At 36.1% G+C, this 144179-nt stretch overlaps 1 protein-coding gene across 1 annotated transcript; it reads left to right on the forward strand.

Annotated features, from left to right (window-relative positions):
- The first annotated feature begins 35416 nt into the window (after nucleotides 1-35416).
- On the forward strand, nucleotides 35417-77307 carry LOC131072168 (cyclin-dependent kinase C-2). The gene is made up of 12 exons (XM_058008248.2): nucleotides 35417-35781; nucleotides 59089-59170; nucleotides 59409-59499; nucleotides 59666-59695; nucleotides 59818-59927; nucleotides 60037-60109; nucleotides 60233-60353; nucleotides 60453-60570; nucleotides 70985-71124; nucleotides 71419-71476; nucleotides 75947-76017; nucleotides 76135-77307. The coding sequence occupies exons 1-12, from the start codon at nucleotides 35672-35674 to the stop codon at nucleotides 76658-76660; spliced, it is 1530 nt and encodes a 509-aa protein (XP_057864231.2). The 5' UTR covers nucleotides 35417-35671; the 3' UTR covers nucleotides 76661-77307.
- Nucleotides 77308-144179: the final 66872 nt, after the last annotated feature.

The raw sequence follows: 144179 nt of genomic DNA on the forward strand, positions 1-144179 counted from the left end.
AACCTGACTCTCGTCCTATTCGAGGCTTTGACAATGTGGCTAAGACTTCATTAGGTATTATCACCTTACCCCTCACAGTGGGGCCTGTTACTTTGCCTACTCCTATCCATGTTATGTCGGGAAATCTAACATACAACTTGCTATTAGGGAGACCTTGGATTCATAGTATGCAAGCTGTCCCCTCTACATTGCATAGACAAGTTAAATTTATCTATAACAATAAGACATATACCTTGATAGGTGATACTAATTTTCAAGCTTGTTTGCAAACATCTACTTCCAAAGGGGGTTCTTCTAAGCCGTCCTCGTCTAGTGATGACTCTTTAAGCAAGATACCTATCGATGAATCCTCGCTCTCTGATGATCAAAATTCTTTGGATGAGTCTGGAGCTCCTGAAGAAGACTCTTCTCGACTTGAAACTACACATAAGAAGGATTTTGATCCTGAGAAGATTCTCGTGGACGAGGATTGGGGATCTCTTGATTTTAATCCCACCTTTGTAGGTGAATATAAGGTTCCTTCTAGAGAGCTTAAAGCTGAAAAGAAGGAAGAAGTTAAAAATCAATCAACACTACCTGAACCTATGAGTAATAACTTTGTGGCCGCTTCTCAAACTTCTCCCCGCACTTCCAATTCTGAAGGGTTTGATTCTTTGTCTTATGAAAAACCACCTTCTCTGTCTGAAATGGCTGATCGTTATGGTCGTGGTTTTCACATTTTTGCTAAGCATGGGTATCATGGAAATGGTTGTGGCGCTCACGAACAAGGGATAAAGGTTCCTCTAGAGAATGATCTTCACAACCATGCCTTTGGACTTGGCTATAATCCCTGTAAGCGCACTAAGGCTTCTAGAAGACCATGTATTAGTGTTAATACTATTTCTACATCTCTATCAATGCAACACCCTGAGTATATTGATGAAGATCCTTCGTGTGCTTGTGCTTTGGATGTTTTTCCTACCGATGATGCTTTAGCTGAATTTTTAGGAGCATATGATACTCTTCCTCGTTATCATCACAATAGGGGACTCCCTTATTGTTTGAACACTGAAGCCTATTTTGGAAAAGAGACGGATAACGATGAGATTGTGAAAGAATTCCCTCAGCTAAAGGATACTCCTCAACAAAGTAATCTTCTCATAAGTGACACCACTAATGTTAAGATGGATCCTTGCAATGAAGAAAAAGTTATTAAAATTGGAAAATGTCTGGACGAAGAGGAACAAAAACAATATGATGATTTATTGCATGAATTCCCCGAGATCTTTGCTTGGACATACTCTGACATGCCTAGTATAGATCCTAAGATTGTTACCCATAATATTGTCTTAGTCCCTGATGCTAAGCCCGTGAAACAAAAGATTCAAAAAATGAATCCTAAGGTGGCTCTGCTTGTTAAGGCTGAGATTGAAAAATTATTGGAGGCTGGATTTATCCGCCCTATTGATTATTCCCCATGGATTTCAAATATTGTCTCTATGGCTAAACCAGATAATAAAATAAGAATGTGTACCGATTTCCGAGATTTAAATAAGGCTTCTTTAAAAGATGATTTCCCTCTTCCAAACATTGACATGATAGTTGATTCTACGGCAGGACATGCCTTGTTATCCTTCATGGATGGTTTTTCAGGATACAATCAAATTTTCATTAACCCTCAAGATCAATTCAAAACCGCTTTCACCACTCCTTGGGGTACGTTTTGTTGGATAATGATGCCTTTCGGACTTAAAAACGCCGACGCAACTTATCAACGAGCGATGACCCTTATCTTTCACGATTACATGCATAAGATTTTAGAAGACTATGTTGATGATGTTTTAGCCAAATCCATTCTTCGCATAGATCATATTAAGATCCTTCGTCAAATCTTTGAAAGGATTCATAAATATCACATGCGCTTGAATCCCCGAAAATGTGTTTTTGGTGTGGATAGTGGAAAACTATTAGGATTCATAGTTTCGCATCGTGGGATTGAGGTGGATACTAAGAAAATAGATGCTATTGTCAACATGCCACCTCCTAGAAATGTGTCTCAACTCAAAAGCTTACAAGGAAAGATACAAGCTATTCGTAGGTTTGTATCTCAACTTGCGGATCGTACTTTTCCTTTCACTCAACTTCTCAAAAAGAATATCACTTTTCAATGGAATGAGGATTGTCAGCAAGCATTTGAAGATTTAAAAATGTATTTGGCTAATCCTCCTATCCTTCGACTGGCCGAACCTTCTAAACCCTTCCTTCTTTATACAGCTGCGTCCTCTCATGCTCTTGCAGCATTATTGGCACAACATGATAAAGATGGTAAGGAGTGTCCGGTTTATTATATAAGTCGTACCTTACTCGATTATGAGACCCGATATTTTGCGATAGAAAGACAATGCTTGGTCTTGGTGTTTGCGACTCAGAAATTGAGACATTATCTCTTAAACTCAGAAGTCCACGTCATGGTAAAGTTTGATCCGTTGAAGCATCTTTTCTCTAAAACTGATTTATCAGGACGCCTAGCTAAGTGGGTTATGATGTTAACTGAATTTGACCTTAAATTTGTTTCACAAAGGGCAATTAAAGGGCAAGCGTTGACCGATCACTTAGTTGAGGCGCCTTCACCTTTCTCCTTCCCTAACCTTGAGTCTTTTCCTGACGATTTCATCCTTTGTACAGAGAAAGATGAAACTTGGGAGTTATACTTTGATGGCTCTAAGTGTCGTACGGGATCGGGGGCAGGTGTTGTTCTGATTTCTCCTACAAAGAAGTCCATTCTCTTATCTTACCGTCTCAATTTCTTATGTACCAATAACATTGATGAGTATGAGGCTCTTATAGCAGGAATAAAGGCAGCCTTAGCTTTGAATATAAAACACATACATATTTTTGGAGATTCTCAACTGATTATAAGACAAGTAACAGGACTGTATCAAGCAAAACAAGACAAGTTATCACAATATAAAGACCTTGCTATCTCTTTGTTACAAAAATTTGATTCTTACACCATAGAACCTGTTCCTCGAAAAGATAATCGACATGCAGACGCAATGGCATGTGTGGCTTCTCTTGTATCTTTAGAGGACCCTGTGGTTGATCTTAAATTTGTTATTCACAACCTTACTTCTCCAGCTATTGTAGATGATTCCAGCCTGGTGACATGTTGCGACTTCATATACTCAGATGAATGGTACTCGCATATCGTAAGATACTTGACTGATGGTACCTTTCCTGATTCTGCCAATAGGAACACTAGGGCTAGAGTTCGCAAGTTGTCTACTAGGTATATCATTCTTTCTAATGTTCTTTACCGAAGGGGTTATAACGGTCTTCTCCTTCGCTGTCTTAACAAATCAGAAATCCCTATTGCTCTTGAAGAGGCGCATTCAGGTGCCTGTGGGGGGCATTTTGGAGGTAAATCCTTGGTTCAAAGATTACTTCGTATGGGATATTATTGGCAAACTATGCAGTAGGATTCTTTTTCATTTGTTAAGAAATGTCATCAATGTCAACAACACAATAATTTGATTCATGCTCCTGCCCAAGAACTCCATTCTTAGGTAGCCTCTTGGCCTTTCTCTGCATGGGGGTTGGATCTCATCGGTAAAATCTCTCCTCCTTCATCTCAAGGACATATTTTCATTATAACCGCAACAGATTACTTTACAAAGTGGGTAGAAGTTGTTCCTCTTCGCTCCACTACAGCTAAAGTGATTTGTTGATTTCTTCTATAAAACATTATTTCTTGATTTGGGATACCTTCCACTATAATCTCTGATAATGGGACATCATTTGAGAATAAAGACGTGAAGCAATTCCTCAAGAAATATCATATCAAACATCGATTTTCTACACCATACTATCCTCAATCAAATGGTCAAGCCGAATCATCCAATAAAATAATCGAACAAATTCTTTGCAAAACCGTGAATAAGCATGGTAAGGATTGGAGTACTCAGCTAATCTATGCTCTTTGGGCCTACCGAACGAGTGTACGAATTGCCACAGGAACTACTCCTTATAATCTTGTTTATGGTGTTGATGCTATTATGCCTTTAGAATTAGAGATTCCATCACTTAGAGTTTCTCTCAAAGGTATAGTAGATGATGACTCCTATAGAGAACAAAGACTTCAACAGCTTGAGATGCTTGATGAACAACGTATAAATGCTCTTGAGCATATTCAAGCGTATCACAAAACTCTACAACGAAGCTATAATGATAAGGTTATTCAACGTTCCTTCTCAGTGGGTGACTTAGTGCTCTATGAGAATCAGCGCAATGTGAATGCCTTACCTGAAGAAAAGGGAAAATTTAGTCCTAATTGGCTTGGACCGTATATCGTTATTGAAGATTATGGATCAGGTGCTTAGAAAATAGCGGATGTAGACGGTACGCCTCTTAAAGACCCTATAAACGCTATGCACTTGCGTAGATACTATGCTTAATTCCTCATTCCTTATCATTTATCTATTTCCTTTCTCACTTCTTCAAAATTGGATAATATGTTAACATATCTTTGTTAGAGAAAATAGAATTAAATGATGTTTTGTTTAATCTATATTGCTTCGTTCCTGACAAACATGTGTCTTTACTTTATGGTTTGTCTTGAATTCATTTATGTAAATTACAAAAGATTTACATTTTCATTATGTTGACATATTATACAATGTTTTTATGTGTTAAGTTGAATCATGTCATGTTGTGTTTAAATTCAAATTAAATCACATTGGTTATATGATTCGTAGGCTTAATACATACTTTCTTCCTTATCATCAATATAGTACTTGATCAAATATTTTAATTAAGTCACACATGTATCAATTTAATCATGGAGCATTGAGAAATCAATCACATGGAAATTAAATTCAGAACATACATGTACATCTACCAAATATATTAACTTTAATCACAATATGCATTGTTTAGGCATTAAAGATAACACATTTGAAACAAAGAAGCATGTATATATATATATATATATGTGGATCAATATACAAAGGTAGGTCACTACACACCCAAAATATGACCTACCCTACATCATAAAATCATCTTCTATCCCTAGGGCTGGTGGTCGGAGAGTGACGACTAGATGCTCCCTCCTGATTCAACCGTGCAGGTGGACCCATAGGCGTATACCGTGATATAGACCGTGAATGGCTCCGAGAGGAACTCCTACGATCCCTATCCATAAGGATAGCGCGATACGAGGTAGCCCCGGCTTGAGCTGCTGCTAGATCACGCTATGCTCGCTGAAGGTCCTCTGATAGAGCCCGCTCTCTCTCCCTCCATATCTCTACCTATACTCAAAATGGGGAAAACAAATCATCATGCCGACCCGCGTTCCCTTGAGGTCTATAAGCAACCTGTGAGGAACTAGGGATCTGCGCTGTCGTGGAGATATTTGTCACTGCTTGCTGGATCAAGGAGTGCCATTCATGTACATTAGCTGTAGCAGTAGAACAGATTTTGTGTTAGTACCATTTTATATCATCAAAACATCAATCAATCAATTTAAACCTACTATACCTGGATCTCCCTCACGCCAATAGGGATCGTGATATGGTAGCATCTATGACTGGGAACTACTAGGCTCCCCACGCTCGAACGATCTATGCGTGATAGGTGCAGGTCTCCATAGCGCCTCATGTTCCCCCTTTTGGGGAATAACGGGAAGATCTAAGGCTACGGTATCATCCCCTGAATGGTGAGGAGCTGCATCTGACTCCTCCTCATCATCTCTATCCTCCTCCTCCTCGTCATCCCCATCCTCATCTGCATCCTCATTCTCCTCATCATCATCTCTCTCCTCCTCCTCGTCATCCTCGTCCTCCTCCTCCTTGGCACTAGGTTGATCTCCTATAGGCGGATCAGGACCTCCTGCCTCCTCATGACCCTCTCCCTCCTCTGGCTCCTCCGATCTGGATCCCTGATCCTCATCTCGATCTCCATGCCTCCATGGACCTGGATGGCCTGTCGGGTGATCTGGTGGAAAGATAGGCCCTGGGTATGATCTCATAAACCAAGAATGATACCTGCGTTGTGCCCTGGGGTCTGCAGCATAATCAGTGACCACATCCTGGTCGGACCCCTCTATATCTGTGATCTCGATATCATCTATCATCGGTCTCGCTACTGCTCTAGGTCTGGGAAGGACTCGTGAGTGTCGAGTGTAGATGGGCACATTGGCTGGGACACACTGCTCTAGCCCGAACTGCCTCCGTACTCGGTCAAAGTAGAATGGGACTATGATGTGTGGATATTGTCCTCTTAGTAGGCGGTTCCTCTGTAGGCATGCTAACTGTCTCTCCATCCCATCCCATCTGTGCATCCGCAGATATGGTCTCCACACGGTCACCTCGGCTATCAATCTGTCAACTATCACTCTCCAATACAATAGATCTCCAAATCTCCACTCGCTGGTAAGTGGATAAGCAAATACCCTAGGTTGCTCGCTAGCCGTACTCATCGGATAGCCGACAGGCCTGGTGCATGTAAAGTGCCCAAATATCCACACCTGCAGAAGTGTGCATGTCATCAAGCTGCAACCCTGTCCAAAAACATACTCCTCGAGGTCGTGATAGAGATGTGCAAGCATACTCTGACCCCAAGCATATACTCTCCTGTGTCTCTCCATAGCCCTAATGCACCATGTGAGACCCCCATGCATGTGTGTACCTCGCCCATTAGGGCAGACAGCTAGTGCAATGATGGCTATCATAAGACGTCTCATGAGGGGCACCTCTCCTGTAGGATGTAAGAGCCAGCTGACCATGATACGACCTCTCGTCTCACTCGGCATGACTCTCCCTATGCAATATACTTGCTCCCTTTGATGATCCTCTACTGACCGATCGGTCGCATATGTCACGGTAGCTCCTCTAATCGGTAGGCGAAGAATGCGGTACACATCCTCAAGTGTCACCATCATCTCCCCTACTGGAAGCTGGAACGTGCATGTGTCAGGATCCCATCGCTCCATGAGTGCCATCAGCATCGCGGGATGAAATCGGATGGCCGGCATAAGAATCATAGACCACAAACCTACTATCGACAATGTGTCTCTCTCTGCCTGAGTAAGTCGGGGAATCTGATCACGCAAACTGCGAAGAATCTGCCCCGCTGTGTGCTCTCTCATGTACGGGAGACCCTGCATCACAAAAATATAACTATAATCAGTACTCAATCATCAAAAATCATTCATGCAAACTGTCGAACATCGTATGCTAACCCTGGCATCTCTCGCCAAGTCCTGATTGGGACCATGGTGCCTTGTCAGGGACCATGGTGCCCTGTCAGGGACCATGGCACCCTGAGGGGACCATGGCGCCCCACAGGGACCATGGCGCCCTGTGTGGGACCCACGGTCGGGTTCCAGGGCCCACAAACGATCACAGAAAGTCAAATGCAGAAAATCAAAAGTCAAAGTTCAGTCAACTCACCTCGTCCAATGGCTCATCGTCGATCACGACCTGTCACATGATCTCAATCCTCGTGTGACGCTCCGGTCATCGTGAAGGCATGATGATGGCTATGTGGGCTCCGCTGCAATGAATAGTACTCAGAATCAACAAAGTGACAAATGCAAATGTCTCTTTCAAGGTATATACTTTCATTCCTTTACCTTTGCTTTCAAAACCCTAATTTTCCTCTTTTACTCATTTCATCATAACTTGAGTTTGGGAGATGTGATTTTCGAACCGTTTGTTGTGTAGGAATCGTATTTTCATTCCCCTACTCTCGGGATGTTCCAAAAAGTGCTCTGATGAAGCCTTTTCAATGAACATCCCTCATCAATACTATCTTACACAATTTGTTGTAAGTAAACATGTCACCCTATTTCACCTCCCTAATAAGCAAGCCGAAACAGGGGGGGCATATAGCTACTCGCAAATTTCATCACCTTCCTTAGTAAGCATTAGGTGATTTTGTGATCTAACGTGTGTTTTGTAGGGTGCGATTCCTAACTGTGTACTGCAGATACCGCTGGGGGCTTCGTCTGACAACTTATGGATATATCCTTTTTCAAATGATGTTTACTTTCTGTACTTTAGCTTGCATATGCACGTAGTACTCATATGACCGCTAAAGTGGGGGCTAAATGTAACGTCATAAATTGTACGCACTTGCTAAAGCAGTACAATTTAACACCTCGTTTAGCACCTGCCTTGGCGCAGTTGCATTTTGCATTACATTTCCCCTTTAGCACTTAATTAATCAAATTAATTAGGTCTAAAGGTTCTATTTCATCATTTTCCACATCATAAAGTCGGGCCCTTTCATTAAAGCGTGCCCCTTTCATTTTATTCCTCCAATACATCACTTAATCAAAAACCCTAATTAGGTCCTATTTTGAACTTGGGGGCTTGATTTCGGGGGTCAAAACATCTCGAAATCACCTATAACTTCGAGATTCTCTCTAAAATCATCATATCCGACGGCCCTGAAAATTTGGTGAAAAGTTGTCGGGACCATGGCGCCCGGAGTGCAACATGGTCCCGGACATTTTTCCCAAAATTTTAGGAGCGCGATCCAATCATAAAATAAAGCTTAACCCCAAGAAATTGGTGGGATATTCAATCTCTAGGTCGGCCAAAAGTCGAAATTAAGACCTAGGGTTTCATATATAAGAGCTCTCTTTCTTCATTTGAAAGGATCCGATTTTGGTTTTCGGGAACCTCATATGCAGCGAAAGAGCAGATCTTTGAAGACTTCAACAACATTCAACATCCTTCTATCAAGCATTTATCAATTTCATTCATCCATTTAGGGCTTGGAAGACATTGAAGAACAATAGGAGATTACCGACTGAAGATTGGCTTGTACTCCTCCCTTGAGGGTTGGGTATGATTTCATGTTGTTTTCATGTCTTTGCATAAGCTTCAACATATCCTTTATTCATGCTTTAGATCACTTTGCATCTTGATTTAGAGCATTTACATTATCATTTATGAGCAATTAGGGTTTACTTTCTAGGTTGCTCTAGTTTGCTTACTTGCATCTTAGGACCTTGCACACACACTAGGTCTGCACACATAATACTTTTACAATACAACTTGGCTATTCGTGGAGGTGGAAATCACCGAAGCGGGGGTTTAACTAAGGCAAAACCCTATATAGTCGCCCAAACACCTTTTTCAGATATAAGTGCAGGTTTCGGGACTCGGACGACGCCGCAGGTTGCAGATACGGGAAAAGCAGGTCGAGACAGCACCCCACACCAAATTGCAGGGCAAAAGACCAGGACAGGGGCGTGGGGCGCCCTGGTCCTACCAGGACAGGGGCGCTGGGCGCCCTGGTCCTCCTGACAGACAGCATTTCAGACAGTTTTCTAGAGTGCAAAACAACAGTTTCAGGTGCAGTTTCAGGTGCAGAATCAAGACAGTGGCGCCCGTGCCCCCGTCCCGAACATTTCCACTCAGATTTTGACTCTGGGTACACATTTGCATTCTTGTCTTATCTTTGTATTTAAAGCTTTCCATTGTTTAAGTTCAATTCTGCAATCTTGTTATTAGTTCATACTTGCATTTTAGGGTTAGGAATTGGACTTGCATAATCTTACCTTTCAATTACAACAAAGGAATAGAAACCCTAATAGGTAGCCCGTGGCTCTCTCTTTCACCAAAAAGAAGTAGCCAATTGTGCGATACCTCTAGGCTCTTTCGTATTCCGTAATGTGTGACAAGAGGTAGGATTAGGACATGTTAACCTAGTCTCACTTTTTCCCCCACAAACATTTGTTTTTGTGGAATTTCACAAGAGCATCTGCTGGCTAGATTCCTCCATCTTTGTAAGAATGATGCAAAAGACTCTCCCTCTTTTTGCTTGGTGTTGCACAAAGTAGTGACTGATATGTTCGTCTCTATGTTGTAGGAGAAATGTTGAATAAATGCCTCTGCTAAGTCACCCCATGACTTAATTCCAGGTGGAAGTTGGGAGAACCATTCCATAGCTTGATCACCTAGGCTTTGTGGGAATAATCTCATCAAATATGTCTCTTCTGCTGCTACCTCAATGCAAGCTATGAAAAACTATCTTATGTGTTCCTTAGGATCCCCTTTTCCTCTATACTTATCAAATTTAGGCGTCACAAAGTGTGTAGGAAATGGAGGCATTGGAATGCTCTTGTCAAATGGATAAGGACATATGTCTCTCATTGTGTATGTTGGCTTTGGTGTATTTATGTCCTCCATTTTCTTTTGTAAGTCCCTGATTTGTTGCTCCAAATTGCTCTTAGGTGGAGATCGACTTCTTGGACCATACCCCATGCTTGAGGCACCAATAGGAGGAGGAGCATGTTGCATATATGCATGATATTGATCATACACATGTTCATATGGAGGAGGTCTATAGTAGTGCTGTGTATATGGACCACTTGGTATAGATTCATGTTGAGGAACACCATATCTATTTTGTGCATGTATACCATACTCTACAGGCATGTCATGTTCTAATGTGTTGCCCCCAAATTTGACATGGGGTTTCCTTGTGTCCAAATTTTGAGCATGCCTTTGAATATCCAATTGCTTTGGTGGTTGATCCTCAACATTGATATGTGATTGAGCATATTTCTCTGCATAAGACTTCCATAATGGTCTGCGAAGGTGAGTATCATATGCTTGACCATGTGTATGTGGGACCTCTAGTTTTTGAAACAAAGATGATGGTGATTCAGGCACAAGATGTGGTCTTCTATTGCCTCCACTATTAGGCCTCCTTTGATCCATGTTGGAATGAGGTTGTTGCAAAGGTCGATTTTCCATTATTTGAGACATGTCAAAGTCATGAGGTATCTTGGCTCCACTTTGTGCCATCATTTGTAAGAAGTATTGTCTACCCTCCTCATTATTTCCTCAACCAATCGATTGAAATGGGGATTCATAATCTGTCGAATGTACAGAAAAGTTGTCCATATTGTCATTATGTGTATCATTGTTGTTTGTAGTGTCCATGTTCTCAACATTTGGAATGTTTCTATAGGCATCCATGTCAGGTAATGTAGTATGATCGAAATTGAAAAAGATATCATTGTCATACTCATAAGAACTCATGTTTGTGGACTCTTGAGCCTCTTTAGTTTCTCTCCTAGATTTTTGAAGACGGGTTTCAACCATGAACTAGGTATTGACCAAGATGTGTGAGACTAGATGAAAAATGGAAAAAGTATGGAAGACCAAGAGTTGGGTGGAATGTAAATGAATCTAAAGTGTACTTGCAATGTCCAAAGTGTAAGACCAAGTATGTATGTAGTAGAGTAGGTGTGGCTTCCAAAGAGAGGATAGTTTCTCTTGATGAGGTAAGTTAACCTTGACTCTAAGTAAGACCAAATGAGACCCAAAGGTAAGAAACCTTGATGAGGGACCACTTAGCAAAGTGTTGTTGTATGTAGTGTGTTGACAAAGTATGATGAGGACAAGCAAGTGACCTTTTGACTCAAGTTTAGACAATTGTGAATGTAATGTAAGGTGTAAAGCAATGATGAATTTTGTGAGACCCAAGGATAGGTTGACTGCTAAATGAAACCCTGGAGAAATGACCTAGGAAGCTCAAGAATTCTGAAACTGACTGTGTTTGTTTGCTGGACTGTAACAATTTTTCAATTCTGGACACAGACGCGCCTGTATACTTCATAGACACGGTTTCCTGACACAGACGTGGCTCTGTTTAACACAGACGCGCTTCTAAGATTTTTTTTTGCAAAGTGTAATGTTTATTCTAGGAACACAGACACGATTCTGCCCTTCATAGACGCGATTATAAAACATAGACGCTATTATGTCAGACACAGACGCGTTTCTGCAAAATTTGTGCAATTTTTTTCCAATCTGTGAAGTTGTTTTTGTTGTGACCAAATCTGACTGTTTAACTGTTTTTCATGACAAGAGGACACAGTGTTGATGAAGACCCAATGTTTGGAAGTGTCTAGACTCAAAATGACTCCAAGAAAAGTGTGTTGTTTGATGTAAAAATGTTTTGCATACACTTGAAGACACAAAAGACATAATGTTTTGTTGTTTGGTCTTGAATGTTTTGAATGTTTAAAATAAGTCAAGCACAATTCTTATGGCTGGCCAAGACAATAGTTGTTGATCCCACATGGGGTTTTACCCCCGAGGCTACGCTATTTAGAGTGGATACTTAGATGCTTGACCTCACTGGCTCCACCCTCGGCACTCACTTCTCGGGTCAGCCAAGCATTAGTCCCCACGAAAACTCCCCGTGGTGAACTTTGTATCTCTACTAAGAACCGTATGTGTGTGGGCCGCTACCAGAGGTCCGACCTCCTGCCTCAACAACTAGAAGGATTTGGGCTTCTAAAACAAAAAGGTGCTAGTAAGGGCATCCGCTCGTGTGGCCATACATGCGACACTTTCAGCTCTGTAAATACAGAAGGCTCCCAGCCGGTAGGGGTTACGCCCTACAACTGATCAAATAAATTTGATCAAACAGGTTTATGGGGAGACATAGTGTCGGTATGAACTAATCAGCACACGTTATCCATAGTTTTCACCATGAATACAGTTGTTTATAGTGGTTCGGAAGAGGTGGGTTTTCCTCGCTACCACTTGGGTCATTCTCTTCTCACTAGTAGTCCTAATGACCACACGGGAAGACAGGCCCTCTAAAGATTAAACAAAAAGAGCCTATTGCTCAAGACACAAAAGACAATGATTCAATTTTAGTGCACCAATTGAAGTGTTTGCTAGTCTAAGAAAACAAGGCACACAATAAAAATCCAAAAACCCTTGCCAAGGACCTGCAACAAAGAGTTGTTAGTAGTTTGGATTGTTTCAAATGATCACCCCTTCCTGCAAGCACACAAGTTAGGTAAATTTTAAACCCAAAAGACTTTGTGAAAATAGGGGCCTTCAACCAAACGATTTAGCTTTCAAGACAAGCTGCACCAATTTCGTTAGCTAGATCTGAAAATGTTAGCTCAAAATAAACTAGATCTTGAACCCTAAATGCAAAATCCGAAAACTGAATCAATAAAAATCCAAAATTTGAAACTGGTGAACACAGACGCGATTACCCTCAACACAGACGTGACTTGGTGATACAGACGCGATTTTGTGAGACACAGACGCGACTACAGAACGCAGACGCGTCTTATGGACACAAACGCGGCTAAAAATAGTGCAGACGCGATTTTATAACACAAACGTGCTTTCCCAGAACCTGCAAAATAAAATATTGCCAGTAACACAGACGTGATTCCAGATGTTGCAGACGCACTAGAAAATCAAAAACACGATCCGAAAGTGCGCAGACGCGAAAATATCAAAATGCTGTCGAAAACGTCAGATCTGCAACTTCAAAATACAAAATCTGCAACAAGGATGTTAAATGCAAAAGGGACAAGAGTCCCACCAGGCTTGCCAAAATGTATATGGTGAAAATGGATAACAACAATAACAATATTGAAAGGCTAAATGAATTCAACCACAAAACCCTAGCCTAACAACAACAAAGATCCACCATAACATATGAAGATTACCTAAGACAATGCAAATCAAATGAAATCACAAAGATTATACCATCACATGTCTAATAAGGTTTGGATCTCCATTCTTCCTATCTCCATTGATCTTGCTTGATATATTTGCTCTCAGATTTTATGTGCACAAGAGCTCAACAAAGAACGAAATGTGGTTGCTAGTAGGATCGTAATGTAGTCAAGTGCATAAAAGATGATTAGAATGCATAGAACGATTAGGGTTTGATAATGAAGGAAGCATCTCCTTATATAGATGAAATGGAGGGATAAGATTGAGAGGTGTAAAAGGAGGTCGGCTATGATTAGAGGGTAGGTAAAAGAAATAATAAAATAATGAAAGGGGTAGGTAGTGTATGAATTAAGAGATGAATGACATGTGTCATGGGTAGAAAAAGTTAATGAATTAATTAAATAAATAAAGATTTATTTAATTAATAGAAGAAGTGGGATAATTAAATAAATAAGATATTTATTTAATTTAGGAAAAGGATAATTTAAATAAATAAATGTATTTATTTAAATGAGAAATAAGGCTAGAAGATGATAAATGAATTAATTAAATAAATAAGAATTTATTTAATTAATAGAAGAATTAGGCTTAAGATATTTATTTAATTAGACATGACAATTTTAGGTGTCTACAGTTTGTTTTCATATTCCTCTTGTTGTTGGTTAGAAGATGTATCTTCTCGTAGAGTAACTTGTCCATACCCTAAGCCTGCTTTGTCTGTAGCCTGTTGAGTGTGAGTTTGGATAGGTTTTGAGATACCTTCTTTTCATTTTCCTATAGGACATGTTCCAATATATCCTTTTTTGAAGAATGTTAAATCCTTTTCCATACTTTTTAGTGGTATTCTGACATTGTTGATCTTTTGTTGGAATTCTTCATCCTTGTATAGCCACTGTAGCACATATTTCTCTTCTATTTCATCTGATATGGTCCCAACACTAACAAATGCTCCATCAAATATTGGAAGATGTTTCACCATTGTTTGTTGTTTATAGTTTGATGGTTTTTCATAGGACTTAGGAGAGAGTGGTAGTTGTGATATTGAATATTCTCCGTTTCCTCGATCTCTTAGCTGTATTTGTTTTTCCATACTTGACAAAATTGAGGCAAATGATTTTTCTTTGGTTTGTGTGTTCGTAGATGATGCCTCCCTATTATGAGGAACAATGACTTCTTGAGATGGCTTTAGATTACTACAGTACTGAAATGGATTTGAATCTATTGAGATCATGATTTCCTGCCCATTGTAGGGAAATTTTAGGCACTGATGATATATTGATGGAACAGCTTGTATCTCATGTATCCAAGGTCTTCCCAAGAGTATGTTGTATGATAAGTCCAAGTCTAGAACTTAGCATGTTGTGTCTTTCTGCAAAGGTCCCACTCTAATGGGTAACATCACAATTCCTTTAGAGGAACGCTCTTCTTGATCATAAGCTTTGATGGTGATCTTTTTCCAAGGATCAACTGCATCTTCTGAATAAATTAGAGCACGAACAAGGCTCAATGAGAAAATGTTTAGGCCATCTCCACCATCTATTAGGACACGTTTAACTCGCATCTTATGAATGATGACTTCGATATGCAACAGAGCATTATGGGGATGTTGCAAGGACATGTCATCTTCTCCGGTGAATGATAAGCGGTGAGGGGTGGTGATTTGTCCACCATGGTTTTAAATTGATCTATATTAAGATCCTTAGACACTATTGTATCTACTAATGCTCGTTCAAGAATTTCTTTGTGTGCAAGTGAAAGCTTTAAAAGTTCTAAGATGGATATTTGCGTAGGCATTTTCTGTAATTGATCTACTAAACTGTATTGTTTTGCAATGGATGACATGTTAGTGGTAGGACCCGGCAAAACAACTTTATCTTTGCTTCTTGTGATAGCATGAGCAGGCTCTTGATGTTGCTTTTCTTTAACTACAATCACATTTACCACATTATCATATGTATGAGCATAGTTTACCTTTGCTTTACCCTTACCATTATGTGTTGTTGATGATTCACCCTTCTCATAGTTTGGAAGCAGAGTTTTAAAAGTTGTATGAGATTCGTTTGTCGTATGTCCATCCACAGTTATTACTCCATTCTCAATCAAATCTTGGATGACATGTTTTAATCGCTGACAATTATCTGTGTGATGTCCCTTGTTTCAATGGAAATCGCAATAATGGTTATCGTTCCACCAAGAGAGTTTTACTTGAGGTTTGTAGTTCCTTCCTTCTGGCAAAGTAATCAATTTGTTTGCGAGAAGTGTCTTTAGTGCTGACCCAAGTGGTTCACCAATGCTTGTAAATTTCCTTCGAAAGAAATTATTGAAAGTTGATTTTTGGTGATTGTTGTTTTGTTGAGCTGTTGCTGAGTGAGTGGATAAATTGAAAACTGGTTGTTTTAGTTTTACATTGTTGTTATCCACTATTCCATCGTTGACGACATTTCAATTTCTATTCCAAAATTTAGGCTTATCATTGTTGTTAGGAGGATTAGCGCCTTCTTTGTATAGCTTCAACTCACCCTTCTTTACCATAGCTTCTTCCATTCTGATACCATTATCAATCATCTTTTCAAAATTTTGATGGCATTGCATTTTTAGATGATAACTCATTTGTCCATTTAGGTTGTCGATGAATATGTCTATCTTCTTGTATTCTGGCACCGTGCGAGGATATCGTGAAGCTAATCGTCTCCATCTCTGTAGAAATGTCATGAAAGGTTCCCCACTCTTTTGTTTAGTGTTACATGAATTGAGCATTGTTACCTCATGTTGAATGTTGTAAGAGTACTATGAAACAAACTTATCCACCAATTCTATGAATGATCTAATTCCAAGTGGAAGTTTGGAGAACCATTCCATAGCTAGTCCACTTAAGCTCTTTGGAAATAACCTCATCAGGTAGGTATCATCATGTGCAAACTCCATACTCAATGTGCAAAATTCTCGTATATGATCTTGGGGATCAATGCTTCCATTATATTTATCATATCGAGGAGTTTCACAACCTGTAGGAAATGGTATCATGTTTAGATTTCTATCGAAGGGGTAAGGACAAATTTCTTGAAGTGAGTATCTTCTAACAGTTCCTCTCTGCATATCTTGAATTTGTGTTTGCAACGTTTGTATTTGTTGTGTAAGAGCTGTGATAGGATTATCAACATGATTTGTTCTTGTACAACCATGAGTGTGTGTTCTAGTATGATCTTGATCTCTTCTTGTGTCATCTTGACCCCTTCTTGTGTCCTCATTAGATTTGACATGGTTGAGAATTTCTACATCATCCTCTTTGGGAATGAAAGTTTCCTCATTAGTTCTTGTGTTATCAAGAATTGACGTGTCGTTAATTTTGAGACCAAAAACATCCTCATGTTGTTCGTTGTCAGGGGAAGAGTCACTTCTCTTTTGTGCTAATTTGCTCACATCAAAATCTTGGGGAAGTGTAGCACCAGATTTAGCTAACATTAGAAAGTATTTTTCTTTTTCTCCCTCCAATATTTTCGCCAAAAATTTATCGAGTTTAAGATCTTGTTTGATTTCTCGGAGATGTTGTTCTATTATTTCTCCTTCTTCTTGTATTTCATTTTTGGGTTTCATGTTTCTATAATCTTCAGTTATTTCCAATGTTTCAATTTTCATTTCTACGATCTTCCATCTCTGCGCTCTAGTTAAAACGTGCATACACGTGTGTTGGATAATGTGCAAGGATTCGATTGTCTAAAAGTTGTTTTGATAAGTGATCAATTGTCAATGAAAATATGATAGAGTGATATGACACGAAAAGATGATTCAAGTGTTTAAAAGTTTTCAAGTTTTTCGATCTTCAGTTTTGGAGTGCAATGATGATGATTTTGATAAAACCAAGTCCAATAGGAACGATATATCCTACGATGTGGGACAAGGTTATCCTGACCAAATGTTGTAGTATCGTGATAGAGGATGATAGATCCTGATGAGAAACTATGTTTTAAGTGATCAGTTTATCAAAGAGGGTGATAATGCACTTTGAGATGTTTAGATCTTGAACTTGTTGAAGGCAAATACTTGAAAATCTTGAGGTGTCTACTTGTAGAATCCAATTTGACAGAAGATAACTTGACCAAGCGAACCAAGGAGACAATATAAGCACAAAATGATAGATATCGAGTGTTTATGTTCACTATAAATTGACCAAGCAAATATGATAGATTTGAAAAAGACATGCAAGAAGACAGCTCTGGACTAACAGAGACAGAAATTTGTACAATGGTTTAGACAACCCCGGACAAAAATTTAGACAGGCCCATACGACAAACTAGAAATCTCACACGACAAAGGCATAAACTCATACGAGCTTTCTCACAGAACCAGATGACAAAAGATAACACAAAATCCTCTGCTAAACTGACTCGTACGATAATTCTCACTGGACCAGACGATAAACTAGATTTTTTCGTACGACAAATTAGAAAACTCTTACGACTGAGGAAAGAACAGAGACAAAATTGTTGTTTGGACAAATTTTTGATCAATGAAGTTTGATGTTTTGCTTCTGTTTTCCAATTTTAGATGTCCGATTTTATGTTTCAAGGATGAAGACACAACAAACACGTGATATGATAAGTGCCCTCAAGCACAACACGCTAAATCCTAAGGAAGTTGGCTGAGAGAGAAAACCTTCGCTTGCAAACTTAGGTACACACCCAATAGCTAATCAGAATATGGTCTCTGAGTCTCATGCAATGGATTCTCAATGCCATATTATCTGACTCTAAACGCTAATGGGGGCATGATATGGCAAATGTCTTGGGAGAGTTACTATCTCTCTTGCACAAAGATTATCCCCCTTTCGGAGGTGAATTGGGTAGCTTCTATCTTAGGGCTCTTAGTAAGGGTTTCCGTTTGAAATGACCCCTTGCAGTCGCGCAAGGGCGATTAAGGCCTATAGCCCAACAAGGTATCGAAACAAGAAGTACTCACACAAGCGTGATTGAGACCACGAGGCCCTACTAAATGTATGATATGAGATATCTCAAAAGAGAAAACTCAAATAATCTCATCCTCCAAGACTTTGATCCCGAGAGGCCTATTTTTTAGAGTGAGTCAGAAAGCTTAGGTCTAGCTGTACTCACTTGGGTCGTTCTCACAGGGTGATTACTTTTTCCCACTATGACAGGCCCGCTAAGGGTAATCAAATCTCAAACATAGAAGTGCTTCAAGGGTCGAGATTTTTGATTGTCCAAATGGACAAGAGCATACTCTCCTACCTTTTAGACCACTTCTCAAACATAGGAAACAAGATGTTCATTTACCATTAGCAAAATAAGTTTGCCTAGAAAACTTAAAGAAGACACAAAGGTTGGTTGAGTTCTCCTTAGGCAACCTGCAAAACATATACATTAGTAGTCATGTTTGTTTTGATGAAATGAAGCTTTGACAAGCGTAATCTTCGATAATCGCCCTGCAAAAACCAGTTAGGCTGCTATAAAATTTCATAAACAGACCAGGGTTATCATTAGTAATAGCCAAATTGAAGCATGAAAACCCTAAAATGTAATCTATTTTGAAAACACAGAAGCAAAATTTCGTACGAGTATTCTCACCTGCTCGTACGAGTATTCTCACATGCTCGTACGAGTACACAAAGAAACTCGTACAAGATTTTGAATCAGACACGGTCAGAAACTTGCTAGATTGAAAATTTGATGATACTAAGAGGCCAAAAATGAGATTTCCGGCCCCACGGTGGGTGCCAAAATGTTGTGCCTGTGAAGTGTGGTACCTGCAACTGCAACACAAACACTCAATAGATTATTACAAGCATGTTTAGCAAATTAAAAGCAAATGAAGGGTGAACCATGAAAAAGCGATCTATCGCCTCTTAAGAGATGCGAGTATGGATTTGCTCTCAGATATGGATAAGCAATCCCAATGACTTGACTACACCTAGACAGAGGATTTGAAATGATAATGATATGCAAGCTAGATGAGATTGATTATGCTAGATTGATCCAAGAGGCTAATTAAGCTAATGATATGCATGATTAAGCTATGATGATGATGCAATTAAGCTAGAATAAAGATTGATTAAGCTACATGATTCAACAATTATGCTAGAAAAATGATCAAATTAAACTAGATCTAAGATGCAATTGCCTATAATAACAATGCTTAAATGAATATGCCTATATTAATAATGCATAAATTGATATGAGATTGGATCCTTTGTGCTCCAAAATGGGGGATATTTATAGGATTTCCAAGGCCAGGGGTGAGGTGGTAGGAATCAACGATCGAGATTGAGTCTGAAGATATCAAGGGTGAAATTGGAGGAGGTTGGAGAAGAGGTTGGAGGAAGGGACACTTTTCATCTCTGTGGTGACAAGTGTCAAGGAGCCTTGCTCATAAGAGGGCAAATGCCCAAGAGAGGAGACATGTGGCCAAAGTGCCATGTGTCTCAAGGGGAGAATATCCACACCATAGGAGGTTAGGATAAGGAGGTTAGGATGTGCAAGATAGGATAGGGTTAGTTAAACCCAAGGTTAGGTGGAATGGGTTAGGTTAGAGGGATCGTTAGGTTAGGCGGTTAGAAGTTAGGAGGCATGTGGGTAATTTGAATTTAAAAATTCAAATAATAGGAAAAGACTAATTAATTTTTAACAACTCATAAATTGATTTGTTTTAATTAATTAGGGGATTAGAAGAATTGATTTAAAATGGAGGGAGGATTAATTAATCAAAGGGGACTATTGAAATGAACCTATTATATAAATCCTTAGATTTATTAATAAGTAGATGAATGGGAGAATTTAATCAAATTACTAATGAATTCAATTAAATTAGGAAGCGGGATTAATTAAATAATTTCTTATTCAATTAATTATCTTCAGACCATTTTTAGGTGCATATAATTTCCACTTCAACAAATAGCTGATTTGTATAGTAGAATAGTGTGTGCAAGATCCTAGGATGAGAGTAAATAATCTAGAGCAACCCTAAATGCTTGTAATTGACAAAGTAAATGCTCTAAATCAATGATATGAAGTGATCTAAAGCATGAATTCAAATCAAATTGATGTAATGAATCTCATACAAAGACATAGAAACAAGATGAAACCATACCCAACCTCAAGGGAGAGGTACAAGCCAATCTTCAGTCGATCGACGATCTCCTATTGCCTTCCTATATCTTCAAAAGCCCCCAATTGATGAATTAATGATTGATGAATGCTTGATAGGTGTTGTTGAATGTTGTTGAAGACTCCAAAGATCTGCTCTTTCGCTGCATAGAAGGTTCCTTGTAATCGCTAGCCCTTAGCCAAAAACTTCCAACTTTGATCTCTTAGACCTTCAAATGAAGAAAGAGAGCTCTTATGTATGAAACCCTAGATCTTAATTTCATCTTTAGGCTGACCTAGGATTTGAATTTCCTGCCAATATTTTGGGGTCAAGTGTTATAATATCATAGAATTGTGCTCCTGAAATTTTGGGAAAAATGTCGAGGACCGTGTTGCACTTGCACACGATCTGACCAACTTTTCACCAAATTTTCAGGGTCATTAGATATGATGATATTAGAGTGAATCCCAAAGTTACAGCTAATTCGAGATGTTTTGATATGCGAAATTGAGACTTAAAGATCAAAATAGGACATAATTAGGGTTTATGATTTAATGATTATTTGAAGGAATAAGATGAAAAGGGGCACACTTAGAGTAAAGGGTCCAACTTTATAATGTGTGAAGTGATGAAAGATGGATTCAGATTTAATTAAATTGATTAATTAAATACTTAAAAGAGATAAGAAATGCAAAATGCAAAACACACTAAGGCGGGTGCTAAACCAAGTGTGGAATTGTACCACCTTAGCAAGGGTGTACAATTTACGATGCTACAATAACAATCATCTAATATTTCTTTATTTTACCATGCAAAACCTGGAATAAAATATCATAATTATTAATAAGCTTGTTATATTTTTTGGTATGTTCATCCAAATCAACCACATTTTCTTTCAAGCCTATATTAATATGAAAATGTTACCCGAAATTCATGGATAGCTCTTGAATTAAAAGAATAAATAGAATTAGGAGTAAAAAAGTAAAACCATTGAAAAATAAAATCCCTTAAGGTTCATGGAAACAATTTAGCTAACACTCTATCTTCATATGTAAAATATAAACAAACAACATTAAAGCTTGTAAATGTACAATATGCTCCTTTTTTTTCCATAATCTAATTCAAATCTAGGTGCTATAAATGTCAAATATAAAATGTGTATGATGTGTAAAATTATATACAATAATATCACACTTATTAATATGCATGTCATCCTCTTTCTTTTTAAGTTGATTAAATTTCTTCAATGTTGTATCCAAGGTAGACATAAGAATACGAATAGTCTAAGGAGCATAAGAAGCAACAAATGAGGTATCATGAGGGCACGTGATTATAGGTGAAATCATAGTGGTATAATGAGAGTTCACGCTATGAGGAAAAGTAGTCATGGGATGAGGACGAATGTGAGAAACACAAATATATGTGTAAGGGTAGAAGGTGTGTGGGACAAATCAAAGGTAAGTGGAATACTAGCAGATGGAAAAGTGGCAATGGCATTGGAGGGATGAATACAATGAGTCATACTAGAGGAGGAAACATGAGTGGTACAGTCCAAGGAAGTCGTCATGATAAAAGAATGAAAAGGGGATGAAGAATGGGTGGATCTGCAATTGATGGAAATTAGAAGGGTGCTAGCACCATGAAGAATATCGTTGCTATAAGGAGAACCTCCTAATGCATCTTATAACATGGAAACTAATTGGTAAGGATATTGAACATTAACAAATACATCAATAAGTATTTGTCTTAAGAGAGATAGATCTTTCTTAGCCACATATACATGATACGATCATAATTTAATTTACACTATTTCGTGATAAGTTTATTAAAATATTCGTTATGAGAACATAATGAGAAGCACCATTTTTAGTAGATCGAGGCATTAGAGGATTTAATCAGGAGTTTCACTTTAATAGGGTACATGAGGATGGGGATGATATCCTCACATACAAATGAACACATGAAACCATAGAAGTTAAATAATATAGAAAGGATGTAAAGTCTACCATAGTAGTAGAAAAATAGCAAGCACTTAGATTTAAAAATGTAATATATGGGAATGGGTTTCACTTGTCTTAACATGCAAACTAGGAATCAAACCCACTCACATCAATATACATTATGGAAATAAACCAATAGGCCCAACTACAATCCCTTGGGCGAGTTCAGCATAATGATTGGTTGGTTTCATTGTTGTGCTTTAATATAAATTGATAAGATAGAATGATGAAATGAAAGAAGTCTAAATATGTAAAATTGATAGTAATTAGCATAAACGGTAAGCTACATAATATTTAATTGAAAACTCTATAACAAATATAGAAATAAGGATTATAAAGGAACACATGTCTACAATTTGAGTTTGAAAATGCTGCACTAAGTCTATAGGTGACCTAGTCTTGAAGGTGTTTGATGCAAATATTGCGAAGATATTTTGGATCAAGATGTTGCTTAAATTATCTCCTTAAAATTTTGTCAAAAAAGTGTCAAACACTAACAATAGTTGCCACTGTCTAGGGCTTTTTGCTTCTTCAAAGTCTGGATATTTTTGTCTCAGTCTATAATTTTTGAATCTACAATCCTTCTTTATCAAATTTGAAACTTGCACACACAATAAAAAGAAATTGGTGTTGGGTGTATAGGGATTTTTCTAGGTCAAACCCCTAGTTGGAATCAACCCTATAATGATGATAGATAAAAAATAGAGCTTACCCTTGCAAGGCAGAGGCTAGATCTAAAATTAAATGTTGAATTGAAGTGTTATACCCTTGCTTATGAATCTCCTTGTGTTGAAGTCTTTATGAAAGGTTTGTGTTTCTAGGTGGAAGATCATGCATGCCTTCACATAAAATTGATCATGAATTCCATATCGAATGCTTGAAATTTAAATACTTGACCTCTCCTTCATTTCCTTGAAGATACTTGATTGCTTGCTTAATTGAACTGCTTGGTGTGAACTGAATTCCTTGATGACAGGTCTTCCAAATGAGGGGATAAAGTTTCCTTTTATACTCAAGCTCACCAAATGTGTTAACTTTTTTGAAGAAGGTCAACATTGAGAGCATTTTATCGCTCAACATTTTCAACCATTAGAGGGTTCAAATTTGGGATCCTTTTGGTTGGACTGTGGTGCTAGGCACCCTAGTCTAGTTCTCTTGGGTTGGAACTAAGTCAAAAGTATAGATAGGGTGTTGATACCTCGAAATTAGGTCCTATTTATGAGTCCTAGTTTATAAATTTTATTGTAAGACATTTTATGGTGTTTAAGACTTTAATATACTTACCCTTGGGGTCATATGTTATGCTTTAATGTCCTTTTTGAGCCTATATGCTGAATATTTTGTCCTTATTACAAGACCTTTGTTGTGATGATATAGTAAGTTTTATGAATGCAATATAGATATAACTTTATCTTTGAATATGATAAATGTGTTGCATTGTATAATCATGAATGTGTTAGATGTTTGTGTGCTAACCTTAGTGATGCACCTGCATATAAGGAATCCTACATTGAATCAAGACTTAAATACCGTCAGCATAGGCATGACAACATTCTGAAGAGGACTGGACAACAAGGCGGGAAAAGGTCAAAATTGTTACAACTAGGGTACCAGTTGTTTGTGTTACTTAAGAACCTTCAAGACCAGTCATGAGATATTGTTATCTCTTATTAATGATCATGTTTGATGTTAGAGAAAATCTAGGAAAAGATGCAAAGTGTTCTAGGTTGGAACAAAGTCCCGTTCTTTTCAACTTTCTTAGACTTTATGTTTTAAATAAAAGCCTCCTGCTACATAGTAGGAGTGGAGCATCTGTTTTGGTAAACTATTAAGAGGACAATTGTTATATAATCCTCTTCAGATTTTCGAATAAACTTAGTTATTATTATTATGCTAAATTTTGTTGTACTGTTAAGATAATTCTAAGAATAAAGAAGTAAAATTTTCATCTTTGGGAAGCATATGTTATTGTTATGATTATGAGGGCTTTGTAGCCAATCTCTATTGTAGCTTGTAGTCCAGGAGACTCGATCAAGGGTGCCAACTTGGTGAGGATTTTGTATATTTTCTTTATGCACTTTTATTTCTCAAAGTTGTTTCAATTTTGTTTTAGTAAACTACTTGTTGTTTGCTCCTACAACCACTAAACTGTAATTTTGTGACTGTTCTTGTAGCCACGACAAAACATAGTAGTAGTTTCTATGTAATTAGAATTTTTTTGCTTTGACAGTAAAATTTGGTAGAATTCCTTTATATCAGAACATAGGAAGAAATTATTTTTTTATGCAAATTTATACAACATTTTATTTATCTAAGCTTATGATAGGATTGTCTTCTAGAACTCTTAGTGCACATACTGCGTTGTCCCATTTCAAGTTGTACATATTTGGGTTAATAAAGTAAATGACCCAAAATGATGGTGTCAGTTGGCTACTCAGTTGAGAATTCTTGTCTCAGAGTTTAGGCGCAATGCCTAGTTAATCATCCATTGTTTTGGATTAACATTTTTGGCGCCATTGTTGGGGATGGTGTTAAACTAAGGGTTTATAGGAGTATAGGGTTTTTTTTGTTAGCAATAGTTAGAGAAAAATTTTCTTTTTCAAGTACATTCAGTTATCCCAACGTCATTTTCAACGATGCAGGTCTAATGACAATTGAAATATACTTGTATGCATAGAAGAAGAGATCCCTTTAGGAGATTCCTTCCTAATCAAAATCTCCCTGAGGAACATCTAGTCGTGGACCAAGATATTGAGCAAGAAATCAACCCTTTTGCACAACTCTTTGCAAACCTAGATAACAATGCTCTAGAAAATCTAATTCCTCCACCAAAACCACCTTTAGTGAAAAATCCTTTTGCTACACTTGTAGTTTACCAGGGCGATATGGTAGGCCTTGGTGACAGTGGTGGTAATAATCCACCCCACCTCCTAACTTGACTTTCAAGTTCCATATTCCAGCACAAAAAGCTAATGCTAACTTGAAGAATATTCCCCTTGCTGCTCTTCCTCATTTTTATGGCCTTGTGACAGAAGGTCTAGACACCTTTCTTTTTTAGTTTGATGTGCTATGCAAAAGCTATGATTATACCACATATGCACATAGACTCAAGTTATTTCCTTCCACCTTGAAGGATTCTGCACTTTGTTGGTTCATGTCTTTAGGTGAAGACTCTATAGCTGATTAGGATACTATGAAGGAAAAGTTTCTTGCAAAATACAAGGAGTATTATAGAGGAAGTGATATGAGGAGAGAATATATATTCTACATGCAACAAAAGGATGATGAATCTCTATAGGACTATGTGGAAATGTTCCTCTTCAGTTTGAAGAAGTCAAAGCATATCCAATTAAGTGTAGATTCTCAAAACTGGTTTTCCTAATAGGAATCAATGAGGAATGTATAGATGTTTTGGATCTCATCGAAGGTGGAGATATCACTCAAGCAACTTGAGATGAAATTCAAAAACTGTCAAAATTATTCCAGACCTACATCAAAGAGGACTGGAGGATACAAGTATTCATCAAATAAGTCTAACTTAGGAGTCTCAACAATAGAGTTGATTAACTTTCTCAAAGATTTTCAGCAAGATATTATCAATAACATGGCTACACAACTAGACACTCTTTAGGCAAAACATAAACATGAGGCAACAGTGGCAATGTTGGTTGAATTCTGTCCCCATTGCAGATAGAAGAAGGGGGATTATAGATGCAAGAAGGTGGCAAGTATAGAGAGAAAATCTTCTCTACCAAAGTTTCATCCCTTGGAAGATGATGAAGGTCAAATATTCTATGTAGCATAAAGGAGGCCATGGGCTCCAAGACAAGGTATGCCACCAGATCCTTTATCTTTTATTGGTCCATATTCTTATGCACCTAATAATCAATGGTAACCTTAATATCCACAAAACTTTAGAAGTTATGGCACCCAATTGTGGAATTATCACTCAACTTTTTGGCCTAACCCTTAACCCCAATGGCAACCTTCACTAGGAAATTGGCAGCCACAACCAACAAATTGGCAACAACAACAATAATGGAGAGGACAACAATGGTCTAACCAGCCAGCTGATTACCTATAACCCAACCAATCTTCCAAACCAACCATCCATTATGCTACCTACACCCACAAATGCACCTCCATCAAGACCTACTTAATTGCCTGGTTAGCCTGCTACCAATCCCAACAATAAACCACAAAAACAACAACAACAACCAGTTTATTCTACCAATTTTAATCAATACCATATGTAGTCAACATAAATGATATACACCTTTGGTCAAGAAAAATTGTGCCACTCTAGTTATAACAAAATTATCAAGTGAGGAGGAGGATTAGGTTGATACCAACCCTCATTTACCTAGTTAGCCAACTAAGACTCCCAAACCCCCATTTCCTCAAAGACTAGTTCAATAAGAACTGATATTTGAGTTAGACTTTGATTTCTTGGATCAACTTAAGCATTTATGTGTTAAGATACCTCTATTCCAAGAAATTAAAGATGTTCCCATATATAGTAAAGCTATTAGAGATGCATGCCTAAAGAAGTCAGGACGAAAAATGAAAAATCCCACAACAATCAAAGTGATGGGAAAATTGGTTGATATAATGTTGGGAAAGGTCACAATGCCTAAATACTTAGATCTTGGTAGTCTAGTATTTGCAGTGATAAGAAATGGAGTCATAGTTTAGAATGCCCTTATTGATTTAGGAGCTCCCATCAATGTCATGACTAAATATATCATGTAGTATCTTAATTCGTCCAATATCAGGCCTATACCCACTGTACTTCAACTAGCAAATATTTCAACTGTCAAGCCAGATGGGATAATGGAAGACACTATAGTGACACTTGACTCCTGAGAATACCCAGTTGATTTCATGATTTTGTCCCCTAAAGCCACCTTAGGGGGGTATCACATAATCTTGGGGAGGCCATAGTTGGTCACAACATATGCTTATATAGTATGTCGATCAAGATATATGACTATCTCCAATGGATATAGTACTAAGAGATTAACTCTTTACCCACCGGCTCAGCCACATGAAGAATTAGATAAATTCATTTGGCCTGATCTAGGTGATGAGCAAGAGGAAGATGTTAGGTCTGTGATGAAACTAATGATGCTTGAAAGAAGTCCTCTTTTACAACTGCGGGATGAGGATCAAATTTTGACATGAGTGTTAAATAGTGAATGTGGGTTAAATACTACAAAAGGAAACACTTCAAACAATTTTGCATGTCCGCTACAAATGCTATTTCCTAAATTTGACTTGATCACACCTGCAATGTTGCATAAATTATTACCCCATGAGATAAAACTACCAAGTATCAATGAGGCATCTATGAAGGAGTTCACTAATCGCATAAAAGTAGCCCTTGGGAAAAAAACTCATTATTAATTGCAATCTTTATGCAAAACAAGAGCATTCTTTGGAGAAATTGTTGCAGGAAAACAAAAAGCATTTGCTTGGGACTATACTGATATGGTAGGTTTGGATCCCAAGATATATACCCATAGGATATATATTCATGAGAATAATAATCCAATCAGGTTGCCATGGCGAAGAGTAAATCCTACACTTATGGAGATTGTAAAGACTGAGTTGCAAAAGTTGTTAGATGTAGGTTTTATCTACCCAATCTTAGATAGTGAATGGGTGTCACCTTTGGTAATTGTTCCAAATAAGGGAGGCAAATGAAGGGTTTGTGTGGATTACAGGGAATTGAATAAGGATACAAAGAAGGATCACTTTCCACTACCTTTCATTGATCAAGTTCTAGATTCTTTGACAGGTAAAAATTACTTTTCATTTCTTGATGGTTTTAGTGGCTACAATTAGATTCAAATACCACTAGAAGATCAAGACAATACCACAATTACCTGCCCATGGGGAATCTATGTATACTTTGTTCTTCCATTTGGATTGTGTAATGCTCTAGCAACTTTTCAAAGGGCAATTTTGAGCATCTTCTCAAATATTTCAAATAATTGCATGGAGATCTACATGGATGACTTCACTTCTTATGGAGGTGACTTCCAAGAAGCACTTGATAACCTAGCCAAAGTTTTACAAAGATGTCAAGACCATAATCTATCATTGAACTGTGAGAAATGTTTTCTCATTATGTAGGAGGGAGTAGTCTTAGGACACTACATCTCAGCCTAAGGCATTCAAGTGGATCCTGCTAAGATTGAGGTAATAAAAAATCTTCCAATTCCAACTAAGCTAGTAATTATAGAAGATTTATCAAGAATTTTAGTACCATAGCAAGTCCCCTATATGGCCTGCTACTCAAAGATGTGGATTTCCAATAGACCCCAACATGTGAGAAGGCATTTCAAGATCTCAAGTTGGAGCAGTCTTGGCACAAAATGATGGTAGCATTGAAAAAGTAGTTTACTACATCAATAAGAACCTCTAAGGTGCAAAATTGAATTATACTATCACAGAAAAAGCTATGTTACTTGTGATTTATGCTCTCAACAAATTCAAACACTACATTGCTAGGTATCAAGTATATATTTATACAAACCACATAACAATCAGATACCTCATGAATAAGCCAGTTGTTTCAAGTAGATTTGCTAGATGGATCCTTCTCATGCAAGAATTTGATATCACTATCATAGATAAACTAGGTAAAGCAAATATTGTAGTATATTTCTTATCCAGGTTCCCAAATCAACCTTAGGAACCTGCTATTGATGATACCTTCCTAGATGAACATATATTTACTATTAGTGTTCATACACCTTGGTATGCTGATATAGAAAATTATCTGGTTACTAGAAAAGTACCTTCACATTTCTCACCTAAGGAAAAGAAGATCCTCATAGAAAAGAGTTTCCCATTCACTTGGGTCACTAGATGTTTGTTTTACACATGACTAGATAATGTCATGAGGGGATGCATCAGAGAAGATGAGACCTATGATATCTTCATGCCTGCCATGAGGATCCTTGTGGAGGGCACTTTGCTAACAAAAGGACAACCATGAAAATTCTTAATACAAGCCATTATTAGCCTACTCTTCATAATGATGCAGTAAAGTACAACATAAAATGTGTCAGATGTCAAAGAATGGGCCGACCAACTAGGTCTGATGAAATGCCCTTGCATCCACACGTTGTTGTTACACCTTTTGATTAATGGGGAATGGATTTTATAGGTCCAATTGATCCACCTTCAAATGGAAAATCATATATATTGGTGTGCATTGACTATCTTACAAAGTGGGTAGAAATAAGAGCCATGAAGCATGCAAGAGATAATAAAGTTGCAGAATTTCTGTATGAAGAAATTTTCACCAGGTATGGAGTCCCTAGAGAAATTGTTATAGATAAAGATGCACAATTCACATCTAATTTGATAACGACATTGGTGGAAGAGTATGATATTCATCACAAAAAGTCTACACCTTACCACCCACAGGCCAATGGACAAGCTGAGGTCACCAACAAGAAAATTGAAGCAATTCTTATAAAAGCAGTGGCAGTTCATAGGAAGGATTGGGCAAATCACTTGCAAAAAGCTATTTGGGCCTATAGAACTTCTTGGAAAACAACTACAGGGTTTACTCCTTTTGAACTTGTTTATGGAAAAACAACAAACATGCCTATAGAATTTGAGCACAAGATCCTCAGGATTGCATTGGACCTAGGATTGGATTTATCAGTAGCACAACAAGAAAGGACACTACAACTCAATGCATTGGATGAACTAAGATAGTTATCTTTGTAGAATACATCTCTGATTCAACAACAATGCATCAAGTGGCATGATCTATATATCAAGTCAAAGAAATTTCATGCAGGAGATTGGGTCTTGTTGTATGACTCTAGATATAAGGATAATCTTGGCAAACTGCACACTAGATGGCTTGGGCCTTATGAAACTGTTGAGGTGTATTCAAATGGCGTAGTCAAATTGGCTACTATTGATAATGCACAATTCAAACTCTTAGTCAATGGCCACCGTCTCCACCTCTATCACAAACCACTCACTAAAGCGAAGTTCATGCAACAGTTTGATGAATTCAAAACCTCCGCTTCTCTTGTAGTCACTGACGGTGGTCCTTCGGACCCACCACAAGATTAAAAAGAGTCATCTTCACATAATAAAGACTCCATTTCCATGTGGATTCCATTTCTCTGTTTCCATCTCATGTCACCTCCACTTCAATCATGTTTTCTTAACTTTCCACTATCACTTCCGCCATCATATCCAGCTCATGAATACTTAAACAACATCTTTTAGCTCTGCACGTGCCGAACATCATGCCAACGCACCAGAATATTTTCACTTTGTCATGTAAGTACTTCATCTTTCATTTCATGATTATAATATTTTGTAGCATTATTGTCTTTTCATGGATAGTAATATTTATAATTGCATTCATAATTCCTACTCCTCCACATGTGTGAACGCCTGCGTTTAACTCAAGTTGGGGGGGGGGGGACGGTATGAAATTTTAGTTTCTATTTGGCGCAACTCTAGTCACATGTTACCTTGGGTTGGTTCCTTGAGTTGATTTTCACCTAGCCTTACATCAAATCAACAAATTTCAATTTTTTTAGAAAAGGCCATGTGATCTGATTCTTTATTGCATTTGCCATAATTGGCTCCTTGTTTCTTGTGTTGTACTCTCATTTCATAAAATTGTGTCATAGTAGTCTATCATGTCTATTTGATTTCTTTTTGAAACCTCGAGAAATAAGGAAGTTCAATATTAGAATTGCAAAATATCAGAAGGGTTTCTTGAAGAGTTGCGTATTTGTATTTAAGGAGAAGTGATTTTCAAAGATGGGAGGGCCATCAATTTGCCATGAACCTACAAACCATAGCCTTATCCTATAGGACTAGGATTGTGAGCCTCTGTTTAGAGGATGTGGTTGGTTAGATTACTTCCTTAAGCTGCATGCCTTCGATGAAGGAGTTGCTCCAAAATTTGTATAGACACAGAAGTATGACCAAGTAGCAGTCAAAGGGTTAAGAGTGCTTGTTACAGAGCAAAAAATTGCACAAATTATGGGTTTACCTTTGACTGGAAAACCATTTCCTCATAATTAAGACACTAGGTCAGCTAGAGCCTAGTTTACAGAGCATGGTGATCCTCCACTATAGGTTTCTCATCAAGGAACAAGGCGATTGCCATTACCACCACTTTGGACTCAAAGAGTAACATACATTATAATGTATTTGAAATGTGAAGAACGCCAATCATAGTTACATTTCATTCATTTTAAGATTTTAAGTCATCTTAGGCATGAACGGTTGATGAATGTTCCAAATTTACTTTACAACATGCTGAATTAGATGGCCACCCAAGTGCAAAAAGGTAATATTCAATTTGTATCCCACCATTGTTTAATTCAATTGTTAGTTGAGAAAACCCTAGTTGAAACAAACCCTAGTTTGCTCCATGCATTTACTTTCTATGTTGTATAGTTATGTGGAGTTAAAAGTGGAAATTTAGGAGAACCCATAATTGAAAATCAAAAGAGCACAAGAGAGAGAGGAAAGACATAAGCACACAACACACCCCACAACACTTATACTTAATGCGATTACAATGGTCACTTGCAAAACAAAGGCAAAGTGAACTTTTATTTTTTATTGATTACAATTTCCACAATTAAGCTTTTTTTTGACTCAAATCAATATGCAAAAGACCAAACTATGATCTATGCATCACATTTGTGAAAAATAAGCCACATAAGTTCATGTGCTAAAAGTGAAAAATTTGATCATAGTGACTTCAAACTAATAACACCATTGTAAAATATAGAGAAAAAAATATGCACATTGAAAAAAAATTGTACCTAAAAAGGAGTCCATATGAGCCTGAACGATGCCCCACAAGTTGCAAGAATAGGGATTTTCCAATATTCTAAAAAAACTTGTGTATTAAAAATAGAAAACTCTTGCACCACTATGAAGAGCACAAATTTCTCCCCTGAATAAAAAAAATGCTCAAAAAAAGGAGTTCAGAACTTGACCATATAATTGAGAAAGTTTATCCCAAGCCTCCTTGACTATCTTACACTTCTCAATATGAAAGATAAGATCAGTTGATAAATACTTTCTCAACATTCCAAGAACCATAGAAATTTTGATGAGCGATTCCATTTTTAGATTAGGATTAGCTTTAGGATCTAAGGGTTCTGAAATAGTTCCATTAGCATAATGATTTAATCCTTTTTCCATTAGTTTGCTCCATGCAATTACTTTCCATGTTGCATATTATGTGGAGTTAAAAGTGAAAATTTAGGAGAACCAATAACTGAAAATCAAAAGAGCATGCGAGAGCATGCGCGAGAGAGAGAGAGAGAGGAGAGAGAGAGAGAGAGAGAGAGAGAGAGAGAGAGAGAGAGAGAGAGAGAGAGAGAGAGAGAGAGAGAGAGAGAGAGAGGAGAGAGAGAGAGAGAGAGAGAGAGAGAGAGAGAGAGAGAGAGAGAGAGAGAGAGAGAGCCCACAAATCCACTCAATCAAAGACCCCCCCACCCACCTCCCCACCTCTCCGTCCCGCCCACAAATGATGATTTGACACTTTATACTTAATGCGATTACAATGGCAACTTGCAAAACAAAGGCAAAGTGGACTTTTAATTTTTAGTGATTACAATTGCCACATTTAAGCCATATGAGACCCAAAACAATATGCAAAAGACCAAACTGTGATCTATGCATTACATTTGCCAAAAATAAGCTACATAAGTTCATGTGCTGAAAGTGAAAATTTTGATCATAGTGACTACAAACTAATAGCATCACTGTAAAATATAGAAAAAATTATGTACTTTGAAAAAAAATTGCACCTAAAAAGGAGTTCATATAAGCTCGAACGATGCCCCACAAGTTGCAAGAATAGGGATTTTCCAATTTTCTAAAAAAATTGTGTATGGAAATTGGATCTCTTGCACCACTATGAAGAACACAAAATTATATCCCAAATAAAATAAAATTGCTCAAAAAAAGGAGTCCGAATTACTGGGATATTGTTGCTTGAAAATCACCTACGTAATTATGACATTTGAATTGCCACCGCACCTCCAAATTTCAAATGGCTCTAGATTTGGGCTTCGGAGTCGGATTTGAACAAAACAAAAGGCAATTTTGACATTCTTAAACTTCTTGAATTCAATGGTGGCCTTAGATCTAACTCAACAAGCTCCAATTTTGATTTGCAACAAAAAAGCCACGAATCCAAAACTCCAAAATTGCACCAAAAATATATTTCCGAATGACTATCCAATGGCACTCTAATGACTCTGATACCATATGAGAATTGACTATGGAGGTAGCGACCCAAGAACTAGAGGCCTAATGGAAAACACAATAACAAGAGAGAAATAATGTTGCAAGAATAATCTGTATTCTCATCAATGATACAATACAAATTGGATCAATTGGATTATTATTACATAGGAGACCCCTTGGTTATATGGCCAAGGTGAGAACATAGGAGTGCAAAAGATTTTGACAAGTGTCGTAATCTTATGACATGAGACAAAAAGTGACAACCTACCATCCCACCTAAAGTAGAAAGGTGATCGCATGATCACACCATTAAAGATGGATCACACACCAAAGGTTGAAAAGTGCACCCACAACAGGTGGACATGATAAAGTAATAACACGACAAGTCCACCTAAAATGGAAATGCTCCAACAACTACTATGTACAATCTTAAGTAAGCTTACGTGATGTGTAATTATGACCTAGGTAAAATACTTGAATTACACTAACAAACATGAAGGGAAGGATCCTAAATCCTAAAAAAACATGGAAAAAGGATACGTAATCAAAGAAATCATATCTAAATCTCTAAATGGAAAGAGGACAAACCTTAAGGCAAAATTGTAGGGGGTGCAAAAATGACCATATTCATTGAATATAATGAAAGTAAATATTTTTTCCCAACTCTCTATTTATGTGAAATAATTAAACAATATTTAAAGTGTAGAATTTTGGAGCCACAATTGAAAACTAAAATAAATATTGAATTGAAATATGATACTTAGCTAGATTTTAAAGGTGGGAATGTGCTTTAACACATCTCAAAAATTAATTTCTTATGGTGTTGGTATTTTAATGCTTGCTCAAATACAGATCTCAAATGCAATGGATTGATTATTTTTTGCCTAGGTTCATCTGTGCGAGTGTGGACTTGATCTCTATAAATGCAAATTTGAACTTGTGTGAACTTGAACTATAAACTACTAGTTTGATTTGGTAGAATGTTGGCAAATGGATGGAATTTGTTTGACTTGATTTTTAATGTCTAAATATGAGTAATTATATATGATGTTTATGAACACCTTTAGGGAATTGACTAAATCATAGGGTCAAGTTTTCTCTAATTAGATCCGTAATGGACTAGCTTTATGATTTTAAGTAAAATGTTTAAAGACATCAAGCAATTGTACAATGAACTTTAAGAAAATTTCATGGACACACAATACTTAATAGATTCTTCTTTATACTCCTTAATTTAGATATTCTATTCACATTTCAACATGATTTCAAATAAGTGAATAAATATCCTTAAATATAACCAAACACGCAAATCAATATAAACATGATAACTCATAACATGATTAACAAGAAAAAATAGACAAAATCTATTTTAAAAATAAAAATTTCAGATCTATATCTGTAAAACTACCCATATGGAATTCATTATTATGACTCTAATCTGAAATAATAAAAAATAAATTAAGAAAACAGAAATTTAAAAATTTAAATCTATTAATATTATGGACTAAATTTACACAATTATATTTATTTAAAACACTCTACCCAATCCAATTGAACCTAAACATAATGGAATTTTGCCATCTCACAGGTATTAATAATTTCACCTTGGAACGCAGTGCTTTGATTCTTTGGTTACCCGCTTACAATTAGCATTTCCAGCTATTGAAGAAGCCGACGCAGATTCCATTAATTTGTTATATTATTTCTGTGATAAATCCACTTTTATTTATATCTCTTTCTTTGGCTCGATCGAATCATCTATCCGATTATTCTGTCATATTTGGGACAACACATTAATTCTCTTGCAGAGGGTTGATGGCGGTTGCAGCAGCGGGGCAGCTTAATCTGGAGGAGTCCCCATCGTGGGGATCTCGTAGTGTCAGCTGTTTCGAGAAGCTTGAGCAGATTGGCGAAGGAACTTACGGGTTAGTACTATTATTCACCTTTAATGTCTCTACATCAACCAATATCATCTGCAAAAATCTGGTCTGAAACAAACCCATCTAAGAAGTTTTAGCATTTGGGAACCATGCAGTGTCTTTTAGGTTTAGGGCCAATTTCATATATATGTGTGTATATATATACAGATACATACATTACTGTCAAGTGCGATAGCCAATTTTAAATTAGAGATCCTTTGAAATCCTGACGGAAACTTCTTCCCATTTCATACATATACATTCACAATCAAGCGTGATAGTCAATTTCAAATACGGAAATCTCTTCTCATTGTCCTTTATATTATTCCTAACTTGTGCCCTTGGGCTTCAACCAACCTTGCTATCAGTTACACCTGGTGTTTATATATATGTGTGTTGTGTTCAAGTGTATCTATACGTGCATAATTTCATGTATGTGTATGTTTGTATATGTATATATGTAATCATTATATATGTAACTATACTTATTACACAGTTACATCCAATTATAAAAGAACAAGTAAGCACTTGACGAACATTAGATCAATAAAATACATTTGAGATTGAGTGTATGTTGAGTGGGCTTGAATGAAAATTCTCTACTTGAAATCAACTGAGATAAAAATACTTAGTAATGTTTGTCTGCATTTCAAAGTCCGTAACTAATTGTAAGATGTTTAAATTTACCATTTTGAAATTCACTAATCAACTTCGGATGATCACGAACTCAATAGGAGTATATCTAAATTAAATTATCTTGAGTGACTTCAAAGTTCAAATACATCCTTAACTTAAAATTAACTGCTAACACCGATCCGCATGTTTTGCAGGGTTTTTATGCCTACTTGCTTCTATATGCTTTGAGTAGTTGTACCTTTCCTTGTATTTTTCGAAAATTATTGAAAAATAATAAGGAGGCAGCTATTAATTGTTATGAGTATGGAGGAATTAACTTTCTAGGAATCTTTTCGTATTTATTCAATTTGTCAAGAAATTTTTACCTATGCACAATGACCAAAAGAAATGAGAGAGACATGTTTTACATACCTTCGAAGCTAAGTTGTTGGTTTAGGTGTGGATGTGGTGGTTTGGCTTTTTTTTTACTTGGGGTTCAGTGTGACTTAGGAAAAATTGTGCAAACAATATAAATAATAGCCATAATTTGCCTAATACATACGAAATTAACTACAAAACACAACTGATGATAGGACCTTTTTTTGGACAAAGGATGAGACTTTGATCGAGATTTTTCAGCAGCTTGGTTTTCTTCCTCTTGCATTTTTTGATATATGCAAGAATTTATGCCTTTCTTAAACAATGTCTGGCAGTTCCCCCTCAAGCTCTCCCTGTTTGGCAAGGAATTGCACAAAAACATGCTTTCACCTGACTTTCTGAGCTCATATCTTCATTTTGACACTAGTTGTAGTGATCAGCATAAGCCTTGCCTCAAGGAAGTTGCTCTACATTGTGATGTGTCTACAAAACATTAAAAATGTGTTTTTTTGAAATCCCTGACTGACCTTTGGTCCAGAAAGCTAGAACTTCCTGCTATTCTAAAAATACGTATATCTATAAGTTTTAAAGAAATAACTAGCCCTAGGCTACCATGACTTATTGAAAAGAGATCAAAATTCTAGAAAAAATAACAAACCACCAATTGTTTTTTTAAATTAAAATTAAATTAAAAAAAATCACCTCAAAGGGAAGATCCTCCTAATTGTAAGCTCCTCGATCTTCTTGGCAGCAATCTAACACTTAAAGAGGTGTAGGAATAGCGAGCTAATCATGTTTCAACACTAATGAAAGTTGGAGCTGTAAGCAGTGAGTACCAATGGAGGTTTTGGTGAGTGAGAAATGAAAAGGAAAAGCAGTTTTCTTTTGTGTTTTGTGTCGTAATTGTTGTTAGTGTAACTGCTTTTAGGTTTAAGGCAAATAATCATTCATATATTTCTTTTTTATTTAAAAAAAAACTGGGATCACCCCAGGTAGGTTCAGTGCACAGGATACAATGATTTAATTAACCCTCGATTCACGTCAGACTGACCTGGAACAGAACTGGTCCATTTGGGTCTGGGAGTCAACCCAAGATCAGGACTTGGTCTCTATATGTGACACTAGGCAGCAGAACCTAATTTCATACCTTGCAAGCAATTGCTTTGCAAATTTAAAGGGTGGAGTGTATGTTTATACTGCTGTTATAATGAATTTCCCAATATTGGGTTTATATACAGAGGATGAAAATGCCTCCTGCTTCATTTAAATATAAATTAATTTGTAATGAGGTACAAAAGGTATGAAATCAAATTAAAATGCTCCAATGAAGGTAAGAAGCAGTGGAAATTGATAACTTTTAGTGTTTTAGTTTCAATCTAGGAATGTTTGGTTGCACATGGCTTTTGCCATTACATTTGTGCTTAAAGACCCAGCTCTGCCAGCATTATGGTGCCAAAGAAAAACACAAACTTGTACATGCAATCTCAAATGTAATGAAATACCTACAGTTTACTTAAAGTTGACACGTTTTTGCACATCACTTTGCTCCTTGTTAATCGATCCTTAATCAAGCTTTTCATTGGGATGCCTGCCTATATATGATTTTTGTAGCGCCTGTTCTATTATTTTGTTAAATATGCCTTTCCTGAAATGCATTTCATCTTGTGTTCTCTCTCTTCAAAGAGATAGGTGGGCAGCACAAAGTTCAAGGGAAAGTAGTAACCAAACATTGTTTTTCTTTGATTTTTTATTTGCATTCCTAACCATTTTCTAAATTTACTTTTTTCTGCATAAAGTTGCACCATAAGTAAATTTGCATCCACCCAATATTTTTTGCAAGTCTTGTTGCTCTTCTTCAAACTATAATTTTCATAAATTATAGTTTAAGTTAATTAGAATGTTTATATGCATTTTGGAAGAGGAGTGAGTGCATGTTTAATGTTGTTTATGTTCACATTCGATCCATATGCATACAAGTACCAAATTACTAAGCTTTATTCCCTTTGCATTTCTTACTCTCTTTACTGTATCTTATTATGAAATTGATGTATGTATGCAAATGCATATACAAATATATTATCTTAGAATTTATTTACAAGCATAATTCATTGTTTCATCAAGGACACTCTATAAAGTGCCATATCCAGTATACCTTAAATTCGCCTTACAGAACCATATTGAAGAATTGGATATGATGAATGTTGGTTAATGCTGATGACCTTATTCTTAGACAAGGGATTAGAGCCATGTTTCTCAAAATACTATGTCATTTTTGCAAAGGAGCCTTCTTTAAGTTGACATGGAGTTCTTTATTGAGCTGGTATTTTGTCCAACATCTATCTATTTCGTACTGCAAACAAGCAAATAATTCATATATTACACTGGATAAATCGCTGGGACAGAAATCGTACCTGATTGGATCTGAAATATGAATAAAATAACAAAAAGTAAATGTATACCTTGGTGTTGGGGAAAAGGAGACTGAAATGACTCTGACAGATGATTGTTACCTGATTTCTGAATTTTGATCTGGAATGAACAGATTGAGATGGTCATGCTATATGAATTTTGAAATTGTATGGGAACCTGAGTCAATCCTTCACTTATGTTTTTGACTTCTGTATCTGTGGTTTTGACCCAAATGACATGTTTTTTATCTTTCATTGCCAATCTGACCTAGTTGTCTACAGATTTTCTGTACGTGCAAATAAGTTTCACCTATGCCTATAACTTGCAATGAAAGACTTGGTCGTGTTGAGGAACATCATTAGAATTTGCCATGCTAGGTGTGGGAGGCAACTTGCTCCCCTCCTTTTGCCTTAGTCAAACCTTGTAGATCAATTTGACGATTTGATAAATTTGGAAGACAACAAGGAGAAAATGCAACTAATGTGGCTATGATGATGTGAAAGGTTTTTGGACTATTGATGTAATAGCTGTTGGAACGACCTAGTGCAAGAACTAGGGATTTGCCATTTGTTGATGCAAGGATTGATGTAGCTGATGTGACTGATGCAAGAGAGTGAGTAATGGCTGCTGATTGATCCTTTGTGAGAGATAGATGAGGAGGAGTTCTCTTAATCATCCATCTCCTAGATGCTCAAAGCTGAGTTAAATGACCTAGGGGTGGTGTCCTTTTATACTTGTCCTAGGTGCACAATTTGGAAGATTTGGTGTGGGAAAATTGAAACAATGAATAATGGCTAGTTAGAGGTAGGCTGGCTTGGGCCCAGGATAAAATTTGAATTTTGGACAAATAGATCAATCTTGCGTGTGTGGATCTAACCCAGGTCAGAATTACATCTGTTGTTTTGAATTTGATTAGAGTAATCTGAGAGATGATATTGATTTGTGCAGGGATAAGATAGTGTCTTTGATGGTCAATCTGAGTCTGGGATCAACAGGTGCACCAAACAGATCGAAATCATGGGCTAGGGCAATGTACTTAGGACATCCACATGAAGTAATATAAGCAAAGGATAAAAGTCTAAAGATGCACTTTTCACCTTTATAATTAGATAGTTAGTAAAAGCTTGAAGACAACAAGTTTAATAGGATAAGATATGAAGCATAAGCATTGCCTAGAATTTCTTTGACGAGGAATTGGTATAAGAGAAACTAGTCTCATCTTGAGGTGAATCTATATCATTCTCTTTAAAATTAGAGTGGCTTGAAGTATACAGCATGTTTCATAGAATATCCTTAGATTCATATTTGCAGATTTTATGGAAGTTTCATTGAACCTTGTCACTTTTAAAAGACTGAGTGTATCGCTCAAAGCACAAAACAAAATTCTCCAATTGCACAATATTCTCATGTGCATGTCCCTTATGTTACCAAGCTGGTTGTGTTATGGAAGTTTTTATGTCCCTATGGCTTCATTGAATTTCTATACATGTTGGACCTGTTGTGTTGTCATCATTCCTCAGTCATGACTTACAATTTGGTAGATTACTTGATCCCCATGGCTTTGTTACTGCCTTTAAGGTAAATACTAGAATGGGCGTTGCTACAAAGAGTTTCCTGAGATATAGTTTGTGACTATTTGTGCTCAGGGTGTTGTTACATTTTGGAGTCTTTCCAAATAGATAGATATTTGAGATCACCCTGTCTAAGCTCATTTTCAACATTGTACCTTCATATTGTCTCATGAAAACATAGAAATCACTCTTGGCTTGTACGCAAAATAGTTGATTTTGGAGATATGCATAATATTGACAACAATTAGTGTCAGCACCTTAGCAACTCATTGCTGAAAGTATCATTGCCATCCATTGTGCAAGATAGTTCTATATCATGTCTCTAATTATGGTTATTTTTTAGGATCTATCCAAATTTGCCACTGGAATGCTTTAGAAGCTTGAGCTTAAGCAGCACACAGTGGCTCTGGATGGACTCTCCAATTGCTGTAAAGGAGAATGGCTAGTTTCCATGTGTTGTGTATGGAGTGCTTTGATTGAAGTTGCCATGGTTTTCAAACTCTTTCACACAAAAAGAGTAGAATGCACTAGAAGCAGGTGTCAGGGACTGTGGATTCCCCTTGAACATGATGGTTGGATATTTTCAGCTGCTTAAAGGAAATAAGTGAGATATTTCTCAAGCAGTGGTTCATAAGTAGGAAAACATTACTTCTCAACAAACAAATAAGAATACAATCAGATTTGGAAAAATTATAGGTTTTTTCTATATATGGTGACAAAATTGTAAAGCAGTTTAATCCCTGCCCACTGGCAGTTTAGTGTGTGGCAGTGTCAGGATCAGTTGAGATTCGGACAACAGTGGTGCAAGGTGGCAGTTTTGCTTGAGTCCTACAAGTAGTAGAGTAATGACTGAGAAGCTGCTTATTCTACTTCTTGGTTGGGGTCCTTTAGCATGCAAAATGACACCAGCAACATTGGTTAAAATAAGCAGACAGTGGACATTGTAAAAATGAGAGTGTAGGAAGTGAGTAAACGTGAATTTAGTTGTTTGTAACTTGGGGAAAGTGACGTAACAAAGAGTTGAGAGAAGTGTAGTATTATTTGTTTGTTCGCTTTATGGTAAGCAGACTCCAATTCACGATCCTTGTAATTGGACAAGCCAAAGGGAGGGGAAGTGATCAATACTTTCAAGTTGGTTTTGCCTATACTGCAGTTTCCAAGTTTAAAGTTCTTTGTGTTTGTTGGCTCCCAATTGATTTCTATTGTCTTAAGTATTTCTTCATTCCCAACAACCGCACACATTAATCGCAGCACAAAACTACCTGTAATCTGGTATCCTTTGAAGTCTAGTTCAGATAGGAACAATAATACCACTTGTATCTAATTTCCAGCAATTAGAAACTTTGAGAATTTATAGATCATGTTGATATTAGAGTGTTTTAATATTCAGGTATAGTGGAAGTGCTTGTGTTAATTCGTAAAACACTAACAAGGCCTTGAAAGAAGAATTTCAGCCTGATGAATCAGATATTTCTGTAGTGAAGTGGAACCAAGAAGTGAGCTTGATGGCTAAAGAAATCAACAAAGGCCTTGTTAAAGAATTATCACGTTGGATTCAAGCTTGGATTATGGAATGGTGTACTAAGATGACATCATCAAGCAATGCAAGCATATATCAAAGAACCAAGTGACCACGGACATGGTGGTCTGTGCTTGTGCCAATAAACTTGGATTGAAAGAAGAGCAACACCATGATGATGAGGAAGATAGGGAAGAGTTTATGGATGAAAAATATCAGCCCAAGGAAGTCAAAGGCAAAGATAAGGTAAAAGAATGCTGTCATCCCCCTTTCAAAGAACGAAATTTGAAATTAAGATATATAAATGGCAAATAGATGTTAAGATAGTTTCAAAGAATGAAATTTGAAATAAAGACATATAAATGGCAAATAGATGTTAAGATAGTGGACATTTTTTTGAAACAAATGTTAGTGGATAAATTTAATAGGAAAAAAGATCTCTTTTGCATGTCTCAAAAAGAAGCTTGTTGTAAAGAGTTGGGATGGATTGAAAATGCTAGGAGATTTTTGTTGGATACAGTTGGCCACAAAATTGATCAAAAGATAGGTTCATGGTCAAAATGTGCAGGATTATATGATAGAGTTTAGGCAAACTATGTGGATGGGCACTTGGGCTTGGAAGATGGGGCCACTTATATCAAATAGATAGGTGATTCTCCATTCATGCGTAGGGAGACGAGTCATATTACATTGAAGAAGAAAATAAGTAAAATACCAAGCAAACTAGTCTCCAAATCAATTACGGAAAGACTAAAATCAGCCATCCAGATTCTACACTAAGGGTAAGTGGAAATGCAATAAAAATGCCACCACTTCCAATTTTTGCAAGATCCGAAGAATCATTGTAGTCATCATATTAAGTATGGATATACTAGTGCAAAATGTAGAAAGTTGCATCTGTAAAATGCATTATAATAACTGTTATCAAAGAGGACTTGGAGAAAGCTATGACATCCTTGAAGGAAGGGAAAGTTGTGGAGGTAGAGGACAGTTTGAATGTAGATGGGAAGTTGGTTTGCATTGCTGCCAATGCAACCAACATAGAATAAGAAAGGGAAAAAATGAGCAAGCTTTTCCAAATCAAAATCCAAATCATGTGCACAAAGGTAAATGCACTTTTGACTGTGGCTCATGATCTAATTTGATGTTAGATGAAGTTGTTGAATGTTTCAAGTTGAAAAATTATGATCATCCACATCCATATCCATTGGCTTGAGTGAAGAAGGGTGTTACAAGTAACAAAAAGCTTTAGAATCAAATTCAGCATTAGTTCAACTTCAAATTATGTTGATGAAGTGGATGCTGAGGTGATTCTGCTTGATGCATATGATATGTTTGGAAGTCCTTGATTCTCAAGGATGCTATCTTCATGAGGAGGGAAAACAAATGTAGATGGGTCAAGGATGGGGTTAGCTATTATCATCAAAGCACATTGAAGTAACCCCAAGCTTTCTATGGTAGGTGTTGACCAAGACTAAAAGACTCATTCAAACAGATACATGTTTTTATTTATTCTTTTAAAGGATAATCAAGATGACCCACTTGGTTTGATCGTCCTTTTTTGTTGTTTGTCAAAATGCCTTTCAACCTTTTGTTTGCTTTGAATTGTATTATATTTTGTAGCTTCTTTGGAGCCTATTTTTAGCTCCTTGCTATTGTTTTAGTTGTATTCCTGAATCCCATTGATCTATTTTGGTCACTTGTGGACATTAATATACTTTCATTCTTTGTTTCTCAACAAGTGGTGAAAGCTCTCAAAGGTTTACCACTAAAAAGGGAAGTAGACCATGAGATTCATTTGTTGCTTGAATCTTCTTCACTAATATTGGCTTTTAAAAGTGATGACTTTTGGAGGGTAATGATATCCGCCATCCAAACTATTATATCCGCCGAAAATTCCGCTAAGACCAAAATCCAACAGACTTCACCAACCGGTAGAAACCCTTAGTGAAATAACAGAAAGTTTAACCAGATCCAAATAGGACCATCATAATAACATGCCATCCAATGCAAAGTCACCAAATGCACGGGACACGATCAAGAAACACCTTCAACATGATAGAAACCGATTCTATAAGCCGGATCCAAAATCCATTGACAAAGTCACCAAATACTGCATACCGGTAAAGCTAACCGGGAGTGCCAGAAGCAAGCCGGTTCTGGTAAATACCAAAAGCGATAACAGCTAAAGCACCAAATCATGAACTAATAGAATATATATTAGAATAATATCTTTCTCTGTGTTATTAATATGGTCATTTCAGTTGTTTCTTTATTTAAAGGAGCTTTGTCTCCTTGATTAATTGAACAACATCGATTCTTTGAAATCCATATGCTTTTGCATCTGTATTATGGTATCAGAGCAGAAAGAAATTTTTTATTTTTTCTAGAAATTTTCGAATGAAATTTTTCATCACTGAAAAAACAAATCTAGGGCCTGTGATTTTTTCAGAATTCGAAATTCAAATATTTTTATTCTAAAGGGTTTTCTTTCAAGCGGTTTTTTCTACTGTTCTTCGTGTTTTCAGTGGCGGATTTCTTTTTAACCAGACCTTCGTCCGGCGACGCCATTAATCCTTTGCGCGTGACGCGATTTTTTCCACCTGCAAATTTTTTTTTCTGCCATTTTTGGACGGAAATCTGCATTTTCAATTAGGGTTTTTACCCTTCAGATCAAGTCGATTTTTTTTTTCCGATTGCAGATTCTTGGTGGGTTTTTCGAGAGCTCAACTAGGTTGTTTTCAGAATTTTGTTGGTGCATCGTTTTCCGTGCCTCAAATTTTGTGCCAGAGGATTTCAATTCCAATTTCAGATTCTTTCTGGGTTTTTCGCAAGGATTTCTAGGTTGTCTTTGGATTTTTTGGGTCAGCCGTAAAATTTTCTTGAAATCTGTGCCAACAGTACTTAATCTGTTTTTTGAAGTCTGTACCTGTATCTGCCTCTATTTTATGCATTGGAATCTGTGCCTGGACTTGTCTTAGTGCATTGAACCTCGTACCTCAGGTTTTGTGCACTTAGCATCCTCTTAGTACCTCGTTTTTCGTGCCTCGAAAAGCGTGAAGATGGCTTATGGGCATCGATGTTTGTTTCGGTTTTTAATATTTTTTTACCTGAAAAAAATTCTTATGGGTTTTAATATTTTTTTCCCTTAAAAAAAGTCTCTGGGTTTTTAAATATTTTTTGTCCCTGTAAAAAAAATCATGGGATGGTTTATGATTTTTTCCTCAAAAATTGTACTTTGCTGCAGTCTATTTTTAGTCGCACCTGGAGTTGTTGTGTAAACATCTGCACTAGTCTCTTGTTTGCAGTCTATTTTCGGGCATCTTGCTCATCTGCAATAGTTTGGAGGGTTTGCCGATTTTTTCCTCAAAATCGTGATAATTGATCTTGGTGTGTCTCTAGTTATAGGGAGGAACAGTTCTCCAACATCAGGTTGGACGGTTGGTGTTGTTTTGGGTATCTCCAGAAGTTCTGTAGTTTCTGGGAGGGTTGGTGGCAGACTCATCTCAAGTGACAGAGTTAGTGGCAGGCTCTCGTCTTCTGTTGCAGCTGTTCTGAGAACGATGATCATTAAGGGAGGGTATAAGAATAATATCTTTCTCTTTGTGTTATTAATGGTCATTTAAGTTGTTTCTAATTTTGCCTCTAGTTAATGATTATTTCTTTTAGAAACATCATCTTTGTAACTCTATTTAAAGGAGCTTTGTCTCCTTGATTAATTGAACAACATTGATTCTTTGAAATCCATATGCTTTTGCATCTGTATTAATATAGCAAGCATATAACCATCCAGAATAAGCATCCAAAACCGATTCTAGAGATCTAATCATACCGGATTAGAATCACAGCTGAAACCAAGAAGATCACCAAGACTAACCGGGATAGATCCAACCGGGATATAGTGTTGACATCAATGACAACACTTAACCAAATCCAGCATATTGCCAACAGAAACTTCCTAATAAAGGAAGGTCTGAGTATCATGTTAACATAATTCTTTAGAAAACAATTAAAAATTTCTTTAATATTTGCAAGGTAATAAGGTTTGTCTATCTTGTGGCCAATTCGCAAAGGCAGTTGTGTCCCTGAAAACTGTCTCTTTCACTTGTGACAGGGCAGTTATGTTTGTGATAGTGTAGGAAACAGTCATTGCATTTTTGATGGGTGTAGTTGCCGTTGTTACAGAAATGGTGCAAAGTGTTGTTTTCACCTGAGTTCAACATGTCCCGTAATGCTCAAGAAAGTATCTCTTTTATTTCCTAAAGGTTGGGTCCTTTGTTGCACAAACTGACGCCTCTGGCATGGTTGAAAGAAGACACACTCCCACTGGAAGCATGAGAGTATATGAAGTGAGTAGAAGTGAATATGATTGTTTGTAAGGTAAGGAAAGTGAAGTTATAACAAGTCAAGAGAATTTTAGCAGTAGTTGTTTTCTGTAAGGACTCTTATTTGTGCTCTTCATAACTGCCAAAGTTTAGGTAAGGAGGGAAGTGATCAATCGACACTTCCAATCTTGTTTTCCTCCACATCAGTGTTTCCATGCTAAAATTACTTTTGTTTATGTGTTGGTTTCCATTTGATTTTGTAGTATGCTACCCCAAATTGCTACTGAATTTTTTTGAAACTTTCCCAATACACTGTACTGACCAGATATTATATCAAACATTTTGCTTGCATTCTTCAATGAAGAGTTTTCATTTTGAGTTCTTCTTGAGATTGGCTTAATAATTGATTTATATCTTTTTCAGTTTTGCAAGAGTAATTGATATTCTTTGCTGAATGTATAATGCTTGGAATTTTAAAGAGATAATCGAATGCTCATGATGCTTAACCAGAAATTACATTACTAACAGCAGAGAAGAGCATGATACAACTAATCTTGTTGCAAGCTCCAGACTGAAAATATCAAATGATGCTCAGGTTTACAAATTCAATGTGCAATTGTCTTAGCATCTTTTTGCAATACATAGCAGCTTCAAAGCATCTCAGATAACACTCAGAAATAACACAGCAGCTCCTAATACACCTGGAAATGTAACAAAAGATAACTCAGGCCCAAATCACTAGCTGTGGTAATCATGTTATTCTTGAACAATGGAGGGACCAGCAGTTTAAGAAATTAAAACCATGTGCAGATTTTAAACTTCAAAGTCTACGTCCTGTTGGTGTACGTTTTATCATATACCGAACATTAGAATAAAATACCCAAGGATACTCTATCGTCTCTTGAAAAACCACCACTTATGCTAAGGTTGCAAGAAGACTATATGGTGATTCCAAGGTTTCTTTGGTCAGGTCTTGACGTGTGGATAAGCTCAATGGGCGTTGTGATATGCTGGTAATACACAAAGGGATTTACGCTTGGCTCGTTCAATTCACAATAGAGGTTGATCGTTTGTGGGTTTTGGATTGTGGACTTCAAGAAAACTGAAAAGGAGATATGGTTTAGAAATTCTAATCTATTCCTAAGAATTCAGGAGACGGTAAAGACTGAGTGAAACTAATAACAACACTTTGTTTCGCCACACTTAGGACAACCACGCAAAGCATGTGCAATCTTCTAAGGTTGTGCTCAAGATTTTCACACTTATGAATAACACCAACAATTGAACAATATTACTCAAAGTAGAAGTTAAGCATCCACATCAAAAGCTCAGGCTAACTTTACATATCGAATGAAAATCATCCATCCAACAAAAGTATGAGCAAAAAGTTTCACCAATCTAAACTATCAAATCTTTCATTCTTCTAGCTTACATGAAATAAAATCTAAACTATGATGAGGGATAAGAACCATGCCAACTCCAAAATAAAAGAGGTAATCACCATCAATTCGAACAATGCATTACTTATTACTTTGGCAATTGTATGCAACAATTGCTTATCCCAACATGTTTTGCAACATGCTCCCATGATTTACAAATGAGGGGTGAGTTCAATTTATAGGCTCCCCAATTACAATTAAATGGCCAGAATTGATTTCTAATCAATGACCGAGATTAAAACAACCTAACCCTAATTAGGGTTTCCCAAAATAGATCAAATATCCGTCGGATGAGAGACAAGTGGCACAAGATGCTATCTTTGAGGATTGCACCCCCTTCTTCTGTTGAGATAGTGTGTTCAATGAACCTGGACATGTTGACTTGAATTCCCCAATTTGTGTCGAAAAATTTGCCTGTATGAAAATTTGTTTGGAATGCTCTTCTTGCCGCCAATTTATGTTGCACGTGGGAGCTTGTCTTTGACTCTTTAGAAATGAAATCCTTCAAGAAATCTGGAATTTCTTTCCATACTTTCGCAGAGTCTGAAGACTTTTCTTTCTTGATGCCCGAAGACTCTTTCAGATGCCTTGAATTTGGAGAAGAATTTGATTCATCTCCTCTTTATTTTCTTCTTTGTTCTTCTTTTTTCTTCCTGTTTCCTCTCCAACATTTAGTCAAAATTTGATTCTTTTGGTTGTGGAAAATTCCACACTTAGCCATTTTTCATGTATCAAACCTTTATCCACTCGTTTGTTTGATTGACCCTTGATTTCATGTGCTTGTCAAATTTATTTTCCTGCTCGATTGTTGATCTGATTTCATGTGAATTTGTTAAAATTAGTCTTTCCTCATAGCGTGCCAGCTTGATGGTCTTCTTGTCTAATGGATCAAATTTGAGGTCCGTGATCCGACATCTTTACATATTTCATTTATGCCTTTGACAAATTCATGTCTGAGTTTGATCAACTTGCTTGGACAATTTTCAGTTCTGTCTTATGTCTAGACTGTGAATGTGCCAATTTATGTTTTCTCCCTCTTAGGCTGTCTTAAACCAGGAACTTGAATGTGTCTGACATATTAAGGTTTGTGTCTTGGAACAAATTTGTGTCAGTCTTTATGTCTTGGCATGCTTCATGTCAATTGGCTTGTCCTCGGACTTGGAATATTCTTGGACAATCATCCTTCATTTTTGATGGATCGGAAAAGTTCAGACAGTCACATGTCCTCTTGCCTTTGGCACATTTCGGAAATATAATCAAACAATTTGTCTTGCTTTTTGTCATGTCATCTTGGCAGGCTTCGGAAGTATGATCGGACAAATTGTCTTCCAATCTGTCAGGCCATCTTGTTCTTGGGAAGAAAAATTTCATGCTTTGGACTATTTGGCATGCTCGAAGGCTTTCCTCTTGGCAGGGCGAAGTTCACATATCCTTGGACAATTTTTTTATTTGCTCAAATTTTGTGCTTAGTTTTTTCGGACAAAATCTTTAGACATGTCTTATTCCTCAACAAATTTTGGATGACTTTCTTCCTTGGATATGAAAGGGCGGACTTGCCACATCTTTGGACAGATTTTGGTTGATGATTCACTTCAAACTTAGAAAGTTATCACATGTATATCGGATATAAACAATCTTCCTCTTCCAAGGAGGGTTTGGAAACGATTAAAACTTCCTTGCTGACCATTATAGCAGCAGTTTGACAATATGAATTTAGATTACTTTTCTTTTTTGACAGGGCAGAATTTATTCTTCCTTGGGCAAGTCCACTTTCAATTTGCTGTCTTGGACGATCTTGGATGAATTTTTTTCTGTTTTTGGCAGATTTGAAAGATTTCTGAGAAATCTATGTGCAGATTTGAATTATTTTCCCAAGGTAGATTCAGGGATGACCAATGGTGAACTCAGAATTTTATCAGCAAACCTTGGTGATGGCGAACTTGAACCTTTTGAATGTCCCTTTCAAACCCTTGGACCTGCTTTATTCTTCCTTTTGGAGATGTTCAAGGTAGAATTTTCTCCTTCAAACTCTTATCAATGGCGAATTTAAGGAGAATATCGAACTTATTTTATCCAAACCCTTGATTTTGCTTTATTTCTCATCCAAATTCTTCTGAAAATTTGATAATCTAGTTGGATTTTGGAGCTGCTTCCTCTGAAGAATTTGAATTTTTTTTTCTTCAAACCCTTAAATTTATTTTATTTTTGCAAAGGTAATTTGATAATACGATCAGCTTTTGGCATGAATCTAATATTCTTTATGCCTGAGAGTTGTTCACTTTGATTTCCAAACCTGTAGACATGGCAAATTTTGAAGTTGGATAATCTGATCATGCATTGAAGCTACTAGCTTCTCTCAACTTTAGCGAATTTTGACAGAGTTTTGATGCTTCCTTCTTTACTATACAAACTTCTTCTTGGCAAACAAAGTATTAATGAATGGGCATCATGTCTTTATAGCTTCTTAGTGATTTCTAGAAGCTTTGTGTTTTATTCTATCTTTAGAAAATTGAAACCCTTTGCCTTCTTCTAGAAGGAAGCTTGGAAGATTCTCAAAAATTAGAAAGTTTTATTGTTTTATCCTCCCTCTAAGAAGTTGGAATTTATCCTTAGAAGCTTCCATCATGTTTTAGAAAGTTTTATTTGTTTTAAACCTCCTTCTAGAAATTCAAATTTGAGGAAGGCATGCTACAATTTTTTTTTTTTTGACTTTAATTGCCAAGTCATCTTTCTTGTCATTTTTAATTCTTTTGGAATGCCATATCATCTTTTATTGCCAAGTCATCTTTTATTGCCAACTAGGAAATTTATATTTTTTTATTCTATGCCATCTTCAAGTGGGCCCTACATTCTTTCTCAAGCTTTAGTGAATTTTGCACATCTTCCTTATGCCATGTTTTTAAAGTGGACTTGGAAAGAATTTCTTGCTTGTGCCATGTTTTTAAAGTGGACTTGGAAAGAATTTCTAGCTTGTACACGAGGTACACTTTAAAAATTGTCAGACATTTTTGGTGCATGAATAAGCTTAACCTTAGGCAGGAGTTAAGTAACCCTTGCCACGAGTTAGTTAACCCTCGGTAGGAGTTTAATATTTGCCAGACAATTTTTAAATTGATCCCGCTCAAATTTCTTCCACATTTTAACCGATCGTCTGCCATTCTACCCTTGAACCTTGTTGAACTTGTTTGCCATTTTTATTTCTTCAACCTGGACGAAATTTTCGATATGCCATTCCACTTGCCTTCTTTTGACTTGGTCAACAGTATTCATGCCATGTTCATACCTTGCTGGTTCATCTGGACAAAAACCCTAATCTGGATTTCCATTTTGCTTTTTGCACTTGGAGACCTCATTTTTGAAATCTGAGAACATGGGTAGGAATAATTCAGCATGGAAATTAAAACCCTAATCTCAGAAAAAAGCAAAATTTTCAAACCCTTGCTTTTTACACTTAGAAGCAAAATTTTTTGAACCTGAAGACATGGGTAGGATCAGAATGACCTAATGAACAAAACCCTAATCTCAGAAAAAAACAAATTTTTCGAAGCCCTGCTTTTTATATCTAGAGGCGAGATTTTCAAATTCCGACAAAATGGGTAGTAATAAAATAGCTCAAAGAACAAAACCCAGATGCCTGTTTTAAAAAAGTAGAAAAAAGCAAAAAAAGCAAAAATTTCTAAAAATAGCAGGTTGTCAGAAATGACTCAGCAATTGCGATTTTCGTCCTTTAGACCTTCTGAACACTTTGGCAACGTTCAAATTCAATTTTGAGCATAAATTCTCAATCTGGCTTGGGATGAATTCTCAAAAACTCTAACTCATTGTAAAAAGACTGGTGATTAGCAGATGCGATGCCAAAACAAAACCCTAAAAAGCAAAAAAAACAGGGGGGGTCCCCATTTGCAATGGGGCGATGTGTGAAATAGGTCACAACATGTCCGTGAGAAGACCCCCAAATTCCTTTGACATGTCCAACACGTCAATCTTCATCCATGAACAAGCCTGAGAAGGGTTGACCAATGATCTTGTGCAGAAATGGTATGTCACACAGTTATGCAGACTCAGATTAATCCTAAGCTCAGAAGTGCAGCAAGTTTGTTCCCACGTTTTTTAGTAAGGATTTCCAGCGCACTTGTTTACACTAGGCATGGAGTATTTCCTTTCTTAATTGCTTCATATTATATATTACTCCCCATGTCTTAACATCCAAAGCGCCCATCAAGATAGAAAGAATATATTAGATAATAAGGCAGCTAGGATACACCTCAAAGCTCCAAACAAGACCAAGAACGATTAGCTAATTTAATTTGATAGCCTTTGTCTTAATCTTGACAAATGCGATAGGGATTTTGGAACTCTCAACTTGCTTACTCAGCACCATGAACTTGACTTGGACAATTTCTTATTTGGCTGAAGCATCGCCTAACATTCTTTGTCTGAAAGCTGACCTAAGAAACCTCTTAATGCTCAAATGCGAATCTTGGGTGAATCCGCATGAAATCTGCTCCAAGAATGAGGGTTTTCGTCCTCGCTTCAACTATAAATGCTTTGTTGATCCCTGAATGGAACTGCTTTGGTCGAGCATGAGGGTTTCTGTCTTCAGCTCTAGAATCCTTTGGGGTTTTCATCCCACATGCAAGGGTTTGGCTCTCAGGAACAAACTTCCGAAATCTCTGCAGAGAAGTAAACAAGTTCTTAATCTTCTGTATCTTGAAAATGAGATCCCAAGCCCTCTTTTATAACTTTCCTGTGAAACTTCTGGAAGGAAAGAATTAAAAACAGTTTATAATTTAATTTATTTTTATGTCTCCCAAAACTGACTCATTTAAATTTTAAATATGTCAGGCTTAATCACTTATAAATAATTAATTAAAGTTGTCTTTTCATATGCTTTTCCGAACAACTTTAATTAGTTTGTTGGTTGAAAATTTTGTACACCTGAGAAGGCATGCAAAATTATGGTTTCAGCCACAACATGTGAGTTTAAAACTCTCCTAATTATAAGGGAAGACTCCCCCTTTACTACTATTACAAATTAATTATAATATATAAACACTAATCTAACTTGGGTGGGACAACATCCTTTTCTCTTTTTTTCAAAAAATATGATATTATTTTCTCTTTTCAAAAAAGAAACTGCAACTGTAACAAATACAGAAATTTAAGAAATTTCAAGAAACAACAAAGATGCTTATATGAAAGGAAGCAAAGTTTCCATGAAAGCGCAAAGTCTTCCGTCACTTCCCCGGGATAGGAATGTAGAAGCAAAGCTCAAAGTTTTCACTTGTCTACTGTCCTATCTACCTTCTAGAATGATTAGTATGATAACAATGTACAACTTACAACAACTCAAAGTCTGCTAGATATGGCACAACTGTAGACCACTGCAAATAGGAACAACTACAAGCATAAAGTCCTATAATCTTTCTTTATTGTGAACACTTAGCTATTTTGATCCTCAATATTTGCAGCACAAAGTCTACAAGAAATTAGATCAAAGCTCTTTTCAACAACTTCACTAGAATCTCAAATACATACAAACACAATAGATATATGAACAAGGCCTCAACACAAAGTCTAAAACTCAAATGCCTTCTTTGTATTGCTTGAGAATTCAATTTACAAGTATAAAACACAATTTTTATCGCTGTAAATTTCAAAGTTTTTATTGCTGTAAATTTCTGCAGAGTTTTATTGCTTGTTAAAAAGATAAAAATTACATAGAGCACCCTCCAATATATATAGGAGAGGGGCTAAAAGGCAAAAGTAGAATAAGTCCAACTAACTAAGACTTATTCCACAACTAACTATGGCTTATTCCAAATTATAGTCCTATTGTCTTTCAACTTGTAATTTGTTTACATGTAATTACAAGTTACAAGAATGCAAGTAATGTGACTACTTGCAATTACAATTTTTGGCATTACATGTAATTTGTTAAAGGGAAATTACAAATGCATAATTGAAACTAATCTAAGTGTCCAAGACATGACTTTATTTACATCATCCTCTGTCCAGGAGGTCTTCATGCTGCTACAAGATGTAGGCACTTGAAGTATTCAAGATTGGTGAGGATATTTATCTAGGAATATCATCTTGCATCATTGATAGTTCTTATGTCCTTTGCCAATGAACTCCAACTTCATCTTCTTGCTCATTTGACCATGAATGGTAATGATAGTGACCTCATGAAGATCAACCACTGAACTTGAAGATAATTAGCATTCTTTATTGGTCACTGTGACAGTGAAAGACACTACTTTTTGCCATAGCACTGCTTTTGTCAATGTCCTTACTTGCATTAAGACCTCTTGCAATCGGGTCTCTAGGATCTGATTGCAAGTGAACAAAGTGTGTTTCCTTGTAGTTGGGTCCTAGATACCCGATTACAAGTATTGATCTTGCAAAGGGAAAACGTGGGAATGAGAGCATGTGGAGACAAAAGATGAATTTCAGATCTTGGGAGGTGGAATGCAAGTGGAACATAGCAAATTTGGAAAGCGAAATGTATGAAGAATGCAAGTTGGGAAAAACATTGACACTTGCACTTGCAATTGGGTCTTAAAGACCCGAATGCCCGAATGCAAGTAAGCAAGCTTGCACAAAAGGCACCAACTTGCAATCAGGGTTTTGAAACTCAATTGCAAGTGTGAGAGGTTTACAAAGTAGGCACAAAATTGCAATTGGGGTTTCAAGACCCGATTGCAAGTAAGCACATCAAAATGTCATACAATGGTGGCTTGCAATCGGGTCTTGGAACTCCGATTGCACCCGATTGCAAGTGCAATCGAACTGTGAAGACAAGGCAACAAACTGGGAGATCATACTTGCAATTGGGCCTTGAAGACCTGAATGCAAGTGAAGGGCAATGATAAAATCATGAAGAACTTGCAATTGGGTTTTTGAGATCCGATTGCAAGTAATTTAACTTGCAAGGGAAGGGTAACACTTCCACACTTGCAGTCGGGTTTTGGAAACCTGATTGCAAGTGCATAAATACATCACATAAAAACAAGCAAACTTGTAAGACCCGATTGCAAGAAAAGACAAATGACTTGCAATTAGAATAAAAAGTTCCTACTTGCAGTGATAGCAAAAAGTTCCTAATTGCAATGACATCAAAAAGTTCCTACTTGCAATGACAGCAAAAAGTTACTACTTGCAATGACATCAAAAAGTTCTTACTTGCAATAAGGAACTCAAAACCCAAAATTGCACAAAAAGCTAGGAAAATGAAAGCAGAAACCAACCAAAACTTGGACAACGATGACAAACACACCCACTGATGATTTCACATTAACAAATATGAGCTTTAAACATCGTAAAACATGCCTTAGAGAAGAAAACTACGAATTTTGAGTAAAAATTTGTAGGGTTTGTCAATTTTTTGAAATTACAAAAATTGAGACGACATAGTTAATTGTTCATTTTCTTATTCTTAATACTGTACACTTCAATTGCAGCACACAACTAGATTAAATCGGCTGTCATTTGAATTTGAATTCAAGGCGGAACAATAATGCAATCTGTTTCCAGTATGTAGAAACAAAGGATGATGTCCACATACATTGTGGATGTCAACATTTACACGACACCTTCAAGAATAAGGTGTTAATACTCTTCTGACTTGATGGGTATAGGGTTAGAAAGTAAATAGAATTTAATGAAAAGAGCAAAATGATGTAATTGCTGCAAATAAGGGTTGAAATGGTCTGCCATGGACATTAAATGGAGTCAATAAAAGGATAGATCATTGGAAGAGATGGAAATAAGGTCTTTGATGGATCTGCCATGAAAATTAAATGATCTTAACACAAAGGGATAAATGATAAAATGAATGGAAATATGGTTCACATTGACCTACCACAAAGATACAATGGAGCTAAATGTGAGTTGGAATGATGAAAGCAATGGAAAGCAGGTATATAATGGTTGAGAAGGTAGGCGAATACTAATGTGAAGCTTCACTTGTCAAATGTCATCTTCTCATTGTGGGTCCTACCAAAGTGACATGTTTGCCAATTGTCATAAAACGTGTCACTTGTTATGTGACCAAAAGTGTCTGCCATGCGTCAAGTCATTAAATATGCCAAGTATCCTTGTTGCATGGCAGTTGCTGCCACATGTTGATCTGGCATACATGTACACATTGCTTGACCTATCAAGAGGCTGAGGATTGCAAATTATTTATAAAGGTGGTTGGGGGAGGCTCTTGAGATTAACAAATGTACTTAGATATTGCAGACTAGGAGTTAGGTTTAAGTCACTTGTGGAGGCCTATTAGCTATATAGTAAACATATCCATTACAGAAATTGGAATGGCATTTAATAATGTTGAACAAGTAGTTATGACTTATTATTGGTAATAACTGGTTGTTTGAGTAATTTCTTCCATGCTCTTTTTCCCTAGGTGGCCCTTCTTTGTCATCGTGGTTCTTTTTAAAGAGATTTCATCTGCAACATTAACTGTTCTCTATGTTGTGAAATTTCCTTAAAAGCTTTTCCATAATTTGTCTTTTTATATACATTCATGAACTGTGAAAATCTTATGTTTCCAACTTTCGAGAGTTGCCAAGTCTTGTCCAGTCATGGCAAAGTGACCATAGGACATCTCTTCTTTTGCAGTATTTATTAGCTCATGTTTGGAGATTCAGGTGGTTGGTCTAACAGTAATTCTTAATAAAGATGTTAATTTCTGAGCTGTTCAAAGTTCCACAAAGCTGATTTGCAGTGCTACACAATGAATAGCCTCCAAGCAGATCCAATGACTATTGAGCTTCCATCTATTGCTCCTATCAGGGTACCAAAATTGTGTGCTGCCACACTGAAGGTTGTTGCTTCTTGCTATAGGAATTCATCAGGGATGCAATGAGTTCTTAGAGCTCAACACTCTCTCCAATCTAGCTTTGGACGTGCTCATTGGAAATATGTGATTTAAATAGAGGACGATGCTCTTATGAGGAATGATATTTGGACTTGCTCATTGCTTCAATTATATTAGCATTGAAGGATATAACTAGTTCTATAACACAAAATATGGTGCAAATGGTTCTATTGACAAACACAAGGAACAGCTTGTTGCAATGAGGATGCTCATAGAAGTAAGGAGTTGACTACAACAAGACCTTTGCTTCTGCTAACTAGATTCAGACTATTCACATGGTACTCTTCCTTGCTGCCTCTCTCCAATGAGGTTAATTAAATGAATGTGAAAAGTGTCTTTCTTCAAGGTGATCTACATGGATCAGCCTCTTGATGTGAAGTAGAGTGGCAGCATCCTCCTTATTTGCAGATTGAAGAAATCACTGTATGGGTTAAACAAGCCCCTTGAGCATGGTATTCTGAAGTTCACATTTTTTCATTTCTTCAGGTCTTGTTTGTTGTGAGGGAGTTTGTGATCTTTATGTGATGAACTAGGATGGCCTCTTCCCCATCATTGTGTTGTGTGTTGAGGATACACTCATTCCTAGTGACCTGTCATTTCTCATTCTTGTAATGAAGACCTAGCTTTGGGATAACCTTCTCTCTATCTACAGCAGAAGCAGAATAATATAGTGTAAAAGAATTAGCGTATCAGCTCATTTAGTTGTTGAATTTAGTCTCCCAGAGTGTTTTTCCTAAGGAGGCCCCAAATATATAACGATAGCATGATTGCCATTCAGATGATTCACAATTTTATACATCATCAGGTGCACACAACATATCAAGGTTCACATGCACTGCATCTAGCAGTAATATCAAGAGGATAAGGTTGATTTCTTGCACGTTTCTTCAGAGTTTCAACTACCGGACAGCTTCAACAAAGCTTTTTTGAAGGATACGTTCCTTAGGCTTCACGATTGCATTGGGCTTCAATAGTCTCTCTCAAGGGACCTAGGATGAATGAGCAGTAGAGTTCCTAGTGAAAAGTTTGTTGAAATATGTGTAGTCTTGACTCTGTGTATAATCAGCCTAAACGCCACTTGTAATAATTTGTAACATTTTATTGGGGCATATTGGCCCAATCTCATATCAATATGACTTGGATGTGAATTTATACACCTACCAACCTCATTGTTCTTCATCTTATTCATTTATATTTGGTATACAAAGTATTTTGTCTATTAGACATCTCCAAATTCTCTCGTGTTTGTGTTGGTTTGAATCTTGCATCACTTTGTTCCTAAGGAATTTTCTACAAGGATCTCAAATAATTATATAGAGGAAGGCTTGAGAATTAGCTTTACAAGTGAAGATAAGGAATGGATTGGTGCTTTTGTGTCAATTGAGAAATTGAGAAGGTGCATTGTTTAGCCCAAGACCACAATATTTTGGGAGTAGGTTCTGGAGAGTCCAGGGCTAAGATGCAAAATACTTATTTGGAATGCGGCGAATCTCATCAAAGTGCACTTAAAGCTCATAGGAAGATATCTACTGTGTCTATTGCTGAAATTAAATGTGAAATGATAGTCACCGTATATAAGGAAGTGAATATTTACATTAGGAATAGAAGTTTAATAATTTTTTCTGTTCTTTAAATTTAGCTGAATTATTAAAATGATTCATTGATTGTTGGATATTGATGAGTTTGAAATTTTAAAATAACTAATTTAACAGTGGGATGCAAATATATGGTACAAATAAATATGTGCATCTTGGGTTTGGCTTCATAACACTGTTTGAGTTTGGACTTATTTCCATTATGTTCGCATCTGAAACATAACCTCCATCTGTCTTTCTTGGATAATTTAATTTATGTTGGGTTTAGTCACTCATTCACATTGTTTTCCCCAATACCACAAGCAGATTACATCTAACGGCAATGGAGAAAAATCTAGTAAACTTGCAGTTCCAAGGTGAAAATATGTAGTTTACATACAATGCCACATGACCCATTTGGATCTATGCTTAGCTTGTATAAAATCTGCTGACATCCTTTGCTTGAATGTGTCATTTTCAATTCCTGTGAACTGCAGTGACTTTTTGCAAATTTATTTTGTTGTTGATCTGTACTAGAAATTGTTTCTATTCTTGTGGTAATGTTTCAGGGTCTGATTTGTTGCTAGTATTTATTGCAGTCAGGTATATATGGCCAGGGAAATTCAAACAGGTGAAGTTGTAGCTTTGAAAAAAATTCGAATGGACAATGAAAGAGAAGGGGTATGTTTATGTGATTCAACGAGTGCTCTAGTATGATAAGTTTTTATTTGGCTAGCAAATAGCTCTGTTGTTTTCTAGATAATGTTGGTATTTGTGAATATATTTTTTTCTCGTGATTTTGCAATAGACAGTTTTTTGCATTTCCTATGTAGTTCCAATATGTTGCAATCTCATGGAAATCGCTTAAGCATAATGTTTGTGTTGAAGTTCTTGTGCCTGACAAGAGTATATTTTTCAGTTTCCAATAACTGCTATTCGTGAAATCAAAATTTTGAAAAAGCTGCAGCATGATAATGTTATTCGGTTGAAGGAGATTGTAACTTCTCCTGGTAATTTCTGAACTTGGATATGCATGTTGTAGGCATATTAAATGGTACTTCCCATTTTAAAATAACTAACAATGACGGTTTTTAAGTTGATGCAGTTCATTTTATTTGTAGAGTGGTCGCAAGTTAAAAACGACCAAACTGATAGTGACAGTTTGATTAATTGTAGGTCGAGATAAAGATGACCAAGGAAAGCCAGGTCTGAATCCAGATTACATAGAATGCTTGTTTTCCAAAATTTCCTTCATAGAAATTAACCAAAATTCAAGCTTTTCTTTATTTTATCAATCAGTTTTCAAAATATCTCTTTGTGAAATGCAGATAGTAATAAATACAATGGGAGCATTTACATGGTCTTTGAGTATATGGACCATGACCTGACTGGTCTATCTGATCGGCCAGGAATGCACTTTACTGTTCCTCAAATAAAGGTATAAGGATCATTTGTGTGATCAACCTTTTTAAATAGCTTTGATGTCTGATTTGCTATGCTACCAGTGAAAACCCTGCTGCAACTTTGTTGACATCTATGCTTCTCAGTGTTATATGAGGCAACTTTTAACAGGGCTGCATTACTGCCATGTCAATCAAGTACTGCATCGTGATATTAAAGGTTGGTTTATAAGTTTTAACAATAGTCTATCCTATCTGTCTTTGGTCTTTTGCTAAGATACTGTTGTTCTTTGTGATTGTTGATTTGTTGAACCCACTTCTGAAAGTATATCTTTTTATGCAGGATCAAATCTGCTTATTGATAATGATGGAAACTTGAAGCTTGCAGATTTTGGCCTTGCAAGGTCATTCTCTAGTGACCATAATGGAAACTTGACAAACCGTGTTATTACACTGTGGTACAGGTAGGAGATATTTAATATGCTTTTAATGGTTAATATGATTTCACATGAGAAATTGTTTCCAATTTCTAATGTTGGCTCTTGTTGCTACAATGCAAACAGGCCTCCAGAGTTACTGCTAGGCTCAACAAAGTATGGACCAGCAGTTGATATGTGGTCTGTGGGTTGCATTTTTGCAGAGCTTCTCTATGGCAAACCTATCTTGCCTGGGAAGAACGAGGTAATGTACATCAGCTATTCTTTTTCTGATGGTAAATGTGAAGCTCCTATGTGTTTTTTAGCTAACATCTAGCTAATTCAGTTTAACATAAGCAGCCTTAGATACATGGACCTAAGAACATTCATTAATAGGTTTGAATGTGAGACTCAATAGGATGGCTCAAAGGTATTGGTTCATCACAACTGCAGTGATCTTTATAGGGAACAGGGAGATCTAGGACTTTATAGGAGTGGGTCTTGTCTTTCACACTTTGAGCTCTGCTAAGCCGTGGGAGATGTCACTAAGGTTCAATAAAGTATGAATTGACTCAAACTTATAAAGGATCTGCAGGCAGACTGAACCCTCTTAGTGCAAGGATACCCGAATTTAGTTGTAACTAGTATTGCTTGATGGCAATTTACCTCGGAAATGTACATTAGAACCTTAATTCAGCAGGAAAGGGGAAACTCGATATTAAGGGAAATCTTAAATTTGAGGTCCTAGAAATAAAGTCAGATTTACTTGAGGACTAACTTAAATGGGTTTGAAGGGAATTAATATTCAGTTATAACGAAACCTTATTAAGTAGGAAAGAAACACTTTCTGCAAAGATTGATTTCATTATTTACTAGACTGTTGCCTAGCTCCATTGGGCAAAATATTGGGAAAATCATATGATCATCAAAACACTTATCAGTGAAAGTACCTTTACTAAGTTTGCATCACATCATCAAATACTTATGAATTAACATGTATACTACTAGTAACCTCAGTTATTGAAATGATCCCTCTACTTGATTGTTAGAATAATACAATAAAACGTCCAAAAGTGCATACAATTTTTTTTTTCAAGAGTTTTGTCTATCTTTTCAATGAGAGCAACACTTATCACATTCTCTGCTTACAATGAAGCGTTTCAACTGTTAATCCATACAATACTAGAGTATGAGAATGTTTAAGAGATTATTGGTTTTAATTATTATGAAATCAATGGATACATTGAATAGTATTTTTATCAAGATCACTAAACTCTGATTAATACTATTAATGAACTGACTCATGGAATTCCTTCTTCTATATGCCGCTTACATACCTTATATCAATGGCATGACGTTCAATATGTAGTTTTCCTCCTTTTCTTTCAGTAAACCTACTAGATAAAATCCACTAGTTTAATACTTTCAAAAGGCATTAATACATGTCATTTCTCCATTCTTCTGATCATCATATATATTATATACTACAAAGGGATATAAGAAAATCCAAAAAACACTATTTTCAGGTCAAATGATGTATGATACTAAAATTTAACATCAACAGAAAGATTACTTTACATACAACCTATGTAATTGAACATTGTTCTAACTAAGGGAAGCATATTCTGTTTTATGACAAACCTAAGTACAGTTATAGAAACTAGATATCATAATGCACAAAACTGCCAACTAAAAACTTAGAAAGACAAATACACAGCTCTAGCATTGAACCTGGTTGCTCATGAAGATTCTATTGCTTAGATCTGTCAATCATACTTCCAACAGGCCTCCAATCAACTCCAATTTCAATTATCACAAGTACAAAGTGGGAATTAGAATGAAACTTTTCCTATCCAATTTTTAGAAGATGAAGGCATCTAAATTTTATGTTTTGCTTGAGTAACATTCTCTAGTAACCAAACATTAATTTTCTAAACCCTTACCCTTCATTTTGATTAGAATTTAGAGCATGTTTCAACTTTCAAGAGTATGTTTTCCCCAACTCATCCTTTTATTGAAATTTATTTACCTCGCGACACTATGCAAAACAGTAATTACTCATCCATTAACATAGCACAACCATTTAAATTGACGTTATAACCTTTTGTGTCAATTTCATTCTCCAAATTAATCAAATTAAAATCTAGGTTCTAGTTCCTCACTTTCCTACATTGTAAAAACCTAGGTTTTTGACTATAGTTTTCAATTTCCAATCAATCAATTTAACTCAATTTTTCTCATGTTTTACTTACATCTCATTCACATTCTATATAGATTCTATAGAGACATTAACTGGTTCTAACATAGGCTTTTACAGGTCCTATTGCCTTCTCAAACCCATGAATTTTAATACATTTGATTAATTTGGTTCTCTTGATCACTCTTATAATCTATTTATCTTTTAGCTTGGCCATTGGGTAATCATTGGAGACCTCTAATACACCATGATGATGCAAGACAACCAAATGCTTCAGGAATAGGCTAATGTCCTTATAGAATCATTCTAATACGCTTCATAGATGCTTTTACTCTGGTATTGATGAGCTTCAAGTCGATATCTTGTAGATTACTAATACCTTTGCTCTTCCACAATGATGCTGCTAAAAAGGCAAAAGCCCCCTCCTTTAGTTCCTTTACTTACTTTATCTCCAAGTTTTCAATAGCTTTTCCAGACTTCATGATCTTGCACTACCAACATTTTCTTGTTTGAAATCTTCCAAGATGAAGCCTGATACTACCTTTATCAGCTTCAAACATTCTGGAGATGAGTAGTTAAATATTCTTCTTAATCAGTGTTGTAGACTCTGCCATGGCAGAGGGGGGACCTGTAACAGTCATCTGCCCACAACTCTCTAAAGATTAAAACATAAAAGGCTATAGCTTGAGGATGAAATGCAAGACTTATCAACCAAATGCAAGCAACAATAGCTGCCACCACCAAACATATACAACACGCTTCCTATTCGTACACAATCCCTTAATAAGCGATTATGAGGAAGCATTAATGGTATTCCCATATAAGCTACATGTCCCTTCACACCACAACAAATCCCAATACAATGCCTCCATATCTAGTCATAATGACTTTGCTTAAGCACTTTTAAATTATGAACTCAGGGAGGGCATTCATTCAATAGAAGATTAGGTGCATGTTCCCAATCCTTAGCTTCATTACTTTCAAATGTAGAAAAATCAACTAATTGAGCACCTTGGTTTGCTAGATAATCCACATAAGGCATTTTGTTCTCTATACCAGTGAGTAATAGTTACTCTATTAGATTTGTTTAGCCATTTTAGGATTTATTCTAAAATGACCCTAAGCTTCCAATTGAGACAATATTTCTTACTCGCAACTTGCACCATAAATTTTGAGCTGCCTCTATCACTAGGATATGACGTCCTACCACATATGCTGCTTGCTGTTCCTGAAAGAAGGGCCTTGCATTCCACTTCATTGTTCGTTTTCTAGCTTATATGTTTTGAGCCTCCCAACACAAATTCACCTTTTGTAATTTTTAAGACAACCAACCCTTGCTGACCTTAGCTTGCCTGTTGAATCTCCATAAAATATTAATTGCATATGTACTAAAGGTGTCATCCAATTTAATTTCTACTATCATTATGTACTATTAACCCATGAATGGTAAAATTTTCTTTTCTCTTTGTTTAAGCCCAAGATTTTTGTAAATACGCAATTATAGAGGCACTTGGTTTTGGAGAGGAATCCTTTTTAGCACATACCCCAATACCTTCATCCCTGTAATTCCAAGGTGCCATGTGAGCAAAGAAAACAACCGAAAAAATGATTTGGAAAACTTGGAAAATGCAATCGATCTAGCTAAAGCTGCATAAAGTAAGGTTGACAAGAAAATGAATAGCTGTGGCTAAGCTAGGTGGATGCTTAGCTACAACTAAAGCTTTAAAATTTGAAAGCTCTGAAAAACATCTTTTACATAAACATGGCTTAGTATATTGCAATCAAATAATATATATATTTTTTGATATAATTCATTAACAATTCAAATAAAACAACTACAATATTTAATTCTATTTCCGATAATTATTCTCAATTAAACAACTACAATATTTAATTAATATTTAATTCTATTTCCGATAATTTTAATATTTCTTTTTATTTGAATATAAAGAGAATATGCTTTCGCAATTTAATTAATTTCATTATCTATAAATGAAGTTTGGATAATGAATAAAGCAAATCCTCTACAGTTACCAAGTCAACTCGATTTGGACCAATTTCTAATTTAATAGAAATAAATAAATAAATCTAATAAACACTTATTTCATTTTCTAATTAATCCACCCAAATCAATTTTAAAGAATTAAACTATCTAACATACTTAATAATCAAATAATAATCTACCAACATTAATATAATGTAGATAGTGTACCAAAGCTGTGGCCTTACAGCTGGCATTCATTTTCATATTAAGTTCAAATTAACCACTGGCATTACAGCAAAGGAAAGCATCTTCAAGACTCCCGAAGAAATGAATGCAGAACAAAAAGTGCAAGATTGGCTAGATGGAATCGTAAGGAAAAAAAATGACAGAGGCATTGGGTAGGGTGCAAAAGAAGACTTGAATAAAAAGGAAGCTGTTCTTAGGGAGGTGCAGATCTCAGAATGCAGATAGTCTAGTGCATAGTTGGACTACTCGCCGAGTTTTAAAAATCTTTCGAGTGTTTTTTCCTGGCGAGTTTTTACGACTTTAACATGCCAAAAAAAATTGTCACCAAAAACTCGGCGAGTCTGTGAAAAAATTCCCCCCCGCCAGTGAATAAAGGCAAAAAATGGCAAAAATGAGTTTCATTTCATCATTTTCTGTCTTGTATTTTGCTTAGAAGGGGGAAAACACACTCCCAAAAACTTGCAAACTGATTTCCATCGATTCTTGCCAATTCCAAGCAGATTTGGAGCGGGTTTGAGGTGATTTTTGAAGAAAAATCAGATTCCTAGGTAGGTTTATTGATTTTTTTTCTAATTTTTTTTAAAAACATTTTATCTATTTTTTGTTGCATCTAGATGAATTGAAAATCATTCCTAAGTAATAAAAAATGATTTAGAGTCATTGGAACAAGATTTAACACTATTTTGACAAGTTTTGTTGAATTTTTCACTATTTTTTTAAAGAATCTCTATTTTTTCAAAAAAAATGAAACCCTAATAGTTTTATTTTTTATTTTTTTAACTTTCAATAATGTCAATTTATCTAAACTAATTTAGATAGTTTGCTAAATTATTTAACTAAAATATTAACTTTGTCTTTTCACTTTGTATGTGTAGGTTAACAGTTAACCATTAATTTAATATGGCAAATTTAGGGGATAACCGACCACTAGAACCATGCCCATCTGGATATATAGGCACCTGTCCTAAATGGTCCTAGAGATAGGGCTTGGAGGTATGCCTATGAAGGATGCATAAACCGCCTCAAATACCACCTTGTAGGCATTGAGAAGCATGATGCTAGGGAATGTCTTGGGGCCACAAAAAAAAAGAGACATTAATGCCACACTTTCAGCTGGGAAGGAGAAAAAAAATGCGAAGGGAGAGGGCAAAACTAGCCACGAGAGCAGCCATAGCTGAATCTCAAGGTGCTTCAGTTGACATTGAAGAAGAAGAAGAAACACTTTAGGGCATAGTGGGCTCTTGTTGTGGCCCGCGCAAACTCAACACCACCTCAACCACCACTTCTGCTTCTTGTAGTAGAGCACTTGCTACATCACCATCTCTGGCACAGTCTATAGGTAATTCTTTTGTGCCTAGGAACACACTTGGAGCACAACCATCATTAGAATCAATTGGATGGAACAGGGAGGCACATGAGAAAACAAACATTTCATGTGCCGATTTTTGGTACTTCAACAACATCCCATTCAATGTGGCAACCAATCCATATTGGCTAAATTTGGTTATCCCAATGACAGTTTCAGGAAAAAGGTACAAGGCCCCTTCTCGCAAGGACTTGAGTGGGAGGTTGGTAAATTGTCCACTTGATTTCATTTTTAAATGGTTTTCTTGTTTATTAAATCAAAATTATGTACTAAGACCTAATTTCACTTTGTTCTTGTAGGTTGCTCACAAATGCAGTTGATAGGGCAAAAAAAGTGGTGGAGGACCAAAGAAAAGAATGGAGAAAATATGGCTGCACCAATCTTTTCGATTAACTTACCACGAATTTGGGAAAACATCAAAGCAATACCAATTAGCTAACCACAAAAGCTAAATTGCAATGAAATGGATCCTAATACATTCAATGAAAGATTTGAAGATAAGATATAAACAAGAAATGCAAACCAACTACAATCTCCTTCAATTGACCTCCATTGTTTCTCTTTCTCCTTCAAATATGTTGTGGATCTCACCTGCAAAGCACAATTGCAAGTGAAACCAAAATTTGCAAGTGAAATTGAAAGCATAAGGATACTCAAAAAATGTGGTTGTCAAAAATGAGCAATGAGAGCTCAATTTATAGAAAAATTGGGATTGACTGGATGGCTAAGATTGAAAAGATTTTTGGTTGGATGGACTTGATTGAGTGCACAACAAAGCTGCCATTCAGGGAAGGATGAAGATAGAAGAAAACAAATGGGAAGATATTATGAGAATAAATAATAAAATCTTTAATTATCTTCTCATAAATATCAAATTAACAAGTTGAAAATATCAGGAAGATTTTGATAATTAAAAATTATTAAATATCTTCATTCGAAAAGATAAATAGAAGAATTAAAACTAAATGAAATATCCTCTTATAAGATAATTAATAAATCTTATTTATTAATTATCTTCTCACAAGAAAAACGTAGATTTTTGAAGATGCGTACCTCATTTTTGATTTAAAAAATTAAAATTAAAGAGATATTGCCAAAAAGATTGATTTTTGAAAATCAAGGAAAGATATTAGTTTCCAAATTCGAAAATTAGGAGGATATTATGAGAACATTTAATAAATTAAAAATTATTAAATATCTCTATATAAGACGATAAAATAGAAGAATAAAAAATTAAGAAAAGTAGGAAATATCCTCACATGAGAGGATAAATAGAGAATTAATAAACAAGGTTTATTAATTATTTCTTCACAAAAAGCAGATAAAGATAAATGAATAAATAAAATTTATTAATTATCTTTATTTTGGAGGAAAATAAATATGATAAATTAATAAAAATGGTTTATTAATTTATTGCTCATATTTATGAATTAGTTAATTAAATAAAATGAATTGATTTAATTAATGGACAAAGGAGACAAATAAATAAATTATTAAATTTATTTTTTTAGGACTAAGAATAATTGTTAGTAAAGGGGGGGTTTAAGTAATTAATTAAACCTAAGAGGCACTATGCACATGATATGTTAGGAGACACAGGTGTTGACCATTTTTTAGTGTCTACAGGAGGACAGATGGCAAAAACCACACTATTATTAATTTATTGGTTGCTTGCAAGGACAATGTGGTGTTCTTGAAATTGGTGGATGCCTCAACAAGGTGAAAAAGGTTGAGACTTTGGTTGGAATGTTGGAGCACATTGTCATGGAGGTGGGAGTTGAGAATGTGATGCAAATAATCATGGATAATGCAACAACATATGTGGCAGTAGGTAGAATCCTCCAAGATAGGCACACCACTCTTATTTGGACACCTTGTGCAACACATGTCCTTGAACTTCTTTTGGAGTACATAGGAAAACTTGATTGGGTGACTCCAGTTGTGGAAGATGCAAGGCGGATCACAAAATATATTTTACAATCACCTTTGGGTTCTTCATTTGATGAGGAGCACACTCAAAGGAGAGATTTGGTGAGAACCGGTGTCACAAGGTTTGCAACAATCTTTTTGATGTTGCAAAACATTCTTGGTGCATTGACTTCTTTGAAACAAATGTTTTCGAGTCAAGCATGGCTAGACTCGCCTTATTCAAAGAAGCCTGAAGGAGAGGGTGTTGCATGCATAGCCTTCGACAACCATTTTGCACAAAAGGTTGCAAAGATTGTGAAGGTAACTTCAAAACTTGAATTTTTAATTATCCTCGATAAAAGTCTCATTATTAATTTGTAACTTCATTAATTAATCTTTTTGTAATTTGTATTTTTCAATTGTAGGTGTCAGAGCCCTTGGTTAGAGTTCTTCGCTTGATAGATGGCGATCAAACCCCAATGGGGTATACTTATGAGACTATGGATAGGGCCAAGGAGTCTATAAAAAATTACTAAAGGGGGATAGACTCAAATTTGATCCCATCTGGGAAACTTATTGATAAGAGGTGGAACAATTAGCTCCACCAACCCATTCATGTAGCAGGGTACTTCCTCAACCCTCGTTTCAAGTTCGGGGATTCTTACTCAGATCCTAATGGAGAGGTCATGGAGGGCCTCACTACATGCATTTAGAGGATGATACCCGAGGTTGAGGTGAGAGACCTTGTTGTGGCCGAACTCCAAAATTATGAGGAAGCAAGGGGTAAGCTATTCTCTTCAGAGCTAGCCAAGAGAGGAAGAACCACTCAAACCCCATGTATAACATTTGCCATTTGGATTTTGGGGTCTAAAGTAATTGATAAATTGATAAATTATGTTTTCACTTTTCACTTTGCTTTTTAACCTTTCAATTTTTTTTATTTTGCAGATGATTGGTGGCAAAGTTGAGGTGGAAATACCCCAAATCTCAAAAAAATTACCTTCAGAATCTTATGTTAGCCTCGTAGTTCACCCAATTGTGAGCACAATTGGAGCTTGTTTGAGTCCATCCACACGAAGAAGAGGAGCAAGTTAGCTCGAAAACCCCTCAATGACCTTGTCTTTGTGCAATATAATCTTCGGTTGCGCATAAGGTAGAGGAAGCAACAACTGGTCCAATTGATTTGGATGATATAGATCCTTACAGTGATTGGACATCACAAGAGCAACCTCCATTGTTTATAGAGGTTGACGTCGATGATTTGGAGAGGCAAGCTATGGAGGAGGAGGGGGGTGGATTTGGTTTCACACTGGATGGCATTGAAGAGGATGAGGAGGATGAGTAGTCATTGCCAATGCCAGGAGAAGCTATAGGCAGAGCTACATCCAGGATGAAGGATGAGCCACAACCTGAGTCAGACATACCGAGCGAGGAGGCACAATCACGCTTAGTGCAGACTTCTAGGACTAGACCCTCTAGTTCTACCGCTCCCCTAGTTTTTACTAGAGCTGGGAAGGGGAAGACGTAATTGTAATGATGTATTTAATTTTAGTTATACAAAAACTATTTACTATTCTGCTTCCAGCTATCAGCATTCCTAATGAGGATGCGATTTTGTACCCACTTTGCATTTAAATATATCTAGACTCGGCTTGTTTCTTTTGTGTTCTTATTTATTGACTCATTGGATACATCTTCTCATTGAATTTTGCAAAACAAATGCATTTCTAATTAAATTTAAGCAATTTTTTAAGTTCTCGAGTTTTTTGCTGAGTACTGGTTGAATTTTTCTTGAGTTTTTTTTCAGGCCTTGGTGAGTTTTTGGTTTTGGCGAGTAGTTCAACTATGGGCTAGTGCAAGACTGGCAGATAGAATGATAAAGAAAGAAAAGAAGTGGAAGATTTTTTTACTTGAAAAGTGGTTTTATGGGATGGAAAGTGGACCAGAGAGAGGAGGTGTCAAGGGTGGGAGGCAGGGTCTGTATGCTCTACTCACACCAGATACTAAAAACATTGTGAAATTCAGTGAGGATATAAGGCATGGTTTAACATGATAGAAGTTAGAGAAGACCATTGTTGGTAGTTTTGTTTTTATTAAAAATTGGTGTTTCCGTCAACCACAACCAAACATTCCCAATGAATGTTAAGCATGACCTAAAAGTAAATAAATACATTTTGAAGCACATAAATGAAATGAAATGTCAAATGTTAAGATGGAAAAATGCATAGTCGAAACTAATCATAGATTAAGTTAAGAATATTAGTATAATGAATTTTCTATAAGTATATTGCCAAATAGACATGTTTTTGGGACATTTGTTTTATTCATAGTTCTGCAAGTATGGTAGTCAAATATTGATTCACATTTGCTTTGTACGAATCTTTTAGATAATATAGTCATTCTCTTGCAGCTGGAGCAACTCAACAAGTTTTTTGAGCCTTGTTGATCTCCAGATGAGGGCAATTGGCCAGGGCTGTTTAAGATTCCTTGATATAACAATTTCAAGCCACCAAAAAACACCTTGATGACCAGTGTGAAATTAAGTGAGAACATAAGTCATGGTTTCACATGGATACAAGTTAGAGAAAACCATAATTGAAGTTCCAAAAAGGCTTTATATGGAGGTTGCAAAAGCTTATTTGATCATTCTTGACTTGTTACTTTTCCAAGGGAGTTTTGACAACCAAACATCCTTATGCGTGTTAAACCAGAGCTAAAAGTAAATAAATAAATTTCTAAGCGCATAAATGATGAAATGAAATGCCAAAGGGTAAGATGGAAATATGCATACCCAAAACTAATCGTAAATTAAGTTTAAAATATCAATATAATGGTTTTTTTGGTAAATATATTACTGAATAGACAAGTTTCTGGGACATTTGTTTAATTCATAATTCCTGCCAGTATGGTAGGTAGAAACATTGATTCACATTTGCTTTGTATGAATCTTGTAGATAATACTTGTAATTGTCTTGCAGCCTGAGCAACTCAACAAAATTTTTGAGCTTTGTGGATCTCCAGATGAGGGTAATTGGCCAGGGGTGTCTAAGATTCCATGGTATAACAATTTCAAGCCACCTAGGCCAATGAAGAGACGCTTGCGGGAGGTTTTCAAACAGTAAGCTAAATTCCTCAACGTTTTATTTATTATTACAGAAGTCAGGTTTGGATCTTGGATATTTGATAGACATTGGAGCTTTGTGAGCTTGAAGATGGCTCATTGATCTTTTCAAGTGTAAAGTTTGCTTATATATTACCCTTCTAGAATTTTTGTTCATTAATTTTACACGTTTCTTGTCTTAGGCTACATATTGCATTCGATTTGGTTTTCAGAAAGTTTTTTGCCCATTTGGGGTCTCTGAAGTATATGTTTACAGCAAAAAGAAACTTACTTATTTTTTGTGATAATCAGTTTTGATCGACATGCATTGGAACTACTGGAGAAAATGCTGACTCTGGATCCAGCTCAGGTATTACCAACAAATAACATGATAGTTTAGTTTTGTGGTTCTTTGTCTTCAAACCACGTTCAGTTGTAGCTACAATTTTTTCATACAGTGGTTATTTGATTTGATTTGAACAAACTTCATTATAAAAAGCATGGAAAATAATGGCTCATATAAAGATATCAGAAAGCAAAATGTCCGAAACAAAATATTTATTTATTTACTTAATTACTAAAAAAAAGTTTATTAATCAATAAATTGGGGTGTCCCACCAATATATTGTGAATACATGTGGAAGGGGTTTAACAAACTGATACAAAGTATGATTCTACATACGTAAATTCTATTAGAATAATATCTTTCTTTGTTGTCATTAATGGTCATTTAAGTTGTTTCTAATTTCGCCTCTAGTTAATGATTGTTTCTTTTAGAAACATCATCTTTGTAACTCTATTTAAAGGAGCTTTGTATCCTTGATTAATTGAACAACATTGATCATTTGAAATCCATATGCTTTTGCATCTGTATTATGGTATAAGAGTGGGAATTTTAATTTTTTTTTCGAGGGGATTTGAATTTTTGTAGGGTCGTGCTTGTCAACTCGCAATTCGTTCTCGCGTTTTCGCGTGACGGTGTTGCTTTGTTCTGTGCGGCTCGTGTTTATCTGCTTGTGATATTCGCGTCCTCTTTACCCTCGAAAGCCTTGTGTTCCTGTGACATTTTTCTGTTGCGATCTGTAGTCTCTCTACGCGATTTTAAAATCGTGGCTTTTTTTTCATCGACATTTTTCGATGCAACCCTTCTTTCCGTGCGACATAATTTTTGTTTGCTCCTTGTTTTGCGCGCGGTTTTTTTTTTTTTTTTTTTTCCCGCTGGTCAAGCAACGTGTTTTTTATCACCAGAGATCTACGATTTTGATTTAACCCGCGACAGGTCTTTTGCAGATCATTTTGTGTATTTGACTCCTTTATCGGCGACGGAAGATTTTCTGAAGGCATCTGCTCGACGCGACCTAGTTTGTGTTCACGGCCTGCACGATATTTCTCTACAACCTGCATTTTTGCCTAGGGTTTCTTCTTTTTCGACTAGGGTTTATAACCTTTGTTTTAACTTGGATTTTTTTTTCAATTACAAATTCCTTCTGGTTTTTTCGAGATCTCAACTGGGTCATCGTCATATTTTTCTGGGTGCATCGTTATCCGTGCCTTGATTTTTTGAGCCATCGGATCTGCATTCTGATTTCAGATTCTTGGTAGGTTTTTCGAGAGCTTTTTTGGGTTGGTCTCAGATTTTTTCTAGGTGCCTCAATTTGATTTCCGTGCCTCAAATTTTGTGCTAGCGAATTTGTTTTGGAATTAGTGCCTGTACTTGTCTCAGTGCATTGAACTTCGTACCTCAGGTTTCATGCATTCAACATCTTCTCAATAACTCGTTTTTCGTGCCTCGAAAAGCGTGAAGATGGCTTCTGGGCATCGATGTTTGTTTCGGTTTTTAATTTTTTTTTCCCTTGAAAAAAACCTATGGGTTTTAAGACTTTTGTCCTCAAAAATTATGTGGGTTTTTAAGTATTTTTTGTCCTTGAAAAAAAATCATGGGAGGGTTTATGAATTTTTCCTCAAAAATTGTACTTTGTTGCAGTCTGTTTTTAGTTTCACCTAGAGTTGTGCGAACATCTGCACCAGTCTCTTGTTTGCAATCTATTTTCGGGCATCTTGCTCATCTGCAATAATTTGGAGGGTTTGCCGATTTTTTCCTCAAAAGCGTGACAACTGTTCTTTGTGTGTCTCTGGTTACAAGGAGGGACAGTTCTCCAACATCAGGTTGGACGGTTGGTGTTGTTTTGGGTATCTCCAGAAGTTCTGTAGTTTCTGGGAGGGTCAGTGGCAGACTCATCTCAAGTGGTATAGTCAGTGGCAGGCTCGTGTCTTCTATTGCAGCGTGTTCTGAGAAGAAGGGGGCAACCTTCTCTGTTATTTCTCTTGGTAGTTAGAACAATGACCATTAAGGGAGGGTATTAGAATAATATCTTTCTCTTTGTGTTATTAATGGTCATTTAAGTTGTTTCTAATTTCACCTCTAGTTAATGATTGTTTCTTTTATAAACATCGTCTTTGTAACCCTATTTTGTTGGCAGTGGGCCAGCGTCCCTCGCATGGATTTGCGACATGGTTTAATAGCCTCCTGTGGATTCTATAAGTCTAGTGGTTGTATCGGGCATTGACACGTCAATCTTTTGGTGCAACGGCAACCAAACCACACTTGTAACAAGTGGTATCAGAGCTTGGTCACAGGTTCAAATCACGTAGGCCGCGACGAGTGATGCTGGGAGGGGGATTGTTGGCAGTGGGCTAGCATCCCTCGCGTGGATTTGCGACATGGTTTAACAACCTCCTGTGGATTCTATAAGTCTAGTGGTTGTATCGGGCATTGACAGGTCGATCTTTTGGTGCAACGGCAACCACACTTGTAACATATTTAAAGGAGCTTTGTCTCCTTGATTAACTGAACAACATCGATTCTTTGAAATCCATACGCTTTTGCATCTGTATTAAATTCTATCCTAGCTTGTTATATTTATGAATAAGAAGCTTATATAAATTGTTAAGTGAGAATATGTGGTGTAGATTTTGAGGACCAAGATATTGTTTGAGATGGAGTTCTAGATAACCAGGGATTACAGTGCTACTTTTGAGATTCAAATGTGCTCTGAAATATGCTTATAAAATCTTTATTATTGTTTATTTGTTATGGTCTGTCTATGGAAATATTGTCCACAATTTTGTTATGTGAATTAGATGATTATTTTAAAATTTTATATTACACACTCACAGGCCCACAGACATACACATAAGGACACATGCATGCCTGCATACGCACACATATTGAAGCAGACATGATGATATAGTTCTTACAGAAGATCAGATTGTTATGTATCCTTTTCTTTCATGGGCATGGATATAGCAGGTAATGTCAGTAGGTAACGTGCATATGTACGTGCACACTCAACTTGATATATGGTTCTCAAGAGAGGATCAAATTCTTACATATCCTTTTCTGTCATGGATATGGATTCGAGCAGGTACTGTATTAGTACTAGATATATTTATCTGGATTATGCTGTTTAATACCTAGACAAACTGGGCTGGCTTGGGACTAGAACCACGGACCTCCTAAATACTGGTCCAGATGCTCTACTGAGCTATCAGTCCAAGGTTCAAGATTTGGTGTTCAGTCTTCCATAAGGTGAACATTTTAAATTCATAAGCTTGACACAACCAAATTTATTTATTTATTAATTTTATATAGTGGTATCTTTAACTTATAAGCACTTTGTGTGAGACTGATATTGGGGAGGGCCTTGGGTTCAAGTTCTAGCCAATTCATTTTTGGCTAGGTATTTTTAATACCATTATCCAGATACGTAATTTATAATTGAATTTGGTTCTGTGAAGGTTATGAATTAAGAAGAGTGTTTGATTAGACTTTGCTTTCCTTTAATGACAGCCAAAGAGAAAAGGTCTATAATTATATGTATGTGTATTTGGGAGGGCCTTGCGTTCAAGTTCTAGCCAACCCATTTTGGCTAGGCATTTTTTAACACCATTATCTAGATACACAATTTATAAATGAATTTGGTTTTGTGGAGGTTATGAATTAAAAAGGGTGTCTGGTTAGATTTTGCTTTCCTTTAATGACAGTCGAAGAGAAAATGTCTATATGTATTTGTTTTATTCTTTCCTTGGAAGGACTGTTATTTGATTAATTTTTTAGTTCCTTGCCCTAAACAAGTAAATATTAAGTATCTTTTTGACGTCTAAACATTTATGTTGAAAACAATTTTCAACTAAATTATAATGAATACAACAAAAAAGAATGTACTTTCCCTTTAGTATGCACATGCTCTCTTTTCTATAGTCAATTGCATGCATGATTTTATGTAAAATGCAATTTTTTTTGTCATTGATATCTTCCATGTATTTAAAGGCAGTCTTCCAGTTGAGTTTTAAACTCATTTCTGTTTTATGCATAGGTAGAGGAGTCTAATTGGCTGAAAAGGTTAAAGGAAAGTGTGATTATCATTATATACATGCATGAGAAGATATTCAGAAGCAAGTGCACCATATGAACTATAAATTTTAAAAATTGAATCTTATGAGTTTTCTAAAAAGAAATTGAAATTTTGTAAGAGCAAAAACTGACTGGAAGAGGAGCTGTTAAAAAGTACGCCAAATAACAGCATAGGAAATTAAACAATTTCCACAATCTGAAGAAAATGAGATTGCGAGAAAGGAAATATCAATAATTCAATTGAAGTTAAGTTACTGTTTTGACTTAATTGTCTAGAATTTGGTGAGCAACTGCTATTTTGGTTCCTGTGTAAAACAATATATCAAAATATGTTTATCAATTAGGTGAAGTGAAAAATATGAGAAATACATTTGTGATTGCAACTACTTATGCAAATTTCTGATTGAGTGAACTGCCTTTCTGCAGAGGATTTGTGCGAAGGATGCTCTTGATGCAGAATACTTTTGGAATGATCCTTTACCATGTGATCCTAAGAGGTTTTTCTGGACTTCAGCATTGTATACTTTATATTGATTAGCTGTTCTAGAAATTGGGTGGTTCCATTTTATTCTTATATCCTAACTTTGTTAATGCTTTATTGTTATCATGTACAGTTTGCCAAAGTATGAATCCTCACATGAATTTCAGACAAAGAAAAAACGCCAACAGCAGCGACAACAACATGAAGAAATGGCAAAAAGGCAAAAAATACAGCATCCCCAGCAGCAGGTCCGTGTTCCCAATAATCAACAAACTGTACAGGGTCATCTACCACTCAGGGCTGCTCCTAATCAACCAATGCACAATCCTCCCCCTACAGCTGCAGCTGGACCTAGCCAACATTTTGGTAAACCTAGGGGACCTGCAGGTCAGAATAGGTACCCTCAGGGTGGAAATCAAGGAGGATATAATGTAAATCGAGGAAATCAGGCTGGTGGCTATGGTGCTCCCTATCCACCTCAAGGTAGAGGTGGGGGATTTTCTGCAGCTGGTATGCCTGGTCAAGGACCAAGAGGAGGAGGTGGAAATTATGGGGTTGGTGGTCCTGGTTATCCACAAGGAGGTTCTTATGGTGGAACTGGTGGAGGGCGAGGTCCAATGGGAGGGAATCGTGGTCAGCAGTTTGGGTGGCAGCAGTAAACATGTGTTGTGATATTGCTGACAGATCAGTTGCTTTTGGGAATTTGAAATTTGCAAGCAAAATTTCATGTTTGACATGTTCAACCAGCTTTACATCTTACTTGTACATCAAAAGGTTAATAACTTAGTACCATAGCAATGAAGCATGTGTTTGTTTCTTATTTAGTTCATAAGAAATATGTGCAAATGTGCAACATATATGCATGAACATATTTTGTGACCAATTTTTTTACATCTGCATTGTGTTCCGTTATTTCTGTCAGGAACACATGGTTGCATTGTCACCGCAGTTGAGAGATCCTCTTAAAAGATGTTCTTGGTTTTTGTAGCAAATGCAGTATATTGATGTTGATGGAATATATGCTCGCTTGTCAAACTCTGGCACGTTTTGATTTTCTCCACTCTACTTGTAGATGAATTGGTGGTTGGCAGTTGCAGAATTTTTCAGTTAACATGGCCTTTGAGTATTGTGTAATTTTTCAAGGATTAGAATCTTAATTTTTGTCCTTATTACATTCTGCCTAAAGAAGAAAGGCAAATAACTTTTTGTAGTCGATTGGACTTGTGTGAGCTTATCATTCCTGGCCACAATTTGTACTCTTAATTTGTGGTATGCATTTTCAAGGTATAGAGCTTTTCTACATCCATATCCTCTTGTTTTTCCAGATGTAAATGCTGTTAAATGACATTGCTATAAATTGCATTGCAAGTATTAATTAATTAATCACCAATAGGAGACTTTCCTTTTTGCTAATATGTGTGTTCTACTTTGTGCTAGGAAAAAATGAGTTGCATTCTTGTTTCTCTCACATGCAATACTTGCAGTCATGTAAGATTGTGTTTCCTTGCTATCTTTTAATTAGCCATATGTATCATTTATGCTAAAATGGACAATATTCTGGTATGTCAAGCAAAAAAGGAAAGGTGCCTCTAAGCTGATTCTTAAATTGAAATTGGCAGCATAGCTGATTATGATGATTCTGACATTTGATTCACATCCATCATCAATAATGTGTAGTTTAGAGTTTTGTAGTCTCTACCAGAAATCCTCGGCTGTTTGAATTTTTTGAATTTAGAAGAACATGTGATTATGTCAGACTCTAGAGTTGTTTTCTATGAGGGGCATGAAATTGGGCTTGCTATGAAGAAACAAATGTGTCCTATTTAAAATGATTAAAACTTCCTGAATTCTTGGATATTGGATAATGAAAAACTTTAGTTTAGCTGCAGTATATTAAGTCAATGCTGATTTGTCATTTATATTAAAAACATGTACTTGCATATGGCTAAGTCTAGGGCTGTATGTGCAACTTAAGTGCTCCAAATTCATTATATTTTATTCTTCTTGAATGTTTTGTCAAAATATTAATGTACCTTTTATAAAATATGAAACAGAGATTTTATTCATATTAAAAAAATTAAAGAAATCAATTCATACATATTTTTTTCAGAATTTTCCATACAAGGATTTGTATGTTCAATTACCACTGTCAACAAGCATCCTTCCTATTTGCATTGTTGATGATCATCTTAATCTACATAGCAGGACCATCTTTTTATTCATCACTTTATCCGCTTAACTTGATCTCCCTATTTCAATATTTGTTGCATGGATTAATAGCTCCACAAATGTAATCTGTCATTAGAGTTTAGAAATGATATTTGCAAAAGTGTGTATTGATTTATTCTCCCAATCATTTTTCCCATGGGAGAGCTTTATTTCTCTTTTGCCGGCTGGACAACATACAGAGGTTTTGCTATTGTATTTGAAAACATTGCTTGCTAGGGAGTTAGACAACATATCAACTGAATAGCACCAGAATAAACACATGAACACAATGAAGATAAGTCTATAATTACTTGGCATGAAAATGAAAAATTGAAATTTTATCACTTTATCCGCTCAATTATTACAAAGATAGATATGATGCGCATGATGTTATTGTAATTCACCAAACTGCCTCACATGCTTCTAAACTACCTTAATTCTAACTAGAACTACCAATATGTAGACTTGCTAGCAATTATATCTATATAGCTAACCAATAATTCATAATTGAAGAAGCAATGGAAGTATGAATTTTATTATATATTCAATGAGAGCAATTATAGCACTTCTATTACCCTTGAACGTGGAATAATGCACGTGATTACACGTGTTCTTATGATCTTAGTTCCAGTATGAATTATGCGAAGGAGGTAAGAACATTATTTCAAATGACAATGAATAATTAGGACCGGGAGATGCATTAGGAAGTATTAATAGTGTTAAAGACAATTAAACCTTATTGTGAGTCAATGAGTTAGTCTTGTGCATTGATACTTGATTTTTATCAGGAAGTGTTAGGTAGCCTCCAAGAATTGTAGATGTTCTTGAATAGTCTTATGGGATATATACTATTCAACTTTCTAGATTTGTCAAATACTGCATGAGGAGCGCATGTTGTTGGCATATGGTTTGAATTGGAAGTAGGGTGCCTTGTCAATTGTGTTGACTTGGCAATGGATTCCATTTTTTTGAGAGTAATAATTATAGAAACTTGTTTGGTCATTGTTGAAGTATGATTACTTGAATTACAAAATTTTATGAGAATTGAAAATAACGAACAATTGGGCTTTGTTAGTTTAAATAGTATTGTGTTTAATGAGTTGGTCTTTCTTTGATGAATCTTGCGTCAATGAGCTTGTCTTTCTCTTTTGAATTTAGTGTGCTAGATCAAAATGTGTTAAATGTTGGATTAATGTTTGTTCAAGTAGATCTTTCTATCATGAATTTGGAGTACGAGATCGAAATGTGTTGGATATTGGATTAATATTTGTTGTAGTGGTATATATGATTTCAATAACTTAATATCAAGTAGTTCCAAAATGTGTTAGTTTCTCAAAGTATTTTCTATTGTGGGAGTTTTAAACTTGTTCCTCCATTTGTATCACACCTATTGTACCCTTGATCTTTAACTCTCAAAAGTTTGTTGAAGTTGAGAATTTTTTACCTAGCTATTGGGCTTGGTTGTTCCATCATCTAACTTCCCTTCCAACCTTGATAACCCAATGTTTCACAATCAAAATATTTACGAGTCTATCAATATTAGGGTTTTAGGCATTCCTTAATCATCACATCATCTCCATTGTTCCCTCATAACTTCAAGGTCCAACTATTTTTCTTAAATTCTTTTAGAATCGAGCCTTCAAACTTTCCCATCCTTGAGTATCACCTCCCTCCATGCCTTACTTTCTCATTCCTTTGTTGGTTTAAAAAATTTACCTCAGCATTTCAAAATTTTGGAGCTTTCCTACATGGATATCTTTCCATCTAACTTTGATCCTCTGATGTTGACATCAACATGAAACTTTGATGATCCTCTGATGTTGACATCATGTTGATGCCACAGTTCCATTAGAGTTGTGAGGTGGTCTATCCTCGCTGATATCATCTTTGTACAATTCTAGCACTATACTTTTAGTGTCACACTTTCAACCATTTCCTATCTCAGTACCTATTCTAAGGTCATCCTAAAGCCTGATCCGAATATCTCAAAAAAAAAATTCATCATCAGGGTTCCTTCTCCTCAAATGCTTGCCTAGCATGAGTTCTTTCCAAACTCCAGTCCAACATTCCAACCATAAGTTCTTGGCAGGAGTTCCTTTCAAATTTTAAAAAGTGACAATTCTGCTTGTTTTTCACCAGTTTCTCTGCATCTCATTGGAATAGCTTGAAAAGCCACGTCTTGTTGATTAGAACACCAACATGTGAGAGATGGTAGTACCGTTAAAGTAGTAACCGTTATAATTGCCATATTTTTTACTAGTTCAGAAGATTTGAGAGTGGTTTGGTATATGCATTGAGTGATTTTTGCTAGAAAATGGATGAAAGCAATTACAATTTTATTTAAAGCTCTATTTGGCCCTGTACCTACCAAAGAATGCCAAAAAATATTATGTATTCCTAGAAAATCATGGATTTGCTGACGGAAATCTAGAGATGTCATGACCATGTTGAAGTTATTGTAGGTGTTCATCTCTTATAGGGTTCAATTTCTCATACCTTTTGGGATGATTTCACAATGTGTTTCATAGATTTTTCTAGCTTTTTGTGTGCATATTTAGACACTGGTTGGTGAGTGATTACGTTGCAAATCTTCAATGCTCAAATTTAGAAACTATTGGAATGTTCTTCAACCTTGGGATGCAATTTTTAAGGTTGAGAAATGTGGATCATGATGATAAGAGCACAGGTCTTCCCTACATGCTCATTGGACTATATTTTTTTTCCCCGAGTTCTAGATCTGTGGAAGGATATTTGCTATTAATTGTTAAGGGTGGGTTTTTTTCATCTATGTGGGAAGAGCTCATCTGGGTCAAGCTATATATCTTTTATGATCTATGCATATGATTATGATTCAAATTTTGATTTTTTAGATCATTTTTAATGATATTGTAAATATTTTTTCAAAAAATCAATAGAAAGTACAACTTTATTTTTGTATTGCAAATTATGTTCATGTATTTTTTAAGAGTTTTAGGGGATTCAAAGAAACTAGTGTACATTTGTTATACTTTACATCAATCTATATATTGGTTTGTACCCAAGTAAAACATTTCATATTATGTATATCATGATATATGATAAAATTTGTATATGGATTATTATGTAGAGAATGTATTTCTAGGATAAAGCGAATTGGAGGTTTTGAGCTCTACAAGATAGATCCAAGTAGGTCAAATCCATCTAAAAGGCAATGGTTTTATTGTTATTGAGTGCCTATTTAGGACAAACTCTATGCTGAAGGAGTAGGCATGGTCCCATGGTGAAGGCCAATCCACACAACATTTGAAATAAAGAAAAAACATAATCACTATTTATTAATTTTTAGTTTTAAGAATTTTTGCTAATTTAACATAATATTGTGACTACTAAAACTCTAAAAGGGCTGTTTCATAATGTATTTTACTTGAATAATGACATTGTAAGCTATTTTCATGAAATATATATATAAAGAAGTTGTAAACATTTTTATCTTGGTTATGGCATTAATATGACTGCATAAAGAAGATGTTTGAAAATTGAATGTAGTAATCCATAACAAAGAACATCAATCGCATACTTTATGATGATTCATTTCAAGCCATGCTTGGTAGGGATCTACTTCCAAAAGAGGTTTGAACCCATTTGTTCATTGGCCTTTTCCAATCCTTGATTTGAGGATAGGAATCTTCCATGTGTATTTAAGTCTGGTCTCATTGTTCACATGTTAGTAAGTGTGATGAACTATTGTTCATTAATTAATAATTCTTTCAGATTTCCTCAATTTTTAAAAAAAGATGATAAGAATAATGACATGTTCCATTTAAATAATAAATGACAAATATAAACATTAATAGCTATGCATCATCATGAACTCAATAAGAAATATTTTTCTTTCAAATAAACTAATCACATGTAAATATATATAAGTACAAACTAATTCATCATAAGCATAAGGATTTCTCTCAAAAAAGTATACATGAGTCTTTGCATAATAAAGTCTTTGATGATCTACAATTGCAAGAGGGAGAGCATCATCAAAGTGCTTTTTCTTCAACCACAAACCAATGGTCCCCTACACACCTTCCAACTAGAAGTGATCTTAACTTTCATGAGGGTAGCAAGTGAAGAAGTATGCAAATCATATCATGCCATTTAGGAGCTACTGTGGTGTATTGACTCTATCACATATAATGTACCATACAACCCTAGATATCCTCTAGTTATGTATGTCAACTCCGACTAATATACAACCTATTAGACATAGTGAAATAATACCCAAGCAACAATTTGCATTACTTTGGACAAAGTTTTGTAATACAAAGTCACAATTCCGTATGGATGTGTGCATCATAGTTCATACACATCTTTCTTAAACTTATCATTAGAAGACCATGTTATATTCACATTGATGCATTGCTTTAATGCATAAAATATGATAATCATAAACAATTTCCCAATCAAGGAATATTTAAATTGTGTCCCACTTGAATAATTTCATACACCACGATATGCACAATCTCTAGACTTCTCTTTTCAATTTACTAAATAACAATACATTGTCTCATTTCAAATATCAAGAATATGTATAATTTGAAGACTTTATATCTGTGTGTGTGTGTGTGGGTGGATGACTTACCAAATTGCTTTTGTTTGTAGGTAATGAATCTTGATATGACTTTTTCCAATTATAGTTAACTTCATGAACTTAAAGGCAACTTTGATTAACATATATCATATGAATCATATGTTATAGGTTAATTAGGCCATATTTATTGAATGTGGATGTTGGTGAATAGTTTAAAAGATACTCTATTTCATTTATAAAATTAATCTTTTAAGATGTTAGGGTAGGTGCAAGAAGCCGAGTCCACAAAAAGTGCAAAAAGTGAAAGTGTTTTTCTTGATTTTCAAAATTCATCAAAATTGATCTAAAAATTTGAAGCACTTAAAGATTGAATCTTTAAAAAGTTTAGTAATATAAAATATAGTACCCTGAGTCCAGTTTTCAAATGTGTAACTTGTTTCAATACTCAACTGATACAAATTGATTTTCAATAGGCATGTCTAAAAACTATTATTTAAAAGTCACCTTTTCAAGACCATACCATGGATGTGTACAACCACCATATTTGGACCTAAACATAATGTATTTTTCGAAATCCTCTTGGGAAAAGATGTGTAAGACATTGAAGATTGATGAGGATATATTTTAATATTTTTTATAAATATTTTGTTTTTGATTTTGTATTGGCCCTAATTGCTATTTTGAAAACCCCTTGTGTATGACCACCATAATTGGATCTAAACTTATCATTTTTTTTCATTTTAAAAAAAATTGTGTTTGGATTGGTGTCATATAATTTTTTTCAAAAGACATAAAATTTTAAAAAAATTGTTGTTTCAAGTTTATGGACCAATTTCATTAAAAAATAAAAAAATTTCTATTAAAATGTCATTAGGCATATGTCTAGAGTCACTCTTTTCTATTGACATTGACATGACCTTGTACTTGTAGGTCCAAGACTAAGGGTCTACTCCCCATTCCTTTACCAAGCCGAAACCCAAAACAAAACGTGGGTGGAGATTTTAAACTTTAAGTAGTGGGTACTTGTTTTAAAAATTGGTACATGAGCGAAAATGGGAGCGGAGCGAAAAGGAGCGGGAATTCCAAATTTCAAATTGGGCAATGGCGGATTTCCTGGAAACTGCTGTTCCTTTGGGATCGGATCTGGCAAGCAGACAGGAGAGACATCTCAAGGGTCAGAAGAGGACAAGGAAAAAGCAAAATCGGGAGAAGAAAAATATTCGATCCTCGGGGACCCACACGACAGAGGAAAAAGGAAAAAATGGTCTTCGCTCTTTGGAGTGAAGCTGCTAGTTAAATCGGGGCTTCCGGAAGTAACAAACATCTCAGACCCCGCCTCTGGTCTGGTTGCTATTTCCGTTCTGGACAAAGTGGTTGATATGACTGTAGTTGGCCTATCTATGACATTAGTGGGATGATTCTCTGGCTTTAGGCCTAACATTGATGATGTTAGGAATTTTATAAGAAGAAAATGGATTGTAAAAGGACAAGTGGAAGTGGTGGCGCTGCTTAGAGGGTTTTTTACCTTCGCCTTCAACTCTGAAGAAGACATGAACAAAGCTCTTTGCGAAGGCCCCTGGATGTTTGGCAAGTCTTTCCTGGCTCTCCAGAAATGGGCACCGAATCTCGTCCTGGATGAATCCTTCTTCGTTTATGCGCTAGTCTGGACACGCCTCCCAGGTCTTCCGCTGGAATACTGGAACGAGGAAGTTTTCAAGGGCATTGCGAAATCCGTTGGAGAACTCTTGTCGATCGACCCGATGACGGTGGCTAAATCAAGGTTAGTCTTTGCTCGCATCTGCGTTAATGTTAACCAAATGACAGATATGCCTCAATCCATAGATATCATATCTAAACTAGGAAATTGGTCCCAAGCTATTGAATATGAATCTCTACTGTTTGCCTATTTCCACTGCAAAAAATCAGGGCATTGGGCAAAATCATGTCCACTCAAGAAAGGCAAGGAATTCAAGATTGATAGTAACACTAAGAACAAAAAGATCCAGAAAATGACAAACAAAAAAGCAGATTCATCAACATCCGAGTGTAACCGAAAAAAGGATGCAACGAAACTTATGAATGAAGTCAAGAGGACTGGGAGTAGCAACAATGATAAACAGGATTGTGTTTGCTTGAACGACCCACCAGAGAGCTCCAAAGAAGCAAAGCCAGGAACTGAGTTGATCAATTAAAAAAACCCAGAGCTCAGGAGAATGAATCTATTAGTCAGGAGAATGAAGAAACCATTCTGGATCAGGAGGATGAATCAACTAGCCAGGAGAAGGAAGAATCCTATCCAGCCTCTTCACTCTCTAAATTGGCTGAGGTAAACTTTAATGAAGCCCAAGACCCTTCTGATACTGAGCCCTTACTGCTTTTAACTAATGGAAGCCCAAAGCCTCTCCTCTGTAAAACCCCTACCCAAAGTGTGCATATGCTGGATGAGATTCTCCGAATACCCAGGTCGAGACAAGGAAAATCGAACAAGGAGGAACTCAATGGAGGAATCTCAACTAGAAGCAAGATTAAGAAAAAGGCAGATGTTGGAAGTCAGAATAAAAAGAAGGGAATGCCATCCCTAAAACATCAAAGGGAACAGGAAAGCTGGAAGAACCGTGCTGATGGAACACAATGTTCCATTGAGTCAGCCCTATCCCCAGTTAAAGTATGAAGATTATATCTTGGAACATCAGAGGGCTAAACGGCCCCCATAAGCAGGATGTGTTATGTAACATCATCAGAGATCATAAATTGGATGTGGTCCTTGTTTAGGAAACCAAGATGTCTAAAGAAAAAGTTGAAGGTATCAGAATTTTCAAGGAAAACGGAGTCATAGGATCTAACTCAGAGGGTGCTTCTAGAGGAACTGCGATTTTTTGGAACAAAAAAACCATTATAGGAAAGGAAATCATCTCCGCTTTTAACAGGAATTTAGTTTTGCTTGAGCATATTAAGGACAACTTTGTTTGGGTGTTATCTAATGTCTACGCTCCTAATACCAAATCTGGGAGAGCTAAATATTGGAAAAGCCTTGTTGCTGACAGACTCCAGTTTGCTGATCAAAGCTAGATTATTATGGGAGACTTCAATACCCCACTCAAAGATGAAGAAAAGATGGGAGGTATCCCCTCACATCTTGATGGAAAACAAGACCTTATGGATTTCATTAATGACCAAGCTCTCATTGATGTAGATCTCCAGGGCATCAATTACACCTGGACCAATAGAAGAACCAGAGCTGATCTGATTCAAGTTAGGCTTGATAGATCTTTAATTTCTCCCGACTGGCTTTCTAAGTATAGTTGCTCCCTTGGTTCTGTTATCAAAATTGGTTCAGACCATGTCCCCATCTCCTTTTCTGCCAACTCTTTTTCGGCAAAGAGAAACTTCCCTTTCAGATTTGAAAAAGACTGGCTCTCCCATCCTTCTCTGGAAGCCTGCATTGCTGAATGGTGGAACTCTGAAGTGGAGGGCAAAGCTCTTTTTATAATTGCTAAAAAGCTCAACATCATAAAAGCCAAAATTAAAACCTGGAACAAAGAGATTTTTGGGGACATATTCAAGAACAAAACTCAAGTCAAAATTGAATTAAAGTATGTTCAGGATAGAATCCAAGAGGTGGGGTTGACCGAAGATCTTAGGATGGCTGAAAATGATCTTTTATCTAAATACCACTCCATCATTTCTAATGAAGAGACTTTCTGGAGACAAAGATCCAGAGCCTTGTTCCTGAAGGAAGGAGATAAAAACACCCGCTTCTTTCACTTAACCGCTCTTAAGCACAGGGCTACCAACAGAATATCCAGACTAACCTGCAATAAAGGCGTCCTAACAGAGGATTGCGACATCAGGAAGGAAGCTCTCGAGCATTTCAATACCTTATTGGGGGAAGTGGATAACCTGGATTACAACAAGCAAAATACCCTTTTACAAGCTATCCCTTCTATCCCATCAGAAGCTGACAATCGCCTCTTATCTCGTATTCCTTCTAATCCATAAATCATAAAGGCGGTGTTCTCCTTTCAGGGTGATAAATCCCCTGGTCCAGACGACTTCCCAATGTTTTTCTTCCAAAACTTCTGGCACATTGTGGAGGTTGACATATGCAATGGTGTTAAGGAATTCTTTGGCTCCAGAAGACTTCTTAAGGAACTGAACGCCACCTTCATTGTCCTAATCCCAAAGAACCCCAGAGCAAATTCTCTTAACAAGTTTAGACCCATCAGTTTGTGTAACTCTGTCTACAAGATCCTTTCGAAGGTTTTGACTTCCAAGTTGCTGGATGTTCTCCCAAGGATTATCTCTATCCAACAGAATGGCTTTGTCCCCGGAAGATAGATTTTGGACTCTATTATCTCTGTTCATGAAAATATCCACTCCCTGAAAGTGACGAATAACCAGGGATTCATCCTTAAGTTAGACATGGCTAAAGCTTTTGATAGAGTGAATTGGTAGTTTTTCCTTAGGATCATGAAATCGTTTGGTTTTGGTGACAAAGTTATCCAGCTCTGTTCTCAACTCATGGAAACTTCCTCCTCTGCTGTTATTTATAATGGCTCCTCGTCTAGTTTCTTCAAAAGCTCCAGAGGTCTCAGACAGGGAGACCCCATCTCCCCTATCCTGTTCACCATTCTTGTTGAATGCCTAGGTAGATTCATCCTTAAAAATGTGGAAGAAGGTAATCTTAAGGGTCTGAAACCTTCTTAATCCAATGCTGTCTGCTCCCATGAACAATTTGTTGATGACTCTATCACCATGGGGGAAGCCACCATCTTGGAAGCCAAAAATATGAAGATTATTCTGAATACCTATGAATCCGCCTCTGGTCAAAAAATCAACTGGGATAAAAGCTCTCTGTTTTTCATCAACACTCCGGCCCAAAGGCAATTAAGGATTGGTAGGATTCTTGGCTGCAACATATATGCATTTCCTTCTACCTATTTGGGGCTTCCTCTATGTCTCAAGCCCGAGGATTCCTTCTGGAATAAGTTAATAGACAGACTTAACTTGAAACTTGTTGGCTGGAAAGGGGTTGTCCTTAGTCAAGCTGGTAAAGTCACTCTGCTCAAAGCCACTCTCCAAAATCTTCCCGTGTATGCTCTTAGCTTGTTCAAAATCCCCTCAAAGTTTGTAGAAGCTATTGAAAGAATCCAAAAAAAGTTCCTTTGGTCGGGTGTGGAAGTTAAAAACAGAATCCCCCTTATTGCCTAGAATAACATTTGTTCCCCTAAGGTCTCAGGTGGACTGGGCTTAAGGAACATTGGTTCTATGAATAAAGCTTTATTAGCCAAGCAAATATGGAGATTCAAAGGGGAGGAAAGAGAATGGAATTCTATTTGGAAAAACAAATATCTCTATATGCAACCTTCTGAGGAAGAATTCTTTGACAACTCTTTCTTTGTTGATGGACCTACCATTTGGAATGCCGTGCAATCTGCTAAAGGCTGGGCTGCTGCTGGCAGCACATGGAACCTTGGGGATGAGAGGAAAATAAGATTTTGGGAAGATAGATGGATCCTGGATAAACCTCTAGAAGAAATTCCTATCCTCAAAGATTGGAAAGACAATTTCAAATGCAGGTATGGTGAAATGGGAACTGGATTGACTTTAGCTAGCAGTGTCCAGATCTCAAGTTCCTTCAGATTGCTCTCTCTGCTAAAATCCCTAGAGACAACAAAGATGACATACTGATATGGGGGGAAACTCTGGATGGGAAATACTCTGTTTCCTCTATTGTGGCTATTCACAATGTCCCGATGGAAGATACTCCCATCTGGGCTAAAGTTTGGAATAAGAAATTAGTTCCCAAAGTCAACATCTTCTTTTGGATTTTCATCCAAAATAAGATATTACCCTGGATAATATTCATAAAAGAGGCATTATTTTTTCTAATAGGTGTTCTCTTTGTTGCAAGGAAGAAGAGACTGCTTGCCATATTCTCAATCAATTCTCTTTTAGCCAGGATATCTGGAAAATCATCCTTTCTAGGTGGAACCCGAGTTGGGTCTTCCCGAACACTCTTGGTGACACCTGGCTTCAATGGTATTGTCCTAACTCTAATCCTAAAATTGTGGAGACCTGGAGACTTACTCTGCCGATTGTTATTTGGAATATATGGAAAGAGCGCAACAACATGATTTTCAGAGATAAAAGGGCTAATCCTGAAGTGGTTGCAAATAAAATCTTTAGGAGTATTTTTGAATGCCTCTATTGTACTGATTGGGGACTTGCTGCTAAAGATGATTTCAAGGACAGGTGGAACCTTTCTACTACTACTACTAGTAGCAAGGAGAAAGGCAGAGAAGGTCTTGTTTGGTGCTTTCCCCTGCAGGGATGGATTAAGGCTAACTTTGATGGGGCTTCTAAAGGGAATCCAGGTAAAGCTGGATATGGGGGCATTGTTAGGAATTTTGCTGGAAGTTGTCTTAAGGCAGTGGCTGGTCCTCTGGGGAATCAAACTAGCCATTTTGCTGAAGCCTCTGCTGCCTTGAATACCTTAATTATAGCCAAAAATCTTAATTATGATAAAATATGGCTTGAGGGGGATTCACTTAATATTATTAAGTGCTTAAAGGGGGAATCATAGCCTTCTTGGTCTATTGAGAATATCATCATGAAAGCTAGAGAGATCATCGCCAGTTTCAAAGAAATTATTATACAACATGCCTTCAGAGAGCAAAACAGTGTTGCTGACTGTTTAGCGAATACTGGAGTTAACTCTGACTCTCAAATGATTTGGCACAAGGATGATCTCAATTCAAATATTAAAGGAGATCCTCAGAAAGGACCGTTATACAAGAAGAGAAGGACAATTAAATCATGACAAGTAAAAAGCATCATTTACGCCTTGTTGGAAAGGCCATCATCACCTGGTATTGTGGCAGATCTCCTACTATCTCCAATAAATCGCCGCACGCTTTGTGGGTTACTCAGTGCGAAAACTTGAGCAACATCAGGAAAGAAGGTCTCGATTTGCATAGAAACAGAGCAGATAGCCCGCAACCGAAAATGGGAGGAGACCTAAGACGTGAAGAACCTGACAACATGTCGACCTGGAAAGCAATGCCAAAAGTCTGGGCAAAACTGGAGAAGGGCTCTCTTACCAGCTTCATGGAAAAGCTTGAGGACTATGACAAAGGTAGGGTTAACTTAAGTCGTTTCCAAGATTTCTAAAAACTAGTCTAATGGCTCTTTTAAACTTTATGGAGTTAAATTTAAGCTGAACGCTGGGCTTATTTCAACTGTGACTGGAATTCCCACACTGGGCTTAACTTCTTTCGAGACCTCAAGGTCTCCAACAATGCGGTTAACCTGTTCCTGCGAAAAGAGAAAGAGCGGGCTAAAATTGGCAAGGCTACCGGGGGTTACTATGAAGCAGCAAACATCAAGAAGTTGTGGGGATGGGTCCTGAACACAATCATGGAGTATATCACGGTTGAAGGTCGTTTCTCCAGGGCCCACACCTACCACTTCGTTCTCTTAAACCATTTCAGACACAACAAAAAGGTGTCTTTGCCTTATTACCTTTTTCGGTCCCTTTCCAGGTCCCTCAACAAACACAGGACTAACCCTTCTAGCCCGATTCTCCATTGTGGGCTCCTGCTGCTCATTTATGAGCATTACAAAACCCTCGCTCTGCAGGAAAATAAGCGGATTTCCGCTTCCCCAGGTAAGAGAAAGATGGAAGAGGGAGAAACTAGCAAGGAGAAGGCGTCATCTAGCAAGAAAAGGAAAAGTGCCCCCGGGTTGGAAACAGAGGACATTGTCAAGGAAAGCAGTGGTATGGAGACGGACGAATCCAACGGTGAAGACAACTAGAAAGAAGAGGAGCTGGGCAACGAGGAAGAAAGTGGAGATTTTGAGCCTAGTCAAGATAGCCCCATTCCAAGCGATCACCCTGGTAAGGACAATAGCCATCTGATGGAAGAAACAGCTCCCAAGGATAATGAGGAAACCGAAGTTAATTTGAGAAGGAAATAAACAAAGACTCTGAGAAGAACTTGATTGAGGACAGGGATAGAAAGGACAAGGAAAGTGCTTGTGAGGGGCTTATCCTAGATAATCTCAAGAAGCTCTCGGAGGCCATAATGGATTTCAATAGACGGACCTACGAAACCCTGAAAAACTTGGAAAAGAAAGGGATAAATTCGGATAAAAAGAGGGAGGATGAAAACGGAGAGCATATTAATTGGAAGCAGGAAATGGAGAACAAGGTAAAATCGCTGGAAGAGGTAAAAGAAGCGATGAAAAATCTAATGGGAGTTATCCCAAGTATCCTCTCTATTGTCACCAAAAACTTGGAGGACATCGCCAAGGTCTTTGACCATACTCCTAAACCGGTTGTGGATCTTGACCTGGAGGAGGAGACCATCCAGACTGGAAGTGGTGATGCTACTCCGGCGAGCAGGACTGTGAAAAGAACCAGGGCTAGTATCAAGAAAGCTGTGGCTGCTGCTGCTAAGGATCCACTCAACTTCAAAGACAACATCCAAGAGTTGCAAGAAATTAGCAACACCCTGGCTAAAGCCCTCGAAAAAATCTGATTCCTAGAAGGCCTGCTGGCTTTTCGGGGCTTTTGTGGGTTTTCTTCAGTTTTTCGCTAGCTTTTTCTTTTAGGTTATGTTCCTCTTTGTTTCTCGTGGCTTTGCTGTTTAAGTCTTGCTTGTAAAGGGTTTCGGGGCCCCTTCAAAACCTGCTTTTTCATTAATAAAAAACAAGTACTCATTATATTTTCAAATTAACATAATGGGTATCGATTTTGGAAATGGGTACCCATTCTATTTTGGAACAAGTATTTGTTTCTAAAGTGACCCATATGTTGCAAGGTGTGCGCCCTTGGTCTCCTTGTTTTGTACAACACATTGCTTGGGTTTGCGATATGGCTTAACAACCTCTTGTGGACCATTTAAATCTTGTGGTTGTATCGGGCATTAATAGGTCAATCTTTTGGTGCAACGACAACTGTGTTTTTAACAAGTGGTATCAGAGCCTAGGTCACGGATTCAAACCCCTCGCTTGCGCTAAGGGGGGGGGGTTGTTACAAGGTGTGCGCCCTTGGTCTCCTTGTGTTGTGCATTGCATTGCTTGAGTTTGTGACATGGCTTAATTGCCTTCCGTGGACTCATTAAATCTCATGGTTGTATCGGGCATTAACAGGTCGATCTTTTGGTACAACGACAACCATGTTTCTAACACCATACCCATTTCTTTTATGATCGTTTTTTGAATTTTTAGTAAAATTGACTCAGGACTATGTTTCTATAACATGCTCTTTGAATTTGTATAGTTTTTTATTAAGGCAAAAATAGGTTTTGAAGGGACTCGAAACCGTTTACAATCAGATTTGAATGGATCTAGAACCCTCAACCAGAAAGTTTTCCTAACAAAAGAAACATGGAAGCACCAGACAACCATGGCTAAATAAGGCACCCATAGCCCAAAAATGTGGGTTTTAAAAAAGGGCTCCCATAACCAAAAATAAAGTTGCAAAAAGAACAACCAACACCCAGCCTAAGACCAGCCTCCAACCAAGAACCATCAAGAATTACATTTAGAGCTACTATTATGAGAGCAAAGAGTAATGTCAAAAGAAGGCTTAGAGAACTTAGCTTTCTTGCCCTTATCAAAAATCCAACCCTCTTCCACTTGTGCTGCCTTATCATGCCAAGCCGACAAAAGATAGCCAAAATCCTGAGAATGACAACCTGCAACTATTTTCTCAGAGACAACATCAGTATTCCTTCCTGTAGGCATGTCATTATCAAAAAATCCACTAGATTTGATAGCCGAGACGCTATCACCAGAAATTGCAGCATGATGCCCATTCTCTATCTCTTTAGGGGTTTCAACATGTTAATCTTGCACAACTTCAACAACCCCACCATTTATGACATCTAAAGAGGATGCCCCAAGACCCTGTGAATCCATTGCAACCACCTCAGAAAAACTCTTATGTTGCTCAAATTTCTTCTCAACTATGTAATGTTATTGGGAAGAACCTTTCCACCATGTAGCCATCATTGCCTTTTTCTTGAATCCACATTGTGTAGCCACATGACCTGTTTTAAAACATCTTCTAGATCAGAAGGGAATCCCTTCATAATCCAAAGATTGAACCCAAGAACTCTTAGAAGATTTGAGTAAAATCTCTGTAGGCAGCCCTTTTGAAACATCCATTTCAACCAAAATGTGGGCAAAGGTGAAGTGAAAAATATCATAGGATCCATCATCCACCATCAAAAAATCTCCAAGGGCATCACTCACTTCCTCTAAAAGAAGATCAACCCATAAATGAAGGGGGAGATTAGGAAGTCGAACCCAAATAGGGATCTTATTAAACGTTTCAAAAGAAGGGTTGAAGTCAGAGTGCCAAGGCTTAATCATCAATAGAAATCTGTCCTCCCAGCTGAAATAATGATCACATAAAATTTTGTTTCTATCCTAAGCATTATCAAACTTAGCAATAAAAAACCCCTTTGCCATGGAGAAAATATGAACTTTATCAGTAATAAGAAGTTCCCAATGTTCTGAGATCCAGGTGTGCAGCTAAGAGAGGCTAGGCCAAAAAATCTGAAACTGACAAATCACACCATGTAAGGAAAGAACATAAGCATTATGATCAATTTCCTCTTCCATCTAAGCTTTCAGCTTAATGAAAATGGCATTTGCAACAGGAATAAACCCACCATCAAACAATCGTTTCCCTTGCCAAGACCTATCGTTTCCCTTGCCAAGACCTTGGAGCCTCACTAGTCCGCCTATGCTCGACATCAGCAGAAACACCCCTAGGAAGGGCATCCATGGGGGGAGGGATACCCATAGACGAGGGCAAAACATGTGGATCAGTGCGGCCAGAGGGAGGAGTGATAAAAGGGCGAGCAGAGCCATGACAAGCAGTTGCGTCCAGGTGGGCAGAGCTGCTACATGCATCAACATTCAAACGGGAGCGAGCAGGAGCCATGTGAGCGGGAAGTTTTTTCAAATTCAAGCTTGAATTTGTATAGTTGAAAATGACTTTTTCTATAATTTTTTATTGACAATTGTCTTATGCAACCTCTTGGCGTGTCAGCCTTTGGAACAATTTTGAAGTGGAATCCAGTACATCATGGATTATTTTGAAGAGAAACAAAAAAGAAGCGTTTCTACTATTCACATGCATACTACTTCAAAATTAATGGAATAAAGAATCAAGTATTAATGATAATTTTGTACTCTAGAATTTCAAAGGTATTAATTGGAAAGATAGATAAATATCAATTATTTTTTTATTAAGAGGGTTTGGTAATAATGCGATCAAAACGTCAAAAAAAGAAACATAGGAAGCACATGACATTTGAAGAAATTGAAGAAAATAGAGAGAAGGTAAAATGATAGAGATAGAAGAACAAGATTCAAGAAATGAAGAATATTGAAGCATCTATTTTTATGACTATTGAAGAGAAGAACATTCAAGAGACTATGAAGGATGAGATGAATGTAGATGATGCAAATGTGCAAGAGGTGAATATGGAAGATAATATGATTATAGAAACTAATGCTCTGCAAAAAGGATTAGAAAATCTGTTTGATGGCAACACACACAAGAGCACAAGAAACAAACGTTAGTGTTAGCAACAAAAGATTATCCTAAACAGGCATATCAAGAGAGATATTAAGCATGAAATAGAAAGCATATAAACATAGAATAAAATAGCTAATCAAGATGCTCATAGTTGCTCCTCCCTTGTTCCTCTCCTCTCCAAGTCCCAAATGAGTGTAGCTCTCAGCTTTTAGCACTAGCCATGGATGCCATATGGAGATTCAAGATAGTTGAATATGATAAGCAAATGCTATGCAAGTGTAGATAGTGATGCTATGAGAAAGCTCTATGCTAATGCCAGTATAACAACAATACTCTAATGCTTCTCTTTTTTTGCTTGAGGAGAAGGGTTCTATTTATAGAAGAAATGGGGAAATGAAGGGTTAAGATTGAATGGTTTAATCAAGGGCCAAGTTTGAAAGTTGGGGATCCATGTGCACAATTGGCACCAATAAAATGGTGACAAGTGTCAACATAGGATTGGGTTGAGAGAAGAGGTTGGAGGCATTAAAGGCCTGAGAAGACCTCATGGTTATCTAGAGGCTAAGGGTCAAGTCCAAATTAAGATTACCCACTGGATTAAGAGTTAATCCAAGCATAAACCTTTGTGCAAATGTTTAAGAGATAATCATGGTCAAAGCATTAATGGCCTAATGAGACCTTTGGGTTGGGTAGAGGTTGAGTCAAAACAAATGTTTTAACCATGTGGGAGGGTTTGAGGTAACCATTAATGGTTATTGGAGACTTTGGGGATTAAGTGGTTGAAGGTTGAAAGCCTTCAATGGTTATCAAAGACTTTGAGCCATTTAGTGGTTGAAGGTTGAAAGCCTTTAATGGTTATCAAAGACTTTGAGGGTTTGAGAAGTGACTTCCCTTTTGCTTAGGAATGTGACAAAGTTTAGAGAAGGGGTTAGGTTATTTAGAAGTGATTAGAAAATTCTAGAAGGGGTTTAGGCATGCAAGTGGATTTTGTAGGAAAATGCAAGTGGGAGAAATTTTAGTATTTTCAATTAAAATAAAATCATTTATTTCAATTAAATGGTGTAATTTGCATTTGGATAAATATTCAAATAAATATTAATTTATTTAAATGAGAAAAAGAAAGATAAAGCATTAAAATGCTTGAAGACTTTGAGGGAAACCATTAAAGGCTTGAAGACTTTAAGGAAAACCATTAAAGTCTTAAGAAGACTATAGAAGGAAGCCATCAAGTTTGAAGACTTTAAAGCCATCAAGTTTGAATAGTTTAAGGGAAACCATTAAAGGTTTCAAGTGGGTGAGGATAAATAGGATTTTAAATAAATAATTTATTTAAAATAGTTGTGCAACTTGCTTTTGTAGGAAAATACAAGTGGGTGGAGGATAAAGGTGATTTAAATAAATTATTTATTTAAAATAATTGTGCAACTTGCTTTTGTAGGAAAATGCAAGTGGGTAGAGGATAAAGGTGATTTAAATAAATGTTAATTTATTTAAATGTGAGAGGTGGGATTTTGGGGGATTTAAATAAATATTAATTTATTTAAATGTGAGAGAAGATTTAATTAAACAAATATGATTTATTTATTTAATTGATGGTCTGAATTTGGTTAAGTGAATTAAATCAAATAAATTGAATAATTTATTTAATTAATAGGAGAAGAGGGTTAAGATGAATTAATTAAATATTAATTTAATTAATTCATTAATTGATGGTTAAATAATCAAATAAATACTAAGTATTCATTTAATTAAGTGGACAGATTTATGTGACTACATTTGCCCCTCTTTGAGACGGTGCGGTTTATCGCGTCGTTTCAAAGAAAGAAAAATAGGTGTGAAGAAATGCCCCATAAAATGTAAATTTAATGGGTGGTATGCCCCCTCGAGAGATGGGCCGAATTTTTTTTTTGAAAAATCGGGCGATCTCTCGAAAAAGAATGAAAAGTGGAGGGGAGGTAGAATAGAAGAAATTAGAACTAATGATGAAAGAATGGGAGAAAATGGAGTGAATATGAAGAAACAACAAGCCAGTGGGTACCCTGAGGTCATGCAAGAGGTACGCAGCAGATGTAGTGTGGGGTTTGGATTGATGCTATACAATTGATCAAAATTGGTTGGACAATCTGGTGCAATTGGTTTAATTGCCCCAGTCAAGTCAAAGCGTGACAGTTGATGTCAGTTGGTCACTTGGACATGATAAAGTCTGAGTAAGTGAATCAAAGTGACCTGATGTGACTTAGACAATTGATATAATTGCCCGATGAAGTCAAGGTATATGAAGCAAAACACTCGTTAAGACGTAGACAATTGATGTAATTGTTTGTTGGATTGTGTTTGATTGGTTGATCAATTGATAGTGTGTGCGTGGGATGGATGATTGTGGTGAATCATAGCAGCCCCGTTGAGACTAGGTCATTATGATAAATGCCTGATGTAGTCTAGGATTACCATGATCGATTACCTGTTGAGACCCGAAGATACTTGATCAGAGTATCTGTTGATAGTCTAGGTGTGTGGGAGTCGATGTATCTGTGTAGACAGAGTAACTGGCTTAATTTTGTGGATGAGTGAGGATGGGAAGCGATGAAGGGATTAGGATGATGTTGATGATCAAGATAGGGAGGGTGATGGGGGATTCGATGTTAGATAGAAGATATGGAGGACTAGGACCGAGTCCTATGGAAGAAGAGGAGTAAAATAGAGTATGCATTATTATGACTATGTATGCATGATATGCAGCTATTATGAATGTAGGGATGGGTGGAATGCAACGAAATGCAATATATATAGATGAGATGGAATGACTATCCATGGTGCTTTATTTTTCATCATTGAGCTTTAAAATGTTGTCAGAAAATACAAGCAACTTGACATAAAGATTCAAGATGACCAGAGTATTTCTTACATGGATTTTATATAGCAAGTTAATACAAGCAACTTGATATAATGGATCAAGTTGACCTGAGTATTGCTTGCAGAACAGACAAGGATTATCTCCTTTCATGCATGACTTGGATCGTCCTCCTTGATCTTAGGCTGATCATATCCTGAGACAAGTGCATACCGTAATAAGAGATAAAACCTTTATCCAATTTGGATGATGTAGGAGGAACCAAAGAAAGAGCATTGTACCTGCAAACAAACAGTATATACATAAAGAATAAAGAATATGGATCCTTGGTAATAGTTCATGCTCATATGGTCGAGGTATACACTGTAGTCAGCAAGCTGTAGTGATCTATGACTGCATTTTGCATAAGATCACGTAGCTTGGTGAACTTCCCACATAGACACCATTAGTACATGCCCTAGTACTTCATTGGAAATAATGCGCAAATGATACAAAACAATGCTGCAATATCCGGATACAGATAAATGAACGATTGTACTCACAAATCAACCAAGTATTTGATAGCTTAACATAATTTTCTTGTCAAAGAAAATGTCACTTTTGTCTTTGTTTTGATAAGGAAGGATGCATCCTTGTTGAAGACAATTTGATTGTTGATGTTGATTGTGTGGTTGATTGGTAAATGGTCATTGTGTGAGTAGTTTGTCAATGTTTATTTTGGTATTTGCATGGATGGGTATGTACAAGGTGTTGCCATGTTTTTGTGTGATTTTTCAATGGTTTTGTCAATGTTTTTGGATTTTGAATTGTTTTGAATGTTTTTGGTATTTTTGCGAGATATTTTTGAATGTTTTTAGATTTTTGATGATTGTTTGAATGAAGAACTTAATGAATCATAAGACAATGTAGAATCCACTTCCATCAATAGGTTAAAGGCATTGCCCCCAGTTTTAGACATGACTATGAAAAAGCGGGATGCAAGATGTATGGAGTACTATCATAATTGCAGAGGAATAACAAGCCATGGTTGATGGATGGATGGATGTATGTATGAAGTAGATGTGATCGCAACAAGTCTGAAAGACAATGGAGCCATAGCCTTTACGAGTGGCGCCTGTTTGCCAGGTTTTCACCATCGTACTTACCCAAGGTGCCACCGGAGTGGTTGTTCACCGTTTGGATGCATGATTTTTCTTTACTTTTTTGAATGTTTTTGTATTTTCTTCAGGACATTTTTCTGAATGTTTTTGGTATTTTCTGGTATGCAGGGGAGCCTGATGCTTTGTTCAGCTTAGGTATAAAACCGTTTGAGGTGCATGCTGTTAATTGGATCTGCGAGCGGTTCTCCTTCTGAAGTAGCCAACTGATATGCCCTGGATCCGAATACAACAGTGACAACATATGGGCCCAGCTAGTTTGATTCAAACTTGCCCTGATGTTCTCTGTTTGGTTGGTTGCGAGGATTCTCTCGAAGAACAAGATCACCTACCTCAAATGTATGAGGTCTAACTCGGTGATTGTAGCTTCTGCTCATGCGCTGCTGATAGGCTTTGAGGTGATTGTATGCAGCTTGTCGTTTCTCATCAAGTAACTCTAAGTCCTGAAGACAGGATACTCTGTAGGCTTCGTCATCGATGAGATTGTGCAAGGAAACCCGTAATGATGGTATCTCGACCTCAATAGGCAAGATAGCTTCTGCACCATAGACCAATGAATAAGGAGTTGCACCTGTAGGGGTTCGAATGCTAGTTCGATATGCCCATAGTGCCGGATTTAGTTGAACATGCCAGTCACGGCCGACATCATTGACTGTCTTCTTTAGGATCCTCAATATGTTTTTATTGGATGCTTCGGCCTGACCATTGCCTTGTGGGTAATAGGGAGTGGAAAAGCGGTGTTGGATATGAAATTTCTCACAAAGTTCGCGGACATCCTGATTTTTGAAAGGAAGACCATTATCTGTGATGATGGACATGGGTACACCATACCGGCAGATGATGTAATTGAGGATGAATGAGGCGATCTGCTTGCCGGTGACTTGGGTAAGTGGAACAGCTTCGATCCACTTTGTGAAATATTCGGTGGCGGTAATAATGAATTTATGGCCATTGGATGAAGATGGATGGATTTTACCCACAAGGTCAAGGCCCCATTGACAAAAAGGCCATGGTGTTGTGATTGGTTGCAGTTCCTGAGTTGGTGCATGTATTAGGTCACCATGAACTTGACATTTCTTGCATTTTCTGACAAAGTAGTAGGAATCCTTTTCCATAGATGGCCAATAATATCTAGCTCGCATGAGTTTCTTGGCTAGTGATGGACCACTTGAGTGAGTCCCGCAAATTCCTTCATGTACCTCTTCCAAAGCCTTTGTTATCTCATCTTGTTCCAAACATCGAAGGAGAGTACCATCAAGACCGCGTCGGTATAGGGTTTCGGCAATAATGGTATATTGAGCAGTTTGGCGAATGAAGGTTTTTCGTTGGTTATTTGATTGGTTGGGAGGAAGGGTGTGATCGTGGAGATAGGTGTAGAACTCACCGTACCATGGGGATTCAGAACCGACAAGGCGACATATCATCTCGGATTCAAGGATATCATAAGCGGGGATCCAAAGCTGTTCTACCAAGAACTCGTAGCGTGTTGAATTTTGTGGAAGATCTAGGAGAGATGCGATGGTAGCCATAGCGTCAGCAGCTCGATTCTGATCTCTTGGTATCTGCTCAAAAGTGATAGTAGTAAATGATGTCTTTAGAGTGTCCACCATTTGCTTATATGGCATGAGTTTATCATCTTTGGTCTGATATTCATCTGTTGCTTGTCGAATGACTAGTTGGGAATCGCCATATACTTGCAGTTCTTGTAATTTCCATTGGATGGCTAACTTGAGTCCTGTGATCAAGGTCTCATACTCGGCTATATTGTTTGTGCATGGAAATGTGAGCCTGTAAGACTTCGGGATGCTATCACCTTGAGGTGTGATAAACAGAATGCCTGCCCCCGAGCCGTGCCTATTGTATGACCCATCAAAATATAGTTTCCATTGATGTGCTGTTGTGATCATGAATATCTGTTCATCTGGAAAATTAGAAATGAGAGGATGATCACCTATGAGTGGTGCATCGGTCAACTGATCTGCAATAACCTGACCTTTGATAGCTTTACGGTCTACATACTCGATGTCAAATTCACTTAGAATCATCACCCATTTGGCCAAGCGGCCTGTCAATGCTGCTTTGCTGAGTAAATACTTGAGTGGATCAATCTTTGCAATGAGTTGTACCTTGTGTGTTAACAGATAGTACCTCAGTTTAGTGGCTGCTAAGATTACTGCTAGGCAAGCTCGTTCAATAGGGGTGTAATTGAGTTCATAGCCCACCAATGTGCGAGAAATGTAGTAAACAACACACTCTTTTCCTTCTGCATTATGTTGTGCCAGTAGTACACCCGATGTTGTACTTGTTGCTGAGATATAGAGTAACAACGGTCTACTTGGATCTGGTGGCATCAACAATGGTGGATTCATGAGATAGTCTTTAAGTGTTTGAAATGCTTGCTGGCATCGGGCATCCCACTGAAAGCGGATGTTCTTGTGTAGCAGATGTGTAAATGGGTGACACTTATCAGCCAATTGTGCAATGAATCTTCAGATGGATTGAAGTCATCCTTGTAGGGTCCTTAGCTGACTGATATTCTTTGGAGGTGGCATGTCCATGATTGCCTTAACCTTTGCTGGAACGACCTCAATACCTTTGCTTGAGACAATGTATCCAAGAAGTTTCCCGGAGGTTACTCCAAAGACACATTTCTTTGGGTTGAGTCGAACATGGTATTGTTCCAGTCTATCAAAGATTTTATCTAAGATGTGGAGATGCCCTTCTCTGGTGAGTGATTTTGCTAGTAAGTCATCCACATAATCTTCCATCATAGTATGCATCATGTCATGGAAGATGGTGGTCATTGCTCTATGATAGGTTGCTCCTGCATTTTTGAGACCGAAGGGCATTACATTCCAGCAATATGTGCCCCATGGACATGTGAAGGTTGTCTTATGTTGATCTTCTGGTGCGATCTTTATCTGATTGTATCTTGAAAAGCCATCCATGAGTGAAAGCATGGCATGTCCCGTTGTTAGATCCACTATGATGTCGATATTTGGTAGGGGGAAGTCATCCTTAGGACAGACCTTATTTAGATCTCTAAAGTCAGTACAAATGCGGATGCCCCCTTTTGGTTTGCCAACTGGCACAATATTGGAGATCCATTCTGCATAATTAATTGGTCTAATGAAACCAACATCTAGTTGTTTCTTGAGTTCTGTTTTGACTAGCACTGCAATCTGGGGATGCATCTTACGAAGCCACACATGCCATTGCATCCGCATGTCGATTATCTTTTCGAGGAACAGGTTCCATAGTATAAGAATCAAAATTTTGTAATAAAGAGATAGAAAGGTCTTTATATTGTGATAATTTGTCTTGTTTTGCTTGATATATTCCTGTTACTTGTCTTATAATCAATTGCGAATCTCCATAGATATGTATGTGTTTTATGTTCAGAGCTAAGGCTGCTTTTATTCCCGCTATAAGAGCCTCATACTCAGCAATGTTATTGGTACACAGGAAATTTAGACGATAGGATAAGGGAATGGGTTTCTTTGTAGGAGAAATCAGAACAACACCTGCCCCCGATCCTGTACGACACTTAGAGCCATCAAAGTATAACTCCCAAGTTTCATCTTTCTCTATAGAAAGAATGAAGTCGTCAGGAAAGGACTCAGGGTTAGGGAAGGAGAAAGGTGAAGGGGCCTCAACTAAGTGATCGGTCAACGCTTGTCCTTTAATTGCTCTTTGTGAAACAAATTTAAGGTCAAATTCAGTTAACATCATAACCCACTTAGCTAGACGTCTTGATAAATCAGTTTTAGAGAAAAGATGCTTCAAAGGATCAAACTTTACCATGACATGGACTTCTGAATTTAAAAGATAATGTCTCAATTTCTGAGTCGCAAATACCAAGGCCAAGCATTGTCTTTCTATCGCAGAATATCGGGTCTCATAATCGAGTAAGGTACGACTTATGTAATAAACCGGACATTCCTTACCATCTTTATCATGTTGTGCCAACAATGCTGTGAGAGCATGAGAGGAAGCGGCTGTATACAGAAGGAAAGGTTTAGTAGGTTCGGTAGGTTGAAGAATAGGAGGACTAGCCAAATACACTTTTAAATCTTCAAATGCTTGCTGACAATCTTCATTCCATTGAAAAGTGATATCCTTTTTAAGAAGTTGAGTAAAAGGAAAGGTACGATCCACAAGCTGAGACACAAACCTACGAATAGCTTGAATCTTTCCTTGTAAGCTTTTAAGTTGAGACACATTTCTAGGAGGTGGCATGTTGACAATAGCATCTATTTTCTTAGTATCCACCTCAATCCCACGATGCGAAACTATGAACCCTAATAGTTTTCCACTATCCACACCAAAAACACATTTGCGGGGATTCAAGCGCATGTGATATTTACGAATTCTTTCAAAGATTTGACGAAGGATTTTAACATGATCTATGCGAAGAAAGGATTTGGCCAAAATATCATCAACATAATCCTCTAAAATCTTATGCATATAATCATGAAAGATAAGGGTCATCGCTCGTTGATAAGTTGCACCGGCATTTTCAAGTCCAAAAGGCATCATTATCCAACAAAACGTACCCCAAGGAGTGGTGAAAGCAGTTTTGAATTGATCTTGAGGGTTAATAAAAATTTGATTGTAGCCTGAAAAACCATCCATGAAGGATAACAAGGCATGTCCTGCCGTAGAATCAACTATCATGTCAATGTTTGGAAGAGGGAAATCATCTTTTAAAGAAGCCTTATTTAGATCCCGAAAGCCAGTACACATTCTTATTTTGTTATCTGGTTTAGCCACAGCGACAATATTTGAAATCCATGGGGAATAGTCAATAGGGCGTATAAATCCAGCCTCCAATAATTTTTCAATCTCAGCCTTAACAAGCAGAGCCACCTTAGGATTCATTTTTTGAATCTTTTGTTTCACGGGCTTAGCATCAGGAACTAAGACAATATTATGAGTAACGATCTTAGGATCTATACCAGGCATGTCAGAGTATGCCCAAGAAAAGATCTCAGGGAATTCATGCAATAGTTCTTCATATTGTTTCTGTTCCTCTTCATCCAAACATTTCCCAATTTTAATGACTTTCTCTTTATTGCAAGGGTCCATCTTAACATCAGTGGTGTCACTTATGAGAAGATTACTTTGTTGAGGAGTATCCTTTAACTGAGGGAATTCTTTCACAATCTCGTCATTATCAATCTCTTTTCCAAAATAGGCTTCAGTGTTCAAACAATAAGGGAGTCCCCTATTGTGATGATAACGAGGAAGAGTGTCATGGGCTCCCAAGAACTTAGCTAAAGCATCGTCGGTAGGGAAGACATCCAAAGCACAGGGACACGAAGGATCCCCATCAATATACTCAGGATGTTGTATTGATAAAGATGTAGAGATAGCATTAACACTAATGCATGGTCTTTTAGAAGCTTTAGTACGTTTGCAGGGATTAAAGCCAAGTCCAAAGGCATAATTGTGAAAATTAGTCTCTAGAGGAACTCTTATCCCTTGTTCATGAGCACCACAACCTTTTCCATGATACCCATGCTTAGCAAAAATGCGAAAACCATGAACATAATGATCAGCCATTTCAGGAAGAGAAGGTGGTTTTTCATAAGACAAAGAATCAAACTCTTCATAATTAGAGATGTGAGGAGAAGAAGTTTGAGAGGCGGCCACAAAATTATTACTCATAGATTCAGGTAAGGTTGATTGATTTTTAGTTTCTTCTTTCTTTTCAACTTTATGATTTTCAACTTCTTCCTTCTTTTCAACTTTAATTTCTCTAGAAGGAACCTTATATTCACCCACAAAGGTAGGATTAAAATCAAGGGATCCCCAATCGTCGTCTTCGAGGATCTTCCCAGGATCAAAATCCTTCTTATGTGTAGTTTCAAGTCGAGAAGAATCTTCTCCAAGAGCTCCAGACTCATCCAAAGAATTTTGATCATCGGAGAGCGAGGATTCACCGATAGGTATCTTATTTAAAGATTCATCACTAGATGAGGATGGCTTAGAAGAACCCCCCTTAGAAGTGGATGTTTGCAAACAAGCTTGAAAATTAGTATCACCTATCAAGGTATATGTCTTATTGTTATAAATAAATTTAACTTGTCTATGCAATGTAGAAGGGACAGCTTGCATACTGTGAATCCAAGGTCTCCCCAGTAGCAAGTTGTACGTTAGATTTCCCGACATAACATGGATAGGTGTAGGCAAAGTAACAGGCCCCACTGTGATGGGTAAGGTGATAGTACCTAATGAAGTTTTAGCCACATTATCAAAGCCTTGAATAGGACGAGAGTTCGGTTCAATTAAGGATGTATCCACATTCATCTTATGCAAAAGATTAATGCTACACACATTAAGACCAGAGCCATTATCTACTAGTGTTCGCCTTATAGCCGTGTCTTTCATGATAACCACAATCATCAAGGGATCATATTGATGTTGGATCTCACTAGTAGGCAACTCATCTTGGGTAAACACAATTTGAGCTTTAGGATTCATCACAGAGTTAACCAAGGATGCTATATTACTAGATGTATTCGGTGGAGGAACATTCAAATGTTTCAAGGCATCTTGTAACATTCCATGATGAGCGGAAGAAGTTTGAATCAAATCCCAAAGTGATATCTTAGCAGGGGTAGCTTTAAGTTGTTCTATGAGATCATATTCCTTTCCAAGAACTTGTGAAATACGTGGAGCTTGTGGAAGAATCGGTTGAGGATTCGGAAGAGAAACTAGGATAACAGGAGGAGGACTAGGTTGCCTATTATTTCTGGTATGATAAGTATGGGCAACCGCATGATAACTCTCTCTAGTTATTTGCTTGGCATAATTATAAGGACTTATAGGTTTTCTTCCTTGCACAGTGATGATTGGTTTATTCGGAGTACGAAAGGAATCATGATCATACCCTCCTTGGACAGTAAGGAGAGGTGACTTAGAAACTTGAAAGGTGGGAGAAGGATAAGCTCCTTGGACTTCAAAGAGAGGCTTTTTATGCTCATTCAAGTTTATCATGTTAACTAATTTAGAAGTTGTGTTTTTGTCTAAAGATTTCGATAAAGCCACAAAGTCATCAAGAGCATCATCCAACAAAGCATGATCATATCTATTGAAGGGTTTATCTTTTGATTCAAAAGGAGACATCTCCTCATAGAGGGGATTGTTGAAAACAACCATGTTACTAGATTTAGTGGAAGAGTTGATAGGAATGTACCCTTGAGAGGACTCATTCAACTTATCTTTCTCATCACAATGAAATGGCATAGTAACACGGTTTATGAGTTTTTGGTAAAATGAAGGTTTGGCATCTTTAGGGTTTAAAAACTCATCTAAAGCTTCATCTAATTCATCTTGGCTATACTCATAATAATCATCGAAAGCATGAACATTTTGTAAATAAAAATCTGACATTTTGAAAAGATTACACAAAACTTAAACACCCAATGCAAAGAAACACACTTTTTTTTTTCTTTTTCTTTTTAATGAAAATGAAATGAAAACACACTAAATCTAGATCTAGATCTAACAAATGCAATGCAAGAGGAAGCAATGATAGGTTCACGTCGGGTTCACCAAAATGTGTGGGGGAAAAAGTGAGACTAGGTTAATCATGCCCTAATCCTACCTTTTGACACACATTACGGAATACAAAAGAGCCTAGAGATATCGCACAATTGGCTACTTCTTTTTGTGAAAGAGAGAGCCACGGGATATCTATTAGGATTTCTATTCCCTTGTTGAAATTGTAAGATCAAGTAATGCAAGTTCAAACCCTAATCCCAAAATGCAAGTATGAACTAATAACAAGATTGCAGAATTGAGATTAAACAATGAACAGCTGTAAATATAAGGATGAAATAAGAATGCAGATGTGTACCCGGAGTCAAAATCGGACTGAAAATGTTCGGGACGGGGGCGCGGGCGCCACTGTCCTGAAAACTGCACCGGAAACTGTTGTTCTGCACTCTGGAACACTGTCGGAAAGCTGTCTGAAAGCTGTCTGTCCGGAGGACTAGGGCGCCCAGCGCCTCTGTCCCAGGGACCAGGGTGCCCAGCACCCCTGTCCTGGCAGGACCAGGGCGCCCAGCGCCCCTGTCCTAGTCTTCTGCTCTGCAATTTGATACAGAGTGTTGTCTCGACCTTCTCTCTCCGGATCTGTATCCCGCGGCGTCGTCTGAATCCCGAAACCTGCAATGATATCTGAAAAAGGGTGTATGGGCGGCTATATAGGGTTTTGCCTTAGTCAAACCCCCGCTTCGGTGATTTCCACCTCCACGAATAGCCAAGTTGTTTTGTAAAATGTATTGTGTGTGCAGACCTAGTGTGTGTGCAAGGTCCTAAAATGCAAGAAAGCAAACTAGAGCAACCTAGAAAGTAAACCCTAATTGCTTGTAAATGATAACGTAAATGCTCTAAATCAAGATGCAAAGTGATCTAAAGCATGAATAAATGATGTATTGAAGCTTATGCAAAGACATGAAAACAACATGAAATCATACCCAACCCTCAAGGGAGGGGTACAAGCCAATCTTCAGTTGGTAATCTCCTATTGTTCTTCAATGTCTTCCAAGCCCTAAATGAATGAATGGATTTGATAGATGCTTGATAGAAGGATGTTGTAAGATGTTGAAGTCTTCAAAGATCTGCTCTTTCGCTGCATATGAAGTTCCTGAAAACAAAATTCCGATCCCTTCAAATGAAGAAAGAGAGCTCTTATGTATGAAACCCTAGGTCGTAAATTCATATTTTGGCCGACCTAGAGATTGAATATCCCGCCAATTTCTTGGGGTTAAGCTTTATTTTATGATTGGATCGTGCTCCTAAAATTTTGGGAAAAATGTCGGGGACCGTGTGCACTCCGAGCGCCACGGTCCCGACAACTTTTCACCAAATTTTCAAGGCCGTCAGATATGATGATTTTAGAGAGAATCCCGAAGTTACAGGTGATTTCGAGATGTTTTGACCCCCGAAATTAAGCCCCCAAGCTCAGAATAGGGCCTAATTAGGGTTTTTGATTAAGTGATGTATTGGAGGAATAAAATGCGAAGGGCGCGCTTTAGTAAAAGGGCCCAACTTTATGATGTAGAGAATGATGAAATAGGACCTTAGACCTAATTAATTTGATTAATTAAGTGCTAAAGGAGAAATGCAATGCAGAATGTAAAATGCACTAAGGCGGGTGCTAAACTAGGTGTGAAATTGTACCACCCTAGCAAGTGCGTACAATTTACGATGCTACAGCTGGTACCATAGATGCTGTTGCAGGTTCTGATATAGTTGCTGCTGCTAATGGTGTTGCTGATGGGATCGCTGGTTCGTTTGGTGGGATGAGTGGCATTGGTGATGGTTGTGTTGGGGTTTTGAGCCTCAATGGGGCTGTTGGGATGGTGCTTGAGGGTGCTTTGATTATGAAAGGTGCCCGCTTTGCAGTAGGTGGACAAAATGGTTTGCTGGGTTTTCCTTTGAACTTGAGTTTAGGAAAGATCTTTTTTTCAAAGCCGAGGCCTGTATTACCTTTGGGCTTGAATTCCAGCAGCAGGGGTTCATGTCGTCCTTGTTTGCAATATCCCAAAGCACTTTGACCATCATACCCCATTATTTGCATAATGAGGAGACCTTTGCCATACTGTTCTATAGGAAGTGTAACTCGTGGTTTATCAGTGGTGATGGGATCTTTATAGATCCATTCCGCCAGGTCCTCATCTTGTGTTTCTTCCTCTTGACTCTTTCCAAGAACGAAAGGTGTCAAAGCACATGCTGGTATGTTTAGTGGTTGTTGGAGTACCTGCTGTGGTTTACCATGAGTTCTAGGAGAAGTGGGCATTTGTCCCACACAAAAGAGTTGACTCAAGTTGTATTCCCCAGGACCTTCCTCTGCTATCTTCATCTTAAGCTTTTCTTGCTTGGGTATAATGGTGTTTGAACGGGCAAGAGAGGCGGGACTTATATATGATGTGGAGGAAATGGCTTCTCTATTATTAGGAACGGTAATCTCTGGTTGATGGTTGATATTATGGCAATATGCAAAGGGATTTGCGTCACCCAGAATTGTGATCTCTACACCGTTATGTGGGAACTTGATACATTGACGGTAGGTAGATGGAACGGCTTGCATGGCATGTATCCAAGGTCTTCCTAACAATAGATTGTATGGCAGAGGAAGGTCCAGAACCTGACAAATGATGTGCTTTACCACGGGGCCCACTCAGATTGGTAGTACCACAACTCCTTTGGATGAACGCTCCGCATCGTCATAAGCTTTGATTGTGATCTTCTGACGAGGATCCACTGATTCAACCACATATCCCAATGCTGTGACCAACTGCAGTGTGCAAATATTCAGGCCTGCTCCATTATCGATCAAGACTCGCTTGATCCTATGCTGGTTAATAAATCCTTCGATGTGGAGTGAGGCATTATGTGGTTGTTGGAAGGAAGAGTTGTCACTTTCAGAAAAAGTGAGACAAGGTGATGACTTTAGACTTCCAACCATGGCTTGAAATTGGTCCGTATTTAGATTTGCGGGGATTGACGCTTCTTGGAGTGCTTGATCTAAGATAGTTTTATGAGATGGCGATAGACGCAAAAGCTCTAAAATGGATATAAGTGCAGGGGTTTTGTCTAATTGTTCCACGAGATTATACTGCTTTGGGATGGAGGTGGTGCCTTGTGGAGCTGCCTTGATGGTAACTTTGCCACGACGTGTAACAACATTGCAATTTGAGTTGGGATTTTTGAAGGTTATGGTTGCAACTTGTTCATTGGCATCATACAGATGATTTACAGTGTAATTATACGCAGCCTGCGTATAATCAGTGGTATCAGTGCCTCGTCTGGAAGTGGAAGGACCCCTTTGATCTTGTGATGGAAGTGGATTTTTGAACATCAGATGATCATTATTTGTTGTTTTTGGGTCATGTCCTTCAATTTCAATTTCTTCTCGATCAATAAGATCCTGAATGAGATCTTTCAATCGGTGACAATTACTTGTCTTGTGCCCTCTTCCTTGATGGAATTCACAGTGTTCAGTATCTCTCCACCATGCGGGTTTGAATTGAGGCTCATAGTTTGATAGCTTAGGTAGAGTGACCAAATTTTGAGAGAGGAGTTGTCGCAACACTGTTTCAATGGGTTCCCCTAAGGGAGTGTATGTGCGTTTCTGTTTTTGCTGACGAGGTCTAGGTTCATCGTGAGATGTGATGCGACCTTGATTAGAAGGAACATTTGTGTTATTCTGAGGTGGAGGATTTTGTCCTGCAAACTGAACCACAGGTTGTGCATTTTGGATAGTCCGGGCATCCACAACCCCATCATTGACGATATTCTTGTTTTTATTCCAGAAGTTTGGTTTATCACTATTGAAGCGTGGGCGAGGACCATCTTTTGGTTCATTAAAGATTTTGATGAGTCCCTTCTTGATAAGTGCCCTTTCACATTTCAAACCCTTGGTGATCATATCATTAAAAGAGTTTGTGTCTTTGACATCCAGGTGAAATTCCATTTCTTCGTTTAAGTTGGAAATGAATATTTCCACTAGTTCTCGTTCAGGTAACTGAAGAGAACGTCTGCTAGAAATTTGGCGCCATCGTTGCAGGAATACTAAGAATAGTTCACCTGGTTTTTGTTTGGTGTTGCATAGATCGGCCATGGTGACATCGCGTTCAATGTTATGAGAGTAATGAGCTAGGAACTTCTGGATGAGTTCCTCAAATGTTCTAATGCCACCTGGTAGTCGGGAAAACCATGATGTGGTTGTTCCTCCCAAGCTTTGGGGAAAAAGGCGCATTAGGTAGGTGTCTTCATATGCCACTTCAAGACAAGCGGAATGAAATTCTTTGACATGATCACGAGGATCTCCCTTTCCTCTATATTTTTCAAATTTGGGTGTTTCGAATCCTCGTGGAAATGGTGGGATGTAAAGATCCCTATCAAAAGGATAGGGATAGATGTCATTGAGTGAGAATTGGTTAGTCTTGATACCACTATGAAGCTGTTGGGCGAGATTCTCGACTTGTTGCCGCAACATCTCCATTTCATTTGGAGGAGGAGGTGGTGGGTTACCTCGAGGAATGTTATATCTGATGGGATCTCTACCTCTTTCTTCTTCATGGCGACTTTGTCTTTCTGATGCTTGTCTTAATTGGGCAAGATCAAAGTCAGAGGGGAGTTTTGCTCCTTCTTGAGCGAGTCTTAAGAAGTGAGCATCCGCATTGCTCCTAAGTATTTCGTCAAAAAGTCTGTTAAAGAGAGGGTTATGCTGAGCCCTTTCTATTGTTGCAGGAGTGGGAGTACTTGGGTTTTCGTCATCTGCATTTCCTCCAAGTGCTTCTTGAAATTCATTGAGATTTTCCTCTTCTTCTTCTTCCCTTTCTATTTCTCGTTGCCTGGACTGTGATCGGGTTTGGGCCATTTTGTTTATAAACTTTTTGTTGAAGTTGTGTGAAAATGATGATGAGTTTTTGATGAAATGAGAGATTGATGGTTGGTGAATTGTGTTGCACGTGGATCTCTAACACTTTTAAGGTAGATGTTACCAAAATTCCTTCTTTGAATTGCTTGCTTGTTTGATAAGATTTGATGTGATAAGGTGTAGAGAAATCTGAGATGTGTTACAGATTTAACTACCTAGTAATGAGAGGATTCACTCATGAACTAGCTTTAACCTGCGTAGATGTGTCTCTTAGGATGAGCTTATCCTAGATGTAGAAACAATCTAAAAAGTGATGTGATGTGTTTGATTTCAAGCAATATCTAAAAGAGAACTTGGGACAAGAACCTCTTAATGTTTTGAGAGTTGGGACGGATTGATGATGAAGTGATGATGTATGAGTGAGATGATGGATGAAAATGTTTTCAACTTCAATAAAAACTTTGTGTTACAAATGGGACAAACTCTATCTCTTCCCTTTCGGGTGTTGGTGGTATTTCTCGAGCTGTGTTGTATGTGATACAGACGTTTGGGAAGAAGTTGGGATTAATCTTTCCTCCTTGGTTTTTGTGATAACTCAGAGCTCTATATTGCATAAAAGCTCTGTGGTTCAATGATTCGGAATCAAATTCGTTTGTTTTTGCTTGAAGGTAGAGACGCATGTGACGCAAGAAAACTCTATGGAAGGCAAAGATTTGTCTATTGATATAGAAGAATTTCCTTCGTTTGATCAAAGCCTTTGAGCTTAATTGTCTTCTTTTCAAGTTGATATTTTGATGATGCTTCTTCTTTCGCAAGATGTGAAGAATGGTCATAAATTTTTTGACTCTTTTGTTGTTTGCACTTTGTTTTTGATGTTTTTGGTTGTTTTTGAAAGATGTTTGGTTGGATGAATACTTTGTTTTTGGGATTGATTTTCTGATTTGATGTTTCTTTGACAAGAAAACAAAGCAAGCACACAAACACCAAAATGTTACCTCAAAGGCACAAATGAGTATGGGTCTAGATCAACCCAATCTTTGGACTTGTATATGACCCTTCCTTTAGATGTATTTTAAGGTGTATTTCCAAAGCCTGAAATCGGCTCAATTTGCACTTGGTCTTTAAAACGAACACATTTCAAACACTTTTTATCCCTAAGGTCAAATGGCCAATTGTGATAAATTTAGCCCACATCTTGATATTTCTTCGACTTTGGTACTACATACCTTATGAATCCCGCCGTGGCAAGTAAGGATGTGATATACTAAGTCTTGCACGAGCATAACAAATAGATGATCCCTATGATGGGGGAGTCACCACTTTTATCAAGCCACAAGTGACTTTTCAAAAAGCTATGTTTCTACTCAAGGAAATATGTATGGTGAGTATCTTGGGAGCAAAACCATCTATGCTCTTGCACTAAATTATATCGCAAATATCCTCAATCAATAGAACGAGTGGGCTACTACTAAAAGGTGTTTAGTCATGTTTGATGTTTTTGGACAAAAGTTCATTCTGCAGTGACTCACTTAAGAGCCTTGTTACACTATAGGAACAACTATACCCAAGGCTACAGCTTTCGCTCTCACCTGATTTCTATAGCGGCTCGAAGGATTTACCGCTCGAGGTCGTTCCCAAGAGTATCGATCCCTTGGCAGGCCTCTCTTAAAAAGATAAAATTTTGAGTGTTACTAACACTTTTCTCTTGCACCTAGGACCACGAAAGCCAAGGGAGAGGATAGTGTGTGTTAGAAGTAGGACCAGTCGACCAACTCTTTGCACAAGTGTGCCAAGCATGAAAAACACTTGTTCTTTTTAATCTGTCATTGCAATGTAATCTAACTATTTGGAGATGTTGCTCCAACAGTCATGGTGTTTTTTTTTAACTTCAAAGGCAAAATATTTTGTAAACTAGGAACTTTGAAATCCTAGTCAACTGAATTGAAAACACGTCTTGCTTGAAGTAAAATTGTTTTTGAGCTTGAAGAAAAAATGGCTTGTTCCTTTTAGATTGCCCCAAAACAAAGTGTTGATTGTAAATTTCTTTTAAGTTGATGCAAGAAAATAAATTTTGTTTTGTTGATTTTAAGCACCAAAACAAAGTTTGTTTCCTAACTTGCAAGAAATAAAGTTGTTTTGTATAAGTTTGTGGTTCTTTTTACCTTGGAACAATGAAATTCTTTTTAAGAGCCCCAAACAAATGTGTGATTCTTTTTTTAAAAGCCCAAATTTGAAATGTGAAGTTAATTTTAAACCAAAATAAAAAGTGAATTCATTTTTTTTAAACCAACTTCAAAAACAAGTTAGTAAGAAATATAAATCTACTTTTTAATCTAATTTAAATCTGCACAAAAGAGAAAAATAGTTAGTAAAATCCGCCTATTTGGTGGGCTTCTACAAGCCTAAATTTTTTTTTTGTTTTTTGTTTTTGTTTTGGTTACAAGGTGATTTGTACAACGTTCTGTTACAATAGCGCTAGTCTGCGTTTGAATAGAGGCGCTATTTAACAGAAACGCACTAAAAGAAAGGGAAAGACAAGAGAAGGCAAAAGCACTGAAATAGGGTGAATAGCGCCAAAATAATGTCAAACGCACCAAAACAGTGTCAAAAACGCAACCTGTGTGACATTTTCAACATTCAAACATGTTATTAGTTAAAAAAAAAAGTTGATCTTTTTGGTGTTTGGATTCACGTCGGGTTCACCAAATGATGCTCTGCAAAAAGGATTAGAAAATCTGTTTGATGGCAACACACACAAGAGCACAAGAAACAAACGTTAGTGTTAGCAACAAAAGATTATCCTAAACAGGCATATCAAGAGAGATATTAAGCATGAAATAGAAAGCATATAAACATAGAATAAAATAGCTAATCAAGATGCTCATAGTTGCTCCTCCCTTGTTCCTCTCCTCTCCAAGTCCCAAATGAGTGTAGCTCTCAGCTTTTAGCACTAGCCATGGATGCCATATGGAGATTCAAGATAGTTGAATATGATAAGCAAATGCTATGCAAGTGTAGATAGTGATGCTATGAGAAAGCTCTATGCTAATGCCAGTATAACAACAATACTCTAATGCTTCTCTTTTTTTGCTTGAGGAGAAGGGTTCTATTTATAGAAGAAATGGGGAAATGAAAGGTTAAGATTGAATGGTTTAATCAAGGGCCAAGTTTGAAAGTTGGGGATCCATGTGCACAATTGGCACCAATAAAATGGTGACAAGTGTCAACATAGGATTGGGTTGAGAGAAGAGGTTGGAGGCATTAAAGGCCTGAGAAGACCTCATGGTTATCTAGAGGCTAAGGGTCAAGTCCAAATTAAGATTACCCACTGGATTAAGAGTTAATCCAAGGATAAACCTTTGTGCAAATGTTTAAGAGATAATCATGGTCAAAGCATTAATGGCCTGATGAGACCTTTGGGTTTAGTAGAGGTTGAGTCAAAACAAATGTTTTAACCATGTGGGAGGGTTTGAGGTAACCATTAATAGTTATTGGAGACTTTGGGGATTAAGTGGTTGAAGGTTGAAAGCCTTCAATGGTTATCAAAGACTTTGAGCCATTTAGTGGTTGAAGGTTGAAAGCCTTTAATGGTTATCAAAGACTTTGAGGGTTTGAGAAGTGACTTCCCTTTTGCTTAGGAATGTGACAAAGTTTAGAGAAGGGGTTAGGTTATTTAGAAGTGATTAGAAAATTCTAGAAGGGGTTTAGGCATGCAAGTGGATTTTGTAGGAAAATGCAAGTGGGAGAAATTTTAGTATTTTCAATTAAAATAAAATCATTTATTTCAATTAAATGGTGTAATTTGCATTTGGATAAATATTCAAATAAATATTAATTTATTTAAATGAGAAAAAGAAAGATAAAGCATTAAAATGCTTGAAGACTTTGAGGGAAACCATTAAAGGCTTGAAGACTTTAAGGAAAACCATTAAAGTCTTAAGAAGACTATAGAAGGAAGCCATCAAGTTTGAAGACTTTAAAGCCATCAAGTTTGAAGACTTTAAAGCCATCAAGTTTGAATACTTTAAGGGAAACCATTAAAGATTTCAAGTGGGTGAGGATAAATAGGATTTTAAATAAATAATTTATTTAAAATAGTTGTGCAACTTGCTTTTGTAGGAAAATACAAGTGGGTGGAGGATAAAGGTGATTTAAATAAATTATTTATTTAAAATAATTGTGCAACTTGCTTTTGTAGGAAAATGCAAGTGGGTAGAGGATAAAGGTGATTTAAATAAATGTTAATTTATTTAAATGTGAGAGGTGGGATTTTGGGGGATTTAAATAAATATTAATTTATTTAAATGTGAGAGAAGATTTAATTAAACAAATATGATTTATTTATTTAATTGATGGTCTGAATTTGGTTAAGTGAATTAAATCAAATAAATTGAATAATTTATTTAATTAATAGGAGAAGAGGGTTAAGATGAATTAATTAAATATTAATTTAATTAATTCATTAATTGATGGTTAAATAATCAAATAAATACTAAGTATTCATTTAATTAAGTGGACAGATTTATGTGACTATAGAAACAAATCTAGGTATGGCTTCAAATCAAAATTTCAATGATATGGAAAATATGACTATAGGTACTATAGAATAATCTACAATAGTTCCATAAGCCATTCAACAATCTTCATTTTGTTTTTCCTAAAGGCCTTTGTCCTTGTTCTTTCCTTTGAAGTCTTCCCCTTTTTAAGAAGGTTTATTGTTCAAGGTAGCTTGTAGTAGAGAGTGCCACTTGGTGGCTGAGTGGAGTTTTAAAAGATAAGAAGTTCAATTTTGCTCTTAGAGGCACACATAGTTACCAATTGTAGTTTCTAAGTTTTGTCTAAGGGCACCACGTGTAGATGTTGTGGGAAAAGGGAAATTTTTAAAAAAGGAATTCCATTGACTTGCCATGCTTTTCAAAGAGCAAAACTCTAGTAGATTTGTCAAAGGATGCCACTTGGCATCTAGGTAGAGATTTTGAAAGGTTTTCAGTCTAGGTTGGGAAAGTCGTTACACCAATTGGTCAAAGGCCTTTTTTAAGATGAATCTAGATGATGAAATGTGCTAGAAGAAAAGGCTTTCCCACAAGGTGAGGTTTTCTATGTTCAGAGTCGTTGCAACTTAAAGATGATGGGAAATATAAGTGACATTTATGTGTGTGCACACGAAGGTCTAATAATGAGGTTCAGATCATTAACAAAGGTAGTTGCAATAGCCATCATGATGAAATCTCAATGTGACTAATATGCAAGGATTTTTAATGTTTCTTTTGATGATTGTAGCTATGATATATAGCTTCAAGAATCAACTATGTAGATTTTTTTGCTCAATGTTTCAGATCACACTCCATGATCCATCATCAAAATAAAGCAGAACAAGAGAAACGAGATCATGGATCATGGAGTGTGATCCGAAACGTCGAGAAAAAAATTCACACAATTGATTCCTGAAGCTATATATGTTAACACTATGGACTGTAGAAATCATATATCTACGATTGCAGTTCTGATTTCTAGTTCTATTTAATCCTACAAGAATTCTATTTTAAGGGTTTGTGATCTTAGTAGTTTTTTGAAGACTTTTTTATCGAACCAGACTTTAATTTTAGTTAATGAATGAATGAGATAAGATATGTTAGATTGTTCCTAGTTCGTGTTTACTGCATGTTTGATCTCATTGATGAATAGTTTAAGATTCTATGCTGCAAGTGAATACAATAATTTGTTTTACCTTCTAGCTCTTATGATTTCAATTTAATCATATGAGTTTCCAAATCATGCATTTTAATGTTGTTTTGATAGTCTATAATGACTTATTTTTGCATTATATCACGCCAATCTAATGAACTAAGTTTTAGAAAGAAGTATTCTGAAAAAGTTAAGGGATATGTTTTCCTGTTTAGCCTTAATAGATGCATCTCGTAAAAAGATTTGATTATTGTGTTATGTGTTTGAATGAAATTATATGCTTTATTCTCTTTCTACTAATGAAGAGGTAGTGGTTTTGAGTGCTAATGTTTGGGATGCCATGTTCCTCATCTTTTGTTTGAATCTTTTAGTTTTACATATTTTTGGTGTATCGACTTTAGAATTGTCTTCTTTTTAGTGTTTTCTCCTAACCTTTTCCCTCTCAAAAGTGAATGAAGAGCCATATTCTAAAATTTTAGAGTCTGTTTAGTGAAGCACAACAGTACCCTATTCACTGAACTTTCCATAAGGATATTTCTCTCAAGTGTAAACTTTAGAGATCAACAATTTTTTTTTTTTTGGCATGCCTGGTGAGAGGTCAAATACTTAACCTTAAGAGGGTATATGGGCCACAATGCTATTATCAAATCTTGAAAACTTTCCAAAAAATAGGCCTATTGTTGCCTCCTTTAGTAACTATAGCCTTGTCTAGAGGTGCCTAACAAACCTAAGTGCAAACCCAACCATAGCTGCAATTGGCTAATATACCACCTTGAAATTTCGTCACTTGGGATAAAAGGAGTCCACTAATTGCCCCTACACCTCTAGATCAAAGAGATCCTATCCCTACCTCAACATTAAAAGCCTTGCCTAACTTTCCTGAAGAATATTTGAAGACGCCTACGAAACATTCGCAAGACGTAGCTGACTCTTGTAGAGTTCATTATATTATAAAGTAGAATGTTTCTCTTAGATTACTTACAACCTCTTTCAAAGGGAAGATGCAAGACTAGTATAGATCTTTACCTACAAATTATATAGTGAACTAGGGTAAACTTGGGCTAATCATATAATGCTTTCATGTAACCTTAGGCTGCAACAATGAAGTAGACATAATCACTCCATATAGTAGTCCAAATAGTAAGTGTAGACACTCAAAATTGGTCATCACTCCTATGTCGCTAACCTAATTTTTAAATTGTCTTCTATGTTGCATTTGATCTTTAGCATATGTTGACAATGCATCATTCCTCTGGTTTTAGTTCATTTCAAATCCAACCCTAAATAGTCTTTTTCATTCGCATTTGGTCCTAAATCATTATGATTGGCATTTTATCATTTTCAAATCATTTGAATTGGTCTCATCTTGACAATTAGACTAAATTCCCTCTTTGTTGATAATTAATAAGTTATTAATTATCAACCTCATTATCAGTCAATTTCAATCAGTCCTCTATGACACTTTATCGACTTTTCATGGCACTTTATCAATCAATCCTTCAATCCTTTATCAAGTCATTGTCAATTGATCTTATCAATCTTATCCGTCTCTTATCAAAATCATTATCAATCTTGGGTCTTTTTTGATCCTTTGTCCTATTTTGTTGTCAACCTCAGTCAATTCTCATTAATTATTATCAATTATTAGCCAATCAATCATCATTATTGAGACCTAGTTCGTCATTAGGGTTTGTATCTTAAATTATTCAAATCATTTCCCTACGTTAAATTATTAAATAATTAATCAACTCCTTTGTTAACATGTCCCTTTTTGAATAAATAAACATATATTTATTTATTCACCCTCTTTGTCCATGTCACAATTAGTATTTTTATATATTAATTGGCTAATTTGAGTTATGAGTGAAATTAATAAATTTTAATTATTAATTCCACCTAATTTCTCCCTCTCCCACTTCTCCTCCTCTTTTTTCGCTTCCCTCCTCTTTTCTAGCTTCCCCTCCTCTTTTCTAGCCTTCCACTTTCCTCATTTTTGAATGACAAATTTCCCTCCACAATTCACTCATTTTGTCATAAAATGACATAGCAATTCATCATAAATCCTTGCATAGCAACTTGTCATAGTTCTTTGCATAGAAACATGTCATAATTTTTGACATAGAAATGTATCATATTTTGTCATAATCATTCCCTTTTTGAATGAATTTGTCTCTTTCACATTTTTCATTCCAATTTAATGTTCTCATGAACTTTCCTATAAATTGAGCCTATTTATTCACCATTGACATCCACATTCTGAGTAACTATATGCTATCAAATTAACTTCAAATCTTTGAATCTTCTCGCCCTTTCTTTCAACACATTTTCAATTTGGAGTTTGAGAGCCACATACCATTTGGTTAGAGAAGCAAGAAGGGCAATGGAGGGGATCATTTCAAGCATATGAAGGATGGTTTGCATTTTCTTACCTTATTTCCTTGTTTATGCTTTATTTTTGTACCTTAATTGATGTGGGATTTATGGTTTTTTATTAAATGCCTAACTTTTCCTCTCACATTTTTTGGTGAACCTGAGGTGAACATGTTAAATTTGATAATTTTGCGAGTCTAATATTTGCATGTAGGTTTTATGTGTGGATTTTTTCTTGCATGTTGGTTTTTGGTGCTAACATGTTGTTTCATGCAGGTTTTCTGAACTAATTTGTTGTTGCATGTAGGTTTTGTGTGAGGATCTATTGTTGCATGTGGGATTTATGGAGTCTAAACAATGATTCATGCATGATTTATTAACATGAAATGAAAAACAATTCTTCACATAGCCTAATTAGGAGGTTTTAATGAACAACCGTTCTTCACATAGCCTAATTAGGAGGTTTTAATGAACAACATTTTTTCACATAACAGGATTAGGAGGTTTTCATCAACAAAAATTCTTCATATGGTTTAATTATAAGATCTGAATGTCATACAATTTTCACATAGTCTTAATTAGGATTTGGATCAAAGAACAACAAATTTCACATTTCATGCATGCAAAGGGTTTAAAATGAACAACAAATTGCATTTAATCATGGTTTAAATTGATCAAAGCCTTTTCAAATTAAGGTTGAATTAACCTCATCTAGTATTAATTAGGATGCAAATGGATCAATGAACTCATATCATGCAAATTTTGAAGCAAGACTGTTTGCCTTAGTGTAGAGAACATTTCATTTTCTAAAGGTTAAACAGTCATTGTTTGTCATGTCCTCTTTTATTTCAATTGTTTGCTTTTATCTTTAAAGGGCATGCCTCTTGATCTACCTAACACTTCACACATGCATTGGTGAGAGGGAACAACCCAAGTGGGAATGGGATAAAGCCAAGCTCTTTGGAGCCACTATAAAAAAATATGTTTGTGACAAAAGTTGTAAGCAACGGGTGTTACATGCTGTCATAATGGCGTTATGTTTCCCTCAATGTCAGGATGGAACGTGAAAACTGTAGAGCGTAACCTCTACAAATTGGGAGGCCTCCTTTAATGAAATGGAAAACATTTTTGATTATGACCACTCGAATGGATGCCTTGACTAAAACCTTTTGTTCTTAGAGACCAGAAACCTTTTATTTGCTGGCGCAGGAGGTTAGACCTCTGAAGCCGTCCCACAATTTCATGGCTCATTGTAAAGATAGTATTTCCTTGGGAAGTGATGACCTAAGGAATTAGAACTTGGTATGTCTGAAGAAGTAAGTATCGTGGAGGGGAGCCAATGCTACCAAGTTCCTAGGCTATCCACTATGAGTAGGCGCGACTGAGAGTAATCTCAAGTGGGAATCCAACAAGTATTGTCCTTTCCATCCATAGGATTTGTTGTCGAAGGTGCATGATTTTATTGTGTCAAAGTCAAACAAAAATTTTGTCTTCTGTGTTTGTCAAAAGGTGAATCACAAACAAAAGGACATAATCAACATGCCAATTAACCTTGGTCTTTCAAAAGAAAAAAAAGTCCAAACAAAGGTTTTCATTTTTGTCCAAGTATTCATCCAACATGTATGAACACGACCTCTTAAAACATTGTACATCCTTGTTTCAAAATTCATGTCACTTAGGGTTAGGTTTTGCATAGTTCAAATTTAGGTCTTAGGACCCATATTCCTTATCCTCCATTTTAGTCCATTTCATTGTAAGTATCCTAATTTTGCACTTAGGTTCAAGATCATTTTTTCCTAAGTCTTCATTGCATTATCATTATCCCAAAACTTGGTCTTGTCTTAGGTTGACATTGCCATACATTTGCATTTACATCCTTAGTTCACCACCATTAGGTCATATCATATCATTGGTCCAAACCATACCATATCGTTAGGTCATATCATAACCCTAGCTCATATTATTGCATAATAGCTTTGAGTCATTTCATACCCTTACGTCATTTCATATTTTGAGGTCATTTTCTTATCATATCTTGGGTTCATACCCAAGGTCACTGTCATTATCATTGTCCCTTTGCATTTAGTCTCAAAATTAGGTTTTCCAAACTTGAAAATTCAAACCTTTAGATTAAACTCTAAGTCATTGTTAGGGAGTCTTGACCTTGTCAAATCTTTGTCCTTTTATCAACAACATTTTTGTCAAACCTAGCTTAGTATCCAAGCATATAGGTGAGACATTGTCAATTTGTCCTATTCTCATTTTTTCCTTTGTCCTCTTAAGGTCTTTACTTCATTTCAATTTCCTAAGGGTCACATCTTTAGGTTTGCATTCCAAGAGTTTTTCCAAACCTCAAAAACAACAAAAAATGTAGGTTGCACTTTCACCCTAGGTTGCATCATCATTTGCTAAGGTTGCACTTAGTCGCATATCATTGTCATTTCAAAATTCAAGAAGTCCAAAAAAAAACATAAGTTCCATTTGTCATTCCATTTTCATATCATTATCATTAAAAAATTCAAAAACCCCCAAAAATTGCATAGTGACATGTCTATTGAAACAAGATTTCAAGCTCCTATGATGCAACAAAATTTGACATATCAACCAATGATTGGTCCAATTAATAACACAATGCAGTCAATTTTTAATCCAAGGCAATCATAATTCTATCCAACTCAACAAGGCAATATTGATCAAACATTTTATGATGAAACAAGTGTCCAAATATGAAAACTAGAGGAAAAATTAGCTAGAGAGAGAGAGATTGTAGAAAAAAAAAGCGAAAAACGGTTATAAGATTAGATCCCAAATGATGAAAACACTCTGAAAATTTCAAGGTTCAAATCCAAATCTTGAGCCAATTGATGTGAAGGCTCTCATTGAACGATCAGACATACCAACTCTCATCTCTCAAATAGGGATGATGAAACAATTTCAAGCAACAAACACAAATTTTAACCAAATCTCCAATCAAACCTCATTTTATAAAACTCCATTCAATCCAATTCTAAATCAACAACTAGCAATTCAATAATAACCAATCATCCAACAATAACCAATCATCCAACAACAACAACCAATCATCCAACATGTCAAACCAACACAACCAATAGTTCAACATTTTCAAATGACACAACCAATGGTCCAACATTTTCAATTGACATGACCAATGGTTCAACATATTCAATCAACACACCCAATGGTGCAATTTCAACAATTTGTCCAACCAAACACACAATACCAACAAATGGTTCAACCAACTATCGAGTATCAACAACAAGCTCCATCAACAAACCACTATCAACAAATACAACCAGATGTTCAAAAACAAAAGTTGCAACACACACCAAGACACATTTCAAACATGTCAGACCAATTCAATGAAGTCCCTTTCAAAAAAATTCAAAATAAAAAAAAAATCATGTCAAAACCTCGTAAGGATTCAAAGATGTTTATGAAGAAAGATATCTCTTTTAGATGTTTCCTAAAGATAATCCTAAGCGATTCTTCTGAGGAAGATCAAAATCATACATCCCTATCTAGCAATGACTCATCTCCTCGTAAACAAATTGACTCTCTAGTGGAATCTATCCCTACACCTTTCAAAGATCTGTAAGAGCCTTCCATATCATCCTCATCAAATGATACACCCGAGGATGAAATCTCCCAAGGGCTATCCACAACTTATCACCAAGATAATCCAATCCATGATGCAAGTCTTTGCCATGTTTTAGAAACCCCTAACCCAATACCTATCTCAGAGGATCCCATACAAAGTCCATCTCCCTCATGTTAAAGCACTGATTCCTTGCCAGAATCCCTCGCACATGTTCAAAGTCCAACCCCATGTCAAGAGGATAATTTAAAGCCCAAAGAAATGAGTCCTCACACAAATCAAGATCAAGATTTTGAAACCTTACCATTTCCTCCAATTGTTGACCAAGATCTCATCCTCCCAGACACTCTTGTTGATCCCCCTATCCATGTAAATACTATCCAAAGTCTTGTTGACACTTCACTCCCTAAGCAGTCCATCCTATCCCAAATGATCCCCTTCCATTTCATGAACAAAATGTCCTAAATTCCATTGACATTTCACTGCTTGAGAAAGATCAAGATATCCATTCCATTCTTTCCGATGATCCCATTGAAGATCAAGAGTAGAGAACCTTCAAAGAGGAATCCAATGATTTGCCTCCTTGTCAAGATCAAAGTATCCTTCCACATTTATGTCTACTACAAGACCCTATCATTCCTTTAGATCCTCCACAAGATACCCTTGTTCCTCCATCTTCATGTCATGATCCTCCATATACACTCCAAGATCTCATTTCCTTTAATGATCCCATTATTCCTCCCACTCCATCTCACAAATAGCCTGTCATTGATCCCAATTCCCATCATGATCCTAACATGTTGGCACAAGATATTCATGAATCTCCTTCAGTCCAGTCTGATCCACTTCATGGTCCCATCTTTCCCATCATATCATGTCCACCTCATAATGGATTCACGTCTTCTTCCAAAAGTAAAGAGTATCCTACGAGTCAAAATATTCATAAAGGAAAAGGGGTAGACCTTCACAAGCAAGAACCCCTCTATAAAAAAGAAAATCTTAATGGTCATGACCTTAGTGAAATTCCTCAAGACGTTGGTGTCCCTCAATCAAAATCTAAACATATGCCTTCCCCTTCATCCCTTCCATCCATCTTAGATCCTTATATCCTCTCATTCCCTATTCAAGATCAGCAAAGGCACACATCTTCGAGCACCTTCCATCCATCCAAAATACCTCCATATCATTCCTATCTATCCACACATACTCCAGGCAATATGGATTCCAAGCATAAGTGTCATAAATATATCAATCCACATGTATTCAAGGATCAACATGTCCAATCTAATCGACATGTCAAAACAAAGCAAAATATGACCCAAAAAGAAAAGGAAATATCCAAAAGGCCACAAAGGTCCATTGCTCAAAAAATCAAGTGAAAATCTATATGTGTTCCTAAATCCCTTGTGCAAGCAATCCATTCCAAGGAACCACAAAAGCATGATAAATCAAAAACCACGTGCATCCCTAAGCGTCTCCTTGAAGCACAACAATCAAAAGAAAAATCTGGATTGGTATCAAAAATTGCTATTCCTCCATCCAAGACTTTCAAACCCATTCCTCCATCACCTCCTTCATCCATTTTTGGTCCTTATGTCCCAAAGTCCATAGCCTTTCCTCCATCAAAATCTCAAAATTCAAAATCCACTTTCCGTCCATCAATCCATCACCCCTCAAGGTGTGTGCCAATGTTGATCTTGCCAACATTTCCATCCCCTCAAGCCCAATTCTTCCAATATCATATCAATTACCCAATGCATATTTTTCGTCCTTCCGTCCCCTTGATCCCATCTTTTGCATAAATCCTGGCCTTAGTTCCATCTCATTTCCATGTCATGATCCTACCAACGTCTTTGAGTATACTTTTAATAGTCATAGTCTATTTTTCATGTCTATTCTTTGAACAACAAGATGCTTGAGTCCTTCTTCCATCCCCTATCATGTGTCCATTTTCTACTAAAAAGAGAAAATACAAAAAAATTAAAAAAAAAGAGAGAAAAAAGAAAGAAAGAGAAATCATTCGTCCTCTGATGAAAACCTAGCAAATAGGCACCTTGGGCAAGTACCATGATGAAAACCTGGCAAACAGGCATCGTGTGTAATCCATGAACTTCTTGCATTCCCAACTTGGGGGCATGTTCCATTTATTTTATCTTATCATACCCTATTGCCCTTCATTATCCTATCGCCCTTTATTATCCTATTGGCCTTTCTTCTGTCATATCATATAACCCTCCATTATCCTATCTCCCTCATGTCCATATCCCCTTTTTCACCTTTGATCTTGATAAGGCCGAGGATCTTCATGAATGTCATGCATCCTATTCGCAGCTTTTGGTCTTTATCCATTGGCTTATTGCAACCTTTTGTCCATATTCCTTGGCTTATTGCAACATTCTGTCACTATCTCTTAGCCTATCACAAACCTTTAGTCCATATCCCTTATCCATTTTTGATCTTGCTTATCCTATCCATATCCTATCACTGTCCATACACTCTTTCTTGTCCCTTGATCTTGATCCGACATAAGGATGTAAAATGCAAAACATGGTTTCAAAAGCCTCTTGACATGTCCCTCATGTCATGTCATTGCTTTACATTGTCATATCTAGTCTCTTATCTCATTGCGCAATAGCCCTTGGGAATTGAATCCTTTGTTTCCATAATAAATGGTATTTGTCTTCTTTCTATCCACCAACATTTTTGCAAGCTTATTTATCCATGTCTCATATTCCTTGCCTTACTAGACATTGGGGGCAAAATCATAAAAATCAATAAAAATCAAATAAAGTCCTAAAAAAAAAACTAATAATTAAAAAAAACCTTAAAAAATCACTTAAAATCAAATAATATGTTGAAAAAATCATTTTTTTTTGAAAAATGTCTTCAAATAATCCAAGAAAATCATAAAATGTCCTGAAATAAACACTAAAAAATTGTAAAATGTCCTGAAAAAAGCACAAAAAATCAAAAAGTTCAAAAAACCCTTAAATTTGGAAAACATCAAAAGTCCAAAAATAATCGCTTTTGCTTCATTTCACCAATAAACTATCCCTTTTATACATAAACAATCATTTTCATATCATTTCGCCAATAAACTGTTCCTTTTGTACATAGATAGACATTTGAGCAAATGACAAACAAAAACACATTAAACATTGCGCTTAAACAAATCACGCTTTAATCGAAAAACTATTCAACCGAGCAATCATTCCAACTAATCAAACTTGTCTTATCAATCAACAACATCAACATTATCAGTCATTTGTCAACCATTATCATGGGTCTTATACAGGGTGTGGTATACTTGAAACCATACTATGTCCTGTCTTAGACAAGGTACTGCATTCCCTGAAACCAGACAACATGATCGTCCTTTCATCACAACATTATCAACTTTTGACAATGAAGATCAAAATGTTTGTTTGACTTGTTTGAATTTGTGAGTCTTATCTTACATTGATTCATCTTTGATCATGTTCCTATGTTGCTTGATGATGTCACAATTAGAGTGGCCAAGATGGCTCATGATCCTTTTTTATTTTTGTCTTTTGTTTGTGGAGTGTTTCTAGCATTCTGGGGCAAGTGTGTCTTGGGTGTCTCTGATAAGTACATTGACTTTGTGAATGTTGTACATACATTGACCTTTGACACATGTAATGTCTTAGGTTATTTTGGACTCATTCCTTGTCTGCAATGTGTCTGTTTTACGCAAAGGGATTGCATTATTGCCCTGGCTTTCATTTCCATGGTGTGCCACATCCGTTTTGCCATATTAAATATAGGCTCTCATTCAGTAACATGCACGTGTGAAAGCAAGGTTTCTTCCCCTTTTTCTTTGTCCAATTTTCACTTACTAGCATTTTTTCTATCAATCATTCAACTTTTTATGTCTAATCAACTAACTATTCTTTTGTTCCCTCATATTTCCTCTTTCTAACATTTCTTGTCTTCTTTTCGAGAGATCATTCATTCCTTCCATACATAAACAATCTCTTAGGGGGCATCCCACGTCCGTCCCTCGATCTACTGGGGCATGATCTTTTTAATTATTCTTTGACACAACGCTCATAATCATATTGTCTCAAAGAGGGGAAAAATGTAGACACTCAAAATTGGTCATCACTCCTACGTCGCTAACCTAATTTTTAACATGTCTTCTATGTCACATTTGATCTTCATCATATGTTGACATTGTGTCATTCCTCTGGTTTTAGTTCATTTCAAATCCAACCCTAATCAGTCTTTTTTAGTCACGTTTGGTCCTAAATCATTATGATTGACATTTTATCATTTTCAAATCATTTGAATTGGTCTCATCTTGACAATCAAACTTAACTCCATCTTTGTTGATAATTAATCAGTCATTAATTATCAAACTCATTGTCAATCAATCCTCTATGACACTTTATTGGCCTTTCATGACACTTTATCAATCAATCTTATCAATCCTTTATCAAGTCATTGTCAATTGATCTTATAAATATTATCAGTCTCTTATCAAAATCATTATCAATCTTGGGTCTTTCTCGATCCTTTGTCCTATTTTGTTGTCAACCACAGTCATTTGTCATTAATTTTTATCAATTATTAGCCAATCAATCATCATTATTGGGACCTAGTTCATCATTAGGGTTGGTATTTTAAATTATTCAAATCATTTCCCTAGGTTGATTAATTAAATAATTAATCAACTCCTTTGTTAACATGTCCCTTTTTGAATAAATAAATTTATATTTATTTATTCAGCCTCTTTGTCCATGCCACAATTAATATTTTTATATATTAATTGGCTAATTTGAGTTATGAGTGGAATTAATAAATCCACCTCATTTATCCCCCTCCCACTTCTCCTCCTCTTTTTTAGCTTCCCTCCTCTTTTCTAGATTCCCCTCCTCTTTTCCAACCTTCCACTTTCCTCATTTTTGAATGACAAATTTCCCTCCACAATTCACTCATTTTGTCATAAATTGACATAGCAATTCGTCACATTGCCTTGCATAGCAACTTGTCATAGTTCTTTGCATAGAAATATGTCATAATTTTTTACATAGAAATGTGTCATATTTTGTCATAATCATTCACTTTTTGAATGAATTTGCCTCTTTCACATTTTTCATTCCAATTTCATATTCTTGTGAACTTGCCTATAAATTGAGCCTATTTCTTCATCATTGATATCCATATTTTGAGGAACTATAAGTTGTCAAATTAACTTCAACTCTTCAAATCTTCTTGCCCTTGCTTTCAACACATTTGCAATTTGGAGTTTGAGAGCCACATACCATATGATTAGAGAAGCAAGAAGGACAATGGAGGGGATCATTTACCTAGGTTGATTAATTAAGTAATTAATCAACTCCTTTGTTAACATGTCCCTTTTTAAATAAATAAGTTTATATTTATTTATTCCCTCTTTGTCCATGTCATAATTAATATTTTTATATATTAATTGGCTAATTTGAGTTATGAGTGGAATTAGTAATTTTTAATTTTTAATTCTACTTGATTTCTCCCTCTCCCAATTATCCTCCTCTTTTTTAGCTTCCCCCCTCTTTTCCAGCTTCCCCTCCTCTTTTCTAGCCTTCCACTTTTCTCATTTTTGAATGACAAATTTCCCTCCAGGATTCACTCATTTTTGTCATAAAATGACATAGCAATTCGTCATAAATCCTTGCATAACAACTTGTCATAGTTCTTTGCATAGAAATATGTCATAATTTTTGACATAGAAATGTGTCATATTTTGTCATAATCATTTCGTTTTTTAATAAATTTTCCTCTTTCACATTTTTCATTCCAATTTCATATTCTCATGAACTTGCCTAAAAATTGAGCCTATTTCTTCATCATCGACATCCACATTGTGAGTAACTATATGTTGTCAAATAACTTCAAATTTTTGAATCTTCTCAACCTTTTATTTCAACATATTTGTAATTTTGAGTTTGAGAGCCACATACCATTTGATTAGAGAAGCACGAAGGACAATGGAGGGATCATTTCAAGCATATGAAGGATGGTTTGCATTTTCTTACCTCATTTCCTTGTTTGTGCTTTATTTTTGTACCTTCATTGATTTGGGATTTATAGATTTTTATTAAATGGATAACTTTTCCTCTCACGGTAAGTATTTTCATATGTAACTAGGGGGATAAAAGCACACACACAACTTGTAAAGAGAACATAACCACCATACAAGAGGAGAATCACATATTCCCAAACCAAAGCTCTTAATCACCATTGTGCAAGAAGGAAAAATATGATCAACTCTAGGATGAACATCCATGAGATTCAAAAGCATACCATAGACCGCATTGATAATATTCAATTAAAAGATATTTTATGGCTTCTATTATCATAAATCTGCAAAGCAATGTTAACAAAGAGAACATCTATTATAATCCACTAGCTTCCAACAATGTGAAACTCCTAATAGATTCTCACAAGCTTGACAACTAAGAAGTCAAAACAGAGGAATACCAAAAACCAAATTCACCATAAGCTTTGATACTAAATATTAGGAAATTATTCATACATTGCTGAAAATTTATCAGTCTCTAATCTAATAAAAATATTGATGATATTCAAAGCATTAGACCATTTAAATATGAAAATCTATTACTGTATGCAAATTTGAAAAATAAAGTTTCCTTAAGAAGAAAAACCATAGAGATATTCATCTTCTTTGTTATGTGAAAATAAGCCACTTTAATATGCTAAATAAACCTATCTTAAATGAATGTAAAACATCAAATAAATTAATATTATTTCATCATAAGATATTACCAACAGTAAGTGATACAAATCGAAAACATAACATCATATCACAACACAATTTATGTGGAGATACCCTTGCAGGAGAAAAATCCACCAAGAAGAGAGGTCAAGAATGTATTATCTTCAAAAGAATGAAATTATAGTATACATTCACTTCTATAACTCCTATGTCACTAATATAATAACACTTCATTACGTCTTCAACTTACAAAATACCATAATTCTACTAATTGAAGGCACCAATTTGTAGAAGATCTGGTGTGAGAAAACCACTATAGTTTCCTAAAACAAGAGATAAATACCACCTTCAAAACCATATCTCCTCTTATGTGTAAAATAATGGACATAATAAAATAACATACAATTTTCACATGGCCTTCACATGGGTTCCTAAGCCATAGCTAATCAAGAATAGTAACTCTTGAGTGCTTTGTAACTCCCAATGACATCACCATATATAAAATGGAATACTAAACGTCACCCACACTTGGAATCCCAACTCAAGACCCTTCAAATTCCTAGAGGGGACACTTAAATGTGATATTCCTCCATTGTTCCTTGTAATCACCATTGACGAGTGTTGATTTCTTTGTAATGCAACTGTAATTTGTCATAGAAAATGAATATGGCATTCCAACACTTATGTCCCCTAGAATACTTTTTGAGGAACACGGAGACATATGAGAATGACAAAGGAATGCAAGTTTAATGTCACCTATCTTAATAATTGTCTGACTATATATTTTACTATCAAACGAAGTAGCCCGTTTACAATCTTCATTTATTTCTTTTATGGAGAAAAGGAAGGAATGTTACAATTTATATAACTATTAACAATGGTAATAATATTACATGCATCTAACTCTAACTATAGAAGATAATTAAAAACTTAATCATGACTGTAATTTCAAATAATCTTGAAATGAATGAACTTGAATTAATTTTGCATGTCATTCTAACTATATCTAAATTACTACCAACTTCCAAAAGAATAGAGTAACAACTTTTACCAATTATTTGTAACATCTCAAAGAATAATTAATAAACCAATATTTGTTTGAATGTTTGGCTATTAATTTGACCTAACGACAAAACATATTTGAATTAAAAACAAAAAACAAAAAAAGAACAATTTAAATTTTCATTGCTTCTATTTGCCCTTCTTATTGTTATCCAAGGAATCTCAAACACTTGAATAACTTCCTATCGTTTGGTCCTTTTTTAAAATTGACTGAAATATTTGGCCCTTCACAAATTTTATAGGAAAAATTCTAGCTAGTGATTTAGATCACTTAAGCAGCATCTAGGGTATTTCTCATTTTCATTAATTCATCTATTGCACTTCCATCTATCTTCTCTCACAATTCTTCACCTCACCTTTTAAAACCATATGTATTTCATATATAATTTTACAATATGATTCTTTATATCCACTATATCTAGACTTAAAAGATAAAACACAAAATATCAAAAATGTCATAGATTCAAAGGATTTCATCAATTTATTTTGGTACCTAAGTTTGTAGGTGACATAATAAGACATCTCTTTTAAATGCAACAACTTTGATAGGGGAGAGGACCCAATAGTTGAGCACCCTAACTTCATGCTTCTCAAAATTCTATGTGGAAATTTCAAATCACTCCCCTTTTTTTATAGCAGCTTACTTAGCAAATCCCCTGCTTATAACTAAGGTTTTAGGGCCACGCCATTAAATATGAAGCCACATCAACATGCTTTTCACCAAGATGTCCGTAACAACCCGGAAAAATGTTGAGACCAATGATTGTGCAAAAGGAAGACCCATACTTGTGCAACAGATGTGACATTGCATGATTGGCTACTTTTTACAACTAAGTGATACATTTCATTCAATTATGGGTAGTCATGTTATCAACAATAACAAATTTAAAGTCACAACTATTGGTGTAATGTTGTCAAAAATATTGGATAGTAAATCAACAAGTGTGGGTATTAAATCAACAATTTCTATCACAACCATTGGAACACACTTAGGTACTGGGTCCTCTCCCCTATTATCAACAATAACAAATTTAAAGTCACAACTATTGGTGTAATGTTGTCAAAAAAATTGGACAGTAAATCAACAATTTCTATCACAACCATTGGAACACACTTAGGTATTGGGTCCTCTCCCCTAGTATTTTCTATAAATTCTTTATCTTCTACGCACGATAAATTATTATCTTGAAGGACATTTACTCATTTCTTGCAATAGTTGTAGCCAATTTTCAAACATGATATGTCAAGCTCACATTAATTATATGAACTTATCCTTTATTTGTATTGAATAAACCACCCACTAGTTATATTTACAGATGTATTTGAGTTTCTTACTACCTTTTTGTATTAAAATATCAACCTAGGTATCAAATTCCTAAGCCTTATGTTTCATAGCTTGTAGACTATCCACTTCACCTTTGGTCATTGAAATTAAGATATTTGTGGGAGACCTTAGGATTGAAATTATTAGAGTTATTAGATTCTTAAAAAATCCTTGAAGTTGCTATGTGTATTATTTCAATTCTTTCTAGATGGTCTATTCCTCATCCATTCCCAACATCACAATCTCAATTACTCTATCTAGTGAAACCACCTCCTCTTCTCTTGTCTATTTTCATAATTTTATTTGTAGGAGGAGATAATATTGGAGAATGTTGTGGATGCAAATAAATAGGAGAATGAATAGGGTTCCTTGTGGAGGAGGAGAAGGAATATAGTATTACATAATAGTTTTTTTAAAGTGGATTTATTTATGAATGCTACGAAGGAGATTTAACTATAAATTCTTGCCCTTCATTATTCTCCATACCTCCATTTCATATAAATACATTATTACTCACTATGATCCAATAATTTTGATAGGGGTGATTGTGTCTACTAAATTCCTTTCCATATTTGAATTTGATCCTTTACTTTATCTTTTTTTGGGTCTTTTGAACTGCTTAAAATAGTGGTAGTTAGCATGCTCAAGAGTGAACCTATAGGATCATGTGACAAGGTTTTCTTTGGAGATGATAGTACATCAAATGCGATATTCTAAGTTAATCTATGTACAATGTGGGTGTGGGCATGGCAACATCAAGATAACCTAAAAGAGACTTCCTTAGAGGCTCTATCCTAAGACTTGCTACCACCTCGACATTCATTACCTCCTTAGTCATTTTGACTTTCTCAAAATCCTTATCTACTTTCTCCTTTATTTAATGTCTATATTGTACTTTGGACCTCTTATTTATTTGAAAGGGATTCTTTTTCATTTTCTCTTTTAACCTTTCTTGATGGAGGAATATACATTTCGTATCATTTCATATTCTTAGTCTTTTTCACATACCTCAATACCTATTTTCATATTCCATTTTCATGTCATATCATATATTTTACCACCCTTTTATGAATATTATTAAATATAAATAAGTGATATTTAATATAGTTTTTGGGTAATGTATAAAAATAAATATCATATTATATTTATTAATAAGTGTCATAATTCTAGCTTTGAAAAATATGCTTTTGAAAGAGAAGAACATCTTAGACAACTTATGGTTCAGGGGTGCACTTGCCAACTATATAATTTTAGCTCATACATAATTTTTTACTTCACTTATATTTTAATATGCTACTATAAAGACCATTGGCTAAAAATAAATCTCCATAATACTATATTGTTACAAATTAATATCTGTATTATGTCATTTCATAACAAGCCAAATCAACTCCTCTATTTTAGGTTGATAAAACAACTCCTTGTATTTCAGATCCGTCTAATTTGTGAGATTTCAAACCACAACAGAGAGAGGAGATTCATGAATGTAGTGAAAACTATGTATATTTCTTAAATAAGTTACATGATTTATTCATTATATAAATGCAACATAATAAATGTGATAATTTGATATAGAATAGTGTAGAAATAATGTAATATTAGGGAGTGCATCAATGTAATAAGCCTTTGTTAGCCTGTTTTTAATAAAGCCATAAAATGAAGTGGCATAGTAGTGTGTAGTTTTAAGCTAAGAACCTTTTATATATTGTCGAAGTCAAGCTGACAACCAATCTCATAATACTGATCCAAGGTAAGAAAAAATACTATTGGTAATTGATAAAATCAATCTAAATTTAATATAGTAAAAATATTGATACATATGTCATTAATTTTTAGGAGCAAAGTGGGTAATTATAGTGGTGTTTCTACATATGTATTATGGACAAGGCTATAAAAGGGTTGATGCTAAGGTCTATGGAATAAGAAGTGGGGGAAATCTTTTTAAAATTTATTTTTTTCTTTTATCTTTCAAAAACTATAAAGAAAATTTGATTATAATTAAAGATCTCAAGCGACTCGCTACCACTTTAGCAACATGAGCAATTAAACTTAGTGTTTCTCTACCTCGCTTCCACTTGGAGCTGTTGCCTCTAAGTGGCCCTTAGGTGGAGCAGGGCAAGTGACTAGTGGTGGCAATGGTTGGCTATCGACTGGTGGTGGTAGTGGTTGGCTGGAGTCCTTAAAGTGGCTCCGTTGGTTGGCTTTGGCTATTTATTTGATGCAAAATGAAGACATACAAAGAAGAGGGAGAAGATAAGATAGACAAGGGGTGTTATGTTCCTTATGTCACCCCAAACCCCATTGATGTATGGGGCAAACTAGATGATTGAGACTCCCTCTACTAGCTTCCATTGGTGTTGCTCTCTCCTCTTAGTAGCTTAGCGGGTGTTATTGTTATTGTTGTTTATTTGCTTCTTTGGTGTTGTACATGTGACTTTGGGGGGTGAATTTGTGTCCTCCTACCTTTTTTATGAATATGTGTATATTTTATAATTAATAGTGAACCAAGGGAAGACAATGCATTGGTGAAAAGGTTATTGTAAACTAAAATAAGCATGTAATTCAAGCAAATATTATTAAAACCTTGTATACCTTCATAATGTTGTCACTTGCTCCTCGAATTGGACCTTTGGTGAAGCCAATGATGCGCCTCTCCTTAGCTTGATTGGATTGGTCCTATGGTAGGTATGTGGATCGCTCTCCATAACACAACAACAATAGCTAGATGGGTGAGTGGATGGATGATTGAAATTGCTAAGTGTGGGAAGCTAACTTGACTATAGTGAGGGTGTTATGGAGATGATTTTAAGCTTATACTAGCAGCATGAGATTGCACAAATGATGGATGTGAAATGAAGGGGAGGAGACCCCAATTTATATATTTGAGAAGGGAGAAATGGAGGGCCAAGATTGATTTAGAATGAAGGGCCAAGATTGAAGGAAAGTAATGGAGGGAATTGAGAGGACAAGGTGTGGGATTCAAGAGACTTGGCATAAAGTCATTTCTTGTCTCCACACACCTTGAGGTACATGGGGAAGAGATACCCAAGTGCATTGGAAGAATAAAAAAGAATTTAATTTTTTTTGGGAGAGGACAAGAGAATTAATATTTCTCAAATGATGGATTGCATGGGAGAGAGAGGAGAGAAAAGGAATTTAAAATTCCTTGGGAAGTGAGGGAGCATAGGGGAATGGAAGAATTTGAAATTCTTGAAATGATTAAAGTCGATGCATTTAAGGTTTGGAATGTGAGAGGGGACAAACCATTTATGGCAAATGGTTCACTTATTCCTAATCACGGGGATTAGAAATGTGCAAATGATTAAGAGAAGGATTAAGTGGGTTAATGAGAGATTAGAGAGCAAGTGGTAAAGTTAGGAGGATTTGACAAGAGGAGAGAGAATGAGTGGAGGAATTAAAAATTGAAGAATAATGATAATCAAGCTTCTAGAAGAATTAATTAGTTTAAATGCGGATTATAAGAAGTGATTTGTAGTAATCACTTTAGTTAGGCTAATCACTTTAGTTAGGCTAATTAATTAAAATTAATTAACCAAATGGGACTTAAAAGGATTAATTATTTGGACGACTTTAGAAGAGATAGGGGAATAATTAATTTATTTGATAAATCAATTATTGGATTATAGTGATAGGATTAATTAAATTAGATTTAATTAATTTTGAAAAGAATAAGGATAACATAATTAAATAAATTAATCATGTAGAAAGGATAAATTAATTAAATATCTAATTTAATTAATTTTGGACGTCTACAAATATAATCAATACACCAATTCATCATAAAAAATAGATACCATATTTCTAAATTATATTATATTAGATAAAAATATATTTAAGTTGTAAAAGAAATAATTATATACATTTAAATATAATATTTATTTAAAAATTATATATATATTTACATAATTTTAAATAAATAAAATATTAGTAAAAAGTAATTTTAACAAAAAAATATAAATGTTAAAGAATATACTTTTAAAGAAAATAATCAATTAAGAATGTATTGCTAGGGACCCTCCTCCTTCAAGTTTGATTGCCCCAACTATAGATTACCTACCTACACGCCCAACTCCCATTACATGTTCGACTCTTGTTGTGCTAGTGGCTTCCTCGATCCAACCTCCTCCTACAACTGACACCTGCCCCCCGATTGGTTCTCTCATTGTCCCTCCTCCCTCATTCGGTTGATGTTGCTCCCAAGTGGGGGTGTCACAATAAGTTTCCCAAGATAATAGGGCCCTAGATGATGGTATTGCTTAGATTGTGGTCCGTGGAAGGAGGAATGGTTCTTCCTCCTCTCCTCTTTCTCTTTTGTGTGTTGTGAAAGAGAAGCCTCAAATATAGGGTTGGGATCCTTGTTTCCCATTGGTTCTTTGCTTCAATCAAAAGTTTTCTAGATTCTAGCTCATTTTTCCTTTCCACTCTCATGCCTTGTGAGATTTGTCCTATATGACTTGATGGAGCTTTTGATTCTAGCTCATTTTTCCTTTCCAATCTCATGAGATTCATCCTATTTGCCTTATGGTTGATCTATAATGGGTTTGGGCTCTTCCCATGCTTATCTAATCAAAACAATATTTTTAATTAACCCTAATCACAAATGATTAAATATCTTATATTTTCACAAATAATAGGAAAGGAAATAATTGAATCACAAACAAATCACAATCGTACCCATCATTTCAATCCTCAATATGAAAAGTCATTATAATATACACCTCATTTTTCTTTTAATTATATACATCTCATTTTTCTCCACAAATATTACTTTCATTGGTATTTTCTTCCTTTTATAGAAATTGTTTGGTGTCTTCCAATCAATATTTTTTATAACTTTTTCTTCCTTTCTAATTTTTATTTTTTCTTTTAGAAAATTTGTTTATTACGTTGAAGGCGTCTCCTATCTGAGAATGGATGACCTGACATATAAAATCAATGGTGTGCATTTATCTAAAGGCGTGCAAGACGATTGGGATGTCTGCAGCCGTTGATCGATTTTTTTACCTTTTTTCGTGATATTTTTACCTTGCTTTATTTGCAGTGACACATTCGCAAAGGAAACTAAGCATTTGTCTTTTCGCAAAATATTCTGATGTAAAAGGACGATAGTGGACTATTTTACCGTATGTGAGCGTTTATGGATTAGACGTACAACTTGCTTTGCAGTTTGCCCCTACCGTCGCCTTAAACTACGACACATGTTGTGTCTTGTCATTAGCTATTTAACACTAGGTGGAAAGCGAATTGGTCTTTCCCTTTTCCAATCTGATTGTCCTCCTAGTTAACTCTATCGTTTTGGCGAATTCCTAGAAACTTTTTGCAACTAATATTTAGTAGTCTATACAGAGATGTTGGAAAGTAAATTTATGAAAGATTCTAGATTGAACGAACTTGGCTTTTCTCATGTAAGAACAACTTTTTGATATTTTAATTTATTTTATTGAATTTTTAAAACTATAATTCATGTTTTTGTATAATATAATTATTACATTTGCTTTTTAATTGATTTTTTTTTTTTTTAAATGTGAGATATATTATATGTTTATAATTTAATTATATTTTTAATATATAATATGTTATTATTATTATATGTTTAATATAATATTTATTTTTAAATAAAAACATATAATAATATATTTAATATTTATTGTAATATATTTTTACGTTGAAGGCGTCTTCTATCTGAGAATGGACAAGCTAATTTATTGCATCCAACGGTGGAACTTCCTCTGAACAGAATGCAAGACGATTGAGACGATTTCATTCGTTAGATTTTTTCACTGACTGTACGGGCTAATATACTTTCTCGTGCATCAACATTATTTTCTTCCTCGCCACATCCTCTGCTCTGACAAGCTCTTATAAAAAAATATTTCCCATCAGTGTCGTACTTCTATGCCAGCTCTTTATGGTCTTGTTAGTCGATAGACCGTAAAGAGTATCTTATGCTCACACCGATAAGTTTTCTACGGCTGTTTCCAGTTGAAATTTTCTGCAAACACACATTGTTCACCATACCACCACCTATTGATTGGCCACCTGTTGTGAGCCAGTAGATATTGGAATCAATGAGAAAAATATATTTTAAATAAAGAGATCGGCCAACGTTACCGAAATTTGACATTCGCATTTCTGATTGTCGATGTGCAAAATACAACTCTATTTACAATAGCAGTTGCAAATAGGATAGCATACACTAAAGAATGGAGGACACGGATTTAAGAAGTTCACGTTTCTCGTAAAGTCTATATAATGTCTTCGACATTTCTGCCTTTGTAAAGGCTTTTAGTTATTTTTCTTTCTTTTTACATTTAATGGCAAATTTTTAGGTGTAAAAAGTTATTTTTTTATATTGATTTTTTTCATCTTCTAACTTTTAAAAATTTGGGATAAATTGATAGTTAATTTAATTTTTTAAAATTAGAAAGTTTTAAATTAAAATGAAATTCTTGGAATCTATTCCAAAAAGTCTTTGGTTATATTATGAGAGAAAAAAAGCATAATCACACAATCAAACCAAACTAATCAACAATAAACTTCCAAAATTAGATGCAATAATAGATAATGGGGAGATTTTAAAAAAGGTATTCAAGATATCTTATTTTAGTTTTCTTGAACAATATGATTTTTCTTAATACCCCACAACTATAGTTGAAAATTACAAGTCATTAAGTGTGTCATTGGCTCTTAGAAAATCTATTTTACCTAAATCTCTCACCTTACACAGAACTACACTATTTGTTATCATCAATCCATAGCAAGCCCATACTGGCCCAACAACCATCAATACCTTAGGATGCCACAAAACCAGACTCACATTTGACCTTCAACTTAATTCTCTAAGTATGGCAGCCTCTTATTATAGGAAAACAATCATAGTTGAAAAAACTAATTGTTGTCCAATATCTCAATACAACTAGGGTTTGAAATTGAAAATAGAGCATCTAAAAAGTGGTGATTAAAGCAAAAAATGATGTCATTTCAAATACTATAGTATAGGTGCATGCAAAATGTAGAAACAATAACACATGATTGTAGCATTGCATGGTTCTTGCAAACCCAACAATCTAGAAATACTAACTTTAATATACATTTAGAAGCAACTATTGTTGCAACTAAGACTATTTACTTGCTTCGTTGTCATATTGCATTTTTAGGAAGCTATTCTAAAATTTATTAATACAAAACCTAAATATACTATTACGAAGCTATTATTTTGATATCCCTAAATGGGTTGAAAATATATCAAGGATCTCAGTACAAGAAAAAGTAATTAGATCTTATAGAATATCAATGAATATTGAACTACTTTTCAAATATAATTCATAATGATTTAATATTGAATAAAAAAATTAAAAAAACTATGAAATTGTTCACAAAGAAATTATGGTTATGACAAAACAATAATTTCAATCTTGAAACATTAATCCTAAAATATTTGATAATTATTGTGTATGTAAATGTCAAAAGGCTTTACGAATAAAATAAATAAATGAAAAACTATTTTAAGATTCTTAAATAAGCTTAGATAAACTATTCTCCCTGTCCATCTTTATCTCTCTATATTTCCCCCATCTCCTTCTCTCCCCATATTTCTATTACTTGCCTCTATCACCTCCTCTCTCTCACTCTTCGCCCCCCTCTCTCTCTCCTCATGTATTAGTTTACCTCTATATCTCTATCTCTTTATATCACCCTATATTTATAACTCTCCATCTCCCTCTCTATATATCGAGCTAGCTCTCTCTCTCTCTCTCTCTCTCTCTCTCTCTCTCTCTCTCTCTCTCTCTCTCTCTCTCTCTCTCTCTCTCTCTCTCTCTCTCTCTCTCTCTCTCTCTCTCTCTCTCTCCATTTCATCCTATTCCAAACATAACGTGAACCTATTGGTAATGGAGCTGATTTTTTTCCTTATTGAGTGGTTTTATTTCATTATGTTTGGATCTTTGTATGTAATATCTTTAATGGGATTCTCCTCTTGCTAGTGTATTTTGCTGGTGGGAATGTCATTCGGGAAAACCAAAAAACAGGCGAGAAGATAGAAAATCGACGGGAAAAGATCCAACGACAATCAACATTCCAATCAACGTACATAGTTTATTTGAAACCATCGCTTCTCCATTTAAACTTTTGTTGCACAAAAACCATCATTTTCTAAATTTTCGACCAACTAATCTCATATACTACACAAATATTTTAAGTATTTTTATGCTGAATGCGTTCTCTACTATGAAGTGAATCAAGCTTGAGTTATGCATCCATCGGTCAACAATACTGAAAAAAGGATGCAAGACGATTGGAATGTTGATTGCCATTGGATCTTTTCCCGTCGATTTTCTATCTTCTCACCTATTTTTTGGTTTTCCCGAATGACATTCCCACCAGCAAAATTACACCGATGTATACACTGGCACGAGGAGAATCCCATTAAAGATATTACGTACAACAAAAATAAACGTAACTTTTAAAATTTTATTTTATTTATTTATTTAACGTTACGGGTAATGTTATCTTGATTAGATTTATTTAACGCTAAATTAATACGGGTAATGTCATCTTAATTAGATTTGTTTAACGCTAAACAAAAAAGATTTGCTTTACTATATATTTATCAATACTGCCAACGAATACTTGCCTAGGCCCTAACCTTACTAGGCAAAACTTTTACAAATATTATTTTCATTTTAAAATTTTAATAATTATTATATTAAAATATGCATATTAATCAAATTGGAGATATAAATAGTATTATAATTTATTTTTAATAAATTTATAAATAATAAGGTTTTAATATATACTTTTTAGTTATTTATCAATTAGATAAATTTATTATTAATTATTATTAACTTTTTAATTTGTTATTTATATTTAGATTTAGATTTGATATATTTAAACTTTACATTTAGTTTTTTATTTTTATTTTTATTTACATTAAAGTTGAATTAATTTTAATTATTTAATTATTTATAAAAATAATAATTAAAATTTATGAAAATAATTTAATTTATAATCATTTTTCTTATTATCGTCTCTTTACCCCTCTCTCTCTCTCTCTCTCTCTCTCTCTCTCTCTCATGCCATCTCATGCCATCTCTCCCCATGTCACCCACTCTTGCTCGCTCCCTATCCATCTATCTCTACCTCTCTTCCCATATATCTATATCTCTCTTTCTCCATCTCTCTTTATCTTCCCATACATCTATCTATCACTCTTTTTCTTTTCCTCTCTATCTCTCCATATTTCTTCTTCCATCTCTCTCTCTCTCTATCTCTATTTGGTTATCTCTTCATCTCTCTCCACCCCTATATCTCTTCCCCTACCTTCCTCTCTCTATCTATATCACTACTTATCTCTATCTTTATCTTTCTATCTCTCCCTTTCTCATTATCTTCCTCTCTCCCCCTCTCTCTATATATTTAACTATTTCATCTATATCTATCCCTCTCTCCTTTGTCTTTATCTCTCCCTATTGCTCTCCATAATCCTATCCATCTCCATTCCATCTTCCTCTCTATCTCCTTAGTAACACTCTCTCTCTCACTCTTCCCCCCCCCCCCCCCCTCTTTCTCTCTCTCTTCCCTATTGTAAAAAACATCATTTCCTAAATAGCCTACCAATTGACATCATGCCCTACACAATTTTATGCAAAAAATAGACCACAAAAAATTCAAATTGACTTTTCACAACTCTTCACAACCACTTTGAAAACCCTCATTACCATCATAACATCTCTATATCTATATCCCCTCAAGACATTTATTGCAAAAACAACATCATTTTATAAATGACCTATCAATCGACCTCATGTATTCCCCAAATGTATACAATACATAGAACAATACTTTTCCTAATTGACCTTCCACACCTTTTCGGCGTACCCATTGCACACTAAGGTGCAATTTCTAGTTATTATTATTTTGTATCGTAGAAAATTTGGACTCAACACTATCTTGATAGGTACTTACATTATGGACTTTGTTCATTAAATCAAGTGCCTTTTGACTATTATTTGATTTTTTCCTATCTTTTTTTGTTTCACTTTTAAAATTATATGTCCTTTTTCCTTATGAAAAAATTGTTTCACTTTAGATATTTTAATGGATAAGAAGAATATTGATTTATTCAGTGGTAGGCCATTGCTACCCTAAAGAAAAAATAATTGAAAATACACCAACACATGCTCCCAAAAACATAATATTCCACTCACTCACGTCTCTCCTATTTTATATCAATACAAACTTGTATGTATTATAGCATAAATGAAGTCTATTATTCATTCACTTTATTCAAATTTGGTGTAGATTTATTTATTTCAAAGTTTGAAGTTTGAGTCACCACACAATACTTTGACAGATTTCTTTTACCGTACAACAGCTTGAACAAAATGGTGAGCTTGAAATACTCAATAAATGAACAATGCAAGGGCATTCAAAATATTTGATGAGCTTGTTTGTAAATACATTTTATAGGCAGTGAATAAAAAATGCCCATCTCAATTATTTGTTGTGTTGTGGGTAGAATGTACTTTGTATTAAAGAGTACAATTTTTGTATTTCAGAATACCTGTATTTCGTACCATGGTCTATGTAGAAAATATGAAAGACTTTGACATAAATATAGTACAATTAAGAGAAAGTGTCATCTGAGAGTGAATAATAATTAGGGGAGAGGACCGAGTACTTGAGCACATTCCAATGGTTGTGATAGTAGTTGTTGATTTAATATCCACACTTGTTAATTTAATGTCCAATTTTTTTTGACAACATTGCACCAATAGTTATGACTTACTCATTATTGCTGATGATGACTACCCATAGTTGTTAAAAGCAACCAATCATGTGATGCCACATCACCTGCACAACTATGGGTCTCCTTTTTGCACGACCATTGGTCTCATCTTTTTTTGGGCTGTTTTGGACACCTTGGCAAAAAACATGTGGATGTGGCATTATATTTGATGATGTGGCCTTGAAACCTTAGTTATAAGTAGGGAACTTGCCAAGAAAATTGTTGTAAAAAATTGAGAGTGATTTGAAATTTTCACATAAGATTTTGAGAAGCCCTAAGTTATGGTGCTCAACTACTAGATCCTAAGGAAAGTATCCTTTGAAAGGAAATTCAACAAGTTGGATTTTTTTGAATAAAACTAAAATATAAATATGCATAGAGAATAGTAGTTCAAAAAAGAGCTGCAAATAAGAGCATTGGTATCAACAACCAGTTTGAAGGCCACTAACAATAGATTTTAGACTTTAAATTTAAACTTGAGAATAAACTACTAAAAGTATAGCCCAAACAAGGCTAATCCAACCATACAACAACCAAATTATTGGTTTCAAAATTACACCATAGTAGAGAAAACTAAATTATAGTCTAAACTTAAAGAATCTTTGAAGTTGTTTTGCACAACAAATTTCTCTATCATGAAGTGGCAAATATTGGTATTTGATTTCTTCTAACCTTGCAATATTGGCTATTTTCTTTAAGTGGGAACATAGAGAAGTAGTAAAAATTAAGAATTTTGATTCCCTAATGCAAAATATGATTAGAAAATATGACTGCCCATCTACTTTTCCAACTATATTATTAGTCCCAAAATACATGTTTCAAGTTTTCAATATGCTAAAGTAAGGGCACTTGGTTGATGCAATCTTTAAACATTTTAATCTATCAATAATTTAACTTTTTTTTGTATTGTAGAAGTTGTGAACTCAACACCATCTAAGTGTCTACAATATGAACTTTGCCATTAAACCAAGCATCTTTTTGGCTAATTAATCAATAATTATGACACTTCAAACTAATATTAAGTTGGCAATTGTTGAAGATAGCCTAGGTCTTTGTTAAATTGAATTTTTTAATGTAGAACATTCAACTGTGTAAAGAATTTGATGATTACATTTCAAAATTTAAAAGAGAATCAACACTTTTTAAAGATTTTTTTTTTTTAAATTATAATTATTTAATGTTAGATTTATTTGTGACATGGCATAAGTATATTTGTGTATTATATGTTTTTGTTTGTTTGTAAGAATATTTGTTTGAATGTTTGGCTATCAATTCGAGCTAATGTCAAAAATTATTTACATCTTTAAAAAATTACAAAACACAATTTAGATTTTTATTGCTACTATTTGAAGCACACATAGATATACTGAGAGAGTGGGGGTGGGAGGGATGAATGAGTAGATGCAAATTATCTAATTCAAATCCAACTTATCATTAGCAATATTTTTGGATCTTACTTTATCATTAAAACAACTATTCAAATGATAAACACAAACACACGTCCACACAAGAGAACACTAGATATACATGGAAACCCTAAATGTAAAAATCACAGTGAGAATAGCTGCTTGGATCTATTGTCCAAATCCAGCCTCCCAAAAAATCACTTACAATATGAAGTAGGCACCAACCTACTAGAGACACCAATCCCTTGATCCAAAATCTAATAACCAACTCAACATGTGAGACACCAATCCCACAAATATATAAAAGATACAAATTGCGGACCTTCAAAATTGAATATTCAGCTTCTCTTTGATATGGACAACATCAAAACTACCTCACACAATAATTGGATGCTACTCACATTGCATCACCCACATACTCACACATCTATC

The sequence above is a fragment of the Cryptomeria japonica genome, chromosome 11 (genome assembly GCF_030272615.1).
Source record: "Cryptomeria japonica chromosome 11, Sugi_1.0, whole genome shotgun sequence".
NCBI lineage: Eukaryota > Viridiplantae > Streptophyta > Pinopsida > Cupressales > Cupressaceae > Cryptomeria > Cryptomeria japonica.

Excerpts from the sequence above, each read along its gene's own strand:
- LOC131072168 (XM_058008248.2), top strand. The coding sequence starts at position 35,672 with ATGGCGGTTGCAGCAGCGGGGCAGCTTAATCTGGAGGAGTCCCCATCG. Across the intron at positions 60,571-70,984 it reads TCTTGCCTGGGAAGAACGAG|CCTGAGCAACTCAACAAAAT; the intron begins GTAATGTACATC and ends ATTGTCTTGCAG. Across the intron at positions 71,125-71,418 it reads TTGCGGGAGGTTTTCAAACA|TTTTGATCGACATGCATTGG; the intron begins GTAAGCTAAATT and ends TGTGATAATCAG.